At 42.6% G+C, this 121,896-nt stretch overlaps 2 protein-coding genes across 4 annotated transcripts; one reads left to right on the top strand and one right to left on the bottom strand.

The window, feature by feature from the left end:
* Positions 1-18,573: 18,573 nt before the first annotated feature.
* On the top strand, positions 18,574-62,403 carry LOC147445826 (uncharacterized). Of its 3 annotated transcripts, XM_086525202.1 has the most exons (7): positions 18,575-18,756; positions 48,997-49,068; positions 49,192-49,293; positions 49,380-49,532; positions 50,995-51,105; positions 61,198-61,341; positions 61,774-62,403. In XM_086525202.1, exons 1-7 carry the CDS (start codon positions 18,598-18,600, stop codon positions 61,951-61,953), a joined length of 921 nt encoding a protein of 306 aa, XP_086381328.1. In that variant the 5' UTR covers positions 18,575-18,597; the 3' UTR covers positions 61,954-62,403. The 3 variants fall into 3 exon arrangements, with proteins under 3 accessions (XP_086381329.1, XP_086381330.1, XP_086381328.1); XM_086525203.1 differs by lacking the exon at positions 50,995-51,105 and having other exon boundaries at positions 18,574-18,756; XM_086525204.1 differs by lacking the exons at positions 48,997-49,068; positions 49,192-49,293 and having other exon boundaries at positions 18,574-18,756.
* Positions 62,404-90,687: 28,284 nt separating this feature from the next.
* On the bottom strand, positions 90,688-93,013 carry LOC147445825 (ammonium transporter 3 member 1-like). Its single transcript, XM_086526109.1, has 3 exons — positions 92,354-93,013; positions 91,995-92,280; positions 90,688-91,229 (listed from the first exon to the last, which is right to left on the bottom strand). The coding sequence occupies exons 1-3, from the start codon at positions 93,011-93,013 to the stop codon at positions 90,688-90,690; spliced, it is 1,488 nt and encodes a 495-aa protein (XP_086382235.1).
* Between the last annotated feature and the right edge of the window lie 28,883 nt (positions 93,014-121,896).

Below are 121,896 nucleotides of genomic sequence, written 5' to 3'. Positions count from 1 at the left end.
AAACCACGCCTTGTTTGGAGACACATGTAGTGATGCCCCTGAGTCTATAATCCAGTCACTCCGTGCATTTCCATCAGATGCTGTAAGAAGAGTTGAGTCCATTGTATTCTTCAAGAAGTAGATGTCTCCTGACACTAGACTGTCATCCTCTGCAACAGTGTTTGTCACATTTATTTCTTGAATCTTCACTGAGGACTTGTTCTTCTCACCATGGTCTTCAGCTTTCTCTTTGCCTTTTTCTGCTTTCCATTCTCTGCAGTCTCTTTTCATGTGACCCTTCTTGCCACAATGGTAGCATTCTATGTCACTCTTGCCTTTAGCACTACGGGACTTGCTACGAGACTGATTCCTCTTTCCACCTTTGTACTTTTCTTTGGTCCTTCCCCTGACAACTAAGGCTGTTCCTTTGCCTTTGTCCATTGTCTTTCTATTGGTTTCTTCAGTAAGCAGACTTCCTTCTACACCTGCTATGTTCAAACCATCTGGAGGTGCAAAATTACTCAAAGCTGTGCGAAAAGTGTCCCAACTTTCCGGCAATGTGATCAATAGGAACATAGCTCTAACAGGTTCATCAAACTTGACACCTTGAGCTGACAACTGACTATAGATTGTGTTGAATTCATTCAGATGATTGGACATAGGTGTCCCTTCTTTCATCTTCAAGTCAACAAGCTTCTTAAGCCAGTATACCTGTGAAGCTGCACTCTGCTTCTCATAAAGATCACTCAGCTTTAACCATGCTTCATAAGCCGACATCTCGTCTGCTACATTGAAGTAAACGCTTTCTGCCAAAGTCAGCATAATGGTAGAAAGTGCCAATTCATCCATTTCGCTCCATTCATCTTTGTCCATATCTTTTGGTTTTATCCCCTTGAGCTTTATAGGTTTTATCTGCTTCTTTTGTACCAACACGTGCCAAATCTGCTTCTACCACAATGGGAAATTGGTTCCATCCAGCTTCTTGATATTGTAAAGAGCAGTGTCCTGTGATCCAGCCATAGCTACGCTTCACAGTAGTTTACTTTCCTGGGAAAAATTCGGCAGAGTTTCCCCTGTAAACTGACCTCTGAACCAATATCAACCTGTCAAATGAACCAAGAAAGCTTCAGATTCTGCAGAAATTTTGGCATAGTCTCCTTTGTAAAATGGCTCTGGTGTACTAAAAAACAGCTCAAAAAACCACTGTCTCTCTGACACTGTAAGCTGCGGGTAAACCTGTCCTGCACCTGTACTATCTCTGACTGTCCTGTCACTGTCCTGTAAGCATAGACTGCGACAATGCCTCAACGGCAGTAAAGCAAAGATGCAATCCCAACTGTCTAACTCACAGTCAATACATCCTAGTTGCCTATCTAAGGGTGCTCGAGGGATCGCTCCAAGACCTGTATCACCGAAAGGATCTCAACATTCGAGAATCCCCAAGCTCAATAAAACCTCACTCGACCCTCAACAAAGGCTGCAGTAAATCTGACAGTACATAGACTTCCCACAAAGTCATACATCCACAAATTTCCCACTGTATGCTGTAACCGCTGCGGCGGTTGTTTGCTGCGTGACTCACAGCCAGCAAACCCTCAACAAACATACATCATCTCTGACAATACATCCCATGTGGAAGTACCTGCAATGTCAGGATGAAATCTGGAATATCAAGCAGCAAACACAAGCTACCTGATGAACTAGTGGATGTCGCCTACAGTCTGTGTGTAGATACGCCCGTGTCGTATGTGACACGCCTCCAAGAACTGTGAGCCATCCTTCGATGTGTAGACAGCCACAAATCAACACTCTGGGAGTGTTGATATCCTCAGCACCTGCAGTCGTAGGCCGAAAACCCCAAATTTGCAGAGTCGGATCTGCACCCGTCGAGACCACGTAGTCGAAAATGGCCTGCGCAGACCTTTGTCGAAGCCGAACGGTGGCCGAGATGACCTCAGAATGAAATTCTGACGACACCGAGCCCTTCGAGCAATCCCACGAGATTCGGGGCTGTGTCTTCGCCTGTCGAATTTCACTCCAATCTGAGCTGGTGACTCTAGTCTCCTGCAGTGCTGCCCCGAGCCTCGATCTGAGCTCTGATACCAGTTGAAGGAGTACGAGCGGAAGTGCAACGCGAGAGAGAGTGCGAGAAGAAGAGCACGACGATATGGTGAACTCGCTCTACTGTAATGTGTAGAGCATAGTGAGTTCTTATTAGGTTTTTACAAAAGAATATGTGTACATACCTGGCGGCCCGCCCACTTACCTGGGCGACCACATTGGGCTTTATACCGCAACACCAAGGCTAATACAAAGTGGTAGTACAATGGCTAAGTACACCTCTCAAGGGCCAAGAGGTAACTCCCCAAAGGGCAAAGGTCAACCTCCCAATGTAACCTTCAAAGGGAACTCTTTTTGGGTCTTTGTGTAGCTCACCTAAGCCCAATGCTATCACATGGTTTTTGTTGATTGGATGCTAACTAAACTGAAGATGGTACACACCAACATGTTGTGGCATAGGCCAAAGGCCACATACCCAACACTTAAGTGACCCCTATTGGGACCTTAGTGAGCCCCATGACCTAGTGTGGGAAGGATGGAGAGCTACTTATACACATGGGAACAACCCCTTAAGAACACGCTCCACACCTACTTAAAAACTAAAAACAAAAAAGCCATACTGGTCAAACACCTTGAAAACAACCCCATGCAGCTCTAGAAAGGCTAAAGCCTTTTAGATACTAGCCATCATAGATCGAGAAATGGGAACATCTCATGAATACCCAAGGGGCTGTAGCCATGTATATTTTATTGAAAGTCTTTAGGTTCATAACATCATAACACTAAGAGATATTTCCCACTTTATATTATTCAATTATGCTTATTATACAAATTTAATTGTAAAAATTATAAATAATACATAATCTTTTTTTTTTTTTTTTAAATAGCTCACCAAAAGGGAGCAATGCACTTGCAATTGTAGAAGCCCAATCGAGGCAAGAGGAACAACGCAAGGGCTGACTAATTTGAGTTGTATATGGAAAACACATTAATTGAGCATTCGTTCAAAAATTTGAATGTCAAGCTTGAACCAACCCTCTTTGTTGACGTGTCACTATCTTATACGACATATGCTTTTGGCTCCTTGGTATAATAGACTAATAGTTCCATATTTGCAAAGAGTCAAATTATTGATCAATGAATAATGCAACTTATATACCAAGTACAAAACGATGAGAAATTTGGCAGAAAGAACCATCACACCTTAATGAAGGTTCTCATCAAATTTTATCGGATTGGATGTGTACTAGTATACAAAAGAAACAAAACATAGATAAAAAGTGACCTCAAATCTTGGTCTGTGTGATATGACAACAAACCTGAAGATCTAAGGAAGCTATCCATGGGTAAAATTTTATAAACAAATCTTAGATGTTGAAAGAGAAGAAATCCTCTATAATTGAACATTGTGATGCACTACATTTCTAATCTTCTTTGGGGAAACTGTTGTTGTGTCTCTCAACATCCCACCCAAGACAAGAATCTTATGAAGACCTTGAGGATGCATATTGTTGAACATTGTATTGAGCTAGAAACTTGATGTGCGCTCCTTGCCGCACTGTCGAAGCAAGGGACTTGCCTAACACTGTGTGCGAGCCACAGACGGCTCCAAGCACACAACTAGCTTAACTAGTAAGCTCAAAAGAGGGCAATGGTGTGTCACTCACCGCTCTATGCTCCTGCCGTGGAGGATTCCTCGCCGCGAAGAAGAAGGAGATGCCGCTACGTCGCGCTCAACCGCTTCACCGCCGTCGTGCCGCCGCAATGCTCGATCGCACTCTCTCTCTCTCTCTCTCTCTCTCTCTCTCTCTCTCTCTCTCTCTCTCTCTCTCTCTCTCTCTCATACACACACACACACACACACACACACACAAGGAGGTGAAGAAGAAGAAGATGGAGATGGAGATGGAGCAAGAGCACTCTTCTATTGCACAAATGAGAGAATGAGTGAATTTTAGGTTTAGTTGGCTTTTATATGAGCTCACCCCATTCACACTTGGGCGCCCATGCTTAGCCAACTAATCCCTTGAATGTCCCAATTAGAGTGCGCCTCTCATCGGCGATCACTCTTACCCTTTTCCTATTGGACCGACAAGCCCGGTTACCTGACTCTACCAAATAAATAATACAATGTCCACCGTAGGTTACAACGTCCGTCTCGTAGGTGATAGGGTGTCCGTGAGCCGTGAGGGTTAACATGCCCCCCTTCCTGATGTAGATTCCGTCCTCGGAAGCTATTGAGTTGAAGCTCGTTGGTCGAGGTGGAAGAGCATTTGAGATGAATGTCCTTAGCCTTCATTAGTCACTGCAAAATCAAACAACATTGCACAGTAATTGCATTCTCATAAGCGATTAAAAAGTATATGCAATTTTAGGCAGACAATTGATTGGTAACAGAATTTTAAACAATTTGTCAGCAATAAGCATTAAATTGCAATGTAATCAAATGCATAAATAGATGTAAAGGTAAAAAATTAAACAAGTCTGGGGTCGCTAATTTAACGGTCGAAAGGCACTAGAGATCGACTATTAATACCATGGGTAAGCTTCTTAATTTTCTCTAGTTAATTAAGTTGTTTAATCGCGATAGCCAAGTATTTCATGTTCGAGGGCTGACTAGAGGCTATACCTAGAGGACCTTGTAGTTAAGCTACGATAAAAGGAATTTCTCATGAAATCATCGCCTGACTGATTACATTTTCTTTGAGCCCCCAAAGTCTTTTCACAGTGATTCAATTTGATGTGTGTGCTTATTTTGTATGCCTTGGGTTTTTTGCTTTTCAAGGAAAAGCGCCCACACTGGGAACCTCTAGGGCTCTAGTACCATAGGCAATACATGTGAGTGAAGTACCAAATCAAGCTGAGATTTCTCTTCCAGCTTAAGATTTTACATTGTGGCACTTTGATTTTTTGTTTGTTCATTTTCAGCATTTTAATTTTGTAACTTTGGGGGGTCATATAACACTGATACACCTCCCCAGGCTCATCACACTAGTAAACTCCCTTTATAATACTTAAGCTAAAGGTCAATAGGGTCAAGCCCACTAGAAAGCCCTAGTACATTTCACACAATGCTGCCTAAATCGGATTAAGAACGTAAGTAACCATTGATTATTAGGAAGGCATTCCCCATGGTATTAAGAGAAGATCTCTAACACCTAACTTGGTCAAACTAGCTTAGTCGGACTGCTTGATTTTTAAACCTAGACAAGTGATTATGACAAAAAATTACATTGAATTAAATGTTTGATACTAAGCAAATGCAGTGAATATTAGGCTACCAATCACAATTAAAGCAGACAATCATAGATGCAAAAAAGATAAGGGACAATGCTAATGGACAAGAAACACCTGTTTGTGTCGATGGTCACGCTTGATTTGAAGAGTGAATCGAGATAAAGATTCCATGAAGGTCCAAATCCTATCAATAGCAACACGCTCCTGTACACACTAGGAAACAAAAGGAATACCTCCAGGAGACACATTAGTGGGAAAAGGTACCAACACTTATTGAACACAACAAAAAACATAAGGAACCCTAACCTAATTATTTGCACTCCCCCTAGAGAGTCAACGGAATAGGATATTGTAGAGGTTGGGGGGAAACCCTAAGGCTAAACCCCTATCCTCGTCGTCGAGATAAACAAAGTCATCATCCATGAGACCATATGTGCCATCCGTGTAGTCCTGTAAATTTTTTTCTTCATCATAGGTGCCCATGTTTACTAAGAAGGTCACTAGACGCCTATAGTCATCTTGGTCAAAAGGGTAGGCTTGTGCAATGGGAGAAACGCTCTCTACTAAGTATGGATCAGACGTGGTCAAGAGACGTATCAACCATTCTAACTCCTCAAAATTCCTCTCACATGCTAGCATACCTATCAAATCCCATTCACATGCAAGCACTGGAAAGACCATGTGAAATATTTGTGAAAAGTAACGAGGGTACCTCTCACCCAAGGCAGGAGTGGATGACTCTAGCGTACTAGCCATATCTGTACACGCAAATAGATGATGGTTAGAGTGCAAATATTACAAGGGTCGTGTTCTTGTGCATAATTTGTTTTTATGATTTTGTGTTATGGCTCTTGCTCTTTTACTTTTTTATCTCGTTTTTGTAAGTATAAGGCTTTATATATACATTCCCTAAGATTGAAGATTAAGAGGTCAGGGAGAAAGGTTGAGAGGGAAGCAAGTGAATAATGGATATCCACAAACACTCCCCTCTTCCTTGGGTAGATCATACCGTTTGAAATGATGCCGTCACCCTTTGAAACCAGTTGTTCCAAGTTGTTATAGGTGAAGATTTTTGCCAGTAGTTTTCTATTACCTTAGGTGCCTCATCGAGTTGCAAGGGTGGTAAGGTACTCTCCCAGGATCGAACTTGAAGTGGTTCATCAGGTGATTCTTGAACACTGGAAGGTGTGGATTCCTTTGTAGCTTCATGGAGGTCCACTATTGTAGGTGGAGGCTGTGTAGAAGCTTTTACCTCTATGGATGTATTACATGAGGAGCTAGAAGCTTCATGGAACTCCCCCCTTCCTGAGCTAGGTGGAATAAATTGGTTTTGCCTTGGAGCCCAAACTAACTCTGGACTAGGTGTGTAGCATTCTGTGATCTTTCCCTTCCCACGGTCTGCCATTGGCTTTAGCCTTACACTGTTTGACTCATATGGGTTTGTTGTCGATAGGGAAGGACACCTTTTACGTTTAGGTACCCAGATTTGCTCATTTCCATCATAGTAGCATTGGGCTTCTAATAGTCGTTTTGGAATCCATCGTGATTTGGTCTTGACCCTCCTAGAGCGCGCTCTTGGTTTTCCAGGGAAATTTTTTCTTGGAATGGATGGGAGGGTTGAGGTAGTTGGAAGTAAGGCCTTGGGGACCCATTGATATGTACTCTTAGGTCGTGCAGGTTGAGTACTTGCAATATTACTGCTTGCTGCAACTACAAGTGTTGAAGTGCTAGGTTCATGGGTAGCCGGCAAGGACGAGTTAACCACCTTGGCTTGTGAATGTTGGCTATCCTTCAACTTTGCTAGAGTTTGCAACGTAGGTGACTTTGCTTGAATGATAGGGGTAAGAGTCGGTGGTGGCGTCGTGACACTACCAGTATCCCAATCAATAGTGCATTTGGTTGCCAACATCCACGTGCGTCCCAGGTTTACGTTGCCTTCCATAGCTCCCGCGGGCATGACTAGAAACCTCTGCACTATGCTTCCATTGTCATAGACAACAGGGGTCTGAAGGACTCCAAGAATAGCAGTTTTCTTTTTATTAATGCCCTTGACTTGCATCGTACTCGGGGATAGGGTCAGTTTCCCTAATTGACACCAAACTCCATAGGACAACAAATTGTGTTTAGCTCCCGTATCTAATAAGGCATTGTATAGTACTTTCCCATAGGGGCTACTTAGCTCAATTGGGTATCGTAGGGGTGGCTCAGATTCTAATGAGTTGTCATCTGTGTCCTCGAAAAATGCTTGCGTGATTCCCACATTAGCCTCTCATTGGCGTCTAAGACATTGTTGTCATTCTTGAGCCTCAACTCTTGCTTGGATTTTTCTAAGCTCTGCTTGTTCCTTGGGAGCCTTCTTTTGATGGATGGCTTGCAACTCTTCCTGGCTTAGAGGATCATGATATCTTTTGAATTTACTCCCATTAAGGAATCCAATGGTTTCAACTCCATCTAGAGTCTCCACACGAATGGTACCTTGCGGGGTAATTTCATTACGTACCCCGTACATAAGAACTTTATCACCAACCTTGATGTCTTTATCCTTTAAATGGCTATCAAACCACTTCTTTCTCCTATCCTTCTCCGCTAGAGCATTTTGCACAGCTAATTGCCTCTCTTCATCTAGCCTTTCCAGGATATATAATCGCTCAACTAAGGGGTTACCATCCCAACCTTCTTGAGAAGCTACTCGAAGACTAGGAATGACAAACTCCCATGGCATAACTGCTTCTTGGCCATACACCATCTTAAACGGTGTGCAATTAATAGCAACTTTATATGCAGTACGATAAGCCCATAAAGTTGATGTAAGCTTTAGGTCCCAATCAGTGCGATGAGCCTCAACTGTCTTTGTTAAAATGGAGATGAGAATTTTGTTGGTACTCTCAGCTTGGCCATTTACTTGGGGATAATAGGGTGTAGACTTGTGGTGAGATATCATGAAGTTTGATGTGAGTTCTTTTATTACTTCATTTATAAAATGAGCTCCATTGTCACTCACAAGTTCAAAGGGGCATCCAAAACGTGTGATAATGTTCTCAAAGAGGAACTTAGCTGTTGTTTTTGCATCCGCCTTTCGTGTTGCTTTTGCTTCAGCCCATTTGGTTACATAGTCGGTAGCCACAATGATATATCGTGATTGCGTGTTATGTACAGCCGGACTAATCGGTCCTACAAAGTCTAAGCCCCACTTTTCAAATGGTTGGGTTACCTTGATGGGATGTAGAGGCATACTATCCCTTCTTTGTGGCTTCTTGAAGCATTGGCATTCATCACATCCCTTTGCAAAAAGTGATGCATCCTTAAACAGAGTGGGCCACCAATAGCCTGACTGTAAGATCTTTCGGGCAATCAACTTTCCTGAAAAGTGACCACCAGCTACGCCCATGTGTGCCTCTTGTAGAATATATAAATACTCATCCTCGCAGGCACAGCGTCTAAGAACATCATCTTTTCCTCTCTTATATAGAGTTCCAGCCAGTAAGCAATAGGGTTCGCATTCCTTGATTAATTTTCGAGCTATATCTTTTCGCATCTCTTTGGGTGGAAAACCATTAACTAAGAAGTTAACAATCTTTTCACTCCATTCAGGCATTGTCTCAACAATGAACAAAGGAGTATCATGCAATTCATCATCAACCCCCGTAGGAGCTTCGCCATTAGGAATACGAGATAAATGATCCGCCATGACATGTTTCCTCCCAGGCCTCACAACAACGGTGAAGTCAAACTCAAGAAGAATTAACAACCATCATGTAATTCGACCTGTGGAACATGGCTTGTTTACCAAATATAGCAATGCTTGATGATCAACATAAAACACAAACTTGGTAGCAAGAAGGTAATAGCGAAATTTCTTTACTGCGTAAATCATAGCTAGACCTTCGCGCTCTGTAGTAGTGTAGTTCATCTCGGCATCATTTAATTGGCGACTTGCAAAGCTAATAGGGTAGTCCAATTTATGTTCTCCTGGTTGAGTTAGAACACACCCAATAGCAAAATTTGATGCATCAATATGCACATGAAAAGGTACATTCCAATCAGGTGTTCGCAGGATTGGAGCACTTGTTAGGGCCTTCTTTAATAACTCATAAGATTGATGACATTCTTCCGTCCAGTGAAACTCGATAAGAAGCTTGTACAATGGACGCGCTATCTCGGCAAAGTTTAAAATAAACCTTCGATAATAACCAACATGGCCCATAAATCTTTGAACTCCTTTATAGTTAGTAGGTGGTGGCAAATCGGCAATGGCTTTAATCTTACTCTCATCTGTGGATATCCCGTTCTTGGACACTATATGCCCTAGAATGACTCCATGCTTAACCCAAAATTGGCATTTGAAAGGGTTCAATGAGATGCGATAAAATCTGCACCTTTCAAATATTTTTCGTAGATATAACAAATGCTTCTCCCAAGAAGAATAAACACAAAGGTCGTCTAGGAAAGCTTCACAAAACTCCCTTAGAAATTCTTTAAACGCAGTGTTTATTAATCGTTGGAATGTAGCAGGGGCATTTGTTAAGCCAAAAGCCATAACACGAAATGCAAACACTCCAAACTCTGTGATAAAAGCAGTTTTAGCTTGGTCCTCTAATGCAATTGTGATTTGATTGTAACCAGAGTATCCATCTAAAAAGCTATAAGCTTCCATGCCCGCAACTCTTTCAAGCACATGTTCTGAATACGGCAAGGGATAATGATCTCTCCTAGTAGCTGCATTAACTTTCTTGAGGTCCACGCACACTCTTAGTTTCCCATTCTTTTTTGGCACAATGACTATTGGAGAAACCCATTCTGAGTGCTCAATAGGGTATATGAATCCACATTGGATAAGTTTTTCAATCTCCTCTTGTACAATTTTGGCGTACTTAGGATTCATTGGATAGAGTCGTTGCTGGACGGGTTTAGCAATGTTGATCATGGGAATTGTATGTTGCACCACAGAAGGTGGAACGCCCTTCATGTCATGATATGTCCAAGCAAAGATATCCTTGTATTCCTTGAGGAGCTCCTTAAGTACAGCCTCTTCAGTTTTGGTAAGGTCTTGAGCAATAAAGACTGGTTTAGACTCCTCACCTGGTTCTGCTAATTCTATCTCTTTAACTACCGCTGGACCATCATAGACTCCACTGCTTCCATTGGTAGGTATGCGTTGGGCTTTGGCATACACAACCTTTCGCTCCCCCGTGGTATAAGATTTAAAATGTTCAGGAGCCGTATGTAAGTCAGCAGGCTCTTGTCCTGACGGAGATCTTTCTTTTAGTTCTGCCTCCTTTTGTTGTTGTGCTAACTCTCGGTTTTGACGTCTTCTTATAGTTCGACTCAATTTCTGCCTCCTTTTGTTGTTGTGCTAACTCTCGGTTTTGACGTCTTCTTATAGTTCGACTCAATTTCGGCTCTGTAACCTCCAATTGAGCGAGGTCAATGGGTCGCGGGCTGCACCACATGACACTCTGGAGATGTTCACCCCAATTGTCTTCTAACTTTCGATGAGCATCACATGCCCCTAGATAGCTAAGCCATTCTGCAGTAGATCTTTCCTTGTTTATCCTAGCTCTCACATTTGCTCGATATCGTCATCTCTTATATGACCTTTGTTTCTTGTTAAGGTTTTGATTTTGGTAAATGTTTGAACTCGACTCGCCTGATAGGTCTTCCCTTGTATCTTCTTCACTCTCATATAAATTACCATAGATGGTCGTACTATGCCTTGAGTGTTCAGTTTCTATACTTGGTTCACTCGATGTTTCCTCAGGTTCTGAATCCATTTCTCCCTGAGATTCCGTTTTTGATGTGTATTGGCCTGAAGCCTTTGAGGAATCATCGGTTTCACTCTCAGGTAGGTGTGCCTCTTTCTTATCATCGGATGTTACATGCGCTACACCTAACATGTTTACTGGTGCAATGTGTGGTATCTCTTCCCCATCTGGTGTTACCCAGGTTGTTCCTCTAGCTCCCCATGTATCTATAGTTGCCGCTAGGTGTACCCAATCGACATTGTCTGACTCAGCCATTCCGGGTAGGATATCCATATAAGGAGAGTTCTCCCCAATATCCGTGTCTTCGTTACACGTGTAACAATACTGTAATGGAGCTGAGTGAATTGTTGTGTCTGATCGATTATCAATGATGAATTTATTTCCTAGAGGATGCGTTCGACCACTTAAAAGATCAACTCGAATGACAGAGTCTTGGAACTGTAAGTAGACGTGGTTTTTGGACCAGTCATGCACCATTTTTGCTTCCCTCATGAATGGACGCCCTAAGATCATCTCAAATGACATAGGATGCTTGGAAAAATCCATAACAATGAAAGTCTGCCTTACCTTGTGTCCCAAGACCTTGATTCTGAGATCCTTTAGCATTCCAATAGGCGTAACAATAGATCCATTAGCCATTTTTACCACTACGCTTGTGGCTTCAAGGTGAGGTCTCCCCATAGACTCCCAACAACTCTTTGTCACCATGCTGACTCCCGCACCACCGTCAAGGACCCCCTTTACAGTTAATCCTTTAGTAGTGATTGGTAGAGTAGCATTAGATTCATCACCTTCAAAGTATTGCCCCAACTTGTTAACGGGTATTTCAATTACAGATTCATGTCCCGCTAGGTCAGATGGTGGTGCTAAATGTTCCTCATCATTCATTACCGAGTCAGGTTTGTTCATATGTGCAAACTGTGGTAATCCGGCCTGTAATTCTCCATTGAGGAAGGCTCGAAGAGCTGAGACTAGCTTGGGGTCTTTATATAGTTTGGACATGATGGTGGTTCTCACTTCTGAAGACATGAAATCCATCAATTTGGCAACATTTAATGGCATCTTGTGGGACGTAGGACCCTGACAAGAGAATGGTGAAGATGGAATCTCCACTTCCTCAAGGGGGTCGGGCATTCCCTCACCAAACATTCTCTCTAGTAGGAAAGGTGTGTGTCCACTTTCAGATGTCCTACCCTCACTCTCTTCCCGAATGATACTGGGTATAGCTAACGGCCTGTAGTTCTTGTGAGGTTGAACTTGTGTGGGAAACACTGTGTCCGACATCTGGATATGTTTGGGTTTAGGTTCTAATGTTCGTTGAGTTTCTTCCACCAAACCCCTCAGATGTTGGACTCGTTCAATTTCCATTGTTGGGTTTGGATAGGTTCCAATCTTTCTCTTGCAATCCTCATTTTTTGTCTCTCGTGGCTTATCTTGGGGGTTCGCAATTGGGTGGTTTAACTTTGAATACTCTTTTGGTGTTCATCGTAATTCCCTCTCGTGATCCTCCTCACTGGCTTTTTCCTTTGTAGTAACAGTTTTGGTCTCCGTGGTCTCTATCGAATCTGAGTCATCCTTAGGGTCATTCATATACACGGGATCCTCTCCTGTCCCTATGTTAGTCTTTGAACTAGGTTTTGAGCTAGAAGCATTAAGGGATTTCTTTCTTCGTGTTTTCTTCTTTCTCGCTTGGCCAATGGATGCAGCATCCCTCTCTTCGAGGATGTAATTTTGCTTTTGGAGCATCGACCGTGTGAGTGCATTCACTGGTGCTATGTTTATAGTTGGGGTGTCCCATCAACAATCTCTATTAAGTTCAATGGTGTGATTTTCGGCGCGTTTGGATTGTTAGGACACTGTGGGATCAAATGATCTATGCCACAACGATTACAAGTGAGTATTGGCATTGCCAATGCACTCCCTTGACTTGTTTGCATTAGTGCAGCATTCTTTTGCATTCTAATGGGGCACTCAGCTACTCAATGTGGTCCACCACATTCGTAGCACTGAAGAGGTGTTCTCCTGGCAAAACTATTAATGTTTTGGCCTCTTGCTGCTAGCGCAGTAGCTTGATATACCGGTTTGATTTGTCCCCAATGGTCTTCCATATAGTACATGGGACACTCCTCAAGCATGTCGACTCCATAGGTGATACTAGAGTCTATGTCCTCTTCGCAATCTACATAAGTACTAGATGACTCGCAACCTATTTGGTTCATAGGTGTAACTCTTGGATGAGGGGGTTGCGGTCCTAGCACTGGAGGTGGCAACGGTGTGGTTTGGACCACATTTTGGGTTCTAGGGACCATGTGTGTAATGGCAACTGTTGCTCCATGGGTGGGGTAGGCATCAATGCAGGAACTCGAGGTGAGTCTGCCCAAGCTATAGGCGGTCTATTTTCCATGATGCGTTTAAGCATTAGGCAATCCTTCGCTTGATGGCCATACCTACCACACGCGTTACAAGTCCCGTTAAACTTTACTCTGAAAGTAGGGCATTCACTCGTAGTATGTGGGCCCAAGCAAATTGAGCACCATTGTTGCTCCCTTCTTGGATACATATGAGTGTTTTGTGGAGCACGATTACCCCTAAGGCTTTCTTGGATGGCCTTGGTGAGATCTGCCAAAGTCATCTCAGATATCGTTTGCTCTTTCACGATTGGCTTTATCTTCATTGGCTCATGCCCTGATGCTTGCGAGCTACTAGACTTCGGCTCGGCAGACACTCTTTCTCCTGCAATCATTAAATTATCCTCCAATTGGATTGCATTCATGGTGACTGCTTCCCAAGTAGTGATACCTCTAATGACTAGGCCATTATAGATACTTTCATGTCGTAGTCCCCTAATGAATCTATCGAGCAATTGGTTGTTGTTGAATCGCTCGTTTGGATTGCATCGAGAATTCAAATTCTTTAGGCGACTAATGAAGTCTCTCACGGATTCACCTTCTTCTCGTTGGGCTTTCTGGAGCTGAGAGGCTACACCCCAAAGTACTCCCTCTCGTATGTATTCTTTTAAGAACAGTCTCCTAAGAGTAGAGTAGATCGTTTTCTCTTCTACTCTTAAGGTTCTATACCAATCTCCAGCCTTTTCGCTTAGGGTCAAACTCAAAGCCTTACACTTATGTAGCTCATTGTGCTCTTCCAAGGAATCGCACACATGTTCAAAGACTTCCATATGCTTTCTAGCATCTCGTCTCCACTGAATTTCTGTGTGAGCTTAGCTACTTGAACTGCCTTGCTCCTAGGCTCTCTATCAGGTGCACTACGCATGTTTTCCGCAATAGAGCGACCGATAGTTTGAGCAAATGCTGCCAAATCTCCTATTTGAGCAGGTATAATGGGTGTATGTGCTCCTGGAACCACATGTGAGATGGGAGTTGGCCTTGGCCTTGGCATACGCGCGGCTCTTGGGTCCCATATTTCGTATGGTGGTGTACCAGACGGTGGTCCAAAGTTTACAGGCGTGGCCCTAGGCATAGGGGGTGCTTGATATGGCATGTTATTATTAAATGGCATGGCTCCACTTGTATAAGAGCTTGGATAATGCCATTGTGGATTGTAAGCTCTTGGAATAATCGGAGGTGTAGGAGCTACATGAGGCTGAGGTACGACAGGTGCACATGATTGATACATACATGTAGGTATAGTTGGGGGCACTGTGCTACTAGGCATCGGCGCAGTATTAACAAATGAACTCCATGGTGTACTTCTTGTCATGCTCACCACTGGGATATGCATGGTAGCCGTAGTGTCATTAAGAGAGAGATGAGCTAGATCTGGGAAGGTAAAGCTGCCACTTGTGGGCTCAGATTGTACTGAGGCTCCTGGCGAAACAACATATGGAGGATCAATGGGGCTCACTGAGGGAGTCTCCATTTGTGATAGGGTTGGTTGGTTGGCCTTTCCCGTATCCAAGAATCTCATTAGGCCTGTTGAAGGCATGTTGATCCCTGTGTTCTGTCTTTCTAACTCGACAATTCTATGGAGGACATCACAGACTTTCTGTTGTTGCTCATCTATGCTAGTAGCACCCGATGTGGATTGTAGAACATCTAACCAACCCACATGATAGGTGTGTCCTGTGTACCGATCAGTTAAAGCTTCTGCTTGTAGGTCATACTCCCAATTTTCGTTTAGGAATATCCCATCTAGGCCTGGCGTGCTGGAGGTTTCCCTCGAAGTGGAAGCATTATTGCTCCCCATCGCTTGCCCCTCCGTGACTACTACCTTGGGAGCACTCGGTTGCTCGGCTGGCATGATTGTTGTCATAGGAGCCTTTGCTTTCAGGGCTCGACTTTGTTATAGCCTTCGTAGGTTCTCAATTTCCCTCTCCCTTGTTGCTTGCATATAGCGTTCGATCTCTTGTACTTCGGCAAGACTCCTACCATTGGGTAGTAAAATCTCAGAGGGAGATAGTCCTAAAGGATCAGGAGGTGCAGTGGATGGAACATTCACATGCACACTCTCAAGAATCATAGGGTCTATTTTAGGCATGAATGACGAATTTACTTCCCCACTCCCTTCATTTATTTCATTAACCGCATGTTCGGAGCGAGTAGCTCTACTAAGGGTCTCTTTTAAGCGGCTAAACACGCTAGACCCGGGCCATGACTTCGTAGTCAGAGGAAGAATCACTAGACGCGATATGAGGATCTTGGGTCACGCTACCTTGAGTCCCGGCCGAAGGTCCAGAACCTATGGTGGAGGAATAATGGGTGCCCACGTAAATGAAGGCACTACCAATATGCTCGTGCTCTAACACTCGTCCAGAGCGTAGGTTCATATGACTTGGATCCCCTAAGAGTGTCAGCAAGTGCCCGTGAAGGCTGCTCACCTAGTAATTTTGGGTGTTTTGCAACCCAGGTCTTTTCTTATTTATTTATTTTTTGATTTTTTGGTCTTTTTTTTCTGACCTAGCTATAGAATAGAACGTATGATAGCTCAAAACGAGTGTCTCGATCAGAGGGACGTGCCGTGCTTTACAGCCCTCTGTTTGGTCACTTTATGCCCTCGGAATCCCTAAAACCATCAATTTCTAGTAGGGAACTAGGCCCAAATTAGAAAGTCTAAGGGTGCAAGTGGGAAGAGAAGGGAGGAGAGTGGAGGACTTGCCCCACATGCTCTCATTCCCTCTTGAGGGGGTAGGGTATATATATAAGAGCGAGTCCAATATATATCATAAGATTGAGGACTGAGGCTTGGGCCTGGGCTTGGGCTTGGGGAAATGATCTCGATCCCGATCAAAATTTTAGTGCAGCCCCCCAGTCACTCACGCTTAAATATTTTCGGGCTTTTTTTTTAAAGAATTTTTTTTTAATTTTAATTTTTTTGAGGCGACGACCGCGCGCGGTTTAGGTGACCCTTTCTTGGCCACACACACTGTCAACACCTACCTAACCTCTCTGTCAACAGCTCACAGACAGCTCACTACCTTATCTACTTACTAACAGTGCTGCTAACTACTAACTAATCTATTAACCACTCTGCTAAGTGCTTACTGACAGTGGGCTAACTGTCCACCTACTTCCTCTCTCACTACCTTACTGTGCAAAGACTGTGTGCAAGCAAACCTTGACAGAAAACTGTGTACAGACTGTGTCCAAATAGAAATTGCTAACTGTCTACCTACTTATTCATTCACTGCGAACAAGCTAACGACTACTAATTGTGCAAAGACTGTGTGCAAACAGAAAACACAACATTATGCAGAAATCACAGAACTTGCAGACAATACAGAAATTAACAACTTGCAGAAAAATAACTCATTCCTCTTCCTCTTCCTCTTCTTTCCTACTACAAACAACTCATAGGAGAAGCACAAAGTGCCTCTTAGGCTTAGTGCAGGGCGATTCCCCGGCAGCGGCACCAAAAATGTGTGCTCCTTGCCGCACTATCGAAGCAAGGGACCATCCTAACACTGTGTGCGAGCCACAGACGGCTCCAAGCACACAACTAGCTTAACTAGTAAGCTCAAAAGAGGGCAATGGTGTGTCACTCACCGCTCTATGCTCCTGTCGTGGAGGATTCCTCACCGCGAAGAAGAAGGAGACGCCGCTACGTCACGCTCAACCGCTTCACCGCCGTCGTGCCGCCGCAATGCTCGATCGCACTCTCTCTCTCTCTCTCTCTCTCACACACACACACACACACACACACACACACACACACACACAAGGAGGTGAAGAAGAAGAAGATGGAGATGGAGATGGAGCAAGAGCACTCTTCTATTGCACAAATGAGAGAATGAGTGAATTTTAGGTTTAGTTGGCTTTTATATGAGCTCACCCCATTCACACTTGGGCGCCCATGCTTAGCCAACTAATCCCTTGAATGTCCCAATTAGAGTGCGCCTCTCATCGGCGATCACTCTTACCCTTTTCCTATTGGACCGACAAGCCCGATACCTGACTCTACCAAATAAATAATACAATGTCCAACGTAGGTTACAACGTCCGTCTCGTAGGTGATAGGGTGTCCGTGAGCCGTGAGGGTTAACACTTGATACCAATGCTACGGCAAGGCACATGCACGAGGTTCATATATTCTAAATGAAAACATGTACTCGAGACAACCTCCAAGGGTGGTTTTATTAGTAATGTTGGGAGGGTTCTGGAGTTCATAAGTAGACTATATGCACAACCTAAGGAACTTAAGAGAAGAGTAACCTTGAAGGCATTACAAAACTAGCAAACAAGTTCGTAACATGCAAGTTACTACACAACAACAACTAAAGAAAGATTTTTTTTCTTTTCTTAACATTTATTTGCAATGGTGGGCGAGTGGGAATTCTTTTATGTTCTTCTATACTTCAATGCTTGCCCATTATGTGAAGCTTCTGTCTTCCTCTCTCTTGGAATTCAAGGACCCTAGCTATTGGGGGATAACTTGGTTAGCATAGGTTAAGTTTCGTGGCCTCTGTAGGGTAAGCCTCATGATTACTTTAACTTTTGGCCTGGTGGTAGGACCTTGGACTCTCAAAATTGAGGTGCTGGGTTTGAAAATTGAGGCCCATCATGGGTCTTGCTTTTGTTTATCCTGCATTTGAGATTGACCGTCCACATCGTTTGATGATTCTAAACCGCCGATCCCAAGTGGTAGCACCTCAAAATTGAGGTGTTGGGTTTGAAAATTGGGACCCTTGCTTTTGTTTATTCTGCATTTGAGATTGACTGCCCACATCGTTTGATGATTCTAAACCGCCGATCCCAAGTGATTCTAGGAATGTCAAATATTCGCGTGGTAGGCTAGGGGGAGTTGCTAGGCTCTATCTTGTATGCGATTCTCCATAGTGAAGAAGTGCGGCCGGTCGAGAAGGCGGCCTCTCTCTCTCTTTCTCTCTCCCTCTTTATCGCGTGCACATGAGCTTCTCTCATTTTTGGAATTTATCCTTCATCTCACAGATTTTGACATGTGTATAGGGCACTCCCTCTGTCGTTATAGAATACATATAGTAGATATATAAGAACCTTATTGTTTGGGTTTAATTTAGACCAATCAAAACCTTTTAAATAAGTGTGAAACATGCGATTCAAGTTAAATCTCAACCAAAAAAAAGATGTCCTGTGTGAAGACAACTTGGGCCAATTGTACTCACTATGAGCAGAGAGTCTTCTTCACAGCGTCTAAGCAGCCCACCATTGCGTCATGGTCCAGAAGGCTTCCCAGCTGTACTCCTCGTCTTGCTGCTGCGTGCCCTCATGCTTCAAGTGAGCAGGTAAATCTCTCTCTCTCTCTCTCTCTCTCTCTCTCTCTCTCTCTCTCTCACACACACACACACACACACACACACACACACACACACACAGAGGACATATAAGCTGAGCAGTACTGGCTTGCAATGCTTACGTTGCCCACGCTTGTTGATAGAGCTAATTCTTGGAATCAAAAGGCCATTCTGTCTTAAATGTTGGACTAGGTTTCATGCCCAAGTGCATATTGCAAAGTTTCAATATAAAGTTTTGTATGCAGCAATGCCATACCTACCAAACCTGACATCTCAAATTCAATTGAGTCTTGATATCAATAGTTTGCTTCTCATTTGGCTTCAATCTACCCACAGGAAACTGATAAATTTATGAGGGTTCACCCATAGGCCCTTTATACTTTCGGGCCCTCTCGTACCCTTGTCAGATATATAGAGCCCCATAATAAGGTCCTTTAACTCGTCAAAAATTCAAATTAAAAAAGTAAACAAAGAGAGAAATCCTTGGAGGAGGCGAAAAGCTAAAATGACCTGGAATACCAAGTCATAGAGGGCCCTTTTGTATCTAGTGGGTGGTAGGAGGACCCTCTATGTTAGAGGCAGTTTGAGATCATGCACTCCATTTAACGAAATGGTAGAGGGTGTATGGGGCAGAAGTTTTATCTTTGATGAGCCCTCCAAAAGCACCCCTTAGAGGGTTTTTGAGGAAACAACCATGCCAAACCTTTTTTTACGAAAGCTACAAGCATACAATGCATGGTAACCTGGGATGCCCCCCCCCCCCCCCCCCCCCCCCCCCCCCCCCCCCCCCCAACACACACACACACACACCCACCCCGCCTCCCCGGTCTCCTGTCTTGAGCCGTCCCCCTTGTTCAAACCTCTCTTGTGGAAACCCCATCCTGTGTTCCCTGTCCTAGTTGTCCGAGATGCGTCCCATGTTACTATGATACAATGCATATCCCCATAATGAGAATGATTGCTCCAAAAAATTTGCGATTCTGATGTCCAATTGATGTGTTGCAAATGCACGAATATTGTGAATCAATTCTTAGAGTTTGGCATTTCTTAGGATTTGTCTAGTGGGCCCCATATCTCCTAAGGACAGCGCGTAGGAATCGAAGGCTGTTTTGTGGTTGTGCCCGGCAAGAATGAGGTAGAAATTTATCCATTTTGTTCATGAGCAACCTTGGACGAGCCCTTGGGAGCGGTTCTCTATGCCCATGTAGCTTTTGTAGCTGTTGGTTATTTTTCCCCGTTGTGGCTATTTCTTCCCTAGAGCCCTAAAGGCCCTTTTGCCAAGTTTCTCTATTTGATAGCCTATTTTTCATGTCGTGGGGGCACAGGCGGAGTTGGACAGCCAGCCTAGGGCACATACTAGGAGGGGGATTGCCTATGGAGTATCATTCGAGCCTGGTAGGGGCAAGCCCCTAGGGCGCCTTCATTGCCTTGCTCTTCAACAAAGTACTAGTGCTCTTCAACAGAGCACTAGCAGAAGGGTTACAAGTAGTGTGGACTAGGCACACTAGTGTGCCTATCCACAAGTCTGGGGACACTCTTGAATTGGGCAACGACAGGGCTATCATGAGTGGCCAGCATTGGCGAAAATTTATGAAGCAATGCTGGAGGCAGCGCTGAGCCTACACGCCCCATGGCTTGTTTCAAACGAGCCTTCTCTACCATCGACCACAGCTGTATTGTGCGTTGCCTGATTGACGAGGCAAAGGCGCACTACACTCCTACTTTGTGGATTTCTGCAAAGCATTCGACGTGGTCCCATGCGCCAGGCTCTTCGAGCTCCTTCAGATACTTGGTGTGCTATTAGAGTTGATTTGAGGGATGTGGGACCTGCAGGGTATGTCGAGGTGGGGATGCTAGGGATGCACAACAAGGTAATTCATTGAGACTTGAAAACATACATTGGAGTGTGGTTTTTATGGAAACCTTGATGCAACATTCTTCTGGCCTGGCTTACTTCCTTTCTCAAAAGGGAATTAAAATTATTGATGATAATGGACAAACTCTTTCATTTCTAGCGGCTTCTAGAAAATTTGGTGTGGGTATGCAATACAGACAACTTTGGCATACAATCTATGAAATGCTCGATCGTTTATGCCATATCCTCTACTTTCAAGTGAGGATAGATTGCTAGATTGACAGTTTCATTGCGACTTCATGTTTGTCAATACTGTTGAACAAGTGTGTGTAAAATCATAACCGTCTTTGGATTGCTGGACATTATAATGCACTGCACACATGCAAACATGCCCAAGAGAGAGATGTGTTGGCAAAATGTTGACTTGGCCAGCTAGCAAAATATAGCTCCCCTTAAAAGGGCATCTTTTTTCTACGGAGATGTCTTGTTGGTGTTTTTCTAGTTGCAAGCTTTTTTCATGCTCGATGAATTGCAAGTTCTCGGTGCGTTAGGTGCTCAACTACACAGGAGACAATTCCTCATTTACTCTTGGGTTATAAACATACTAGGGTCTGATACCTACCCTTCCTACCTTTCCCACAGATGGGCAATTGAATGGCGACAACTATGTGTAACAAACTTGGACACCCCAAGTCAAGATTCTACTGCACACAGCAGAGATTTACTTCAAAACAGTTCACAAAAGACGACACGGCCCGGCGTAGTTTCGTGCCAAGAGGTATTGGCCCCAAAGACTGGCGCCCCTTTCGATATTTATTTTTATATTAATCTGTGTACAAAGTACAAAGAGCTCATGGGTGCTCACTCTCAGACTTTGCATCCAGATGCTTTGAGGAATGAGTCCCAAAAGGACTTATTTATTCTTACAAGGGATGCCCAAAAGCAGAGCCCCAAAATCTTTTTAGTTTCAAAAGCAAACTGTCCCAAAAGCTGCCAGCGCTAAATCAGCCAGCCAAAAGCACCAGCATAATTTTTGAAAATTCCGTACGGTGCCACGTCAGCATGTTAGTGCGTTTTGCGGCAGTCAGCGGAACTTGTGGAGATCCGTACGGCGCTGCCACGTTAGCCTGTCGATGCATTTTACGTAGGTCTCACGTCAGCAGGGTGTGTGGGTGTGTCCGAGGGCCTGCCACGTCACTAGTTTGTGACATACCCCCTTCTTGAAAGAATTGTAGTCGCCCTTGATTACGCCTGCAAAACAGACAGAGGCCATAAATTGTCTTAATAGAGACTGACTATTAGTACCGACGCACTAGACATGACACATCTAGCACTTGTACAAAACGACAGTCACATCACCAGACATCACTTGACATCACATGACAAATTCATTCCAAATTCATTCCAAATCTTAGATGACCAATCGGCAACGTATTTAGTAATCGCATCTAGATTAATTCTGGACCTCACGTATGCACGATCAACTAATCCTTATTGCAATCATGTCTATAGAGATTTATAAGACCGAAATGCTGCAGTCATTTTGTCTTTCAGTTCCTGCACTCAAACAAGTCAAGTACAAATCAATCATGTTCATTTTCGGGAATTCGCGTCATATAAAGCCATTCAACAAAATACTGGTCAGCCCATTAGTATCCCTGAAACCCAAAGGGGACATCAATGACTTTATTCAAAATTGGGGTAATCCGTTGACAAAGGAGCGGAGTGACTCCCCTCTTGTGCAAATCCGCTGCACTAGATTCACCCTCGCTGAATTCGGGGATCTATCGGAGTAGACTATGCTAAACCAAATGCTTCAAGGTAAAGTTCCAAAATTTGAGGAGTATCTGCTAGGTCCTCCTTTTCCATCCACTTCGCATCCAATGCAGGATAGTTCTTGAATTCAACCAAGAACGGCTTTATCGCTTTACCTTTTATCTTTTTGTCCTTGTGTGCCAAAATCTGTTCTGGAACGACTATCTCCTCGCTTTCCTCCACTTCGGGTTGCTCATTAGGCTCCCCATCATGGGGCACATCACCTTTAAAAGGCTTCAATAGACTCACATGAAATGCATTATGAATCTTCCAAGTATCAGGCAGCTTCAGTCTAAAGGAGACATCATTTATCTTTTCTTTTCTTTGGCAAGAGCCATAATACCTCATGCTAAGCTTTGGAAAATCCCGCTCCTTTCCCTTTTTTTTTCCTTAGGCGTGCCTTCTCAAAACGTAAGAGCACCCAATCGTCTTTCTTTAATTTCAAATCTCGTCGATGTCGATCTGCTGCCTTTTTGTGTCGTTCTTGAGATTTCGCTAAAGTCTCCCGGACCTTGGCAAAAGCAGTGTCCAAGTCCCTTGTGTACTGGTCGGCTTCAAAATTCTTATCCTGGGGGTGGGGAATGTTTTGATCTACCATCTGATTCCCTTTTTTTTTCTTGCCTTGTGCCTTGGGACCTGTGGGTAGTGTCTTTCGCTTCCCCTGTCCATTGGCACGTCAGAGTCAATCATCGAAACCCTAAGACGCACTATCATCTGATTCCTCTTTCTCTGTAATTCTTTGATGAACTTGCATGTGGTCTCCTTAGTTCATGGGAACCCTATGATTCTCCAGAATCCTGTGATGAGCTATCATCTGGTTCCCTTGATTCATTCTCTTCACTGGCAGACTGTTATCTTTTTGAGGTGGATACTATCTTGCTCGTCGAAGAAGTCAATGAGCCAGCATGCATTCCAAATCGTTGCTTAGTCATGTCCCATAAGTCTCTAAATGGAGTCAGACTTCTGGTTTAAAGCATAGTCTTGAATCTCTTTAGCAAATCATAGCAAAACCACTCAATCTGGTCTTTCAAAAGAATCTCCGACAAGTATCCCAAAACCTCTGGGCAATAGTCATCCAATGCATCTTTCTCAGTCATTTTTAAGTGAGGCCAAGGCATGATGACATCTCTTGCATATTCATCTAATATCCAAGTTGACGTGAAAAAAAAAGAATTTTAACCACGCCGTATGTGTTTCTCTGTGTAAAAACAGAGTAGATCACCATGCTTGCACCGTTCTTTTCAAGTAAGATGCTGCCTTTCGCTGCTTGGAATGTTTTGAGAACCACGCTCCAGAGAAGGCAACGTCAAACTGTTGTTCAAACTCCAGGGCTCAATGGGTGTCCTAGTAGCCTGAAAAACGTCTGAAACCCGAGGCCTGACTCCCTTCCTTGAACTCCTTGGTTTTCTTGTTGATTTGGTCATTGACAAAAGAGGACGAGCTCTCCTCCTCTGAACTGCTAGATGGCCTTCCATGCCTTCTAGACTTTTTAAAAAAATCTGCTTCAAGCAAATCTTGTCTTAGGTGCTTAGAAATTGAAGCACCCTCGAACACTTCAAATGGCGCCTTTCCCGTGTGTCGTTGTAGGCAAACTCCACGAAGGGAAAATACTTTTTTCATTTAGTCTTCTGATCCGAAAAGAAGACGTGAACAAATTCAAAAACCATTAAATTGTCTATCGCAGATTGCCCATCTGTCTGTGTGTGGAACTACAACCGCGTGCCAACGTTCTCCCAGATTGCCGTCCAAAACAACTCGTGAATCGGGGATCTCTGTCGGAGACTATTGTCTCAAGCATGCCATGTAGTCTGAAAATCTGTGCAATGAACAGTCTTGCTAAATGATCCGGCTTGATTGTTTTCTTTACTGGAATGAAGTGAGCTTGCTTGCTGAATCTGTCGATGACAGTCTAAATGCCATCCTGCCCACTCTGTGCCTTCGGGAGATCAAAGATGAAATCCATTGCAATACTTTCTAAGGGGCGGGTGGGAATGGTTAAAGGTTGTAGTAATCCCCGTGCCTTATGCCTGTCAAACTTGACCTTCTGGCATACTAAACAATTGCGAACAAAGTCGTCCACATCCTTCTTGAGTCTCGGCCAAAAGAAATAACGCTCCACACCTTTCAAAGTGGTGTCGATGCCGCGGTGACCTGTAAAAGGTGGACAATGGCACTCAGCCAAAACATTTTCTTTTAACGATTGTGTGACGCACAACATCGTTTTCTTCATCAAGTAGCCATCCCGTATGGAATATCCTGCTACTACCTCCCCATCCTGTATTCAAGTGAATACATTGGAAAAATCCGGATCGGTGGCGTACTGATCAACCATATCCTCGAAGCTTCTATGATGAATCGCGGAAAATAACCAAGACTAGGGGCTTCCAAGACAATGTATCTTCCACCAAGTGTTTCTGTCCCTGCACGTGGACAATCTGGAAGTGAAACTGTGATAAGATGTTAGCCCACCGCATCTGCTTTTTCGAAAGCTGCTTCTGTGACAAGAAGTAGCGTAAACTCTGATGATCAGTAAAGACCGTGAAATTGGCTCTGAGTAGGTAATGTCGCCACTGAGTAGGAGCATGGATCACTGCGCCAATAGCTCTTTGTCATAAATCTGTGCTTTCAATTCTGGCCGTGAAAACAATCGGCTTTCGTAGGCAACCACATGGCCTTCTTGCATTAAGACTGCTCCCAGACTACGACCACAAGCATCACAATATACTTCGAATGGCTTTTGCAAGTCTGGCAAAGCCAACACTGGTCCAGTAGTCAGTTTTTCCTTAAGTGTTTGAAAGGCAGTCACCTTTGTCGGTCCCCACGAGAAAGGGACTCCTTTCTGAGTCAAAATGTGCAAAGGGGAAGCTCCCTCTGCAAACTTGCGAATGAACCGCCGGTAGTAAGAACACAAACCTAAGAAACTTCTAACTTCATCAACATTCTTCAAATCTGGCTAATCGTGGATAGTCTCAATCTTGGCCAGGATTATCTGTACCCTTTCTATTGAGACGATGTGTCCCAAGAAATGTATCTCAGGCAAGAAAAACTCGCTTTTTTCACATTTATAAGCAATTTATGCTTCCTCAGTGTCTAGAAAACCCACAAATGATTGGTATTCTTTGAAAATCCAAAAAGTCGTTTTGAAAGCTGTCTTGTAGACGTCTCTAGGAGCAATACAGATCTAATGATAATCACTCTTCATATTAATTCGGCAAGTAGAATTTTGAAGTCTGTCGAGTATATCATCGATCCTCGTAATGTGGAAATCTGTTCTGGTTCATTGTTTCTTTATCTTGGCTTCGGCTAACTCTGTAAGGTGGCCAGTTCGGTGGTGTACTACCACGAATCAATCACGTGATCTTCACGACATAAAGGAGGTAACTCGCTTTGTTTGCCTTCAGAGAAACAATCAGCCTCTATTTCAGAAAATCTCGTCGTTCGTTTTCTGTACCCTTTCTGTTGAGACGACGTGTCCCAAGAAATGTATCTCAGGCAAGAAAAACTCGCTCTTTTTCACATTTATAAGCAATTTATGCTTCCTCAGTGTCTAGAAAACCCACAAATGATTGGTATTCTTTGAAAATCCAAAAAGTTGTCTTGAAAGCTGTCTTGTAGACGTCTCTAGGAGCAATACAGATCTGATGATAATTACTCTTCATATTAATTTGGCAAGTAGAATTTTGAAGTTTGTCGAGTATATCATCGATCCTCGTAATGTGGAAATCTGTTTTGGTTCATTGTTTCTTTATCTTGGCTTCTGCTAACTCTGTAAGGTGGCCAGTTCGGTGGTGTACTACCACGAATCAATCATGTGATCTTCACGACGTAAAGGAGGTAACTCGCTTTGTATGCCTTCAGAGAAACAGTCAGCCTCTATTTCAGAAAATCTTGTCGTTTGTTTTCGAGGTCAAACATATTCGACCTTCAATCATCATTTAGTTCTCTCAAGAAAAAAAAATTTGAGTAAAGAAACTGAATTTCATCAAGTACAATCTCTTTGCCCTTCATTTGTCAAAGTCGCTTTCTTAGCCTGATAGTCAACCACGACGTTGTTCTTGTGGTACCAAGGGATTCCTCGGAGGACATTAACACCCTTCCCAAAAGGCATGATATAACAGTCCTCGTGCCCTAAACACCCCTGACATTGCAAAAGAAGTTTGCCAATGATCGGTGTAATGGCAACATCCCGTCCAGGTGCTGATAGAGCTGCCTCCGCGTGTGGCCTCAGCCTGTCGGGCGTAATTCCAAGTTGAGCCGTCAATTCAAGTGAATAGAAGTTGGCCTTGGCTCCTCCATCAAAGAAAATGAGGGCTTCTTGATCTTTCACTTTGTCCCAAGTGCAGCAAAGTTTTGTACTTTCGTTCATCTGATTCAGGTCGGGCCCCATGCAATGTGGTACCAATTCTACTTTCATCTTTCCTTTTCTTCCGCACTCGGCTGTTGCTCTGTAACTGTCAAGTTTATCTTCTGGTGGTCCTTTGGTTCATCGTCGTTTCAAGAGTTCTTGTCCATCTCGTTCGGCGAGTACAGTTTCTTCTTTTCTGCACTTGTTTGTCCTTTCGGCTTTCCTCCCTACCTGAGAGGAGAAGCAATGGCCACACTCCATATCGAGTAAATCGTAGAGAGTATTGGCCCCAAACCTTGGCGTCCCTTTCGATATTTCTTTATATTGCTTCAACTGAGTACAATGTCAATACTCCAATCCCTGCTTCTTCACAATGAAGCATGCCAGAGAATGAGCCCTCTGCACATATTTAAAAGCCCTTGGCCTTGAAAAGCAGTTACATGAAAATCAACCAAACTGAAAAGCAACCGATCCCAAAACTGCCAAAAAGCAGCCAACGTGATTTTCGGAATTCTGTATAGTATGCCACGTCAGCATGTCAGTGCGAAAAGCGGAAATCAGTACTGCTAGTCCAGGTGGCATGCCAATGCGAATTTCGGGCGTCCGTATAGCTGCCACGTCAGCATGCCATACAACCTGCCACATCATTTGTTGCTACGCAAATAGAGTGTGAGTGTGTGTGTGGTCCTGCTTTATTTAATCCCTTTAGGTCACTTGGGCCCCATTGCCATAAGTTGGCAGGAACTCCTCTTTAAAAATAGGCCACTCGGTAAGACTTTGCAAGTTGGTAAAACTTCTTCTGCTGCTTCTGCTTCTTCACTTAGGATTTAGGCCCCTCGGTCAGGATCTGAAGGTTGGCTTCGTTCTTCAGTGGCTTGACACGTCAGCAGTTTGTGACAATAAGCCCAAGAAGCTACGGGCATCATGCACAATCCTCAAACCTGCCAATGTCCCAATTGCTTCAACCTTGGCTTTGACACTGTGGCCAAGAAAACGAATCTCTTCCAAAAAGAACTCACTTCTCTTAGGATTAACAAGCAACTTGTGACTGCATAGCTCTTCGAAGACAATGGTCAAGTGATGCCTATGCTCTCTTTATTCTTTGAGTAGACTATCATTATATCAAATAATATGTCAACAAACTTTGGATGTGGGCGGAAGATCCGATCCATCATCCTATTAAACGTAGCAGGAGCGTTTATAAGACTGGACAGCATCACTAAGAACTTATACAGTGGCTTGGATAGACAGTGTTCTTGTAGCGGTGATGGTAGTCCCGAGATATAGCAATCATGATGGGCCTCTAAGATTACCAGCGCGAGAAGAGACACTTGTTGCGAGATGTCCAAAAAATTCACGCTGTAATCTGCCACTCTGCCAGCAACTTTATTTTTCAAAATTGTCAGTCAAAATTCGCTCGTGTCAATGTGTAGGGTTCTCCAAGACGAACTCCTTGGTCTCCTTCTCCTCTTGCAAGTGGTCTTGGGTTCTTTATGGCTTATACCCCTCAAGACAGAGTGATGAAGCTAGGAGCGCGCTCGATGCGCGATGGACTAAGGTTGGAAGTGGCTAGTAAGTCCGAGGCAACAACATGAAGATTCTTTTAAAAAAAATCTAAGAGGGGTTCTTTAGGCTCTTTCTTGAGTGTCGTGTCTTACCTCCATAGCTTCCATCTTTAGGTCCATCTGGGTCCGATTTTCTCTCAAGAAACGGGAAAAAAATTTATGTAAACTTTGGAAGAGTCGTCTTGCTTTCTGTGCTCTTGAAGGACCTGTATGCTTTTAGAAAAGCACGCGTCTGAAGCTTTGATACCAGTGTAAACGGGGGGGGGGGGGAGGGATTGTGTCAGGCATATAGTTTTCACATAGAAAATTTTGCACGCATCGCCGCACCTGATTGATGTTTTGAAACGGGTTAAGACTCGCTATTAGCGCGTTGTCTTGGCCAAAGGAGCTGTTGAGGATTTGAAGCTCGCAAGGTTGCGGTGACGAAAGCTCATTTCTCATCCTTGCCTCTTGGGATGACCCCTTTGAGGTATGGACGAATGCGAGCAATGTCGCTATATGAGCTGTGCTGGAGTAGCATGGCCGTCCGGTTGCATTTCTCAGTAGGAAGTTAAATAGTGCAAAAAAGAATTACTCAGTGTACGATAAGAAACTTCTCTCTGTCATTCATTCTCTCAAACATTGGAAGCATTTTTTGTATGGTAGAGATTTTATTGTTCATATTGAAGATCGAGGGTTGTCAATGTACAAACGTACGATAAAGTATGGTCCGGTTTCGTATAGGAAAATGCAGTGTATTTCAAATTATATCATACAGTTTAGATAAATACGGTGTGTTTTAAATAAAAAAACTCTTTAAAACCATAAGAAAACATATGCAAATCACCTCATGACTTAGGACTATACCTAGGTCTAAGCTTAAAGGGCCTAACAAACTTATGAAAAATAACCTAGGGAGTAGGCACAAAGACCAAAGACTCAAGGTACAGGCTACAATTTTTTAAAAGAAAGGTTGGACCATAGTTGTTTGAGTACAGTTCTACGAATGTATACTAGCATTCGTATAGCGTACGAAAACGTCTATATATTGATCATCAAGCCCTCAAGTGGCTTCAATCTATGCCTAGTGCACATTGGAGTGACCGCCAAGCAAGGTGGTCTGAGTTTTTTGAGCAATTTGGTGGTTTGATTAAAATATGTTCTTGGTAAGGCTAACCCCGTTGCGGATGCGCTAAGTCTCAAAGGACAGATCTTGGCTCTTGAATCGAGGTCCACAATCTCCATTAAGGGAGTTTCTTTTGACACCATGAAAAATTGTATTTAAATTCGGAGTTGGTAAGCAATGATTGCAGGCTCTTGCCACACAAGGGCCCAACAACTACCATCATTCGTGATGGTCTCTTGTATTTTCGATACCTTCTTTGTGTGTTACCTTCTCTTAGGCAAGCCATATTGCACGATGCTCATGATGCACTCAAGTGTGGGCACAAAGCCATGAATACCACTTAAAAAAAAGTAGAAAGATTCTTTTATTGGCCTAAAATGCGAAAAGATGTGTTTAAGTATGCTACACAGTATTCCATTTGTCAAAAAGTAAAAGCCCCTAGGGGTAACCAGCAAGGGCTTTTGATGCCGTTGCTATTCCCGAAGGTCCATTTCATGACATTTCCATGGATATTGTGACTAATCTTCCACCTAGTTTGCGTTCAAGTTTCATGCTCATTCCTAATTTCCTTGTAAGGCCACCATCATAGCACAAGATGTAGCATGTTTGTTCATTGGTATCCCCTTTGTGGTTTGCCAAAGTTGATAGTGTCAGGTAGAGATGTCAATTTACATCGCATTTTTGGCAAGCACTCTTTGAAAATTTTGGCATTAAGTTGAATTTTTCATTTGCATTTTGTTCACAGTCCAATGGTTAAACTGAGATTGACAATCAGTTAGCCTTCGATGTTTTAAAGTCTTATGTGCATGATCAACAGTCTCATTGGGAGCATTATCTCTCGTTAGTACAAGCAATCTTGGAATGACTCCTATTCCAATGCCAATGGTAGAACTCCATGTGAGGTAGCATTTTCCCGTCCGTTTCCATCTTTGTTGACTAGATGGGTCAGTCAGTTGCCTGATGTCAATGTTGAGAGCTAGTCCTTGGACGAGGTTATTGTGGGTGTAAACTCATGGTCAATGCACAACATTTTTCATGTTTCTTGGCTGAAGTTGTTCCCCAAAGGAGATTTCGGAAGAGGACGAACCCGAAGTCATGGAGCTGGAGCAAATTTTGTTGCATCATTTTCGCTATGGCTCAAAGACGAAAACACGACAATACTTTTTGAAGTTCAAGGATCGAGGAACCGACGAGGTAGTGTGGGTCGACGAAGATTTCTTCACAGATTACCTTGAGTTGTTGGTAGACTACAAGGAGGCCATGCAGCTCGGTACTAGTACCTCACCATAAAAAGGGGGGGATGTCACATGCACATCTAACCGTATGTGAACAAGCTGAAACTCCTATTTCTAGGGTTTAGGACAATGTACGAAGTGTTCTAGCACCTTTGTGAGCCTACATGCATGTCCATGCACTCTAGAGTAGTTGCACATGAACCAAGCCTAGGTAGTTCACCGCATGTGAAGCACCTCCTATCAGTTAAGTTATTAAAAGTGACATTTAACCCAGCAATTACAAAGTTGTGGGGTGCCTTTTGGCTGTGTGACTGCTCGACCCAGTATTCAAGGGATATATAAGCATCCCTTGGCTCCCAACTGTAGAATAAATTCAGTACTCGTACAATACGCAATACCTCAGCCCTCTCGCGTTTTTTGCCATTAGAACCCCTGGCATTTTGCAACCCAGATTCAGCCTTCAACATTTTTCAGCACCAGCACCATTGTTTCCATTAGTACTTCAGGTGCCTACAGATTCAGCCTTATCGCATCAGATCAGCCAGAGTTTGCAGAATCAGTCCTAGATCTTCATCGATTTCAGTTTTCAGCCTTAGCCTCTCAGATCCAAGCATTAGTAGCAAGATCTCGTCAGCATCTCAGCGTATATGACCATTATATCAGCATTTGCGCAATCTAAAGAAAATATCCCTCTAGCGATAGAGACGGGGCCCTATGGAGGGGGGTTTGGGACCCCATCCGGTGTTAGTCCTCTCTCTCTCTCTCTCTCTGTCTGTCTCTCTCTCTCTCTGACACACACACACACACACACACACACACACACACAGGATCTTCACTCAGAGTATCTTCTTCTCTTCTCTCTCTAGTCTATTGCACATCCCTCTCATGAAGTCAAAAGGAACCTTGCGTACGCATTGAGCTCTCATTGTGAGTTAAAATCCATAAATCACTTGTGCTGCACATAACACATACTCCAGGGCTACTACAGCCTTTACCTATCCTCACCTACCTTGGGAAAGTATAGCAATGGATTTTATCTTTGATCTTCCTAAGACTGAGAGTGGGCATGATGGCATTTGGACAATCATTGACCAATTCAGCAAGCAAAGCTTATTTCATTCCAATAAAGAAGACAGTGAAAGCGGATGATTTGGCCAAGTTATTTGTCTCACAGATTTTTCGATTACACCCATTTACGAGTTTGTTTTGGAGAGCAATTTGGGAGAATATAGGCCCTTGGCGGAAATTCTTGTCCTCGTGCACAGACAAATGGGCAATCAATGATAGCCAATTTAGTGGTTCTGGACTTCTTGAATTCATATATCTTTGATCATAAGACTTAATGGGAGAAGTTTTTGCCTCTAATGGAGTTTGCTTACAACAACACAGTTCATACATCTGGGAAGGTGCAATTTGAGATCGTCAAGGGTCTTGGAAAGGTTCTATCGATTCTGAGCACCAAGGACAATATTTTTGAAGCAGATAAGTATAGCTTTGAGCTATCACGGGACAGGACCATTTACATTACACTCTGCTACTTCCCCCCCCTCAGGTTCCAGATTTGCTATTATAGGGATGGAGAGGCATGGGGAGGACAGACGGTAGACCATCCCCATACGCATGCATATCTGATGAGATTATGGAGTACTCTACATTGGGTGAAGTTTTCCTTGTGGGAGACTTCAATGCGAGGACAGGTTGTGCGACATATGACATAGACGACCCGGTGGCAGTGCACACCACAGAGGAGGAGACTACCATAAGAGATTCAACAGACACGGTGGCCTGCATCGCAGAGTACGGCCACCATCTGCTCAGATTAGGCTCTCAACACTGTCTCGTTATCTATCACGGGATGGCCCAATAGCCCACTTCAGGAGGGACATGTATACCACATGGAGTTACAGCCGGGAAGGGGGGGAGTACCGTGGATTACATCATGGGATCCAGAGAGGTCACCCACCTACTCAGCTCTTCACCATCACGCCCATACCTATTGGAGTCGATCGCACCTATCTTGCACTCTCCCTCACTGAAAACACACACCCATGACACGCCCCCCACACCACGATTCATTTCACACGAGCTAGCCTCCCTATACTCGGTAGAGGTCGAGAAGGGACTCCTTTTACTCCACCCCTCTACACCACTACCCGTGCTTACCTCCCACATCACATCCATCCTTCAGACATCGGCTATTAGCTATTTCCCGTTCACCATCCACACAAGCCCCCCCCCCCCCCCCCCCCCCCCCCCCCCCCCCCCCCCCCCCCCCCCGCGCCCCCGTGGGACTATGCCATAGAACAACTGGTATGATGATGTGCAGAGACCTTTATCACTAGTTGCGTGTGCAACGGACCCTTGGAGAGATCATTTCGAGAGGCCAGGCGATAGATGAAGATACTCACACGCCAAAAGCGGCGAGCCTTTGAGGAGGCACACGAGCTAGAGCTATACCGCTGATTTGTGAGCATAGATAGTGCCACAACATGGCGCACCCCTCGAGAGCCACGACCGCCTACCCCTATTGAGGATCTACAAGTATGGCACGATTATGCAGAGAAAATCTATGAGGTACCAAACCAACCTCTGATCCCACGAGCACCCGGGCCTCGACCCACGAGCTCCTCTTTCTTTATAGCGGAGATGGTCAAGAAGGCCATCCACTATCTACAGCACCGCCGGTCTTGAGATCACACAGGATTACAGAGCGAGCACTTCATTTATGCAGGAGCCTCTATAGCCCCGTTGATTGCACATGTATTCAACCGTGATGTAGGGAAGGGCATCCCAGAGGAGTGGACTCGGCACACCATTGTGCCAATCCGCAAGTCTGGGGACACCTTGGAGCCAGGGAATTACAGGACTATCATGATAGGCCACACAATGGCCAAACTTAATGGGACAGTACTTGAGGCTGAGCTCAAGTTCATATGGAGAAAATGAGGGCCTACGGGCTCCCGGCCAGGAAGTGTTTAAGTGGACCTTCTCCACCATCGGCCACATCTTCGTTCTGTGCTGCCTCATTGATGGGACAAAGGTGCAGAAGAAGAAACTTTATTGCTGCTTTGTGGATTTCTTCAAAGTGTTTGATACAATTCCATGGGAGAGGCTCTTTCGGCGGCTTCAGAGTCTAGGGATACCATCAGAGATGATTTGGGCCATCTATGCTCTCTACGAGAGAGTGACAGGGAGAGCAGCCTGTCAGAGTTTATTGCTAGCACCATTGGTGTCAAGCAAGGATGCCCCCTCTCATCGACCCTCTTTGGATTCTACATCGACGAGATCTCCGACTACATTTTACGAGCGGGAGGAGCAGGAGTTGACCTAGTAGGTACCCTAGTCCACAATGTGCTATATGTTGATGACATTGTTTTGATTTTAGAGTCACCAGAGGGTTTACAGAGCCATTTGAGCTCCTTGGATGAGTTCTGTACACACAGAGGACTGACAGTGAACCTTGGGAAGACTAAGGTCATGATCTTCCACACCTTCAGATCAGTATGACGAGTAGTCACTTTTATAGCAGCATGAGGCCCAATTGAGATGGTCACCTCCTATGTCTACCTGGGAGTCACCTTTACTGGCAGACAGGGACCCTTCTCCATGGCATAAACCGCCACCGAGAGACTCACCCGAGGATACGCAGCTTTGGCCATGCTAGAGCGAAGATGTCATCAGGCACATTTTCAGGAGCCTCGCATGAAGGGTTGGCTATTTGATACTTTACTCACCCAGCCTTGATGTACGCAGCAGCAGTTTGGGCACCCGGATTGACAGATAGCCAGTGGGCGCGGATCTCCTGCCTGTTTCGAGGCAAGCACACGGTGCCACATGACATCATCAGGGCAAAGCCCCCCCCCCACAACCCACAATGGTAATGGAAGCACTCTTTCAGACGATCGGCAGACTCACACGGCGAGCATTTGAGTTAGCCATACAGATAGCAGAATCTGGACACGAGAGGGCTTGGCACACACAGGTTAGAGCATGGTTTGAGGCACATGGCCTTGATCTTGAGAGCCTGCCACCTTTCTAGTATGACCCCTATGATGAGCTCGCGGCGTTTTTGGGGAAAACTCAATAAGTGAGTTTTGGGTTTTCCCACTTTTATTATAAGTGACCTTTAAAAAATGTGTCCAGGTTCATATTGAACCTGGACAAAGTATAAAAACGTACAAAAAGGGGTTATTTAGGCCTTTAACCCAACAACCTCCCACTTAAAGGCATAAATGGCGCCTTTAAGCTACGTGACTCGTGCCATCTCTATGCATAGATGATGTTGTGCTTTGGGTAAGCACTTAGTGAGAGCATCGGCTGGATTTTGTGATGTATGGACCTTAACCAATGTAATAAGGCCATCCTCAAGCACTTCTCGTATGAAGTGATACCGCACATCAATATGCTTTGTGCGTGCATGAAACATGGCGTTCTTTGCCAGACATATGGCACTCTGGCTATCACAACCAAGCATAGGTGCCTTGGCAGGCAAACCAAACTCACTGCATAGGCGTGCTAACCAAATAGCTTCTTTGGAAGCTTCAGTGGCTGAAATATATTCAGCCTCTGTCGTAGACAATGCAACAATCTTTTGCAATCTAGAACACCATGACACAACACCTCCCGCAAGAGTAAATACATAGCCACTTGTGGATTTCCGTGTATCCACATCACCAGCCATGTCAGAGTCACAAAATCCTTTCAATTCCATTGGTCCTTTACCATAGCAGAGGCATTTGTTTTTAGTCCCTTTCAAGTACCTCATAATGGACTTTACTGCATCCCAATGCAACCTGCCTGGATTAGCCATAAGTCGGCTCACAACTCCCACTGCATGGGCTATGTCAGGCCTAGTAGCAACCATATCATACATAAGTGAACCACAAGCTGAAGCATAAGGCACACTTTGCATGTCATTGGCTTCTTCCTTTGACTTGGGACAATCATCCTTGGAGATCTTGACATATGGCTGTAATGGCACACCAAGAGGCTTTGCTTCAGCCATGTTAAATCTGTCCAGCACCCTTTCAATGTACTTTTCTTGCGACAAATACAATAGACGCTTGTCTCTTTGCCGTGTAACACGCACTCCAAGTATATGTTCAGCTGTCCCAAGGTCTTTCATTGAAAACGCAGATTTCAGCTGCCCTTTAAGAGCATCAAGAGTGCTTCTTTTCTTTGCAGCTATCAACATATCGTCTACATAGAGCACAAGAATGATAGGGCTGCCATCCTCATCACGTTTGGTATGCAAACAATGGTCTGCATGGCTTCTTTTGTAACCATGTTTAAGCATGAAGCGATCAAACTTCTTGTACCACTGTCTACATGATTGTTTCAGCCCATACAAGCTTCTATTGAGCATACATACCAAATGTTCCTTGCCAGGGATAACAAAACCTTTGGGTTGCTTCATGTAAAGCTCTTCTTCCACATCACCATGCAAGAAAGCGGTATGTACATCCATTTGGTCCATTTCCAAATCAAGAGCAGCCACAATGGCAAACAATACACGCAAAGTGGTCATCTTCACAACAGGAGAGAACACTTCTTGAAAGTCTATGCCCTTGGTTTGAACATATCCCTTTGCCACAAGCCTTGCCTTATACTTGGGTTTTGCATCAACAGTCTTGATTTTATACACCCATTTGTTAGGAATAGCCTTCCTTCCTTTGGGCAATTCAACCAAATCCCAAGTATGATTACCATGCAAAGCTTTAATCTCTTCTTGCATAGCAAGCTCCCACTTGTCGCTGTGCTCGCATGTCTTTGCCTCTTTATACGTAAGAGGCTCTCCCTCATCTGTCAACATAATGTAATGCAAAGAGGGGTCATATCGACTCACAGGCCGTCTTTGACGAGTAGACCGCCTCACCCAATGATCCACATTATCCGGCAATGGGTTTACATCAGGTGGCACTACAAAATCATCAACAATGGGCTGCTGTACATCATTTTCAGCACCATTTTCAGCATTGTTTCTTAGCTGCAAATGCCCTTCAGGAGCCTCAATTTGCTGTCCAACATCATCTGGCTCAAACACCACTGGATCATCTACATTTTCAGCCATTTGTGGTGCATCCTGAGGGTCAAAAATAGGCCTAACAGGTGGCTGGTCATGTTGAAATTTCACCCTTTTATGGTCATGCTTTGAGGCACAATTGTTTTGAAGTAGCCTTGCTTCATTAAAAACAACATCCCGGCTGCGTACAACCCTTTTGAGCTGAGGTAACCAAGCCCATTTCGCCTTCTTCACCATATCCCATAAAGAGGCCTTTAATGGACTTCGCATCTAGTTTACTCCTCAACTCAGGTCTAACATGCACAAAAGCTTCGCAACCAAAAATGCGTAAGTGATCATATGAAGCAGGCTTGCCAGACCAAACCTCTTCAGGGATGTCACCTTTCAAAGACATGTGAGGGGATCGATTGCATATATGCACTGCAGTTTTCAAAGCTTCTCCCCAAAATCCATGAGAGAGATTAGCTGTGGACAACATGCATCTCATCCTCTCACAAAGTGTCCTATTGAATCTTTCAGCCACACCATTAGAAGAGGGGCTGTATGGTACAGTAAGCTCCCTCTTAATGCCCAAATTTTCACAAAACTTGTTAAATTCAGCACTTGTGTACTCCCCCCCACTGTCTGTACGCAAGCATTTTAGCTTTCTACCTGTTTGGGTGGTCACAAATGCATGAAATCTCTTAAACGCAGCAAAGGCTTCATCCTTTGACTTAAGCACATAAACCCAAATTTTCCTAGAATGATCATCAACAAAGGAGACAAAATAACATGCACCACCCATAGACTTAGTAGGCATGCTACATATATCAGAATGTGCAAGATCAAGCACACAAGCTTTACGAGAGACACCGGAGTAATAAGAACGCTTTACTTGCTTGCCATATTGACATTCATTACAAAAATCAAGCTTTGTGCCTTTAGCATCAAGCTTGTTCAAAGTACAAAGCTTAGAAAGACCCTTTTGGCTCATATGGCCAAGCATCTTGTGCCACAACTCCATGTGAGAGTTAATTTCAACCAATGCAATAAACTTGCCCAACACGGCCTTTCCATGCATGCAGTAAAGTGTCCCTTTCTTTGTGCCCTTTACAATGAGCCTTGAGCCTTAGTCATTTTCCATGACCCTCTCTCAAACAAGATGCTGTAACCATGCATATCCATCTGACCAACAGAAAGCAGACTCTTCTTGATTCCCGGCACATATCGAACATCGTGCAAGACAAGCTCATTTGTGCCATCTATGGAGAGATGCACAGTGCCAATACCCTCAATGGAACATGCATGATTGTTTCCAAGGTATACATGGCCACGCTTGCCCGCATCAAAAGTAGAGAAACACTGCTTGATAGGAGTCACATGAAATGAAGCACCGGAATCAACAATCCAAGTCTGGGACAATGCATCATTGACAGTCAACAAAGCATCAATAAGATCACTCTTGGTGATCTGCATGTCCTGTGAATGAACATTTAGAGAGGCATCAAAGTCATAAGCATCATCATTTGACAAAGTGGCACACAAGATGTCCTCTACATCTGACAGCTCCTCAATCACGACACTAGAAGCCACATTGGCCTTCTCTTTGTCCTTTGAGCTATCCTGTGCATCTGCCTTGACTTCCTTCTTCTCTTTCTTTTTGTCTCCGCCATTCTTTTTTCTTTCTAACTCAGCTTTATAGTACCTGCAATCTGGTTTCTTGTGACCTTTCCTGCCACATTGATAGCAAGTCACATCACCCTTGCCTTTGCTTGCATTTCCCCTTTCTTTACTCTTACTCTTACTCCTTTGTGCATAAGCATTCTTCTTTTCTGTCCTGTCTCTAACCATGTTGGCAGAGCTGCCTTCCTCTCCACTTGCTTTCCTCCCGATTTCTTCATTCAAGATAGAACCCCTAACACCATCAAAGGTCAAATTGGGGTTATTGGACAACGAAACCACCAAAGTTTCCCATGACTCAGGTAAGGTCATAAGCAAGAAGATAGCTTTCAGCTTATCATCAAAAGGGGGCAAGCCAGAATCCTGTAACTGCGACAAAGTACCTGCGAACAATGACAAGTGCTCTACCGCGCTCTTGGACTCATCTAGTTGCATGCCAACAAGTTTTCGCATCAAGTGCACCTTGTTGACAGGCGGCGTATTTTCATACATGCCCTTTAACTTCTCCCACACATCAAAAGCAGTCGTGAGACCTTTCACATCAATGACGGTCTCATCTGTCATGGCCATTTTAATGTATGTAACAACTTTCCTGTTCATGCTAACCCATGCTTCATCTGTCATATTTTGTGGCTTCACCTGTTCAAGTGCCCCTTCGCAATCCTTAAGAAATAGGATTCCCCGAATCCTGTCTTTCCAAAGATCAAAACCTGTACCATCAAACCTTCTAATCTCGAAGAGGTTCTTCACATCCGAAGAAGATGAGGCCATAGTTGCACGAAATAAGAGGGATAATACGCTGATTTTTTGGGCAAAATGCGCAAAAATCGGAGTATAGCCTCACAGAGATGTGCACTACAGCTCCATAAGGTCACAGGAGCAATTTGGGGCAAAATAGGACGATTTGGGCATAAAATTCAATTTCTGAAATTTATGCGCAGGAAATTTCAGCGAGCGAATTTGTGCTCGAGAACAACGAATTTAGTTGTTTTTAGCCTCAGAAGACATCATAAGGCTAATACACAGCCTTTAGAAGCATGTAAGTGCAAAAGCCCCAATTTGTAGCATCAAAATTGCATGAAATTGAGCCACAAATGGTCATACATCGACAAAATTTGTCAAATGTGCGTAGATTGCATCAATTTGCACTTTCCCGAATGTAATCGCACCATAGAAACACTTGCAAAAACCTACGTAAATCTGAAACTTGCTTAAAATACCTGTTTTAGGGCTTGTTTTTCAGCAATTTCAGGGTTTTCGGGTAGCAGGGACTTGGCAAAAGTATTCCCACACCTTAATACATCATTTGCGAAACCTGTATTTTCGCTGTCATAACCTGTAATTTCCTGTTTTTGACCTAATTTCAGCTTGTTTTAGGTCAATTTGGGTTGCCGGGAGCTCTCTGGTGTCCGGGGACGAGTCCTTTGGCGACGAAATTGCAAAATCTCGCGATAAAGTTGACCTTCTTGGCTGAAATTCAGCGTTTGCAGGTTTGGGGGCAAACCCTAATCGGTCTCTGATACCAGTTGATGAGCTCGCGGCGGTGTGTGCAAGTGAAAGAGCACGCGAGGAAGTGCAGTGTGTGTGCAGAGAGGGGAGGCGAAGAGCAGCAGGAGAGGAAGCGCTACCAGAAAAAGAGGGAGAGGGAGAGAGAGCTCACGTTTTTGGAGAAAACTCAAGAAGTGAGGTTTGGGTTTTCCCACTTTTATTATAAGTGACCTTTAAAAAAGTTCATCTCTCGCGCAGTGAGAGAAACATAGTGCTCCGAGAGGATCTCTGGCAGCTATATATCAGACAGACTTGGATCACATCTCCCCTTCAGCGGAGGATGTCACACTATAGAGATCATTTCCTTACCATACTGGCGGACGGGGTCATACAGCGACCATGCTATATGAACATTTACATACTACACAGCTCACGAGTGGCGATTGGTCAGCTCAGAGTATCATCACACAGGTTAGAGATAGAGGGGGGGAGCTCGCATGACATTCCCAAGGAGGAGAGAGTCTGCGGAGTATGCAGAGAGAAGGTGGAGAGTGAGGAGCACTTTTTTTGCAGATGTAGAGGTTACGATGATATTAGAGCCCACGTGTTATTGGATGCCAGGACCCTCGACTCCACCGTAGACAAATTGAGGAGATCTAGACTCGTGCGCGTCGAGCTACCGAGGAGAGACAAGCCCGGATGATGGCTCACCCAGCTGCATTCATCAGAGCAACTCTTGCTCACGATCCTCCCATGTACCACATTTTACACTCTCCTAATAGCATAGGATGGAGCTAGCTAGCTGGATGCAATTTGTTGCTAAATTGGCTTTATCTTACAGAAAAATAATTCTAAATGAATTATTGGATTTATAAGTGAGAGGGTTTTCTCGCTTGGAACACCAAGGAAAAATAATTCTAAATGAATTATTGGAATTTTAAGTGAGAGGGCTTTTCTCACTGGAGACATCCGAGTATAGAGTATTCCTAGTGCGTCATTTAAAGTAATGACGGGAACACTGAGAACGGGAATATCTGTAAGGCCACCAGGAACGGGTACTTCTGATGCGTCACATTGGATGGGTGACAGGGAGCATCGGAAAGAAGTATCCGACCATCCGGGAACGGACATCTCTGATGCGTCATAGGATGGGTGACATAGAGCATCGTGAAGGAGATTGTACCGTAAGTTCGGTAGGAAAGGACTAGGTAATGGGTATTCCTGATGCGTCACAAGGTGGGTGACGGTGCATCCGAAAGGGGATATCCATAGTCAAGAGGAAATTCCGAACCGTGTTGGAATTGTGCACAAGGAAAAGCAAGCACTTGAATGAAGATGGGTTCAGAGGAAACTTTGAGGAAAAACAGATGCTTTCTGAGAAAGTGGGATTGCTTTTTCGGGAAAGCATATGCTTTCCCGCGAGGAAGTCTATGTCTGCATTGCAACTGTGCATGTGACTGCATCCAGGGACGCCTGAGAAGTGGTGTGAAAGCATTGTTTTTAACTTACAAGTTTTTATTGAGTTTTTGGGCAGGTTCAGACTATTTTTAAAATACGCCGGCCGCCCACTTAATAAGTGGGCAGCCATATGATAAATAAGGCAACAAATCAGCCAGCATTCTCTCTCTCTCTTTTTCTGGCAGAACAGAAAAAAAAAATAATTTAAAAAAAACGGCCGTGATCTCTACGCGAGCAGCTATTCGTGCTCGTGGCTAGGAGCTATAAAAGCATCACATGCCCTCACTCAGGGGGGAGGACCAATCTTTGCAAGGAGGAGATGCTACTGCAGATTTCAGCCGTAAAGAAGACGTTGCTGGTGATGCCCATGGCTGCCCCAAGTGTACCAGATGTCGCCAAGACCCAGTGCGTGAGTTCCCTCGCGAAGAAGTGCCTACGGAGCGTGTTTCCATCGCGAGAAGTTGCTGGTTTTCTCTGTTTTCAGCCCATAAACGTCGTAGACGGGGCTGATCTACGAGAAGGAACCCGAGAACACACCTCTTTTGTGTGTAGGATTGGAAGAGAGGATTTTCTATGGAGAGATCTCTTCCGAGGAATTGCTTTTCGAGAACCGAGTTGCGTTTCGAGCGTCGAGACTTTGAAGGTAATGATTTTCATGTTATGATCTTTGAGTATTTGATTGCAGGTGTACTTCCTCTTCGTGAGGGAGTAGGAGCAGAGGAAGGTATGAGCCTCTGCAGGAGAAAAGCGCTTTGTGGAACTAGAGCCAGATTAGCCCAGGGGTTTCGTATCCGAGTTTGGGAAGTAGATCCACGGATCGGAGAGAGGTAGTCTCTCAAGTTGCGATCCGGAAGTTGGGATTCCCAAGTAAGGACTTCGTGTCCGGGAAAGCAGAGTTGTTCTGCGGGAAGAGGACTCTGGAAATAGAGTTCTAAAGGAGAGTTGCAGGGATGTCATGCCTTGAGTCTGGAAGGTGAGATCCAGAGGCGAGAACCTTGATTCTCAAGGAATTGGAATAAGGAACGGAAGTTCCTTGGAATAGGGTTTTTCCCTAGGAATCGGAAGCTGAGGCTTCCGGGAACCATCAAGTCTTATTCTAGAACGAACGTGGTAATACATTCGATTCAAGTGCTTGTATAGACTTCTCCTCAGTAATAAAGATACTATTACCGGGGGGGCAACCAACCCATCTTCTGGTCCCCAGTACTGTGTCGATCTTCTCACTTTATATCTCTCTCTCTCTATCTATTTCTCTCTATATCCTCTGGCTTCAATATTAAGTGATAAATTTTATTTATCCGAGTATATTTTATATTGCTATGCGCTCCTGTTTTTGACAGTGGTATCAGAGCATGGTCTCCTCTCTTTCTCTGTAAAGGAGGACGACTCTGGGAAGATACGGGAAGAAGCCATGACAAGCCAAGAGAGAAGTAAGCAGACCGAACCCTAAGTCCTGCGAGGAAAAACTCGCAGAGTTGGAATTTTTTTTTTTCTCTCTGCAAGAAGTCGACACAACTCTGAGAAGGCGACGAGAGCATGATGCTCAAGAACCTAGAGAATCCAAGGAGCGGAATGCTCGAGATCCTTCAGAATCCAGAAAATATCCATGAACGTCAATCCAGAACTATAGCCATGAAATCCCGTCATTTTGGGAAGGATATGAAGAAGGTCTCTAGACCTAGGAACACTTCCAATCAAGTTTGATACTTTTGACGGAAGGGAAGATGCCCCGAAAGCTACCGCTTTGATTCGATAAGTTTGAAGTTGCCTTTCAAACGGCAATTTCTGAAAAAGCGTCGAAGATGAGGCATGTGATTAAACACCTCAAGGGGATTGCAAGTACTTGGTGGTATACCAAAGCTCTGCAAGGAACTTACAACAAGACTTGGATTCAATTCAAGGCTGAATTTTTCGGCAAATTTTTTTCCTCTACACTTTGAGGAAGGCATCCAAGAAGATTGGGATGGGTTTGCCCAATAGGAACACGAGTGAGTCAAAGCAAGTAGTGGTTCACTCTTGCCAAGGTAGCTCCACTCTCGATCCTCTCTGAGGAAGGAAAGATGAAGAAATTCAACAAAGGACTTTTGCCCGAATTTTGTAGACGCATCTGCAAAATACTTTGCAGCAGATGGTAGAGTCATCAATAAAAGCTGAAAGTGTACACCTTAGTGTACATAGAATCCAATCCCCGTAGTGGGACGGGAATCATTGAACACAGAAAGTTTGGAGTAAGGGAATTCAAATCTAACTCCTGAGTTCTTGAATAGAAGACGCTCGAATTTAAGTGAGAGGGCATGTTTTCAATCAAAGTTACATCTTTGAGAGAATCATAAAGTGCATTGTGCTTGTTTGCTCTTTTGCACAATATATGGTTATGTCTAACCGGGACTACCACTCTCGAGTGTTTATGAGAGCAGGATCAAACTGAAACATTGTTTTCTGAGATGAATTGGTTTGCTTAACTAGCCGGAAGGTCAACTATTGATTTGGTATCCGGTAATTCCCGAATAGATTACCTGCTACTGCGAGTAGAAAATTATGAAGGAACCATTGTGAGCTTTCCAGCAAAGAAAAGCTTTCATCAAGCTTGAATACTCTTTAAGCCCACACCCCCTACCCGGTCAGGGAAGACATGGTAGTGCTTTTCGCACAAGTGAATGAACTCTCTCTTTACGAGGGAAGGAACAAGTGACAACTACGGCCTGTGCCCGAGGAATCCAAGGATTGAAATCCTAGTTTATTTGATGAGCGGGTTTTGCTCTAAGATTGAGCCAAGGGATCGTCAGGTTGAGCGTCTTCGCTCTAAGGATCTTACGAAGGGAAGGTAGTTTCCCAGGCTCACTGAAACTTATGTACACCTTTGGGTACATGGATAACACACGAAGATGCAGACCTATGCCAAGGAACTGGACGAGAGTTTGTTATACTCTCTTGAGCGCCTTTTTGCGCGCAAGGATATTCCGACACGAGAATCTCTATTTGAGATGTGTTTGGTAGAAGGAATTTGAGTTTCTCTACGGAGAAGAGGTTTTCTGATGATCGTTGATCATTGAGTATGCAATGTGCTTTTACCATTACAGAAGCAACTTTTGGTTGCGGTATATGTTTCTCCATGAGCAGGTCAAGTAGCATTTACACGCTGCTGGAATAAATTCGAACTATTATGTTCGTAAGAATATAGCTCGCCAACCGTTTCAAAATGGTAAGAATTACATATGGGAGAACATCCCTGAGAATCAAAGAAGGTTCGCTCTATTGTGAACCGGGTTTGAACGTACGTTCAGAAAATGCTATGGCTAGAATCCTATCTGCCTGAGATTTTGCAAATCGTTATTGATGCTCGCAAGGTGAATCATTTTTTATGATTTTGTAAGGAAGAGACGCTAATGGGCGTCGGGAAATCACTGCTGGTGGTAATAACTCGCAGGAGGAAACGATTTGAAGGAAGTGCTGTCGTGCACAAGGAATCTTCGGACTGAAACCGTCCGCCTACGTTGAGCGACGGCCTGGAACAAGAACCTTCTTTAAGGTGATCGCAAATTGTGGAAGAAAGACATCGAACTTAATGCTCTATGACTTGGGCATTCCCTATGTGGGAGGACACAAGAGGTTTGATACCCTCTAGGCTAACAACGTAGGATTATGCGCAAGGACAGATACCTAGATTGATTTCTAGGAAGATTATTCTTCTCGAATTTGAGAAGACGGAATCAAGTTAACAGAGTCTCGGATAACGAAACTTTGGATCAGAACAATTGGCCTACCCAAAGCAAAGGCCCGGAATAAGAACTTACTTTGGTAAGGTGGCACACTTTGTCTGCCACAAGAAGATTCACATGAGCTTAATGCTCTCGACATGCCCTATGCGGGAGGACACAAGAGGTTTAATATCCTCAGGACTAATAGCGCAAGGTTATGCGTAAGGACATAGACCTAGATTGATTTCTAGGAGGATTATTCTTCTCGAAATTGAGAAGGTGGAATCGAGTTAACAGACTCTCGAATGAGGAAACATTCGATCTGTTGGAAAGATGCGAATGACGAGTTCTTCCACGGCTCGTAAGTTTAATGATGGTGAAGGATATCCTCGAGGTACTAGAGGAAGGACATGAACCGGTAAGCTAAGTATTGAATTATTGAATTTTTGTTTAATTTAATTTTTAAGTTCTCTTTTGAGAAAGGACTAGCTCAACTCACCATTGAGCAAGATTTGGAATCTTTCCGGTTTCTCCCCGACAGTTCAGTTGGACCTCTACAGTTGAGGACAACTGTTTATAAGTGAGAGGGATGTTGCTAAATTGGCTTTATCTTACAGAAAAATAATTCTAAATGAATTATTGGATTTATAAGTGAGAGGGTTTTTTCGCTTGGAACACCAAGGAAAAATAATTCTAAATGAATTATTGGAATTTTAAGTAAGAGGGCTTTTCTCACTGGAGACATCCGAGTATAGAGTATTCTTAGTGCGTCATTTAAAGTAATGATGGGAACACTGAGAACGGGAATATCTGTAAGGCCACCAGGAACGGGTACTTTTGATGCGTCACATTGGATGGGTGACAGGGAGCATCGGAAAGAAGTATCCGACCATCCGGGAACGGACATCTCTGATGCGTCATAGGATGGGTGACATAGAGCATCGTGAAGGAGATTGTACCGTAAGTTCGGTAGGAAAGGACTAGGTAATGGGTATTCTTGATGTGTCACAAGGTGGGTGACGGTGCATCGGAAAGGGGATATCCATAGTCAAGAGGAAATTCGGAACTGTGTTGGAATTGTGCACAAGGAAAAGCAAGCACTTGAATGAAGATGGGTTTAGAGGAAACTTTGAGGAAAAACAGATGCTTTCTGAGAAAGTGGAATTGCTTTTCGGGAAAGCAGATGCTTTCCCACGAGGAAGTCTATGTCTGCATTGCAACTGTGCATGTGATTGCATCCAGGGATGCCTGGGAAGTGCTGTGAAAGCATTGTTTTTAACTTACAAGGTTTTATTGAGTTTTTGGGCAGGTTCAGACTATTTTTAAAATACGCTGGCCGCCCACTAAATAAGTGGGCAACCATCCAATAAATAAGGCAACAGATCAGCCAGCGTTTTCTCTCTCTCTTTTTCTGGCAGAACAGAAAAAAAAAAGAAAAAAAAAAGAAAAAAAAAAAACGGCCGCGATCTTTACGCGAGCAGCTATTTGTGCCTGTGGCTAGGAGCTATAAAAGCATCACATGCCCTCACTCAGGGGGGAGGACCAATCTTTGCAAGGAGGAGATGCTGTGCAGATTTCAGCCGTAAAGAAGACGTTGCCGGTGATGCCCATGGCTGCCCCAAGTGTACCAGATGTCGCCAAGACCCAGTGCGTGAGTTCCCTCGCGAAGAAGTGCCTACGGAGCATGTTTCCATCGCGAGAAGTTGCTGGTTTTCTCTGTTTTCAGCCCATAAACGTCGTAGACGGGGCTGATCTACGAGAAGGAACCCGAGAACACACCTCTTTTGTGTGTAGGATTGGAAGAGAGGATTTTCTATGAAGAGATCTCTTCCGGGGAATTGCTTTTCGAGAACCGAGTTGCGTTTCGAGCATCGAGACTTTGAAGGTAACGATTTTCATGTTATGATCTTTGAGTATTTGATTGCAGGTGTACTTCCTCTTCGTGAGGGAGTAGGAGCAGAGGAAGGTATGAGCCTCTGCAGGAGAAAAGCGCTCTGTGGAACTAGAGCCAGATCAGCCCAAGGGTTTCGTACCCGAGTTTGGGAAGTAGATCCACGGATCGGAGAGAGGTAGTCTCTCAAGTTGCGATCCGGAAGTTGGGATTCCCAAGTAAGGACTTCGTGTCCGGGAAAGCAGAGTTGTTTTGCGGGAAGAGGACTCTGGAAATAGAGTTCTAAAAGAGAGTTACAGGGATGTCATGCCTTGAGTCTGGAAGGTGAGATCCAGTGGCGAGAACCTTGATTCTCGAGGAATTGGAATGAGGAACGGAAGTTCCTTGGAATAGGGTTTTGCCCTAGGAATCGGAAGCTGAGGCTTCCGGGAACCATCAAGTCTTATTCTAGAACGAACGTGGTAATACGTTCGGTTCAAGTGCTTGTATAGACTTCTCCTCAGTAATAAAGATGCTATTACGGGGGGGGGGGCCAGCCCATCTTCTGGTCCCCAGTACTGTGTCGATCTTCTCACTTTATCTCTCTCTCTCTCTCTCTCTCTCTCTCTCTCTCTCTCTCTCTCTAACTATTTCTCTCTATATCCTCTGGCTTCAATATTAAGTGATAAATTTTATTTATCCGAGTATATTTTATATTGCTATGCGCTCCCGTTTGTGACACAATTGCATGGTTGTACTACCTGAGCATATAGACATGCACATACCCCTCGTACTAGAGCTCCATTCCCCCCCCCATAGATCCCATCACAAACCAGGGTTCTTTTTATCCTTATCCTTATTTTGTACCAGTTTGGATTGGTTTGTCTTTTCCGATAGACGGAGGAAATACACACAGGTATATTTGATTTGTCTCATAGGCCGACTTCGGCCTCACATAGACGTTAAAAATCTCTCTCTCTCTCTCTCTCTCTCAAAAAAAAAAAAAAAAAAGAAAAAAAAAAAAAAAAGAAAAAAAAAAAGAAAGCAAGCAAATCCCTCTCTAGATCTTCGACTCTTTGTATTGGATCCATTATCTATCTATCATCCTTAAAAGCAGATCTCCATCTCTACGTTAAGATCTGCCTATCTATATGGAGAGATCTCTTGGTCCATCGATACACATCTCGTTTTCCATTCATTTTGGGGAAGAATTTACAATGAACACAACGGAATCATGAAGAACGCAAAATCCACCAACATTAATGCAATGTTAAAGAAGGGTTATGATTGTGTGAATGCTCGATCCTCTTTCCGTTGCATCTGACAGATGCCTGATGAAGTGGGCACAGCGATATTTCACAAAAGCATGAAACTGACCGGTGTTAACATCCAGCTTGGGTGCACAAAAAACCTGTTCCTATTGTGCATAGCCAAGAGGGGCGGAAAATACTACCAAAGTGTGTGGAAGGCCTCCCAAACCCATAGTTATGCTTAGCCAAACTTTAGTCCTTAGTGAGTTCTCAGGACAGAATGTAGTCATCTGTGGTTTGGAAGGTAACAGCGAGGTTTTGAGGAACTGATTTCTTGCCTCCATCTCTGCCAGATGCAGTTCATAAATTCTCCTTTGAGAAAATGCCACTTACAACTTGCTTATTGAGTAAGAAATCCACCCACTTCTGAAATTTTTGTGCAAACCTTGCCTGCTGAATTGCATCTCCAGGTGGATGAGATTCTATGGGGCTTCAGTTTTTGTAGATGGGGTTCTGATCAAGAAACAAGTTAGATATAATAAAGACTTGTAGAATCGATCTGTACACCAGCTAATTTCTACAATATTTTCTTAGAAACCCAAATGTGATGTTTACCAGATTTGAAATTTTACCATGAAGTAGATTGAGTATCATTTTGCTGCTACACTCACATACCAAATTCAATGCCCACTGGTCATTTTCCTTTTTCTCACGCCAACTGTTGGGTTGGAGTGTAGTTGATTGTTGCTCTCAGACTGCATATGAAAATTTTAAGGAGGATAAGGCACGGCAAGAGCTGTTTGTCTCTTTTTGATTACGTTTTAGTGTAAATGTCACTGCATTTCCCTTTTTGGCATCATTCTCAGGCCACAAGTTCTGGTGCTGGAAGTACCCGTCGAGTTTCTGTACCATCGACTGTGGATGAGAGTATTGAACAAGTAAGTAGTGCTGCATCAAATGCAGACCCCAGGCTTTTAGAACTTGACTTCTTCAATGTAGGGGCAACTGGTTCGCAACTCTTAAATTTCTCATAGCAGCCTTTGGAATATTGGCAATCATAGGCACTGTCTGCATGCAAACAAGCTAGAAGAGATGGCCTAACAAGACTTCAGCTTGAGCTGCTTCTTCCTTTAATTGGAGCAACAGACCTTGATGATTGGCCAGTACGAGGATTCTTTCGTCAAATTGTTATAATGAGTTGTTGGCATCTTCTCTACACTGGCTTAAATGTTCTCTGTCTGCTGTCTAGGGTGGAATACAACAACAGTTTAAAGCTGCTACTCCTGTCGTGTCATCATTATTGGGAGGTCTCATCAAAACTGAGAATCCAGCAGATAAGAATGATATCGATTCTTACATTATAGATGATGCTGATGCAGTTGGAGTTTGGGAATCAGAAAAGGTATGGACTTCTTGGTATTTACACCCATCGCAATGGTTTGGACTTTTCTCAGTTGTGCAGAATGAACCCTTTTACAGCTGTTTTAGATCAATAGGCAAGTGAGGATATGTGTATCACCCCTTTTCCTGCTGTTTTAGGTGAAAGACGAAGTGTAAATAAGCCGGTAAAAAGTGCCCTCAGGTAGTGTGAGGTGAATGTGATCACTCCAGATTTAGCTTGATTCAAATTTGAACTGATTATAGCAGCTATCATGAGGCTGTGTTGTTTAAAACAGAGGCCTCTCTATTACTTGGAAGGCCATCTTCCTCTCCAATAGTTTGGCATACCTAATGGAGGAGCCCTTTTAGCCTTTTAACCATGTCCTACAATTGTCAACCCTTGCAGCAAGCATTTGGAGGGGCTCCTGGCAAAATGCTGAGTGTAGGTTTCAAATATGCATTGTCTGTCTTCATGTTTTTGAGCACCCAATAGTTGGGTTCACACCTATTGGCTAATATACAAGGGAGAGCACCTTGGGACCCACAAATCCACCGTGACATTGAGAGATATTGTGTACTCTGAGAGTATGGTTAAGGGATATGGGAAGGTTTGAATATGGTGCACAAATCTCAGATCTATATTTACTCATTCTGACTTTTTTGCTGTCCAGTTCTCAGTATGTCAATAGAAATAACTTATGTTGTTAAGAGGGGATGTTGCAGTACTATGCATGTTGGAGTCGATGGCTATGTTGTCTTGTGGATGATTATAGAAGTCTATAACATACACTTGTCTTCAAAGGCGATTCTGGGCCATGCACTTGTCTCGGAAGGACCAAGGTTATTTTGGGCTTCTTCTGGATTCATCTTATTAATGGTTCAAGATACTAGGCTCAACTTTCTTTCTTGCTTCTTGAATTTCACTTAATATGACAGCACAGTTTCCAGAAGTGAGTCCATGAGACAACTCGATCAGAGTATTTTGGGGTACAGCTCAATGCAACAGTTTTGACAATGAGTGTACAAGGAGGTGGCTACAGAAATTGTAGCCTGCTCTGTGGATAATTGTCACGAGATTGGTGATTATTTTACTGTAGCAAGTTGCATAAAGCTTTTCATAGGCCTGACAATCAGTGCGGGATGCAACAGCATGTAGTCAGATTATTATGTTTTATCAAAGCATGCCAATGTGAACTTTTAAACAGACAAGATAAGCAAGTTCAAGGGCAATGCTCTGTTGTCTCCCCCCATCCGTTCCTCCCACCCCCGTCTTCCACATGGTGGTGTGGCTCATTGGCCATGTAACTGCAGACTGGGTCCTGGAGCAGTTTACTTTTTGCATACTGGCGAGCCTTGTTTTTGGAAGGCAGACAATTATCAAAAGTGAAAGCTTTCACCAACTCACTGTTTCTGAAAGCTTTACGTGAGCTGCTAGTTTTTCATGATTTGATATTCATGAAGGCATCGTTTTGTCCTTCTTACAGGTAGTACTCATTCTCTTCCCAAATGCAGAATGCCTGGAGAAAGTAAAGACTTTAGACGATGACAACAATCGGCTATTGCTTTTGGTCAATCCTCAATGGCAAGGTGGACAGGTATAAATTTATGCAAAAAATAGTGTATAGTAATTTTGCTTACTGGCATGCGACAGGTCTGCAGAATCAGGTCCTGCCCCAATGTTTATTTCCCTTCATAAAAGGATCAAGTTCATGTATAAAAAGAAGAAGAATCTTGCCCATTCACTAAGTACAACGAGTCAACAGTTAAGGAAAGTGTGTATGGTTTTTGGGCTGAATGGGACTACTTTGGGTGACTTCTTTTTTTTTGTTGCGAAAAAGAAATCCTTCTATTAGTTAAAAATCGCCCATTGAGCTACAACACCTCCGAAGGGAAAGGTACATGAGGGGAGACTCTCCCAGCTAAAAGAATATGTACAAATGTAGGCTAGATCAGGAGGTGCCAGCAAGAGAAAGGAGTGCCGAGCTCCAATGAACCAGCTTCCTCTCTATAGACAGTAGGAGGGGATCTGTCTGTTTCTCAGGAGATAAATTCAAACCAACCTGGCAGCCCAAGTAACGCACTGCAGTCCTTGGTGGAGGAATCCGCCCTCTCCAGGCGACCACTCAGGTGTAGAACCACTACCAACCCAAAAAGAAATCATTTTGCGCCAATTGATTAATGCTCCTGAAGCACAACAAAACACCTCAAGTGACTACTCACATCTGTGCGAGTTGGCTAGCTGGCTCTCCAAGAAAAGTCCAGTATCATCTGCAAACTCAAGCAGTACCACCTTTGGGAGGGTATGTGTATCACGAACAAGGACCCGCACAATAGGTAACCCTACAGCCTTGACCACAACTGTAGCTGCAGTGTGCGGGGACTCCAGGACCGTCCCAAACATGGAGCCAATCCTGGAGAGTAGGGGGATGTACTCCCGCCTTAGGCTTGGGAAGCAGACCGAAATAGGCAAGTCGGCCTCCTCCTCAAGCACATCTGTAGTAGGATCAAAGCCATGGTGCCATCTTCTGAAGTAGGTCCGAGCTGCCCAAATACCGAGCTGGCTCATCGATATCATCTTGGCCGTCATCTCTGGAGACTCGAACTCTATATGATAATACCCTCTCTTGAGGATCTGGACATCGGTGATCTTGCCGACGTCGGTGAGAAGACGGGCCTGAAGTAAGTCTTGAACCTCGCCTCGGGTCGAGTGTGATTAATCTTACATATGACCGAGGTGGCCTGCAAGAGTTCCACCTCGGCCATCAATCTCGCTTGCTCCTTTGGCGAAAGAGCAAGTCGAAGGGTCGGCTCCGCGGTGTCGGGCGAGGGGGCTTCAATGGAGTTCCTTTGTGGTGGAGCTAAGGCCGCCATTCTGTGTCTGCTGCTGTAGAGAAGAGGGTGTTGGTGTCGAGGCGTTTACCAGGAGGCCGAACAAACAGCCTTCAAGCAGGAGGCAGGAGTGAGGGGGGGGGGGGGGGGGGGGGGGGGGCTTACAGGCGGGCTGATTGGAGGCGTAGGGCAGGGTTGAAAGGGCGCTGGGGCAGCGGGCTGAGGGCAGCGCACACAGGTCAGGGGACTGAGGGCAGCGCGCGCAGGGCAGGGGGGCGGGCAGGCAGGCAGGGGTGCCGCGCACAGCAGGGCAGCTAGAGTGCGATGGCGAGGGAGAGGACAGCAGCAGCGAGCTACCATTGAGTTTAGTACTTTTCATGTCTTGGGTGACTTCTCAATTAGAATAGTGGCCCAAAAATGAGCAGATGTGAGGATTCGATGTGGAGCCAACCCAAATACAAGTGCTCTGGCTGATTTGGGCGACCGCAGGGCCTCAAAACAGAATTTTCAACCAGTGCTTGTGTGGCTGCAATCAGATCTGCCTCTCCTCTTCAAAGAGATAGATTCGGCAATTGCCTAGGAAGGGGGCTGAAGGATATATCACAACTTGGTGATGTGGCATGACCATGACCGTAGCAGAAGAGGAAGAAGATAGGGGTCAACTGGACCTAGAGCAGACTGGAGCTAAGTCTGCGCGCCAACACCCACATTTTGCGCCGCGATTTGCAAGGCAATGGAGTGCTGATGTGGCAATGTCACAAAGTGATAACATGGCGTGCCCAACTGGGAAGAACTGGCCAAGGCGACGAGAAACTGAACCCAGAAAGTGTGGCTGAGAGGACCATAGGGTTAGAGTAAAAAACTCTAATCCCTACCAACTTGAAGTTTGTGGTCGAGGGGCCTAAACCATAATAATATGAAGCGTAAGGACTATCTGAAAATTCCATGATTTGCGCGGACATCCTGACGTGGCACTGCTGTACAAATTTCTGTAAATTACGCTGGCAGTTTTTACACATGCTTTTTGAGAGCAAAAGATTTTGGGCTTAAGTGCTTTTGGATAAGAGCTTTTGGGGCCCTGCTTTTGGGCATCCCTTGCACGTTTATAACTGCCCATAGGGCCACTCTTCTAGGAGCATCTGGACATAGAGTCTCGGAGAGAGTTGGACCCTTGGTAGTTGTACCGTTGCAAAGCAATAATAAAGAAATAACGAAGGGAGCGTTAGTCTTTGGGACCAGTGCGTCTTGGCTCGCAACTCCGGCGTGCTATGTTGACTCCTCTCTCTCTAATCAAGTTCAGTTCAGTTATTTGTAGTTTCTGTTCGTGTGTTGCTATTGATTTCTCGCTTGGAGTGCCCAAGCTTGTAACAGTGGTATCAAAGCTCATAACGATTTCTCTTCTACGGAGGATCCGATCCTTTCCGCAGCACACATGGGCTCTCCCGGACAATCTGACAGAGACGACACCCCTTTGATCTTTGGTCTGCAAGGAGAGTTGAGCCCAACGTGGGAACAAAAGAAACCAACGGGGATTTTGGCAAATTTCTGGCGGGGAATCTCGACAGAGCAGAGTTCAAATGTTAACTGCAGGTCGACACGTGTGAAAAGATTGATCAAGTACTCCAAGGATATGAAATATTTGAATACTTGAAGAATTACCCGGTTGATGAGATTCACTCGAGATGGCGAGAGGCAATAGATTCTCCTCTCAAGACGGTAAGGAAGCAGTAAGAAGAGCCGAGTGTAGAAAAGCAGAAACTGTAGTCGCAGAAAGGGTTTGACAAAGCTCTTGAAAAGAAGATAAATTGATTAATGAAAGGCTTAAAGCACTCTTCGAAGAAGAGGAAATCAATGGATTTCCCCGGTTATTTGGTTAGGAAGTCAACTTTCGAGGTGGTAAGCAGATCCAAGAAGCGTGTTCGTCTCGAGGATGACCCAAATTTTTCCTTGTCTTCAGAGAGTTTCAACAATTCGTTGTCCTCGAGTTCCAGAGAGGATGAGAAAAAGTGGAAGAAGCAGAGAAAAAGCCTGAAAAGCAAGAAAAGTAGATTTTTGAAAAAGTCTAGAAGACACACGGAGCCATCTAGCAGCTCAAAGGAGGAGACTCCGTTCTCTGCTGACAGTTGAGACAGTGAGCAACAAAGCAAGAAGACCAAGGGGTTCATAGATGGGGGTCAAGTAGTCAAGTTTGACACGTTTTCAGGCTACTAAGACACCCATCTAGCCCTTGAATTCATATAGTAGTTTGACGTCGCCTTCTCAAGAGGTCGTTTCTCAAAATGCTCCAAGGTGCGAAGGGTTGCATCTTACTTGAAAGGAAATGCACAAACATGGTGGTCTACTCTGTTGTTGCGCAGTGAAGCACGTAAGAGGTGGGTAAAATTCAAGAAAGTTCACTTTTGCTTGGATAACAGAAGAATATGAAGAAGACGTCGTCACAACTTGCATCATTCAAGAATGACTAAGAAAAACACTTTGGATGACTACTGCTAGAGGTTTGGGGATACCTATTTGCCAGTGTCCTTGTTTCGGAGGGTCTCTTTGCAGGACAAGGTTGAGCAGTTTTGCTGTGATTTGCCAAAAGAGATTCGATTGTATTGTTTGAAACAGAAGTCTGACTCCATTCAGAGACTTATGGGACATGCTAAGCAAGGTTTTGGTATGCATGCCGGCTCACTGACATATCCTACAGGCAAGCCAGTGTCCACATCAACTGGACAAGAGTCTTCAAGGGAAAAGAAAGAACCAAGGGAACGAGATGAAAGTTCATCAGAGAATTTGGTCAATGTCACTTTTTGGCTCTTGATGCAAAGTGGATGGGGGAGGAGAACATCGTTAATTCCCGTAAGTTTGAGTTGTACCTTGAAGCTTTTGGATTATTAGTAGTGTCTATGCCAAAAGTTACTGATGATTCAAGTTGAATTTGGTGCGGTGTGGACTAATGACTGGATACTGTTGTGAGTGCATTAAGAGTTCTGCAAGGATGAGATGGCTGCATAGTGAGCTAGGTGCATCAATAGTTCTGGACGGGATGAGATGGCTAGATTGAATGATTGAAACACAGTGTTGAGTGTGAACTAAGTCTGATTTGTGAATTGCATGCTCTATGAATACTGTCTTGCGTGGATGGTCATGGGCATGGTTTGCTTGAAATGTGAAAAGAAAGGATATGAATTTGATAATAACAAGATTTAGTAGATCAAGACATCCGTGAATAGATCAATGACTGATGTCTTTGTAAAAGTGCTTGATTTGTGGAGTCTAGTGCATACATATAGTCAGTATCTATTGAAGAAAGTTTATGTCCTTTGGCTGTTTTGCAAGCGTAATCGAGGGCAATTACAATTCTTTCAAGAGACGGGCCGAGAGGACCATAGGGTCACAATTGAAAATTCTGAACCCTACCAACTTGATGGCCGAGGGGTTTAAACCCGAATAATGGAAAGCGTAAGGACTAGCTGAAAATTCCGTGAGTTGCGCTGACATGCTGACGTGGCACCTTTGTATGGATTGCACTGACATGCTGACGTGGCACCTTTGTATGGATTTTCACAAACTATGCCGACAGTTTTTGCGCATGCTTTTTGAGAGCAGAAGCTTTTGGGCTTAAGTGCTTTTGGGGCATCCCTTGTACATTTCTAAGTGCCCAAAGGGCCACTCTTCCGAGAGCATATGGACGCAAATTCTTGGAGAGAGAGTTAGACCCTTGGGAGTTTGGAATAATGAGAGGAAATAGAGAAAGGCCACCGGATGCCCATAGGGCTCAGGGGGAAAATGTGACATGGTTAGGGAAGCCTGTTCCCAGCCTAGAGGAGCCTATATGGCCATAAAACCAAGCCAAAACCTAAGGCTAAGCACGGCTGGAATGTCATGATATGAGGAAACTATCTCACACTAGCTTGGCTTAGCCACAAAACAACCCTCACTCCCTAACACGTGTCCCTAGAAGAAACTGGGACGGCTGGACGAATCCAGAGAGATGCCTGAACTTTAACAGACTTTTCTCCTCTCTCTCTATTCAAGTTCAGTTCAGTTATTGGTAGTTTTTGTACGTGTGTTCCTATTGATTTCTCGCTTAGAGTATCCAAGCCTGTAACCGGTTGTTGAGAGAACGGGAGAATTCTTCTCACTTTTTACACATACACACCCATCAAACCTCTCACCATCTCACTCTTAACCGGCACACAAGTAGACAAGGAAACACCACACACACACACACACACACACACACACACACACACAAGAATAGCTCTGATGGTGATAGCCTGTAAGAGAGAAAGATGTTGACATAATTACTACACACAATATAGCATAAGAGAAGAGAGAGGGAGTCTTGCAAGAGAATGGCCTAAAGTGGTAGCCCTAAACTCCACGATACCTCTTGTGGAGTTGGGTATTTAATTTTTTTATTGACGAAGTTGGTGTCATAAATTAGAGGCCCTTCTTTACACTTGAGTTCATGGGTGGTACCTATCACTTATTGCACGACTCTTCATAGTGTAGATTCTCACTAAATTTATACCACGAAGCCATATAGGCTTATTGGAAAAATAACTACAACACTATGTAAAAATAAATGGCTGAGAGATATTCTTGGTTTTATTGCCGACGCCTTCTCCTCAATCTTCAGAGTTTCAATTTACAAAGCATCAACTCACTATTAGTGAAAATAAAAGATAGCACAATAATTAAACATTACATGGCTGAGAGATATTCTTGGTTTTATTGTCGACACCTTCTCCTCAATTTTCAGAGTTTCAATTTACATAGCATCAACTCACTATTAAAAGATAGCACAGTAATTAAACATTACATATCAGCTATTCCAATTGTAATGCTAACCACATACAACAGGAGGGTGTCCAATATCGTAACATCCCTCCCACCAATGATACTGTTCTAAGTTGCTCAATAGAGAATCAACTCGGCTATAAGTGACGGAAAATGTGGAGAAGATCTGGAAAGTTTCGGAAAATTTTCAGGCATCCATTTGGCATCTTCTCTAGGGTGGCCTTTAATTATTAAAAGATAGGGATTGTAAACGATGCCAATGCGTATAATGGTGGTGTCATGATCAACTATTTGTGCAGGGATGAGTTGTTCTTCTTGATCTACAATTGAAGGTGGATTTTCATAAATGTGATGTGTAGATAGGGGGTTCTCGGAAGGGTCATAAAAGGCTAATGTGAAAGGCATTGTAAATGTGCCAGTGTGAGGGTAAATCTAAATAAAATGAAACACTATTATTAATAGTAGAAATTCTGAAAGGAACATGAAAACGTGGAGCAAGCTTTACAAAAATATTGGTGTCAACACTCTTAATCCTTCGCTTTTCAATTCGAAGCATAACATAATCACTTTGCTTAAACTTATGTGCCTTACGATGTTTATTAGCATGCTTAGTGTAAAGTCCATGTGAATGCTTAATAGCAGAATGAACACTTGCATAATGTCATGAAAATTTGCAGTAAAACTATCTGCAACAGGCACAAGATTAGAAAGACGTGAAGCAAGAGCAGGAAGAGAATGACCATATAAAATTTCAAATGGAGATTACATTCAGTAGAGTGAGTGGTATTATTATAGGCAAACTGTAAAATATGCAAGTAATTATTCCATTTCTTTGGTTGAGAAGAAACATCATAAGCTTTTAGTAAATCGATAATGTACGATTAGTTACTTTCTTTGACCATCAGACTCATGGAATGCAAAAGTAAAATAAAGTGTAGTACCAAGATTTTCAAAAACCATAGTCCAAAGACACTACAAAATTTGGAATTTCAATCAAATATTATTACCTTTGGCAAACCATGATGTGGAAAGACAACTTTAAGGAAGCTTGATGTGCTGTGAGAGTTTTCTTACAAGGAATAAAGTATGCTTGTTTAGAAAACGATCGATGACAATCCATATGATATAATGCTTGTGAATAGTGAGTGGAAAACCGAGAATAAAATCCATGAAAATGTGTTCCCAAAGTTTTTCAGGAATAGAGAGAGGGTGTAAAAGATCTAATTTCTTACCTGTGACCCTTTTAATCTTTTGGCAAATCAAACAAGATGAAACATACTGCTTAACATCATAAAACAGTCCTCAAACTGTGAAGAAAAGACATCGTGTGAAGAGTGATGTGGAATTTCAGTTTTAGCAGAGGATTCATTTACAAGCACTAAGTATGTTTTTTCTTGCTTTCTAATGCCTCGTTTGGCTTGTGTGTGAGAAAGAAGTGGAAATATTTTATGTTCAGGTGTTGCTTGGATGGAGAAAGTTTTATTGCCATGTGCGAGTGTCAATGTGCGCGCATTCTCAAAATCATCTTAATACCATGCAATGATGTTCCCAAAAGTGTACGGGTCTGTGAAAATTCACCAATGCAAACATCAACGGTTACTTGAGTCTTACAATTGAAACGTTGATTATTAAAAACAGTATTGACTTTGTGGGGTGAAGACTATTTAGAAAGAGAGAGCTGTTGTGCCAATTATGCAGAAATAAAATCATGACTACTGTCATGATCTAAGAGAATTGCGATATTTTCATTCTTGATTGTGCCCTTCACTTAAAGTAAAGTGTGTGGAGATATAGAAATACCTGAAGAAGGGTTGTCATTGGCATCATATTCGAGATCATAGACCTCATCTTAGTTGGCTTCAACTTCATTGTCGTCGGTAAAGCATCTTTGATGAGATTAACTACTCATCATTTGGGCGGTGGTTGTTGAAAGTGCTTTGGTTAGGGTTATGTGTTACTCTATTGGGTTGGCCATAGGAATGGCCATTTTGTTCTTAGCGGTATTGTCTGCACTTATTTGCATGGTCACCAATTTGAAAATATTTAAAGCATTTCACGTTTTTGTTACTGTTGGAAAGTTGAGGAGGATGTTGATTTTTTGGATGTTTTTGGTTGTCCGCGGTTGCTACATGTTGCCGTTGTTATTGCGATGGGATTGAGAATGTATGACAAAATTGTCAAACCTGCGTCTCTTGAAGAAAGTTCGACCTTGATTTCTGTTCCTGTCAAAGTTAGGAGAGAAAGCAACTTTCTTGTAGCGGAAATGATTTAAAGTGATAACTCAGGATGATTGCTGAGTGCATACTCAAGGTTCCTTTTATTTCATGAGAGAGATGTACAATAGACTAGAGAGAGAAGAGAGATATTGAGTGAAGGTTTTGTGAGTGAAAGAGAGAGAGAAGACTATCACCAGATGGGGTCCCAAACCCCCCTCCAAGGGGCCCCCCCCTCTATTGCTAGAGAGGTATTTGCTTTAGATTGCACAAATGTTGATATAGTGGTCCTTTATGTTGAGATGCTTATGGGATCTGGCTATGGATGCTTGGATTTGCGGGCTGAAAATGCAAAACACGAGGGAACTGAGGCTGGATCTGCAAATTGACGAGGCTATGGGCTAATCTGCTATTGCCAATGTCAAGGGTGTTGATGACGATGGAAATGGGCTTAAATTTGAAAACGCTGGCTGATCTGCAAACTTGGGCTGAATTTGGAAAACTCTGGCTGATATGCAAGTGCTTGGGCTGAAAACTACTACCGCTAGGGCTTCTGCTGTCACTAGGGCTGATCTGGTACTGCAGGGCTGAAAACGCCAAGGTGTTGTGTTGGAGATGGCAATGAGGTTGCATGAGGGAAAAACGCCATAGATAGTGTTGAAGGTGCTGTTAGCAAAAATGCTAGAGGCTGGTGCTGCTGCCCCAAGGGGTACTGACTTGTCTTCACCCTCCCTCTCTCTGCCTTTGCGTTATTTCATATCCCTCTTGCCTTCTCTTGCCCTAGGCTACTCTCCAACTACGCCTACTTTGCAGATCTAGGAGTTCACGGTGACGGGGTTGCTTGGCGGTCCCACAATCGGAGGTTGTTGCTGTTGGCCATCGGATACGAGACGTTGTGCACTTGTTGCCGCTGTTTTTAGCCATATCCGTCCATCTTCTGTTGGCACTGGCAACAAAGGCTGCTTGCAAGATCTATCTGTTAATCTGGGCTGAAGAAAGGGTCAGGAGTGCCCAGGGTTTGGCCATGACACCATCCATGCTTCCAGCATTTGCAATTCATGTATCTGTTTTAGGAAGATTTCAGTGCAATTCTTTGGCTGAACCATCGGCAGGGGTGGGAGCAAGGAAAGGTTGTACTTGAAGGATACTGAAAGAAGAAGGTGTGGGCTTGGGGAGCAGAGAGTCTATTCTCTGCGTTGTGACCTTAATTTATATGAAGGTGAGTGAAACGCATGCTGTTGATGTGGGTGTTTATTCTCTTATCAAAATCGCTGTATACAAAACTTCACTGCCATCGGCTTCTTTATATATTCCATGAATGATTTTTGTTCTGAAAAGGGGTATCTGCTGTATTTAAAGTTTTATCTGTATGTGGAAGAATAGAAGTTGATTATTGTTGAGGGGCATGTTTTCATTACGCACAAATAAAATACATTAGTCTGTCTCAGAAATAATTTGGACCGAAGCTAGAATTTTTCATTACATCAGTCTCGTTCCCAACTTCTCTAGGAGGGAGGTCACAGGTTAACTGCTAAGAAGTTTGTTTGTTAGGTATACTGAAAGCCATCAATGTGCTGAGAACTGTCCAGCTTTTATTGGCACAAGCTCATGTTTAACTTTTAAAGGACAACAGATTCTTAATCAATCAATAAAGAAGTCTCATAACTAGGCCTTTTCTGGATTCTTCGAGGTATCTATGTCATACTAACAATATCATTTTGAAAGACGTCCAGATGGCATGGACACAAGCTCAGTTGGATTTCTGTATGATATTCCGAGCGCTAAATTTTCATTTGCTTGTTGCCTTTTTGGATAAATCTTGCTGTAGGTGATGTGCTGGTTCTTCTTTGGCAGGTAATTTCTGATTTTGGGTTTGGGGCCCAACGAAAAGTGAGAGAAGAATTCATTGCAACATTCAGTACTGTGTATTACTTGAAGCAGTTGCGGATTTTGGGTGAAGATGTCAGGGTTATGAAATGTTATCCAGGAAACTGGCAGGTTGTTTCTGACACTCTCTCTCTCTCTCTCTCTCTTTGCATCACATAAAATTTGACCATATACAAGAAATATGGGAAAGACCGTGAGCGATATACAAGAAATATGCATGCAACCAAAAGGTGCCAGAACATGCCATTCATCCAGATTATACCTTCATTCTAAAGAGGCTAAGAAGCTGGGTTGAGCAAAACTCAAATTGTTTTGGAAGGAATTTTTCGGGTTGGACAGTCAAAACTAATGGCTAGAATTTGTATAGACTATCTGATCTTTCTGTTGGTGAAGCCTTGAATTTCAGCTAATTTTCCGACAGGCCTTCTCTCATTGGGCAGCCTAGAGGGTCCATCATAAGTTCTCTTATCAAATAATATGTTGGAGGATAATGCATGTGAAATATTGCTCAGTTGTCCTGATGTTCTACAGTTAGAATGGCAGGTCTTTGTAGTGGACTCCATGGGAGGAAGTGACTGTATAGCTGTGGAAGAAGAGAAGCCTTCCTATAAAAAACTCCAAGAGCTTCTGCGAAGAAGAGAGGGCTCCAAGGCAGGTCAGGGTTGGTTCGGGAGGCTTCTTGGGGAGTTGAAATTTAATCAGGACTCTCTCAAGGGAAACTAAGCTCTCAAGTTTCAAACTAAGGGCGGGTAAGAAGTGCTGCCTGGGGCGAGAAAGAGCGTCTCTCCCATCTCATGGCTGCAATGGCAAGTTAACATGGTACCAAATATCAGTACCTATGGATCTTTTTTGTTTGTGGTTTGGGGTGCAAATTGTAAATTTCAGCTTATATTGTTAATATTGCTCATCAAGTAGCAATATAGCATAGACTAGGATTTTCTCTCTCACAACCAAGGTCTAATGCTAAAGGCCTGTCAGATAGATCAATTTGAACTGGGGGGATTTTTTTTTTTTTGGGAAATGTTTGGTTGGGGTCTTACCACTAGGATGTATCGTGGCTTGTCATATGTGGGAGCTTGTAAGGTGTTCAGCTCTTGCAGAGAACCTCTGTTATTTCTTTTGGTTTTTTCTATGCTCTCAATCTTCACATATCAGCTATGCTCATTATCAGCACCCCTTCGTCACTTTTGGGAAGACTTTTAAGATGTTTGGGGAGAGCTTTGAGAGTCTCTCCACGATCGCACAATTTTTCTTGCCTTAGCATAAGTGGACTAGCAAGACTAATGATACCTTCTTGTCTGACTTGTTGGAATACCATAGAACAATCAACGGTTAGTGCATAAACTATGCTATGGAAGCTTGAAGGTCTTTGATAAGCCAACTCTCCTTTCTGTGTATGCCCTTCCCAGAGCAACCATGGACTCAAATGTTGCCATTTATGTGTGCTTATTTGTGTCTTCAAATCTTTTGGGAAGTGGTAAGCTACACATTAGAAAGTTGTCTTTTGGATGCCTTGAGACATTATTTGGAAAATATCATTTTCTCAACCATAGATAATTCATATTCAATCTTTTTTCAAAAAAAAATCTCGATTAAATTGAGTTAATTTGTACTAATCTGTACCAGGCAGGATTTTTCCTTTTTCTCTTGCTCTCAATTGGTAATTTCAAATTGGTTCGATTGTGTGTGCGCGTGCAAGAGATATTTGAAAACCATAGATGAGAAACTTGAATGCGTGAACTACTCGTCCAAATTGCCGTGTGCAATCTCTTTGTAGCAATTAGCTCGGTGCAGTAGTTTGCACCTATGCAGTCATCCATCAGGACTCTGTTCAACTTGCATTCTAATTTGGGGGTGTGTGAGTGAGGGTGCGAGCGTGTGTGTCTATAGCTTTCGTCCTCTAAAGTGTGTTGCTGTTTTTAGACTTATACACAAAAGGACATAACAGTTTAAAAGACACTTGGCTTTAGACAAAAGGCAATGATTAGCACAAAAAAAACTCAGTCTTTGGTTCATTTTTGTACATCATAGTGAGAATGAGATATCATTCTAGTGTTTTGTATATAAGATAGTCACAAACAACTTATTTTGAAGTGAGAGAAGCCAAGTTTGACAATGATGGAATGTCTAAGCCATAAAGATCCTAAGTAAAGATAGAGTCTTCACTTGCATCGATATAAACAAAACAACCGATTCAGATTCGTATACGTATTACACGTGTCAACGATCTATCAGCTGTTATCTATGTTCTATATAAAACGTTTTTAACTTATATATACTATCCATGTAGTGTTAAATATAATTAGTAAGTATCCATTCTCAAAAAAGTAAGCCATATGAAAGTGACATGTGTGTACGTGCGTTTGTGCCTAGATGTGGTGTGTGTGGGTGTTTGCTATGTATTGTTTGCCACAGATTGGGGGGTGTTAATTCATTGACCGATGGATTTATTTGAATATTGTATCTAGAAGTCTGGGAAAGCCATGGAGAGCTCAACTATGGAAGCCTTGACTCTTTATCAAAAAATGTTTACATGAGGATTTCGAAGATGCACGCCGGAGCCTTGAAAGGGTTCGCTCCTAGTATGGAAGTGTGAATTCTTGTACAGGAGCTTATGGATCCTATTACTCAATATGCGTGTAATGCAACGATTCTCTTCTTCTCGGGTAATACGCCTATTGCTTAGATATAGGCCAATGGCTCAAATGTTAAGTAGGTGCGAGAGGATCTTATGAGATGTTATCAGTAGACATGGATGCTCGAGATGCTTTGCTTGAAATGTCTCCTCTCTTCTTCAATACGCAAATGACTCATGCGTTGACCTGGGCTCTCATCGAGGACTATCAGAACCTTATTTGCCACCATAAGTGCTTTGTTTGGGTTGAGGTGGTAGATTTTTCTTGCACTTGGCATTACTTTCTTCTCTTGTTGGTAGCCAATTGGGCAAGGTCGTTTGCTCTCTAAGCTGGATGCAAACACAAATCGTTTCTGCATTTTGTGGGACATTGACATCCTTACACTAGCAGACATTTCGATTGATTTTGGGGACACATTGGTTGGAAAGCGCCCATTCAAACTCAAATGGGGTAAATTTGCAAATTCTTGTTTTCGTTGTGGTAAATTTGGCCATATGCAATTCATATGTTCATAACCAAATTTGCAGCCACCTCCTTCAGTTGTCTCTTCACCTCAGCCTCCGCAACCTTTAAAATCTTCTCCTGAGGTACAAATCAAGAGTGCTTCTGCTTCCATCTCGACAACTTGAAAGCAATCACAATTGCAGACACTTCTTGCTTCTTTGAATGCGAAAGATAAAGATTTCAACCTCTCAAGCTTAGATAGTGTAAAAGAAAACTGCCAGTATCTTCTCGCAACTATGTGCCCCATTGAAAAAATGTTTCTAAAAAAAACTTCCTTGTAATGACAACACTTCCTTGGCTGAGGCTTGGGATAAGGTGGTTCGCTCCTACAAGAAAGTAGTTATAGAGGAAGCTTCTTCATCACAAGGTGTCGTTCTCAGGTCTTCCGAGTTCAAATTATATTACGTCTCCTCATGTATCCACCGCAGATAAGGATGTGTCAATGAGCACCAATACTTAAGTCTCCTTTTATTGTTTCCTCGCCCACTGTATATACTATAAAAATGCATAGTTTTTTAAATCGCATCTCCTATAATGGGCATGGGTTATGCAATCACGACAAGTGGCGGCTTACCTGGCACTATGTACATACATGTAAAGCGAACATAGTTGTTCCTCAAGAGCATAACCAATATCCTTTTGCCGGACAAACTTATCACTTTGTAGGGTATTGGATAGCTTATGCAGGATCACCTGGCTTTTCTGGAGTGCTTATGCTTGTTCTGCATGAGCTCTTCCCGACCTTGGTTTTCAATGACCAGGATGGGAGATGGATGGTCATCCAATGTATTGTTGATGGGGAAGTCTTTGAATTTGGCATATTATATGAATACACAACATCTACTGATAGGGCACGATTGTGGAGTGTCGTCTCCTCATATTGTTGGCGTTCCAATAAATTTCTCTGTGGGGATTTCAATAATGCACCAAATTTTGCAGATAATACTATTGAGCACTCTCACATGCTTCATACGGAATGCCAATCATGGGATCCTTTTATGCTAACTTGTCATGGATTTGATTTGTGACCCCTTTTACATGGGGATGACCAAGATTCACATTTCAACATAATGCTCGATCTATGTATCGTGCTCGATTGGATCACTGGTATCTTTTCAATATGTAGTAGTATGACGGTTTTGTATGTGATAAGAAGATTGATTATGCCTTGTGTCTCTCGGATCATCCTCCCATTTGCTTGAAACTGCACTTTGGCTCCTATTTTGTTGATGACTCCCTACCCAAGAAGCAACTCTTGCATGTCATCCCGCCTTGGACATCTCAGATGCATGTTGATATGGACACAACTTGGTTTCGATTTGTTATGCGTGTTATATGTGTCCTCCAAGATTATGGTAGGTTTTATTTGTCACAATTGAGAGACCAAGTTAAGTAGGCAAAAGATACTTGTCATAGATTAATGCACTTGGTCAACACTTCCTCTCTTACTGAGACTCGGATGACTGACTTACTATCTGCTCGCACTATGTTATGACACAATGATGAGAGGAAATTGACCAAAAGGCAGAGTCAAGCTCGTTAACATGCTTTTCATACAAAGACTGTGCTTCTAGATAATTCTTCCAACCTTTGCATCATCCTAGGTAGACAGCGCATCATTTGTTTCTATTGCATATTACTCCCATTCTTTCAATGCCATAGCCTGAAGACTTGGAATTTTTTTTTTTCACAGAGTCAGAACTGTATGCAAGCTTGCTTGATCTGGGCTGTTGGAAAACTCCCGGTTGGCATGGTCTTACTGTGGAGTTTTTCTTGTCATTTTAGGATGACCTAAAGTTGCCATTGCTGATAATGATGAGTATGGCCTGGGAGAAGCAGTAATTGTCCTCTTGGAAAGAAGGCCTGCTCAAGTTGACACCCAAGGATGCATTATGTGAAGAGTTCTCTCATTGGAGGCCAATAACGCTCATGCTTGTATATAATTTGATGGCTAAAATGCTTGTTAATCGACTCAAGTGCTTTCTTCATCATGAAGGCCTACATCAATATGGCTTCATTCCACACCATCAAACTACCGTTAACTTAGCAAATGTCATCATTGGCATGGAATATACAAAATACACTCAATAGGACGTATTGGTCATGCAGGTTGACATTGAATAGGCCTTTGATACTGTTCTTTGGGATTGCAGTGTAGACACCATGCAACAGTTGGATGTGGGCCTACTCTCTCCCCTATATATTTTTCTTGTATGCATAGGATGGGTTTCTTAGTCTTGGCCTCTAGGGCGGTTAATAAGGCAAGGATGTCCTCTCAGTGCTTTGCTTTATGCGATCGCTACTCACCCCCTATTTACGTATTTGGATTCTTGACTTCAAATGGTAGATTGCATGGCCTAGCATTACCATACGGGCAACACTTTATTGGTGGGCAGGCTTATGCAAATGACTATTTATTTATGCCTTGCAATCAGTATGATGATGTGAGCAGATTATGCATACTCTTCACTTGTTTGGATTGGCAGCATGCATCAAGGTTAGTTTTTGTAAATCCAAGTTATTACATTGAAGGAGTATGATTGACATAAGCTATTATGGCCAAGGGAGATTGTTCCTTTACGCATCATAGTTCTCCATTTGGGTTATCCACTCGATTGGAATGCATCAGCTACGCAGAAAATGGATTGGGTTCTTCAACATCTACAATCCAAGTTAAATTGTTGAAAATTATCCACTTGGCCACTACATGTGCGTCTCACGCTTGTCCAGTGCATTCTCATGGCTTATGTGTAGTTTTACTTACCTTTGATATCTTGGTCTTGTTTATGCTTGTAGTCCCTTATGTCTAGTATTTTGGAGCATTTTTGGCACACCTCGTCGCACATGAAGGGTGTCCAGCTGTTATCTATGGACAAGTTGTGTTCTCCTAAGCACCTTGGAGGGCTGAATATTTTGAATTTGGGAAGTCATGTTCTGGCTCGAAAAGCTATGCTATTGCTAGTTTTGGTGGAACAACACCCCTGGACACTCATGGTATCACATTTGTGTGCGCATATTGTCACACCATCCTTTGGTCATTAGTAGCCAACATATTGGGAAGTCCCTTTACATCTTCTCTCATTTTTTATTGGAAGGTTATCACCTCGTAGTTGGAATGGCATGGTCGTCAATCCTCTCTTGACAATCTCTTTGATTGGAGAGTTTGCATTGGAGCAAGGCTTTCTCTTTGACATTGGTCCAATGGTCTCCTCACCAGGCATATTTTATTTCTTAAAAAGGAATATGCTAGGTACATCAGGTGGTGGATGACACGTGTCATGTTCTTTTGTTCTCTGATGGGGCGTCTCGATTTTGATTGGGACTCCATTATTGTTCTCTTTGGCAGGAGATTCGAAGAATGCTTGCTGATCTCTCACCCATTCCTCCTTTGAATGTGGATTCTCACTGCTCTGATTGGAATCTTGCAGATACCAGTCTAAAGTGCATTTCAACTAGCAATGTTTATGCCCTCTTGCAATCTGATGCGTGGATTGAGCATCATGGTAATGAGTTGTGGTCTCTCTCCAAGTCATCCTTATTCTGGAAACAAACATTGTCTAGAATCTGGCAGAATCATCTCCCTCTGAATGAATGTATTTTCTTGTGGTTTTGCTTGGTGGGAGCTCTACATGTTGGCAACCTATTGCATGTATGGCATATTGCGCCTTCTCGTTGTGTCAAATGTCATTAAGCTAAGGAGACTTTCTTTTCCTTTCGGCACTTTTCGTAGATGATTTTGGATTTTTGGGATGCTTCAAACACATTCTTACTTTACGGCCTTTTTTGGTTGGGTCATAGTTTGGGTTTTGTGGGCCATTTGGCACCATCACAACCTCTTGATGTTTCAAGGCACTGATGTTGACCTGTTTCCCTATATCAAACTATTGCTTGGTCAAGCACTGCATTTTTCCTATGATGTTGGGGACATTAGTCTTGATGCCATTAGGATTTACTTTGACTGTTTCTAGCCCTTGGAGCCTCATGGTGCTCCACTTTTTGTATCTCTTCTTTTTTGTGGGTTTTCCTTTATTTAAGGTTTCCCACTTGTAAATTATATCAATGCAAAAAGAAATGTGTGTGTGTGGAGAGAGAGAGAGAGAGAGAGAGAGAGAGAGAGAGAGAGAGAGAGAGAGAGAGAGAGAGAGAGAGAGAGAGAGAGAGAGAGAGAGAGTTTTCTTGTTCACACAACTCCAACATGCATGCCTTGGGAAAATCTGTGATGTTTGGTTTAGTACAACCGCCCTCTGAATTATTAAAAGTAGAGCAAAATGAGCACAAATCTAGAAACATAGAGCTACTTGATTTATCACAGGGATTAGAGGGGGGATCTAAGACCCCAATTAATATCGGGTCACTTACACACCTTGAAGATTGGGTGTTTATATTATAATAAGAGGTACAAATAAGTGAAAGTGGCTTGTCTTTAGTTGACTTATGCATAACCAAGGGTTGCTAAGACTGTGAGTTCTTTTCAAATCTGCAAAAAGTTTCATGAAGTCTTTTTGCATGTAATACTCATGTTCTAAATTTATTGTAGATCCCATTGGTTAGTGTAGAAGAGAGAGCCTTTTTGATTGGTCATTTAAGTTGACTTGTTCCTAATTGAAACGTAGGAGAGGAGATAACCATATTTTTTGCATAAATTGTAACAAGGCACTACACTAGATATAATCAAGAAATGAGAAAAGGTATTGTTAACCATCAAGAAGAGACTTGCTCAATCAAGAGGAGGATGGGTTCAAAGAGGGCCACTTTACTTAGTAGTTTAGAAAAATTCTTAAGCCTTAAGCATGCTTTGACGAAGGTTAGATTGGTGGGGTAGAGGGATATGGAAAATATTTTTCTATTTCTTGTATATAAAAATATTTAGTTTTCATAGAAAAGCAAGGGTAAGTACCTGTATTTAAACACCTCTTCTTTCATAGTAAAATAGCTCTCTCTAACTTAGAAATTAGTAAAGTATCCATTTTGTAATGCTCTAGCTGTTGAAAAATCTAATTGTTCTATTCTCTCTCAAATTCTCATCCGACAACGGGAATTCTTTCTCTCTCTCTCACTCTCTCTCTCACACACACACACACACACACACACACACACACACACACACACACAATTGGTTCTCTCTCCTAATCACACCTTATACTGTTACTCTTGCAAAGAGATGCGCAATTTGATGTTGCAAGCTTGGTAGGTGGCTTCCCTTGGGTTCATGATGACATGCCTATGGAAGAGAATAAAATGTTTATGCTACAATCAACTCAACATTCCGAATATTTATTTGGTGAATGTAGAAACTATTTGACACATGATGAGTGTGGTGGAAAAGTGGTCTTTGGTGTAAAGCTTATAATAAGGCCTTGGTTGGCATCAAAGTTGAGCTTGGAATTACTAGTGAGAGGATAGATGTATGCTTTGGAGTATCAATAAGATCAACATATGGTGGCTACTAGCTATCCATCTTCCACATGAAACAAGTCGCTAAGGTGGTATTTCAACCACACCCCAATTGTAGATTTCATTACTTTGCAACCAAAAAGTGCAAGTCTCACGCATAGGAAGAGACATCACTTAGAATAGCCAAGAAAGTTTGTATGGGTGACACCAAGGCAAGGCATCTACTCTCAATTATTCACTTCTCAAAGCCACACAACTTGTACCATTATGGAACAAGGTTTGTGACATAGTCACTTACATGTGTAATGAAGTAGTTGTAGGGTTAAAGGGCACTTGCGTATGGAACATATCTTGGCAAGGTGGTAAGATGGCTCAAGGGGTCCAACTCAACCATGATGAAGTCACCACATTTGAGCTCATACTTGATATGTCTACTACACATATGGTTGACGTTTGGGGTGAATCACAAGTACATGCTACGCTTCATCTTTGTTGCTACTAGTTGATAAACATTGAATTTTCCGAAAGTGGCACGTTTTACATGGACATGGAGGATATCCTTTGGATAACAATGGTTCATCAAGAATTTACATCAATAAAAAAATGAAATGATCAAACTACCCAAGACAAAGCAACCATTTTCAAGGACATGTCACCATGGAAGTGGCACTACATAGAGTATTTCTTTGCACAAAGTGTTTAATTGGTATACAAAATGTTGGGAGGCCGAATGGGGGGAAAAAAGCCGTGTGTCCAACCTAGTCTTAGATACACACTCAATATGATAAACAATAAGAAATGCTCACAAACATACCATCTTCTTGTGCAAGTGACAAAGTTTGTAAGTGGATGGTAAGTAGGAAACGTTGTGGCTCATTTAGGATGAATGGTCTAGCTTGGAACATCCCATATTACTATAACTAGTTTGCTTTGTACACCAAAGAAAATTAGTGAAATGGATATTATTCAATTGGTTCCCTAGTTTCATGCATGAAAAGTCGTACAATTTTCAAGCCTTTAAGTTTTTACATATCTAACTTCTTGCATTTTAACTTTCAAGACACTTTGTCATTTTCCTAGTTCTTTCCCTTGAGCTTGTGCCATCACTATCCCTTATGTAATTGCAAACAGTAAGGAACATGCTCGTGGGGTTTCCAATGGACCTTCATATAGGCCGATTGCCAAGAGTACAACTACCTGGCCACACGAGCAAGCATCGATGGACTATGTGTTCCAACTTGAAAGAGTTTCTCGGTAAATGTTATCGATTCATCACACTTTCATGAGCAAGAGAGCATTCAACTAGAATAAAACAAAGACAAATTTGGAATCATTTTGAGCAAGCAAATAAGAGCTTAAAGGAATAACATAGGCAAGTAGAGTATGAGAATGTTTAACTAGAAGAACAAAAATGCCTAATCTAGAAGCTAATTGACCAAGAGGAGGAGTGTAAAGAGCACAAGCAAGTAAAGGAAAAGAAGCTCAAAGAGAAGAACTAAAGACATAGGGAGGAGGAAGGGTGAAGAGCTGAGGGACAAAGGAGAAGAAAGAAGGTATAGGGGAGGGTCCTTTAGGGAGCATTCCCATAATACATGCTACCACATGGTGATCGATGGAGGTTGGGAGCCATGGTGGGAGCACATATGATGGGTAATGGTCCCTAAAGGACCATTCCTGGTTGTCAAGCTTTTGGGGGGGGAGGGTGGCTAGTTACATGGAGAAGGAGAATGCCAAAGCATGCAAAGACACTAAGAGAACACACATGAGGTGACTACAACTAATTCCAAGAGTTGACATGTTAGCAAAAGACTTCTATTGAGGGGGTCACCTGTAACAGTTTCCTTACAACTATTGAGGTGGCAAAAGTTTGATGGCTAAGCATAGCAATTTTGCATAGTAATTATGTATAAATGGAGTGCCTAGATATGCCGCCCCCAATCCTTAACAAAGGAAAGAAGAAGATGATGAACATGAGGTGACTACAACTAATTCCAAGAGTTGACATGTTAGCAAAAGACTTCTATTGAGGGGGTCACCTGTAACAGTTTCCTTACAACTATTGAGGTGGAAAAAGTTTGATGGCTAAGCATAGCAATTTTGCATAGTAATTACGTATAAATGGAGTGCCTAGATATGCCGCCCCCAATCCTTAACAAAGGAAAGAAGAAGATGATGAACATGAGGTGACTACAACTAATTCCAAGAGTTGACATGTTAGCAAAAGACTTCTATTGAGGGGGTCATCTGTAACAGTTTCCTTACAACTATTGAGGTGGCAAAAGTTTGATGGCTAAGCATAGCAATTTTGCATAGTAATTACGTATAAATGGAGTGCCTAGATATGCCTCCCCCAATCCTTAACAAAGGAAAGAAGAAGATGATGAACAATGGAGGAAGGAAAATATGAGCAAACAACCCATGTTGAGAATAGGAATGAAAGAGTAGACGTAGAGTGGAAATGAAAGGAGGAACAAGAGAGGGTTTTACAATCTTGTAAAGGCAGAAGCTCTACTCGGAATGTATGTATATTGCATGGAAATCCTTGTTCCCCACCTCCTCCAGTTGTTTCCACTAAGTAGAAGAGGAGTTAAAGCTCTGGAACAATCGACCTTTGGGAATATAAAAAATATAGGAAAAAGCACCCAAATCCAATAATTGCAAAGGTGTTGGAATTAGGGTTGCAGGAAAACACACACAGCTTGGAGAAGACGAACGAAGCTCAAGGCACACAACAGAGAGTGTATTACTTAGTGTGCAATGGAAAGATAGATAGCCCTAGAGTGATGGGCGTATATACAATGCATGGGGGAAAAAACCTCTTATAGAGGGAAAAAATGCCTCGGTGGTCCTAAGTGTGTTCATACACATCACTACCACATGTATATGGTAACAAATCCCCCCTGGAGTGATGCGGTGAACGAGAGCTGGCACATGAGTAAAGGGAAGTGCCATGCCTTGAGGACATGATCATTCCACAAAGGGGAGTAAGCCCAAAGCTTTGCGGAAAGCTTCGAACTTCTCACAAGACAATGCCTTTGTGAAAAGATCTGCAAGGTTGTCCTGTGTTGGCACATAAGCCAAGCTGATCTCTCCTACTGAGAGCCTCTCCCTGACATAGTGGTAATGCACCTCAATGTGCTTTGTGCGAGCATGAAAAATTGGGTTCCTCACAACTACCAATGCGCTCTGACTGTTAGTGTAGATAGTGTTGGCAGTGTCCTGTGCAACACCCAAATCAGCCGTAAGGCATCTGAGCCATACACACTCAACCGTAGTTGTGAAGACTGCCCTGTACTGAGCCTCACAACTCGAAGTGGACACAGTATGTTGCTTCTTGCTCAACCATGATATACATGAACTGCCAAGCATGAAACAAAAACGACTTGTGGACACTCCCGTGTCAAAACAACCAACCCAATTTGAGTCTGAAAAAGAACGTAAGTCTGGCGGCAATGATCCCCCCTTGGGATAAAACAAGCCAAGATGTAAGGTGCCACTCAAGTAGCAAAAAATCCCCTTGACAGCCTGCCAAGGCTTAGACCCTGGGCTATGCATAAATCTGCTGACCTGTGAGACTACAAATTGAATATCCGGCCTCATGTTGCATACATAAATGAGGTAGCCAACAATAGTTTGGTAAAAAGTGACATAAGCAGGATCACCAGAATCATGTAGACTTAACTTCAAACCCGTTTCCATGGGAGTGGAAATAGGTTTGCAATCCTCAAGTCCAAACTTACATTGCAATGTCTTTATGTAACTTTTGTGACACAAGGCAATACCACCATCACATTGCTTAAACTGTATACCCAAGTAATGATGTAACAGCTCCAAATCTTTCATCTTGAAAGTAGCATTCAAATCAGCCTTAAATTCAGCAATATGTGCCTCATTGGGACCAATGATCAACAAATCATCCACATAAAGAACAACAATGAGAAGTACATCGCCCTCACGCTTGACATACAGTGTGCTTTCTGTTGGACTGTTACAAAAGCCTCGTTTGACCAAATGAGTATCATCTTTCTCATACCAAGCACGAGGAGATTGCTTCAACCCATACAAAGCCTTCTTACATCTGCACACTTTGTCCTCTTGTCCTTTCTTGACAAAATCGTGAGGCTGCATTACATAAACTTCCTCAAATATGTCACCATTCAAGAAAGCAGTAACAATGTCTGACTGATGTACATCCCAACCAAAATGAGCTGCCAATGCACATAGAAAATGAACAGTAGTCATACGACAAGTGGGAGCAAAAGTTTCTTCATAATCTATGGCTTTTTGCTGCGCATAGCCTTCAGCACTATAACAAAAATAAATAAATTTGACATCCTTATTATCCAATTTTTTGCGTTGTGCTTGTGGCACTAAACCATAAGCCAAACAACCAAAAACACGCATGTGCTCAATAGATGGCTTTCTATCATGCCATGCTCCATATGGAGTCATAGACTGCAACACTTTCGTAGGACACTTGTTGAGTACATAAGTGGCACACATGACAGCCTCAAACCGAAACGAATGTGGTAAATCTTGACTTTTGACCATATATCTTGTCATTTCCGTAAGAGACTCGTTTTTCCTCTGAGAAACACCATTTTGTTGAGGCGTATACGGCACTGTACGTTGGTGTTTTGTTCCATGACTAGCAAGAAATACATTAAATTCATGAGACACATACTCCCCCCCTCGATCAAAACGGAGGGTGCCCATAGTACATTTCGAGACATTTTCAGCCATAGCAAGAAATTGTTTGAAACACATGAACACTTCGGACTTAGCTTTCAACGAATATACCCATGCATGCCTAGAGTAGTCATCTGTTGGGGTATAAAGCCCAATGTGGTCGCCCAGGTAAGTGGGCGGGCCGCCAGGTATGTACACATATTCTTTTGTAAAAACCTAATAAGAACTCACTATGCTCTACACATTACAGTAGAGCGAGTTCACCATATCGTCGTGCTCTTCTTCTCACACTCTCTCTCGCGTCGCACTTCCGCTCGTACTCCTTCAACTGGTATCAGAGCTCAGATCGAGGCTCGGGGCATCACTGCAGGAGGCTAGAGTCACTAGCTCAGATTGGAGTGAAATTCGACAGGCAAAGACACGGCCCCAAATCTTGTGGGAGAACTCGTAGGGCTTGGTGTGCTCAGAATTTCATTCTGAGGTCATCTTGGTCACCGTTCGGCTTCGACAAGGTTCTGCGCAGGTCATTTTCGACTACGTGGTCTCAGCAGGTGCAGATCCGACTCTGCAAATTTGGGGTTTTCGGCCTACGACTGCAGGTGCTGAGGATATCGACACTCCCACAGTGTTGATTTGTGACTGTCTACACATCGAAGGACGGCTCACAGTTCTTGGAGGCATGTCACATACGACAGGGGCGCATCTACACACAGTCTGTAGGCGACATCTACTAGTTCATCAGGTAGCTTGTGTTTGCTGCTTGATATTCTAAATTTCATCCTGACATTGCAGGTACTTCCACATGGGATGTATTGTCAGAGATGATGTATGTCTGTTGAGGGTTTGCTGGCTGTGAGTCACGCAGCAAACAACCGCCGCAGCAGTTACAACATACAGTGGGAAATTTGTGGATGTATGACTTTGTGGGAAGTCTATGTACTGTTAGATTTACTGCAGCCTTTGTTGAGGGTCGAGTGAGGTTTTATTGAGCTGGGGGATTCTCGAATGTTGAGATCCTTTCGGTGATACAGGTCTTGGAGCGATCCCTCGAGCACCCTTAGATAGGCAGCTAGGATGTATTGACTGTGAGTTAGACAGTTGGGATTGCATCTTTGCTTTACTGCCATTGAGGCATTGTCGCAGTCTATGCTTACAGGACAGTGACAGGACAGTCAGAGACAGTACAGGTGCAGGACAGGTTTACCCACAGCTTACAGTGTTAGAGAGACAGTGGTTTTTTGAGCTGTTTTTTGGTCTGTTTTTAGTACAGCAGAGCCATTTTACAAAGGAGAATCTGCCAAAATTTCTGCAGAATCTGAAGCTTTCTTGGTTCATTTGACAGGTTGATATTGGTTCAGAGGTCAGTTTATAGGGGAAAATCTGCCGAATTTTTCCGAGGAAAGTAAACTACTGTGAAGCGTAGCTATGGCTGGATCACAGGACACTGCTCTTTACAATATCAAGAAGCTGGATGGAACCAATTTCCCATTGTGGAAGAAGCAGATTTGGCACGTGTTGGTACAAAAGAAGCAGATAAAACCTATAAAGCTCAAGGGGATAAAACCAGAAGATATGGATGAAGATGAATGGAGCGAAATGGATGAATTGGCACTTTCTACCATTATGCTGACTTTGGCAGAAAGCGTTTACTTCAATGTAGCAGACGAGATGTCGGCTTATCAAGCATGGTTAAAGCTGAGTGATCTTTATGAGAAGCAGAGTGCAGCTTCACAGGTATACTGGCTTAAGAAGCTTGTTGACTTGAAGATGAAAGAAGGGACACCTATGTCCAAACATATGAATGAATTCAACACAATCTATAGTCAGTTGTCCGCTCAAGGTGTCAAGTTTGATGAACCTGTTAGAGCTATGTTCCTGTTGATCACATTGCCGGAAAGTTGGGACACTTTTCGCACAGCTTTGAGTAATTCTGCACCTCCAGATGGTTTGAACATAGCAGGTGTAGAAGGAAGTCTTCTTACTGAAGAAACCAATAGAAAGACAATAGACAAAGGCAAAGGAACAGACTTAGTTGTCAGGGGAAGGACCAAAGAAAAATACAAAGGTGGAAAGAGGAATCAGTCTAGTAGCAAGTCCCGCAGTGCTAAAGGCAAGAGTGACATAGAATGCTACCATTGTGGCAAGAAGGGTCACATGAAAAGAGACTGCAGAGAATGGAAAGCAGAAAAAGGCAAAGAGAAAGCTGAAGACCATGGTGAGAAGAACAAGTCCTCAGTGAAGATTCAAGAAATAAATGTGACAAACACTGTTGCAGAGGATGACAGTCTAGTGTCAGGAGACATCTACTTCTTGAAGAATACAATGGACTCAACTCTTCTTATATCATCTGATGGAAATGCACCGAGTGACTGGATTATAGACTCAGGGGCATCACTTCATGTGTCTCCAAACAAGGAGTGGTTTACCTCTTATGTGACCACTAAAGATCATGTTCGGCTAGGCAATGGGCAGACATGTGAGATCTTAGGTGTTGGAGATGTTCAATTGAAGTTTCAGAATGGCTCTTCTTTCATGCTGAAGAATGTGAGACATGTTCCCGCAATTACAAAGAGCTTGATCAGCACAGGTTTACTTGATGATGCTGGCTACGTCACCACTTTTGGACAGAACATGTGGAAGATATCCAAGGGTTCTATGACAGTAGCACATGGAGTGAAGTCTGGAGGACTTTACATGATTTATGTATCAAATGTCTCTAAAAATGTAATCAATGTAATCGAGCAACCGAACGTTTCTTTGTGGCATAGCCGGTTAGGACATATGTCCAAGAAGGGAATGGAAATCTTGTCTCGTTCTGGTTATTTGCCTGGCTTTTCATTTAATGATTTTGAATTCTGTGAACATTGTCTGTATGGTAAGCAAACATAGCAGCCACATAAGCATAGAAGCAGTAGAAGAGATACACAGTTGGCATTTGTTCATAGTGATTTGTGTGGACCTATGCCTAACCTATCTCTAGGGGGAGCTTCTTACTTTATGACATTTATAGATGATTACTCGAGGAAAGTATGGGTTTACTTTCTCAAGCACAAGGATGAAGCGTTTAGTGTTTTCAAAACGTTTGTGACACTTGTGGAGAATCAGAGTGGCAAGAAGCTTAAATGCTTACGCACTGACAATGGTGGAGAGTATGTTTCAAAGGCCTTTCAGGACTTTTGTGAGTCAAAAGGTATAAAACGTGAACTTACTGCTCCTTACAATCCTCCTCAAAATGGTGTTGTTGAGAGGATGAATAGGACCATACAAGAGAAGGTCAGAAGTATGTTGTCTAATGCACAGCTGCCAAATGGGTTTTGGGCTGAAGCTGTATCAACAGCTGTTCATCTTGTAAATAGATCTCCTAGCAAGGTTTTGCAGAAGGATTCAGTGCCAGAGATGGTATGGTCAGGCAAAATGCCCTCATACAAGAATCTCAGAGTCTTTGGCTGTGAGGCATATACTCACGTTGCAAAGGAATTTAGGAACAAACTTGAGCCAAAGAGTAGAAAGTGCATCTTTCTAGGCTATGGTAATTCTGGTGAGATGGGGTACAGACTTTGGGATCCCGAATCCAGAAAGGTTGTCCGCAGCAATGATGTTCACTTTAATGAATCCAAATATCATTCTAAACCAGAGAGGGTTGAGGAGATTAGAAGAGTTGTCTTCCAAGAAGATGGACCTGCACGTGCAAGACAAAATGTTAGGGCTCAAAAGGAGCAAGGGCAGGATAGAGTGGAACCACAGGTTTGTGGCTGAGCCTGAGACACCTATTGTGCGTAGATCTGGACGTGTCACGCGACCTCCTAATAGGTTTGTTCCATCTATGAACTATGTCATGTTGAGTGATTGCAATGAGCCTTCATGTTACAAGGAAGCAGTGCAAATGAAGGACTCCGGGAATTGGCAATTGGCCATGCAGTCAGAGATGACAGCTCTGCATAAAAACAAGACATGGAAGCTAGTTAAATTACCATAGGGCAAAAAGGCTCTACCTTGTAAATGGGTTTACAGGTATAAGATCACCACTCATGATAGTCAGCCAAAGTACAAAGCAAGGCTTGTTGCCAAGGGCTTTAAGCAAGAACAAGGCATTGACTTTGACGAAGTCTTCTCTCCGGTGGTCAAAATGACTACATTGAGATGCTTTCTTGCATTGGTTGCCATATTAGATTTGGTGTTGCACCAAATGGATGTCAAGACAGCGTTCTTGCATGGTGATTTAGATGTGGAAATTTACATGCAGCAGCCAGAAGGGTTTGTTGAGAAAGGCAAGGAAGATTGGGAATGCTAGTTGTTAAAGAGTCTTTATGGCTTAAAATAATCACCGAGGGCATGGTACCATAAATTCTACAAGTTTATGCTTTCTCAAGGCTACAAACGTAGTGAGTTCAATCACTGTCTATATACAAAGAAGGCTAAGGATGGTAGTTGGTTGATCCTTATTTTGTATGTGGATGACATGTTGATTGCTGGCAAGCACTTGGAAGAAATTTCAGCTTTGAAGTCAAAATGGCAAAATCATTTGACATGAAAGACATGGGTGAGGCAAGTCATATACTTGGTATGTGCATTGAGAGAGACAGATCAAAGAAGTTGATTTGGTTATCTCAAACAGAGTATATTGACAAGGTTTTGCAACGTTTCAATATGGAGAAGGGAAAGGCATTGAGTGTTCCATTGCCACCATATGTAAAACTTAGCAAACAAGATTGTCCTGTGTCTGAGGAAGAACATGCTGAAATGGATAAGATTCCATATGCGTCTGCAGTGGGTAGTTTGATATATGCAATGATTGCTACTCGGCCAGACATTGCATTTGCAGTGGGAGTAGTAAGTCGATACATGTCAAACCCAGGCAAGAAACATTGGGAGGCAGTGAAAGGAATATTGAGATACCTGAAAGCTACAAAGAGTATGCGTATATGCTATGGGAGTCAGGAGCTAAGTGTAAAGGGTTTTACAGACTCAGATTATGCAGGTGACTTAGACAACCGAAGGTCTATGTAAGGGTATGTCTTTACATTGGCTGGTGGAGCAGTATCATGGCGTTCTAGATTACAAGATTGTGTTACTCAGTCTACTACAGAGGCTGAATATGTTGCAGCATCAGAGGCATGCAAAGAATCAATTTGGCTTAATCGACTAGTAACAGATTTGGGAATCAAAGAAGAGATGCCTGTGTTATATTGTGATAGTCAAAGTGCTATACAATTGGCTCGCAATCCAGTTTATCACTCAAAGACAAAGCATGTGGATGTGAAGTATCATTTCATCAGGGAAATGCTCGAGGATAAGCAACTTAAGCTTGTCAAAGTTCACACCATAGAAAATCCTGCTGATCTACTTACAAAAGGACTTCCCTCAGAGAGCTTTGCGCATTTTCGCAAGCAGTTAGGTGTAGGGTAGTACATCACTTCTCTACATCTCTTGTATATTAGCTTGTATAGTAGCTTCTCTCACATTTAAAGTACCACATTGGACTTTAAGTGGGAGGTTGTTGGGGTATAAAGCCCAATGTGGTCGCCCAGGTAAGTGGGCGGGCCTCCAGGTATGTACACATATTCTTTTGTAAAAACCTAATAAGAACTCACTATGCTCTACACATTACAGTAGAGCGAGTTCACCATATCGTTGTGCTCTTCTTCTCGCACTCTTTCTCGCGTCGCACTTCCGCTCGTACTCCTTCATCATCAATGAAACTCACGAAGTACAAGTAATTTTCCAAGGACGGAGTTTGCATAGGCCCACACACATCACTATGCACAAGTTCCAATCTGCATGTAGCACAAACTGACCTATCCTTTAAAAACTTAGCATGTTGCATTTTACCCAAGATACAGCCTTCACAAACATGTTTGACAGGTGCTTCAGGAGATGGCAAATAAGCAACCATATCAGATTTCTGCAAATGTAGCAAACTTGCAAAATTCATGTAAGAGCAGGGGAAACTAGGGTCTGAGAGTCCACCACCAAACCACCCATTATATGGGCAAGCCCCTGGCCCTTTGCCCTAGTTGGACTCCCCGTTCCACACTGCCTAGCCCGGCCTTGCCGGTGTCCTGACATTACTCCCCCCTTAAGAAGAGTTTTCGTCCTCGAGAACAAAAGTGGGAAACTTCTTCTTAAGAACACCTAATGTTGTCCCAAGTGGCATCCTTCATGGATCCAGTTGTGTGGTTGATCGGAACATGGTTTCGCAGGAGGTTCAATGAAACCAAGAGTAACATCTTGATTTTCCACATTGTTGTCCATTAGTAACCAGCTTGTGTTACCGATTTCTATCCTATCATTGTGTGTAGACTCCAATTAGAACACACATGAGTATTCAAAACGAGTTATCACACAAAGATATACCTGAAAGAGTACCACTTTTCACTTCCTATGAAAGTAACTTGCTAATCTAACTCATCAGCCAAGTGTAAGTCCTTGACTTGTTCTCAAATTTCATCAGTAAACAACCCCACCCTAACGAGTGTCAAGGTTGAGAACCTGACTTATACATGAAGAGACTACCTAGTTGCAACATGTGTTAACTGATAGTAAGTAAACTCCAAGAAGAGCAAAAAATGCTTATTAATTAGATTGCTTGGTGCTAATGTACGCACTTTGCATATCTTTTAGCCCAAGATTACACTTTGTAATCTGCCTATCCCCTTGGATACTGACAGTATTGAGGTGTGTTTCCCCCACGGTTTACAGACAGTCTTCCCAGACGACTGGTAAACGGGTATTTACAATATCGTATAACATTGTCAAGGAATCAACAATGTCCAAAATAACCATCATGGTTAACTTGAAAAATCCAGAAACACCCAAACCGAGCCATGACCTCTATTGGTGATTAGTAGAACCCAAAAGTAAGACATGAGACTGTGCTTCCATGCCCTCCACCCTTCTTCTCCTTCCTCCCCCTGAGCTCTGATACCAGTGTAAGAGCGGGGGAAACTAGGGTCTGAGAGTCCACCACCCAACCACCCATTATATGGGCAAGCCCCTGGCCCTTTGCCCTAGTTGGACTCCCCATTCCACACCGCCTAGCCCGGCCTTGCCCTTGTCTAGTCCGGCCTTGCCGATGTCCTGACAATTCAAATGCCCAAAACGTGCATGCCACAATTTTGCATCTGAAACAACCCTTGAATCTGTAACTTCATTTGCAAAATTTTATTCACACATGTTATACAATGTGAGCTTATACAGCCCACGGCACAAAAGGCCAGATGCAACAATTTCATCACCAAAACTGAGATCATGAATTGCATGAACTGTATATCTGTCATCCACAAGATGCATACAAAAGATTCTTCTTGATTCCAGACATAAAGTGCATCAACAAGAGTGAAAGAACTGCCATTTGCAGCAGTAAACACAATCTTTTCAACTCCCTGAACCGGATTAGAGGCATTGTTGGCACAAATGATTGAATTCCCATGAGGGACAGACTCAAGAGGTGAACAATTCATGATGTGAGGTAATGTGCTTTGTAGAACCATGTTGAAATACCACACATGTGAATCTGCAGCAATTGACATGCATGCATCATGGACAATAGGATTATAAGTGCACTTTGCTCTAAAAGCCCATTTTGCATCAACATCAGCATCACAGTCTCCTTTCACAGAGGACTCAACAATAGCTGCATTTGTAGTGGAACCAACATTTGCAATGGAACCACCCTCTTTCTTCTTAGACTCTTCGGCCTTCAACTTAGGACACTGCTTGATCAAGTGATCATTAGCTTTACAATAATGGCAACGCATATTCTTTTTTCCATTATCACCAGAATTTCCAGACAAATTGTTGTCAATAGAAGCATTAGGAACATGTGATTTTCCACTCACAGAAGAACCATAAGAAGTGGCTGCATTGTTGTTAGCACCCTTTCTTTGAGAAGCAATAAAAGCATGTTCAACTGCACACTGTCTAGTCCCGTTTTTTTTGGAAAGTGACTCTTGCAACAACAATGTGCACAGTGTATCAAACTTGACAACTTCACGATTTCCTTGGGTCATAAGTCTCCAAGTACTAGCAAAAGTCTGGTAAGAGTCTGGCAAGGCATCAAGAACAATATGCACAAGGGAAGTGTCTGAAATGACTTCACATGTAGAAATAAGTTGCTCATTGATATCCTTGACACCAGCAAGGAAAGTGTCCATATCATCTTCCTCATGCATAATCTTCGACTCTAGCTCTTTACGCAGCAATACAATTTTTGCCTCATTGTGGCGTACATAAAGACCAGCCAGAATATCCCAAGCCTGTTTTGCATATTTCATTGAATGAATGTGAGGAGTAATGGTGCACTTCACAAACAATGCAATCAATGCTTGGTCTGCGCATCCTTTACATCCCAACGCGCTTGTTCTACCGTAGGCAAATCACCTCTGACAGCAGCAATCCTTACAGCAAGACCTGCAACATCCTCAACATCGCCTACATCCTCAGAACCAGGACGTACATCAATGCCCTGCACAATATTCCAGACGCCCTTTGACACAAGAACATGTTGCATCATGTAAGCCCACATGGGGTAATTGTTCCCATCCAATCTGCCCTCAACAACAAACATCTTGAACACATCTGTGTTGTTGTCCACCATTGAGAAGGCCTGCACTTGATGTGAAAACTGCCCAAAAAGAGGAGAAACGAAGCGGGAACAACACATGCTAAATAGCACAGACCGTAGAAGACTGTAAGGGACCTATTATGTAGAAAACGGCACTAACAAAAATTTTGCACAAAATGATAAAATAGCCTGTGTAGCACTACTTGTAGTGGAAACGTAGACCGAAATGAGCCTGAATTAAAAATCGAAGAAAGTGAGCAAGCGTGTGCTAGAGTTGCTGGCGACTGAGCTCGAGAGGAGCAACCGGCTCTTATACCAATTGTTGGAATTAGGGTTGGAGAAAAACACACACATCTTGGAGAAGACAAAGGAAGCTCAAGGCACACAATAGAGAGTGTATTACTTAGTGTGCAATGGAAAGATAGATAGCCCTAGAGTGATGGGCATATATACAATACACGGGGGAAAAAACCTCCTATAGAGGGAAAAATGCCGCGGCTGTCCTAAGTGTGTTCACACATATCACTACCACATGTATATGGTAACAAAAGGATCAATTCTCCTATTTTGTCTAAGAGATGGATCTATATGGTGCCAAGGACACTAGAGTACATATAGTAGCTTCGATGGCTTTATAGGAGGCATCAAAGGACATTTTGATTTCTAGATTTCAAGATGATGTACATTGTGTGTCACCCAAATGTCTACTAATCTTGGACTAGCTTTTCATTTGTGTTAAGACCAAGTTTTCCAATCAGGCAAGAGGAATAACATTTCTAATGAGTCTTGAGTCTATAAATCCCAAAATTACTGATTTATAACATCTTTGAATCAAAGATTCAAATTTTTTTGAATTACCAGCTCCCGCATTAAGATGAGTTGGTAACATTGATGTGATGAGTTCTAATGAGTCTTGAGTCTATAAATCCCAAAATTATTGATTTATAACATCTTTATATCAAAGATTCAATTTTTTTTGAATTACCAGCTCCCGCATTAAGATGAGTTGGTAGCATTGATGTGATGAGAGTAACAATCTGTTGTTCAATCATATTTTGAAACATTGAAGAGGGAACATATAACTTAGGCTCATTCAAGGAGGCATTCATGAACGAGGCTAGAAATGGGCCGATGATTTGGGAGAGTGGTTGAAAGCTTTTCTTTGGGGCGATGTGGAGAGGGGTGTGAAAGTGCAAGAGGGTGATTTGAGATTTTGATGGAGACCAAAAGGGACCCTATCAATTACAACATGCAAGAGGCTAATTTGATCAGGGGCCTTTTTGGATTCCATCAAGGGCTCAAAGCATTCATATGCCACCCCCCTCCCCCCAACACACAAATGTAGACCCCGATTTGTTCTCTTTGATTTAAATCTCATGGTGCCTAGACCTCCGCTCATGTAACAAATCTCTCCCTAAATGTGATTGACCATTAATTCACGTACCTAAGCTTGTGTTGCTTCCAAAGCCACTCACTACCACAACACTTCATGGAAGCTCTAAATCACGCACTACAAGAGATCCATTTCCAAGTAGATATAGTGAGCAGGCATTGCTATAAAGAGATACATTAAGCTTTGGCCATCCCTAAGCCCTCTTGGCCTATAGAGGCTTCCCTTATAATTTTCACACTATTGAATGATTAATTCCAACTAAAAAGGTGGGAATAGATAGATACATATAAAGTGAGACACGAAGGTGAACAACAAAAAAACTAGAATCACTGAAAGAAAATTTAGCGCTTGTAACAACATCCGAGTTGCCCTCTGCATCTTGCATCACTACCTTTGGCCCCACTACTAGTAAGAGCCTATGCCACGCAACTATCATGACCACTAGAGATTCCACAAACACCAATGATAGGCCCAATCCCTTTATCACAGTAAGAACAACCACAAAAATGGATTCGGGATGCTTGTCCACCTTCGCAAGCATCAAGCCACCAAGGGGCAATAGGGTCCTCCCAAATAAACTAGTTACACATGATGCAACTTTTGAGGACGGAGAGCCAAACTAATTGGGGGAGGTGCACCTTCTAAGACATAAGACACATAAATATGTATGCCAAAGTTGCACACTAGCATTAAAGGATAATATTGAGGTATAAAGGTCAATTGAAGCTATGCATGGGGGAAGAGATGCATTTAGATCTGAATGCTTGCAAGAGAATGCTTTGTTCCTTCCATTTTCATGCCCTCTAGATTTTCAATGTATCTATCATGTATGTTCTCCAAGAGGTGTGCACCCCTTTCCACTTGGAGTTATATTGTCTCCCCTATTATTATCCACTTGTGTGGATTGTGGATTCTGGCTTGCAATCGGACCCATAATTAGTTGTTGGTAAGGTATCTCTCAATCTAGGGAACTTTGCTACTCCAAATGCTCTAAAATGGCTCTCTCTCTACATGGCTAAAAGCAGGGTTTGGTGGTACAAAAAAAGGACCAGTTATTTTTGCACCTTATTAGCACTAATGAAAAAGTGGGGATCAGTAAAATTTTTGTAGCTTGTGTCAAAACTTGTCGGAGTTTGTTTTTTTACGTTCTTCTTTCCAAGATGTATCCAACGATATACAATATGATAAGTGATTTCTTTTGGAACTTTGATAAATTGCATCGATAAGATTTGTCAAAGGTACTGTCAAGGACAACCAATTTTGTACCACCATCGCTTGCTTTCAACCACATGCATTATATTAAAACATTTTGTATCAAGCTATGGACTTATCAAGTCATGTGTATTTTCATTATCTTGGCTAGCTTTCATTAGAGCTTTAACTACTGAATTAAGTATGTTTAATTTATGTCATTAACACTACAAATATAACCCTTATATATCCGCTCTAATCTCTAACCAGTGGTATCAGAGCCCTATAAGAGTTACTACTTCTCATCTCACAAATCCTAGGACATCTCTAGGCAAGATAATTAGCGCATCATGTAGGATCCTAATTTTCTCTATTCATTCCTTAAGCTTAGTAATTAATTTAATAATTCAAATGTGAAATTTGTAACCTTACCTACCTTTTCATGTAAAGTAGGAAATAGAAACCCTACATCTCTTCTACAAAGTACAAAAAGGGAGTACCCTTCCATTGGCAAACTCATATTGCTCAATAGGTGGAAATTTGGAGGCCAACATCAAAATTTGCACTAACTAGAGTTGAACCATCCTACATCATTAGTTGCTAGAATTTAGGTACCATCTCGCTAACTTTCTTCAATCTGTCACTGTTAACAGAGTTTCACACAACAAGAAATTCGATGCTCAGTGCTCCTAACCTGCTCAAATTGGCTCAAGCCCTTTGGAAAAAAATTGATATCTAGAAGCTAAACATCTTCCGTAAACCTCATGGCCATTGGTGCTCTATGTGTACGGTTGAAACTAGGTGTGAAACCTGACACTTTTGCTCTTTTGTGAAAGCACCAAACTAGATATGGTAAAACTTCATTAATTCATATTTATCTCCTTAATTATCTAATAGTTAATGATCATAGAATTTTTTTAATGTGCCTTAATTTTTCATGTGATATTAATGCTATAATTACCTTTATGGTGATGATCTTGCAATGATTCTCTTGTAAGACTGATAGACATTGTCATCTTCTCATAGGGTAAGACCCCTATTCACTCTCATTAGGCATCACTCATGGGTAAGGAAGGTGTTTAAACTTTCAAAGTCTTTCTATTTCGTACATACCTTTATGGTGATGATCTTGCAATGATTCTCTTGTAAGAATGGTAGACATTGCCCTCTTCTCCTAGGGAAGATCCCTGTTCTTATGCATCGTTAATGGGTCAGGAAGGTGCTTAAAATTTCAAAGTCTTTTTTAGAAGGCCTAGAGACTAGCTCAAAAATGAAAACCTTTTTTCTTAAACCTACGAGGATAGGTGAGACCATCCAAACTAGAAGTCCTCAAAATCGTTTTGGCAAAAGGATGAAAAATCACGTGGAATCATCCTCATTGCTATGGATGATAACTTTGTTCATTCCTTGGAAAAGGCCGGCACAACCTTTGAAGCTTGACAGAGATGGAGAATTTTTTTGGGGCCAAAGCCAAGAACTCCAGAATTTTTTCAGAATTTCTTGCTTTGGCTCAATGTTACATGAAGGAAAGTATCTTTCTATCCCTATCATAGGTTGAGCTCTATTTTTACTACTAATTTGTGTGCATTTTTTAAGAAGATAACAAGCTTGTTGTGCTGCTCAAGTCCCTTCAAGAATAAGGATTTTTACCAAATAGTCACTCTTCTTAAGGATGAGGCACCCATTCTGCAAGTTGAGAATGTCATCCATCAATTTGCAATAAGAAGAGAAAAACATCCTCAAGAACAAGAATAAAACAACTAGAGTATCAAACTCTAGCCCTACTACAAGCAATGACGAAGAAAATGTCTTCACAAGTACGGCCTATGTTTTATGTTCTAAGGGAAGGAGGTGCCAAAATGAGGCCAGAATGTGGCAGCCAAGGTCACTATGCAAAGGGTTCCTTTACTAAGAACCCTTGCCCTCATTGTGGCGAGACAAATAATACACCATCCAAATGCTCTAGGGCCCAGACTCAAAAGGCAAACAAAAGCCTCATGTGGTAGAAGAAGTCCAAGCATCTTACAAACATTTTATCTGTGATTTAGAATTTGAAATTTTGTAGTTGTTCTCGTGTTGCATGGTTCCTTGCTATTTTTGTTGCTTGCCCTTCATTGTTGTCACTTGGAGTTATACCCTCTCACCTATCATTAGTCATTTGTATGGGCCGTGGATTCCAACCTTTAGTCACTCCCATGGTTCTATCCTCTAGTTGGTAAAATATCTCTCAATCATAGGGAACCCTAGCTACACACATTGAAGTAGAGCATTTTGTATCAAGCTTTGGGATAGTCAAGTTATGGTTATTTTCATTACTTTGGCCAAATCTCAGTAGATCTTGAGTATTCAATTAAGTGTGTTTAAGCTATGCAATTAGAACTATGAATGCCCGAAACTATCCACATTTTGGCTCTAACTTTTGCCTTGTGACACACCATTTTTTCATTATTTGGGGTTGTAATTATTGAAAACCTACATGCGATTGTAATGAAACCCTTGTTCATAGAAAGAGAAGGTCAAGAAGTCCTTGGGTGATCAAAGCTCACAACACCTTATTTCTAGAGGTTGGGTCAATTTTAAGTGGTTGTGGCCAATCAAATGTGGAGAGAATGTGAACCCTAGAATTATAAGCTGCTCATTGTTATAAAATCCCAAGTCTTGTTATTTTGAGGGCTCCAATCCTTTTGGGCTTATGAATATCCATTGTATATGAGCTTAATCTTTGTCACTATCAAGGAGCACCTTAGCTCTCTCACTCGATCTCCTTCTCTTGGAGTGTACGCAATGAGCTCCTTCATGCTTTCTTATGCATAAGGGTGGGACATTGTTGCAATAAGGATTTCATCTCTCTCTAATCTCAGCATTGAGTCTTTTGTGTTGATAAGTGTATCTCTCATCAAATAAGTGCATATTGTTGGTTTCAAATCTCTTTGAATATCTTGCATGTCCGCTTTGCTTGTGACAATTAAGGATGTGCAAGGTTACAAAAGACTTTAGTGTTAAGCATCGCTTGAGCTATTCATTGCAAGAGGTATATATCTCAAGAGTGTAGTGCTACGTGCCATCACTTCAAGATGGATTGAGCACCATTGACTTGCTTACAGTTGAGGTAAAATGTTTGATTAATGAAGGGAGAGGGGTGTTCCCATTCCTTGGGTCTTGAGTAGAGCGTTTGAGCTTGAGGACATGCATTAATAGCATTCTCTTGAGATGAACCAATTGGTTAAGTTAGACTCCAACATTCTAGGTTGGTGATATATTAGTCTACTCCTAAAAATTTAGGGCATTTAGTCCTTGGGGTCTATCATAATGCTAGAAGGATACCATAAGCTTCAAAGGTGTCAGTCAAACCAAATCAAGAGATCTACTAGTTATGTAGAGAATGGGTCACCAATAATTTAGAGATAGTCAATCATCAACACATTGAAGATATGTGATTATGCCTTACTAAAAGGATGAACATCAATACGATTTACTCACCACTTTTGAGGCAACAAGGGGTTAAGGGCGTCCATGGCCCACCTTTCATATAATCTTAGCCCCAACATTTGGTATCATAGAGCAAACTCTCACTTTGCGACAAGGTCCTTTAACAAACTAAAAGAATAAAGATTGTTATGATTTACTGACCACTTTTGGTATTGCAACAGACTCTTACTTTGTGGCAAGATTTCTAACAAATTACTTCATCTCAACTAAATAAAACTAAAATTTCAAGGTGTGTTTGGCTCAACTAATACTTCAAGGGTGCTACTAGGGTAAAGGAGCCAGTTTAGAGACACTCAAGAAAAAAAGTGTAATTTTGGGTGGGATTTTGCAAATTTGGTCAGATTTGAATTTTGAAATTTGCATGACATTCCTCATGCAAAGGTGGAGTAGGTAATACCAAGATTGATATTTTTTTGATTTAATCTGGGCAGTCAATTCCAGAAAGTTTAAATTTTGAGGTCTTTTAAGGGTTAGAAACACCCAAGGCCCAGTAGTGGTACAATTTTCAGCAAATCACACGTTGACACATAAGCAAGATTCCTAGCATATTCCAAATTTTTGTCTCTAAATTGGGACGTGCATGACTTTTAAAAGGCACATGTGTTACAACTGGCTCCTTTACCCTATAGCTTGTTGCACAAACTTTTTTGTCCTTTTGTACAAAAAGGTTGGCAAGTTTCAGTATTGTAGAATAAGGTCAGAAAAATATTGTTTGCATTATGCATGTAGCATAGATTGGTTCTATACAATTTTTCTTATGCCAAGATATCTATTGCAACAGTTGGTCAACAACTACCATGTATATCATGTATGGAATGCTGAGGATAGATTGGATGGTACTAAGTATCCCTCATGGGCTATTGTTGCAAAAAGAAGGCAGAACTGTAAGCGAGGAATTTATGCATACAGGTTGAACTTGGTAAAGCTAAAGGTGCATAATTTCTTACTACAAAGAAAATTTCAAGTTTTGCCACTAGATAGTCCAACAGTTGCCCAACTATGACCAAGGAAGCTATTCATTGAGAACATGTGCAACATGCCGTTAATTTTGTCTTTTGAAAACATGTGTAACATGTATATGTGTTTAATTAGCAAATAAACATGTGAGGTATTTCTTGCTTAATTAGAAATTTGCCAAGTGAACACAATAATATCACATCATAGTCGATGTACGCAGGAAAAAAGAAACTAGAGCTTGAAATAACACCTATTCTTTTTATTCTAAAGATCAAATAATGCTTCTACCTTCTCTAGAAAAGGAAAAAAATCTATCTTTTTTTCTTTTTCTTTTTTTAAATGGTCGATTAAGAAAAGAAAGAAAAAATGAGAGATGTAGGGGATGAATTGGGTCTAGGGCTCTATAGTGTATCAAAAGTTTGCTCTCTACAATGGATTATTAATGCCTCATCACACTACAAATGGTGTGGTAATTGTTTTAGCCTATTGAAAATTCCAAAATGCAAGTTAGGTGAAGACGAGTTTAATGAGTGATGCAGACAGAGACACTGCCAGAGAAAGATATGGGGAGCAAGAGACATGGCCTAGGAGCCATCTCTCCAAAGGAGATCCTTAAAGAAGACTTCAAGTTTCCAGTATCTCTATGTATCGTGTGTGGTAGACATGGGCTCTTCCACCTTTGGTTGATGGGAACCCCTGTAGATACCCTCCTCAAGGCCATACCCGTGTCTAGAACCTTCGTATTTCTCCCCATCACCCCATAAAGCATAGGCCTCTTCGCCGTGTGCTGCATCATCTCCAATCAAGAGCTCCTCTTCAGACATTCGGAGCGGGATCACTTGCTTGATAACAAGGCAAATTATGCTAGTCACAACCACATTCCAAGAAATGATAAACAAAGCCCCTGCAATTTGCTTGAACACTTGGAACTTCCCTTCTCCTCCATAAAATGTACCACGAGAGTTTGTGACAGGAAGGAAATAGCTAGACAATGTAGGTTGCGCAAATAGGCCCGTCAACACCCCTCCAAGAGTGCCCGCAACAGCATGTGTATGAAATACTCCAAGTGTATCATCCACATTTTTTAGCAGTGTCGAGTTCTTGTGGACAATCATCATGGTGAACCATGGCACACTACCGGACACCATCCCCATTAGGATGGCGGCCCATCCTTGTACAAGACCTACAAGCAACAACAATGAAGAATGTGAGAACATTTTTAAAGATTGTGTGTATGTGTGTGGGAGGAGAGGCAGAAAGCATATGGCAAAGCACTTGAAGGTCAAGTACTAAATCCAAGGGTTCACCACATGCACAAGACGTTTTGGATAAATTCTCACAATAATTCCCACATTGTGACTTACCTCAACATCAGGAGCTTCTCTGAGGAAGGCATCGCATACCTAGCTAGGTGCGATTGGGGGCAGGGGATCACCAGCCCGGTGGGGGGGACCGGTGGTCACCTGCCCCCAATCCTACCTAGCTAGATATGTGGTGACTCTTGAGAAGAAGCTCATGATGTTATGCATTGTATGATAAACATTGAAAAGGACTCCGTTTTCCTACATGAGAATATTTTTAAATCTTCTCTCACACACCTACTCAATAGGAGAGAGAGAGAGAGAGAGAGAGAGAGAGAGAGAGAGAGAAGATTTTAATGTAGTGTTGCGCTGAAGACCTGTTATTCAAGAGGCAACTACGATAACAAATCTACCACACTTGGGTGATTGAGAGATTATTTCAGTTACCTCTCCTTATTCTCTCACACACACACCCATGAGAGAGAGAGAGAGAGAGAGAGAGAGAGAGAGAGTTCCCATTTTACTATGGACGAGTTTTGAACTCAAGATGTCTCGCGGAGGGAAAGAGCGGGAAGAAAAAAACGTCGAGAGGAAGTCTTTGAACTCAGATTGAGTGAGAGAGAGAGAGAGAGAGAGAGAGAGAGCACCTGCTCCAGGTGTGATGCAAACCAGGCCGGTGATCATGCCCTGTACTGCCCCTATCACCGACGGCTTTTTAAACACCAGGATATCCAGCGTGGTCCACACAAGCAGGCTAGTAGCAGCACACACATTGGTATTGATCACGGCGACAGAGGAGTCGATGTTGGCCGAGTACGGGTCCCCACCATTGAAGCCAGCCCACCCGAGCCAAAGCAGCCCCGCGCCCGCAAGGGTCAGCAGTACATTGTTGGGTGGAAACCTCTCACGGTCCTTCTTAAGCCGCGGTCCAACCTGTCATGAATGCACCATAGCCCATCATCATCATCACCATTTGTGAGTGCTTCTCACAAAAAAAAATGCATACCCAATACGCGGCCGTAAACCCGGCTACGCCTGACGACAGATGAATGACATAGCCTCCAGAATAGTCCATGACACCCCAATGGAAGAGGAACCCGCCTCCCCACACGCTATATGCGCCCACTGTGTATGAAAAGGTCAGCCACAGAGGCACAAAGGCCATCCAAGCCTTTATGTTCATGCGGCCAAGCAGTGACCCAGCGATAAGGATGAGCGTGATTGCCGCAAACACGAATTGGAAGTACACCATGGTAGCCATGGGATAGAAAGGCGCAATTTCCGCCGTCTCTATTTCACCATTTTTGTGATAGTGTGTGCTATGGGGGATGTATGCCTGGTTGGCAAGCCAGTCTTGAGCAAGGGATTGCCCTGGCTTGCCCACGAAGGGTAGTAGCTGCTGGCCGAATGCCATTTTGTAGGCCCACAAGACCCAACAGATGAGCACAGCCGCAAATGCATACAGTGCCATGAATGCGGAGTTGACGGCCCACTTCTTTTTGACAATGCTGCCATACAGAATGACTAAACCTGGCATGCTTTGTATGCCAACGAGAGTCGCGGCGGTCATCTGCCATGCATTGTCCCCTTTGTTTAGCCATAAGGGCAACGAAGGCAAGTTGTTTAGATATGCTATAGGCACAGTTGGTACAGGAGGTGCTGCCATGCTGACAAGTCAGTTGGCAATTTGTCTCGCAGATGTGGAATAATTAGCCTCGGCCCGATCTCAGCAGCTTGAGCTCCTCCTATATTGCACACAGAAAAACAAAACCATGTGAAATGCCTGCATTTTTCTGTGTTCTAAAATGCCCAAAATCAAATAAAAAATTTAACTTTAGCTATAAGTGAGCATGTAAGGTATTTAATGTTCATCATGATGGGCATTTGAGGGTTTTTTTTTTGGTTAAGAATCCTTTGTAATGCAGCTAGGATCGACGAACCCGGGTCTTTACGCACCCACTGAAATCGCTATCTTTTGCTGGGAATATTGATGAGCTATCTTTGATTTTGTAGTTGTTTAGCCCACATTGGTAGCCATAGTAGTGGAAGTTAAATGCTTAAGTTAGTGACTATGTCCATAGGGACAGATTTACCGACATAATTGACTTAATCATATGATTAGGGGAGTGTATTAAGAAAATTATTAAGTTAGTGACTGTTTTGGCATCTACCTTGATGGGTACAAGTTTCTGCGTAGGGGCTTGATTAGTGCAATGAGATTAAGCTAATCACATGATTAATGGAGAGTTGATCACATACTACAGAAGTAGTTACCTCATTTGGATGAACGCAAGAGCCGCTCTGTGTGAGAATGTGTGTGTGCATGTGGGAGGAGGCTATGGTAGCTTAAGAGTGGGCCGGGATAAGATGCGGGCGACATTATTAATGCAGGTCATTGACGAGGGCGATACTTCCCTGTAAATTCTACTAAGGTTCTGTCCTTGCCGCCCACATTATAGCAAATGGACAGCCCAAATCAAAGTTTGTATGTGAGTTGCCCCAATTTTACATAAGAGGGTATTCACACACTTGCTCACCTCCATGTCTCCCTTTAACTATCAAGCGACAGTATTCCCGCCGGTTTGGACCACTAGTATAGCATTCACAAATGCTCACCAAAAGCATTTCTACAAGCCAATGGGGCTCCTTTCTAGTTTTTACATGGAAATGTGCCCGGGCTTCACATTTCTCCTACAAAATTTAAACTCGGGCTTGAAAAATACCTTATATGTGGTTTTTCATTGAAACCTTGAATGGTATAATTATTCACAAACAATAGATTCATTCACCTTTGGCTAAAAATTGAACGAATCCTAGCAAGATATCAAGCAAAACCGGGTAAACTTTGCAAACTCTAAAGTAAAAAAAACAAGCAAATTTTTGCAAGAGCTAGCAATTGCATGCGATAAACCAAGAAATTATGTGGCAATTTTCTTTGGACAATTGGTTCAAACTAGGTAATGATGGGTCAATACCTTGGGGTGGGTTTGGGGGAGAGAGAGAGTATCGAGAGAGAGAGTATCGAGAGAGAGAGAGAGAGAGAGAGAGAGAGAGAGAAACTCAATAAGGGAGAAATTCAAAGAGAGAGAAGTATAGTTGCATCATTGCCAATTGTCCGAATGGCACGCGGGAAAGTCTTAAAGAAACTAAAAAATATGCCACCGCGCCATACAGCCACATCTTGAAAGTTATGAAAGTTATGACTGTGTGTGTGTGTGTGTGTGTGTGAGACACACACAGAGAGAGAGAGAGAGAGAGAGAGAGAGAGAGAGAGAGAGAGAAAGAGAGAAATGGAGAGGGTAGAGGTTATGAAAGTCTCCATTGTGAAGGTGTACATACATACACACACTCCACACACACACACACACACACACACCAAAGTACTGAAAAATGCTTGCTGGAAGCCAACTTTCTTCTTCCCCCCCCCCCGGCCCCTATTAACATGATAGGGCTCTCATTTTTACTGTGCTACCGGCCTTGTTATGGGACAATGTCCTTGTACAAAAATTTAAGTGCTTTTTTTAAAAAAGAGAGTGGAAATCCTCTATCATCATCACACGGGGAAGGCAGCCCCTTCCACCCTCTCCCCAGGCGATGGTATCCGCTGGCACCTGAGGAGCTCACACAGTAGTGGATGGCTTTGCTCCTTCATTTCGGCTGCTCTAGATGCGTGCAAACCAACCTATAAATACCAAGGTGAGGGCACACCTTGGCCCTTACTTAGCTTGGGATTAGTCGTTACTGCTTGAACTTCCTAAAGCTATGGAGCTTGCCGCTCAAACTTCTCAGGTACTGTGGTCTACCAAGCTCTCGTCTGCTTTTATTAAAAGTCTAAATAAAATGAAAACACTGTACATGGTAAAATTTGCTAGGCCTAGGCATTATGGTTGGCCTTGGGATCGCTTGTGCATAAAAAACGACGGTCTATGTTTGTTTGTTGAAGGGAAAGCTTGCATAGAAGCTGGGGGTCGCCACAATATGGTGTAAATGGCGCTGTAAATAGCCGCTGTAGGACTTCACCTTTACATAAATTATTATGTGTGTGTGTGGCAGTATGTGTATGTGTGTATATGTGTATGTGGTTGTGTGTATGATGGTTGGCTTGGCTTGGCTTGATGGCCGTTCTTAACATTTGCTACATCTTGACATGTATATTGCTTAACTGGAACTGGTTCTTTGTCCCGACTGTGTAAATGGAGGCAACATTTGGTGATGGCCGATTGGTCACTTGGCTCTGACTCTAGCCGCTGCAGGACCTGGAAAAAACCAGCCTAATGACTGGTTTTGTCGCTATTTTAACTAGTGTTTTCTCATTAGGAAAGAGAGTTATTTATTTGACTGGCAGGATTCGGAAACTGTTGGTTTTTTTCTGTGATAAACTGGTTTCCACACTTGGGCTTATCACCATTGGGATTTCATATCAGATAAGGGGATGGGGTGTTTTTTAAGTACCCATGAATGTTGAAGCTTTAAGGCAGCATACTCAAATCTGTGATAGCTTGGCATTCTGAAGGTAAGTATACAACTGTTAATTTTCGGCTTTGGAAAAAAGCTATGGTTGGTAATCCATGAGTCTACTTAGTATGGATGGAGTTTTTGATACTTTGTTGTTTGGTCATATTGTCATTTGTTGTTGTAAAACAAAGGGGGGAGATTATACATTAACCTTTTTTTTGATACCATTGGGCATCTTACACAGTTTAAGTCGTTATGTAAAGGAATACCAATGACACCTTGAGATTATTACTCCTGAAGGTAAGTATATGGTTACTATTGCAAAGCATAGCTACCAAGCTATGGTGTAAAAAATAGATCTCACGAAATTGATGTATGGATTCTTGGTGGGCTTCATAGCTCAGTATAAAAGGTAGAAGGTAACACTCATTTTTTGATGTAATAAGTAAAAGACTGCTATCATACAAGTTCTAATAAATAACCTAGCTTGTCTAAAGTAAATAAAATCTGTAAGATGGACATGGATAACAACTGATAGGGTCCATTGATACATGTAAAACACATCCAAGGCTAATTGAATTGTTGTCTTGTTTGGATGGATGGAGGTAAGGACTCTATCCTATCTTGGAGGGTTTTATTTTATTTGGCAAGCAACCTTACTGTACTGAAGTACTCACTGAGGAACGGGGAATTTCTTTTACTACTGGTCTAACTGAAAGAGGATCTCTTTCCTACAATCATTGTACCTAAATAATTCTGATATTGAGTTATTTTTGTACATATATGTTCATTATTCCTTGGCCAGCTATCTTTTGAATGTAAAAATTCAATTATGTCTTATTAGTTAAGATTTAAACAGCCACACACACACACACACACACACACACACACACACACACACACACACACACACACACACACACACACCCACACACACACACACACACACACATATATATATATATATATATAGATAGATAGATAGATAGATAGATAGAGAGAGAGAGAGAGAGAGAGAGAGAGAGAGAGAGAGAGAGAGAGAGAGAGAGAGAGAGAGACCCACCCTGTCCCAGGGAGGGTCAACCACTTGGTGAGGGGGGGGCACCACCAAGTGGTGACCCACCCCTACACCAAGTTGTTAGATGAGTCAACAGTTGAATGATAGTGTCAGTGTTTGCCATAGCTACAAGCCTGTTCTTCTTCGCAAGAAAGTGTTTGATGGTAGCCACAAGCTCATTCTTCAAGAAGCCATTAGACCTGTATTTCTTCATTAAGTGACAGATCGCCTGAAAGGCAGTGAATGAGTCAGATGAAGAGTACATGATGAGATACGCCATCTCCAAACAAGATTTCAAAGCACATTTATGAGGTCTATTGATTTATTTCTTCATAAATTATGTGTAGATGAGATTGAGTTTATCTCGTTTCCACAAGAACTCATCCCGAAAGAGCCCCTTGAAAGGAGAGAAGAGAGAAAATTCAATATTTAGGAAGGTTGGCTTTGTTACTTTCAAACCTCCTGAGAAGGCCATACTTTCCAAATATGGTAGGCTCAATTCTAAGTTTTGAAGGGTAGACCTGTGGGAGACAGTCAACAAGTGAGGGTTATTCAAACTCAAGACATCATCCATGCACCTGTAGGTGTGTCTAAGTAATGATAGATCAATCGTCATATCATTAGATTTTAATTTCTTCAAGATCCAAGTGTATTAAAAAAAGCGAGGTAAAGGTTACACATCACAGGAGAACATGAAAATCCCATTGGAATTCCATAAACCTACCTATATCAATTCTTTCCCAACTCAACAAACAATTTTGAAGAAGCGATTCAATCAAATCCATAATCTCTATCACTCCATAATGTGTAGTACGTCCTTTCAAGGAACCTCGAACCCATCTTGGATTCATGACTAGAGATATTTTCTGAAATCCTAGCCCTTGGCGGTGTTTGAAGACCATTTTCCCTATCCTTTTGAGTATAAAAAAATAGACCAGAGGGTTCAAACAATGAGATGTTCTCATAACATTGTGTATTGTCAGCTGAGAACATGGAAAAGATGTGCTTAGGAAGATTCAAAAGGACTTTAGCTACATTTGAACCAACCAAAAAGTATTAACTTCTTGGTTAGTAAAGGTTTTGACCATTAAGAATTTCGCTTCACAGATGGTGCAAAAATCCTCCAAGAAAGAGATTCAAGCAAGATGTGATGATAGATGTAGCTTCCAACATGATACAGCTAGATGCATCAGAAATCCATCTAAACTTGTGCTTGTGATTTTTTAAGTTGGAAAGAGGATAGGAATTTTGTTACCCTTTCCCTCTAGTCCAAAGTGCTGTAGTGCTCCTTGAAGAAATTCAATCACCTCATTGGCAGTCATGTTTGTCACAATAAATGTTGGTCACCCCAGAGCAATAGTTTTTGCAAGTTGTTTGCAAATGATAGTAGAGATGTGTGGTTCTTTGTCTAATCCAACATTGAACCAGTCATGTTTCAAGTTAAAAAGCATTTGTGAAACAGAGGGTGAGATCCATGAAGTCTCATTACTTAAACAAGCTGGTGGAATCGTTCCAATGCATGTCTGAAAGTGTGAAAACAAACCACAAGACAATTTGTTAAGGGTTAGATTGTCCAATGTTAGGACATTGGCTACGTCAACCAAGAAATCAACTAGTGCAGCAAAAGCCAAGTGTTGATTCAATGGTTGGGTGGGAATATGGTTCAACCCAGAACTGAGAAATTCTTTCACCTCCTTATCAGAGACAATATTCAAATCGTTAGTGCATACATGCAATCCAAGATGATCAAAGTCTTTACAAAATTGCATGAATTCAGAGCACTTACATTTAGGGGTAAACTCAAAAGTGAGGAACTCCAAAGTAGAGTAGACAAAGTTCTTCAGAGGTGGATCATACTTCCATCCAAGAGGGATGTAGTGCAACATACCATCACTTCCCAAGATAGATTTAAAAACATGTTTGAAGATTGATTTGGGATGGAAGAAATCCAAAATTTTGTTAACAAAAAGGCAGTGAACAAGCTTTGCTACATTCTTGTCCTCTTTTAGCAAAACGTGCTTTTGAGTAGGTGTAGTGCTCATTTGAAAATTACAAAGGATCAGAAGTTAAACAATTGGTAAACAGGGAGGCTTTTACCTCTCTCTCTTACAAAGCTTCTAGAGTTTCCCTTTCCCCTTTGAAAAGTTGGGAAGAGGAGAGGCAGTCAAAAAGGAAGTGACAAACTAAGATCCTACATTAGACATTAGTGGTCTCGAGGGAGAGTCTTCAAGGTCTAAGGAAGGCTTGAGAAATGAAAGTATATGATTTATCCCTTTAATTGTCCTAAGATTTGAAAGAAAGAGCCCAGGATCATCATTTTTTAGCTCATTCAGAGCATTGTACATACAAGTCCTGAAGTGTAAATATGCTATATGTGCCCTGACTATCTCACGACCTTGTCCACCCAACCAAGAGCACATCAAGGGGAGGTAGTATTCCTCTACCTGAGTCAAAAAGAGGTCAGAGAGGTGGTTCAAGATGTACCACACTGAGTGGTCACCAAAGAATAGTGCTTTCACAGTTTTCCTTGGGATCCAGTGACTTGCAAGCACACTTGATGTATGGCATGTAAATGTTCTAAATTGCTCCAAAGTAGAAATTATTGTTTTGTTTGTCAAAGGTCATGATATCTTTTGTACGAGCATGAATTCCTGCCATTACCGCTCATCTTTTAGAGTTCAACAAATTAATACTGAAAGGAGCCTTGATCACATCTTCTTTGTCCAAGTATTGTTCTCCTTTGATAATGTCCAACTTGCAATCTTCACTGGTGGAAGCTAGGAGTCCTACAAGGTATACCCAAGTATCTATGGAAATAGGGGCCACAAAGGCTTTATTTTGAAGTTCCCACAATTGGTGTTGATATGCCATGCCTTCTATTTCAATATGTGTGGATGGCAGAAAGGGGAAGATCTTACAAACCCTAGGGACCAGGTCCATCAAAGACTCTTTACTCGTAGAGAAAAGTCCTGCTTGAAACCCTTTGACTGCTTCCACAGTTGTTGGATTGTGAAAGAACAATCCTTTGGGGGTTTTCTTTGAGATAGGGGTTTGAGAGGGGGGAAAGGTTGTTGTAAGCCCACATAGCTTCCTGAGGTAATTGGAAAGCTCAACACCTAAAGAAGAAAATTGCACCAATTCATCTTTGTGCCCCTATTTTGTGGCTGCTAGGTTGTCAATCCTGCTTTGTAGGTATTTGAGTCCTTCTTTCTCATTTGCATCAAGGTTGCCCAACCCCAGGACCTAGTCATTGAAGGAAAGTAAGTGTGTGATAAGAGTCATGTGAGAAATTTTCCAAAAAAATTGAGCTATCATTCAAGAGGAGTATTGCCTCGGGTATAGAGATCATTTTTATCACAAGAAGGTAGGTGAGAGAGGCTGGGTTGAAAGGTCAAGTCCATCAAATACCAAGGCCATCTGAAGCCAACAACTAAACATGTTAAGTAAATTTGGAAGGGAGGCCATCCTTAAACAAACCTAAACAAAGTCATAATGGTTGTGTGGCATCCCCCCATCCAAGGATATCTAGATAAACCAATTACCTATGGAAGAAGTATTGTAGCCCAAGTTATGGTGTTCAAGTGCACTATGTGCCATTGTCCACCCATGTACGTAGGAGAGAGAGTTTCTTATAAACATAGGCTAAAATAGCACATGAGACTTCAAAAAAAATTCAAGAACCACAGACCACAACATCCATTTCAAGTAGACATATCTATCTAGTCATTCACACTAAAGATACATATGTCTAATGTGCAAGCCAGATCTTAGTTTCTCTGAGGTCCTGCTAGAGAAAAGGGAAGAGAGAGAGAGAGAGAGAGAGAGAGAGAGAGAGAGAGAGAGAGAGAGAGAGAGAGAGAGAGAGAGAGAGAGAGAGAGAGAGAGATGAAAATGAAATGAAATGTTATATTAACGTCTTCAACAGGCCAAAAAACGTCTTCAACAGGCCAAAATGACCTATGAGACCAGAGCGTTACAATGTGGTGAATCTGATACAAAGTCAGAGTAACAGAATGAAATGACAAAATGATAAAATAAAAGTACTATGGGATCCTAAACTGGTAGGCGTGAACTAAGCAACTAGCTGGGGGTAGCTAAATCACAAGTCACAAGAGATCCAACATCGGTCACTTTCATTAATCTCCTCCATGGACAGCAGTCTGACCGGTTGTCGTGCATGTTGGGCCAAAGTGGTATGAATCCTTTGATGTAGCCTCCGTTGCTGATGTGTAGTCCTCCGTAGTCGTGTGCATCCTGGTCTCCCTAGCTCAGTCGGTCGATTGATCAGTGTACCTCTGGTGTGAGGCGACAAGATCTGCTGTGGTAGTAGACCCTCTGGGTGTCCATTGTCTGCTCTAAAGAAGTCAGTGATATGTCTCTGAGACTGGCTAGCCTCTCCTCTCATCGGGATCTCTCTGTGTCTGTGCAGCTCGAGCAGAAACAAACCCAAGAATCTCTGATCCTCGTACCTCATGACTCTGGAGAGTGGTCCAAAGCCCTCTCTGAACAAGCAGTGGAAGCGGCCTCGTATCTCGTCGTAGACGGGGCAGTGGCATGTGTAGTGTAACTCTGTCTCTAGCTCCATGTCACACAGGGTGCATGTCCTAGACTCTACTGGCACTCCGCTGTATCTCCCAGTCTTGATCCACAGCTGGTGTGAAGTGTGCGTATCTGGCCAATCGCACACCGTATCCCATGGGACACGTGGGTGTCCATGTATCTGGGCCTCAAACGTCCGTTGTAAGCTGGAGAAGATGCTCTTTGTAGAAATCCACCTTTGTGCCCAGCTCCTGTGCTGGCTGTACCCATGTCCTCCTAGTGTCTAGATGAATCAGGTCCTGGCGGATGAGCCTGGTGGTCTCAGCCTGTGTAAGAGTCAGAGAGGGTGCATCCAGTGAGTACTGGAAGGGGGGAAATCTGTCTATACGGAATCCATGTGCCTGGAACCATGACGTCATCTCGCCATACCAACATGCCGTGTCTCCCTACCTGGCTAACTGTCGAGAGGACTCAAGTGCAAGGTGGGCGTATCTGTCTTTGGGAAGTTACTACAAGTGGTGTAGGAAGGAAAGAGATCTGGTGAGCACCTCAACTACTAGCAAGGGGGCAGCTAGCTCTACTCGGATAATGGCACGTGGTACTGAAGCCTTGGCTCTAATGAGGTGCGAGATCATGGAGACCAGAGGCTTCTCCATCAAGTGCAAGGTGGGTGTATCTGTCTTTGGGAAGTTCCTACAAGTGGTGTAGGAAGGAAAGAGATCTGGTGAGCACCTCAACTACTAGCAAGGGGGCAGCTAGCTCTACTCGGATAATGGCACGTTGTACTGAAGCCTTGGCTCTAATGAGGTGCGAGATCATGGAGACCAGAGGCTTCTCCATATCCCCCCATCCATCAGTACAACATGTTCTCCCGTGATGATCCAATGAAGGCCCCCATATCTCAGCTCCATAGAGCAATACAGAAGCCACCAAAGTGTCAAAGAGCCAGAGCTTCAATCAAGGCTCCTGAAACTGAGCCTATGAACACATCCTCTCTAGTCTCTCCAATGCCGAATGGGCTCTGGTCAATCTAGTCTCTGCTGCTCTCCTCAAAGAAAATGCTGGTCCACTAAAAACCACTCCAAGGTAAGTGTAAGCATCTGTATATTCCACTGTCTCCTGGCCATATGTGAATGCGAGTGCTGACCTCTTGATCCACTGTGGGGTGGTATTAAATACCATGACCTTGGTTTTACCAATGTTGACAGACAAGCCACTCTCATGGGAAAACCTATGCAAATCATCCAAGTGAGGTTGCATCCCCTCCAGAGAGTTGGAGATTAACATAATATCATCAGCATATAATAATGGCGGAATCCATGTCCCTGACAGCGGTGCACCTCTATCACCATCTCTCTCAATGTAGTTAGAAACCTCATCCACATACATACCAAATAGAGTGGGAGAGAGCGGGCATCCCTGCTTCACCCCAATAGTGGAGTGAATCGGTGTAGATAGACCCTCTTAGGTGCGTACATGCCCTACTACAGATCTGTACAGTGCCATGATCCCCCAAATGAGCTCTGTGGGTACTCCCATCTCTTGTAATCTGTGCATCAATCTAGCTTTGGGTACTGTGTCAAATGCTTTGCAGAAGTCCACAAAGCTACAATAGATCCTTCTCCCATGGGATCTGCCTTCCTCGATGATGGCCCTGAGTGTCAAAATATGGTCAAGAGTAGAAAAACCTCTCCTGAACCGTGCCTGCTCAACAACACACATTCCCTCCCTCTCTGCCCATCTACTTAGCTGTTGCTCAAGAATGGATGCGTACAACTGTGCCAATGTGTGTCCAATCATGATAGTGCGATAATCTCCAGGCTCCATAGGGTCTCCTGACTTGAAGATAGGTACAATCGTAGACATGCTCCAAGTATCAGGCAAGACCTCACACATGGCACGGTTAAACATAACTGCTAGAAGATCTACTAGTATATCTCTGGCATGCATGAAATGCTCAACCACTAAGCAATCATGATCATATGCTCTCCCAGTCCTCATCCTGTCAATGTCCTTCTTCACCATCTCAATGGTGAAAAAAGCACATGTGTGTGGGCATGGATCGGGAGGGTCGGGAAGGGGTTGCTGTCTAGAAACTGTGTACAAAGATGATGTGTATTGACCCCAGGTCTCTATAGAGGTAATGGCGGGGGGGCTACTCATGAAAGAGCATCCATGCCTCACGCGAGTCCTGACTCAAGAATAGCTGGTATAGATCTTGCTCTAGTCGAGCCAAAAATGCCCTCTTCTTCCGTCACACTAGGCGTCAGAAGTCAATCTGTGATTGTCTGTGTGTGATGTCCCCCAAAAGCACTTCCCTCTGAAGTCTAGTGCTAGTCTGACGGCATTGCTCATCATACCAGCTGTTCTGAGGCATGCTCCTAGAACGAAGTCTCTGCTCAGGCTGTGTATGTGGGTATGCCTCTGCTACTGCATCATGTAATGTCTGTGTCAGTATAGTAGTAAACTCCTCCAAAGGTTGTCTTGGATCCTCAGTGGATAGGCGTCTGTAAATCCCGTCTATGTATATAGAATCCGTCTCCTGCATGAAGGTGTAGCGAGTAGGGGCTTCTACTCGTGGAATGTGTGCTACAATGAACTGGAAAGAGATGGTCAGAAACACAATAGCATGATCCACTGCCACCCTACAAGTCTAGGCCCAACTATGAGATCATGGATACTAGAGATGAGGATCGGTTGTACCATGACAAAATCTACCGTGCTGGCTCCATGTCTGTGTGGAAAGCATGTGATGCCTCCCGCAACGGGAAATGTCTATAGGCCATTCAAGATGGCCAGTCCATGTGCAATCCTCATGTCTATCAAGTGCCGTCCATACTCAGCATGTTCTCCATCCTGTGATATCCTGGATAGGCCCGTGCTACAGCTTCCAGCTCTCTCAGCATCTCCTCTGAAGTATCATAAAATACCGTCTGATGATGGGCAGTCCTAGCATTGAAGTCCCGTAGAATGATAATGTCACCATCTCTAGAGAATTCCCATATGGAGGGGGACTGTCCTCTGGGTGGTTCATATACTGATGTACTCGGGGGAAAGTAACAAATGGAAATGTAAAGATACCTACCAGTCTCTGCTTGTTCATCCCTATGAGCTATATGTATCAATGGCTGCAATTCCTCCCTGAATAACACTACTCCTCCTCCTGAGCCTCGCCCTCTGTGCTCTGATCGTGTCTCCTGTCTATAATCTTTCTCCCATCTGTATCCACTAATGTGAGGCATAGACTCCCCAGGGGCCTGGATGTGTCTTAGAGTAGAAGATGATGTCTCTCCCGGTAAAACTCTCCTCAAAAGCACCCACATCAAAACGCATAGATCCACTACAATTCCAGGTAGCAACTTTGAGTGTGGTCCCATAGGTCTCACACCGTCATGTGGAGCATGGCTTCAATATCACCACTCTTCCATCTCGGTAAAAAGCGATCTTACCTTTTTCCCTAGCCACTCTAATCTCTGGAATTATCTCCTGCATATGATCGATCTTTGAGAGGGTAAGATCATCCCCAAGAAAGATGCCCGTTTTCTTAAGAGTTGGTCTCTTCTTCAAAATGTCCTTCTTCGCTTCCATGGAGGAAAAATGAAGGATGAGTGCCCTTTCTTTTGAGGTTTCCCCCTTGCTCCCATTTTTCTTGTTGCCCACTCTCCATGCTCTTGAGTGCATCGGCTCATGAACCCCCATCAAATCCATGAGTTCTTTTACCTCTTCGTCCACATTATCTTCGTCTTTAAGGCTGCAAATTTCTCACATGTAAAGAGCGTACACGCCTTCTTTGCTCCTCTTCTAGTGTCAGGATAATTATGGTGGGTGTGGACGTTGTTGTTTCCTTGCTTTTCCCCTTCTTGGCAACCTCAATCCATTTCTCGGCCTCATCTGTCTTCTGTTGAGTCTTTGTGATAACGTCCACCCAAGAGGTCTTCATTCTTTTGTGTTGCTCTTCCCCCTCTTTGATGGCTTGCACTTGTTCTTTGATCGTGTTGAGATCTTCTATTAATGAAGGTTGCAATTCTCCTTCTTCAAGCGTGTTTCATGAGCGTGCCTCGACGAGCTCCTTCTTGAGTGATGCAATCTCTCCGTCTTGGGCAGTCATCCGATCTCCCATTGTTGTGATCTTGCTTTCTTGGTCCGAAACGCAATCCTCAAGCTTCTTATTGTCCCTAATAGTTAGAGGTTGATCTTGTTAATGGTTTCGACCATTTCTTCTTTGCAGTTGGAAATTGCATCTTCTAAGGGGTCGGCCTTATCATTTTTCTTCCTCATGTTTGATTGGTGTCAAAAAAACGAGAGAAGAGAGAAAATTGACCTACACGCACAAAGTGCTTCCACATTATGCATACATGTTCCACACTAAGCATACATGGCACGCATTTCTTACAATTTCTGCACAATACGATCGAAACGACTAAAAAATTCCGCTTTATGCAATTTTTGTAATTTTTGCAAATTTCAACCAATTATGCACTTTTTGAGAATAGCAATTTTTGCACTTTCTGAATTCTGCAATTTTCTGTAAAATCCTGTAAATTTTTTGTAATATTTTTAAAAATTTTGGCAAAAAACTAAATTTTTTCTTGCAAAATTCTGATTTCTGATTGCCGAATAGCTGCAGTTTTGGCCACTGTACTTGTTGTACCTGGGGATGGGGGGGGGGGGGGTGATGGGCACGGCTGCAGGGGGGTGGAAGTGTGAACTGTGGCGAGGGGCAGGGCTGAAGGGGCGTGGAAGCGCGAGGGGGGGAGGGTGGGGGCGGGGGGTGGAGGTGGGATTGTAGCGCGAGGGGGGAGGGGTGGCAGGTTGGTTACACGAGGGGCTGTGGCAAGGGGAGAGGAGGACTAACGCAAGGGACTGGCGGGCTGTGAGTGACGCGAGGGGCTAGCGAGCTGTGGATGACAAGAGAGAGAGAGAGAGAGAGAGAGAGAGAGAGAGAGAGAGAGAGAGAGAGAGAGAGAGAGAGAGAGAGAGAGTTCTATTATCTTCCTCGAAGGTCAAATATGACCTATGGGACCAAATGAACATGTCACGTGGTGTGAGTGGAAGTCATAAGTGACTCTCGATGCTAAAAAATGGTTGAAATGAGCATCACAATAGAGTGTCCCCATTGTGGTTGGGAGAGCTCATGGATGAATATATGGGGAAAAGAGGACCTAAAGCTGAGTACTCAAGTAGTGTGTGGTACTCACTCTCTCGCACTTGACGAGGGCATATGGTGCAAAGTCCATGAGACTCCTTTTGCCAGTGCCCCAACGTCCTGTCTCGCAGTGTAGAGAATGGGAGCTAAGATGAATGGAGGCAATGGTGCGGATTGAACTCAACGGGATGGGCTCCAAGATGTAAGGATGGTTCGGTTACCTCGTTTGAAGAAGAAGAGGGATTTGTAGTTTGGGGCAACGTGTGTGGTGTAATGGCTGTAGCGAGAACCTCCGAATTTCTCCCAAGCCGTGATACATTGGCGTTGTAAGAAGGCCTCATTAACTTGGGAGTCGATCGACGCATCCTTGACCAAGTGACATGCATCCTTGACCAAGTGACATGCATCCCATCTTCCAAATCATTTCAAGCATCCACCCCGAACTTAGTATTTTGCTCTTGCATGTCTTTTGGACCTTTTAGCTTGCTACATATGCGATTCTAGGAAGTCGATGCAAAGGGCTACGTTGTGTCTTAAGCATGTACTCCACAACCCTTTGCATGCCCAAGACCTCAATGGGAAGCGATCCGAACTCAAGAAGTAAGATATATATATATATATATATATATATATATATAGAGAGAGAGAGAGAGAGAGAGAGAGAGAGAGAGAGAGAGAGAGAGAGAGAGAGAGAGAGAGAGAGAGAGAGAGAGAGAGAGAGAGAATGGAGAGGGTAGAAGTTACAAAAGTCTCCATAATTTTCCGAATGGCGTGCAAGATAGTCCTAAAGAAACTCAAAGATTCGCCACCGTGCCATATAACCACATCCTGAAAGTTATGAAACTTGAGAGAGAGAGAGAGAGAGAGAGAGAGAGAGAGAGAGAGAGAGAGAGAGAGAGAGAGAGAGAGAGAGAGAGAGAGAGTTTCTTATATACATAGGGTAAAATAGCACATGAGACTTCATCAAAAATTCAAGAACCATAGACCACAACATCCATTTCAAGTACACATATCTATTTAGTCATTCACACTAAAGATACATTTGTCTAATGTGCAAGCCAGATCTTAGTTTCTCTAGGGTCTTGCTAGAGCAAAAGGGAAAAGTGGCAGCACATGCTTCCTTTAGCAAAGCCAGAGAGAGAGCACCCTTACCTGCATCCATAGTAAGAAAAGCATCAATAGATTAGTTTTCAAACAGTGTTACAAGTAACTGGAGTGACTCTAGTTGTCATCTATGTCACCCTAACCTATACTAGAAGAGGAGAATGCTATTAAAGGTGGAAGAATCTAACAAGGATAAGTTTGTTAATCCTTCTGAGACAGGTTAATCCCGCTAGATTTCCTTGATAATGACATCCATCCCAGCTAAACCATGCATCCAACATGGTATCCTTGTACCAATAGTTACGATGCATGCCCATTTGCTAAGTTTAGTCACTACTCGACACCTTAGAGAAGAAATTAAACATAAACTAATTGTTCTGGTACCTCAGATGGCCATGGTAGAGTGGTTTGAAACTTCAAACTTCCAGTTCAGTGTTGGTATATCCTTCTTACCCAATCACTCAAAGAAGAAGGAGGTGTAAAGCTAATACCTAAAATGATTTACTCTTACTTGATATCTTAATCAGCAAGGCTCTCACACAAAGGAAGCCCTTATTATGCTCACAGACTAAGCAATTATTGTTTGGAAATACTGAAATGGAAACTAAGTGAGATCAAAATAATGAGGCTAGCTTTAAGTACTACTTCTCCTCCATCTTGCTTAGAGTGTCTTACTTTGTTCTGCATCAAAGGTGCCCTAGATAAGGCATGCGCACCATGCTACTACGGCGGACTGCTCTTCAAGCCTCACAAATTTCTAGGCGTCTGTCACCGATTTCATCTATAGTAAAGATGCTATGACTACGCTGTCGAGCCTATCGTAACTGCCCATGTCACCTCGCCTGCAAAATGATTCTGCCTTCAAGTTGTCCCAAGGTACAAGCCCTTGGGTTTACTACATCCCAAGTCCCCAAGTCAAAAGGCATCAAGGCCTAGTTCATCCCATGTTAGGGTATAGCCTTAGCCTAACCTAGTTAGGTTTCCTTTGTGATCTAGTTAGGCCATGAGTTAATTAGGTCTCAACCAGGTAGTCTCAGCTAGGTAGTGAAAGTTAGCCCACTAATTTAATCAATATATTCAAGTTAGCCTAACTAGTAGAACTAACTTTAACAATTAGTTCTAAGTTCAATTTTAGGGCCATGTACCCATATCATAGTGTCTTTCTTCAAGAAAAACCAGATTCAAACATTCATAGGCATGGAGTGTCTATCTTAGTGAATGTGTAGAGAGAGAGAGAGAGAGAGAGAGAGAGAGAGAGAGAGAGAGAGAGAGAGAGAGAGAGAGAGAGAGAGAGAGAGAGAGAGAGAGATTTTATTATCGTCCTCGGAGGTCAAATATGACGTATGGGACCAAAGTTACATGTGATGTAGTATGTGTATGGATGATAAGTGACTCTCGATGCTCCAAAATTGTGGTGATGAGAGTCGCAATGGAGAGCCCGCCCACACTTTGGCTGGGAGAGGAAAGTGTGTAGGTCTAAGTTATGGCTACAAATGTGAGAGAAGCAAATTTGGATGTGACCAAAAGCTGAGCATTCTAGTAGTGTGTGGTACTCAGACTCTTGAACTTGCAATGAGCATAATGTGCAGAGTTGATTTGACTCTTCTCCATTTCCCCGACGCCTTATCTCGCATCGAAGGAAATGGGAGCTAAGCCAAATGGCTACGATAGTGCGTATTGCTGACAAGGGGATAGGATCAAGCATGTAAGTGTGAGTACGGTTTCCTCTTTCAACGAAGAACATGGTTTTGTAGTTGGGGGCAATATGGGTGGTGTAATGTATGAAGCGTGACCCATTGGATTTCTCCCAAGCCGTAATACATTGGCGTTGTAGAAAAGCTTCATTCACTTGGGAGTCAATTGAAGTATCATGTAGCAAGTGTAATGCATCCAATCTCCCAAACCACTTCTTTATGTCTTACATCCATCCCATGCTCAAGATCTTGCTTTTATGCGTCTTTTGAACTTTTTTTCTTGCTTCCCATGCAATTGTATGAAGTCGATGTGGGGGGTTTTGACGCATCTTTATCATGTACTCCACAACCCTTTTCCATGTCTATAACCTCAATTGGAAGACATCCCGACTCAAGAAGTAGGAGCATATATGGTGTTTGTGTCTTCAGTTGGAAAAAGTTTGTAAGAAAACACTTTTGGACATTCTCAAACTCTTTCCAAGTAGACTTTGAGATGCCCCACACTTCAACTCCATAAAGAAGAACCGATGTCACCAATGCATCAAAAAGATACTTCTTGAGAACCCAACACTTGATGTTTCCCGCATTACACATGTTCGCAAATGCATAATATGCTCTCTTTCCCGCTTCCAAATGATGCATATCACATTCATGCCACTTGTGATTGGACGGAACCTCAAGGCCAAGGTACTTAAAGCTCTCAACAACTTCAAGTGTCACATTGTTGTACACAATGCATGGCTTCACCTTATGGTTGGTTTTCACAAGTATAACCTTTGTTTTGGATTCATTCACAATCAACCTACTATGCAAGCAAAAGTTCTCAAGGACAACCATAAGCTTTTGTGCATCTTCTAAATTGTGTGTTAGAAGCACTACATCATCCGCATACAACAAAAGCATGATTACCGCATTGAAAATAGTGACCTCTTTAATGCCTTCTTCTTGCATAAAGTCAAGTAGCATTTGTTCCAATTGATCGATGCATAGACCAAAGAGAGTTGGTGACAACGGACATCCTTGTTTAACCCCAATAGTGCTTACAATTTTTTTTGAAATTTCTCTTCCCATGCGCAGTTGAAAAATCACCTTCTCATAGATTCGAGAAACCGCAAGCATAAACTCACTTGGCACTTGGAGTTCTTCCATCCTTCTCCACAAATTATTACGTGGAATCATATCAAAGGCTTTCTTAAAGTCCACAAAACAACAATACAATCGCTTGCCTTTCAACCGACTTTCCTCCATAAGAACACGAAGAGTGACAAGATGATCAATGGTGCTATGGCATCGACAAAAACCCGCTTGTCCCTTTGCACGCTTGTCATTCTCTTCATCCCAATCACTCAATTTCATCTCCATTATGAACCCAAACAACTTTGCCATGAGAGAACCAATCATTATAGTTCGGTAGTTGTTTACATTCTTTACATCCCCTCATTTATGCAAAGGCTTAACCCAATTAGTACTCCAATCATTAGGCATACCATGTTGAAGTCCAAGGTTGAACAGATCACACATCCACTCATGGGTAAAATCTCCCGTCCATTTGATCATCTCCGGCTTGATACCTTGAAGATCTCCCGCTTTTTGCTAGTGGACAACTTTTCAAGCCCACCGTATACATCCTCAATAGTACAAAAAGAGGGCATACATGGGAGTGAACCATAAAATAGAAATTTTTCAACATTTTCTTGCTCATATAATTGCCTACAATGTGTGTACATATCCACAAGACTCAAGTTACTAAAATTCTCAACCCGCTTGCCCCTCAAGTTTCTCCAAAATCTTCCACATGCATGTGCCTTTTCTTGGACTTGAAAAGTTGTTGCTTTACTTCCCATCTTCTTCTCTTCTTTTGAATCAATGCCTTGTATGTATGCAAATGAATTTGATAGTTGTGTTTGTCCATAGTTGCATCCAAATTTATCAAGGACTTTCGAGCATCTTGACATTCTTTATCAAACCACCTTTTGCGTGATGTATCTTTGTTGATACCATGGAGATGATTTATAGCAAAGCATTCTTCGGCACAAGAACAAATAACTTTCTTGAAAGCTTCCCATTTAGTTTTCAATGGTGCATCATATCGAAGCTTCTTCATCATAATTTTTGCTCAACCATTTCAATGTACATTTGTGCCCGTTTGAAATCCATACATAGTGACAATTTCTCTTTTTTTTGGCTGAGGTTATCATGCTTAGTTGCTTCTCCACATGAAAGGTCAATACATAAGGTGCAATGGTGGTTGGATTCGGGGTCCATTGGCCAAACATAAAATTCTATAGGCGATACATGATGGCTTCGGAGAGTAGCATATAGTCAATCACACTGTCCCCATTATGTCTCCTACATGTAAATCCATTGGTTCCACTCCACAAAGATACACCATTCGCAATGAGCATACCCGTGCTATTACACATGTATAAAAGTAACTTCCATAGTGATCCGGCTCTTTCTCGTCCATTGAAGAACGATCATACAAGTGAACTTCCTCCAACTCCCTTGAAATTTATGGCATATCAAATTGTTGAGTATTATGTTGCAATGTTTTTGTGCGAGCATTCATATCCCCAAATACAATAACATCACCTTCACCTTTGTAATAAGCAATGTCCTCTTCTAAATCAAAAAACAACTGATCTCTATCCATGCAAGCATAAAAGGGAGAATCATGATGAGGAATGTAGCAACTGGCTACAAAAATGGATGCTCTTTTTGGTGTCATAATTTTCAGCCATACATAACGTTTGTACTTGTCATCTTTCACAATTGGTATAAAATCTTTCAATCCTTTCTTAACCATACATGCTACCACTCCTTCTCCTCTTCGTTGCTTAATAATTTTTTACCACATCAATGAGTTTACATTGTAATTCTCCAAGCCGTTAATCCTTTGTATATCATGCTCCCAAGTTTCAACAAGAAGTACAACATCGGCTTTGCTTGTTAGTTCATCAATGCCAACCCCACATTCCATGGATATCCATTACAATTCCAAAAGAATATTTTCAATTGTAACTCGGTCGCATAGGTCACGCATCCCTATTTTCTCGAGGGACTTGCCTCCTCCTTGGACACATTTTCTTCATGAGAGATCTCCTTGCTTTTCTTGTTCTTTTCCTCATATGCCTTGCGATGCATATTTTGTTGCTTAATAGTGCGATCTTTACATACAAAGCATTTTGTATCCCTCAAATAGATCCAACTATTATCAAGGATAATCTTTTGCTTGGTCTCATCCGGCATGGGGCATGCAATTGGCCGTTCTCTCGAGCGAGGAGCTCGTTGCTTCCTCACTGTATGTGCTCCATAGACCATAACTCCGGACATGCCAAAGTGGGTTTTGAAGAAATCTTGGATAACAATGGTAGGAAAAGGAGGTGTCTCTAGCTTCTCTTTGGGAATTCCATGAATAACAACGTTCTTGGAACGTCGCTCCCGTTCCTTCAACTCCTCCACATCCACATTCTCAACATTCTTTGTTTGAACCATATCTTGCATATAAATGAGGAATTAGAAACCACATTGCTACCTTATACATCAGCCCAAGACTTGTTTGTGCATACATTTTTCATGTCGCATACATCCCGGCACATTGTGTCAAATTTCTCCTCTTTCAATACATGGTCATGCTCTACTTTGCTCATCCGCTCCTTCAAAGCATTCAAGTCCACAAGGGAGCCTTTACATTCCTTGAATTCCTCTTTAAGTTGCATCAAACGTGGTGTTTCATCTCAAGTATCCTCTTGAGATTCTCATTCTCAACCACAAGTACCCTTGGTGTGCCATTCTCCATTGCAAGTGCTCCTCTTGCAATGATACCAAGCATTCCATGATCATGGTCTCCGATGTTGTTGGTTGGGTGGTTGTGTTACTATCTCCACACTTAGGATATTTCGGATCATGTTTCACAATGGTTTTGGACCTTGTTGAAGAAGAAGAACCCTTGCAAGTGCCGGAAGACATTGTATGTAAAATAAGAGACGAGAGTCAATTTTCTTGAACCTGTTCACTTCAAAAATACTGTTACAAAAACGCCTTCCATAACTGTGAAAATTTCTATCTTTACATCAATGCGTAGAGGGCTTTGTGCTTTTTGATTGAGGCTATAGATCACCCAAATAGGAGTTTGAATGAAGAAGTTATGATCAAAAGAGTGAACTACTATCTACTACGTCAAAAAAAGGTTGCGTTTTTTGTTGGAGAGATAAGAAGCACAGACGCTTGTTAGAGAGCGAGAGAAAAAATACCAAGCTTTTTCCTGTATCTTCCTAACTCTCTTAGAGCTATACTCCTTTGTAATCCTCAATCCTTTGTGTAAACTGCTGTAATCCGCGAGTAATCTATGCAAATCTTTCTATGCTGCGTAAGAATTCTGTTCTGTTTGTTTCTTGTCACATGTGTCTCTGTGTCAAACCTCTGTCTCTGTTTGTCTGTTTAAATTGGTATCAGAGCTAGTAATCACCCTTTGTTTGGTAAAAGATTTGCTTTATAAGAATTTCTCTTATTCTACAGTAACTAGTTTATGAGCTCAAGCTTACTCATTGGAGTCATTCGATTTGAACTAGTCAGAGTCGCTCAGGCAAGGTGCCACTAAGACGCAGACACTCACAACTTTCTCAAAAGACTCCATTCTCGCTTGGCCACTCAGTTACTACCTGAGAGAAACTTCTCTCGACAAACCTTTCACCAGTAATGGCAATGATTATCTCATTCTTTAAAAAGCTTCTGACAAATAATATTGAAATTGAAGAGCAATCTCCTCAAGAATGATGGAGTTTACCAGGTATCTACCTCTCAAATATATAAGCATAACAAAGTTTTTGCATTATCGGCCAATACTTTGTATCATGAGACACATGGTAAACTGACAATCAAGAATAGTGACAATGATGATCATATAATCCACTTGTTTGAAGAGCTAGTCGAATTTTGGGAAAATGCTTTAAAGAGAAATCACCAGTTTGTCCATATAGGCTACATAGCTATTGGAATCATCCTTCTATTTCGCAAGGGACTCAATGTATCTTGTATAGGAGCCTTTCTTGACACTAGGCATAAAAACCTAAATGACCAAACCATCAGTATTTTGCAAGGAAGCCTGACCAACTGACCAATATATATTGAATGGTTCCCCAACTTCCCATGCAGCCTTACTGATAGGTATTTCAATGAGGTGATCTCTTTGTTGATCAAAACCAATGGGCTGGATATGAAAAACACTGCAAATCACTTGCAAATAGCTTATTGCATGGTGGTAAGGACTATAAATACTTGTGTGCCTTCTGTGTATAACTCTGGGTATTTGAGGGACATGAATCATCTAAAGGGTATAATATAGTGATGAAAGTTGATGAGACAACTTTGGGGAATTTACCAGAGATGGTAGAATGGTAGGAAGTTCAATTTCATACTGAATGGCAATTGAATATCTCCAAAACACTTATGAATGAAGCTCAACATTCTGAGCCAATGAAAATTGAAAGACTAGGCTCAATTGATCAATACAAGATTCTAGGAAGATCAAAGTCTAGAAAGGAACTCGCTTCAGTTATGGCACCCCCACAGTATAGTCCGGCATCAACTAGTTCCTCCTCCTCTACCAGTAAAGCTTGCCCTAAGGTGATATGCATCCACCCTGAAACCTATAAAGATTTTGAGGGCCTATTCAGATGTAGATTATGTAATCGCATAATAGTTATTGATTTTGCTATCAATGGAATTGATTGTCTTACAAAAGATGCTATCAATGATAAAGATCTATCAATCATTCAACCCTACTTTCTTCCTTCTCCTAATTATCGATTACAACCACTGGAAGAAGCATCAAATTGGCACACCAATGCCATCAAGGATCTAGCTGTGTTGCAATATCAGGTACTATCTAAACTGATAGCTCTAACCACTCCAATGTCATTAATCAGACAGGTTTTCTCTATTGAATCAAAGATGTAGTAGCAACCTGTCCTTACTTTTGGTAAAAACAATCAAGATAAAACATTTCCTTGAATGTTTTTGGCAGTACTACATGAGCCAGTCATCAAATATGTCTCTCATTTTCCTTTACATACGTCTCCCTTTCTTGATGAAGATATCGCCGATGGCTTTGATCCTCATCTTCGGTGGAGGATAAATGCACAGGTCCAAACCTGGTAAAAAAGAGAGCATCTTGGAGAAGAGGTATGAAATATCTTACCAGAAGATAGAGATAGGATTGTTTTCCAAGATAATGCATGTGTAGAATATGAAGAAATGGAGCTGGATGAATTGGATGTCTTCCTACCCCAAATCTTTCCTAATCTAATAGCAACCTCTGACAAAGACTCAAATATCAGCACTGATGAGGAGATTAGGATCATGAATCCTGTTAGTAAAGAATCAAGGAAAATGAAGGTTGAATCCCCAGAATCATCGTCTACTAGTCTAAAAGGGGTAAGCAAAATTGGAGATATGACCATACTGGACATAGATGGTCTTACCCAAGAAGAGATATGGAAGGTGTTTGAATTTATTTACAATCATCTGCACATTATGGGATCCTGTATAAAGACCTAACTCAATGCAATTTGTGTCTATGATTGTTGTTGGATTTCAAGGAATGTTGAGAGCATGGTGGGACGATCTCAGTGTGGAAAGTAAGACCTATATTATGCAAGGAGGGCCTGAAGGCAGGGAAAACTTTGATAATAATATTTCATTGTTCTTTGCTGCCCTTGTAATGCAGTTTTTAGGGTCTACTAGCAAGATTCAGGATCGCAACAGAGAAGCCTTCTTTAGAAGCAAGCTTTGTGACCTGACTCAGGTAAAGAAATATCAACAGCACATGACTCAACTCATGTATCAGTTCCCTGGAGGATATTTCAAAGCTGAGTACAAGCAATACTATGATAATTCTTTTCCAGAATCCTTTGCAAATCTTATAAAGGAAAAAATTAAAGCTGTAGATCTACATTTGGATGAAAACATCTCTATTGCCCAGAGCAACTCATTCATTAATGAGGTCACCGATTTGGAATGTGCTCGACTGTGGGTAAAAAGAGATATCAAGCAAGTGAAGGGATTCAGTTCCAGCTTTTGCATCAAAGAAACCAAAGCCCAACAATTTGGATGCAAGCAGTATGAAGAGTGCCACTGTAAAGTCAGAAAGCAAAGAAATAATATGGCAAGCGTTTCAAGGTGGTGAGAAGAAAGCGTAAGTTGAGCAAGGAAGAACGGTTGCAGGTAAAATGCTATATTTGCAACAAACCTAGTCATATTGCACCCAACTGCCCTAAGAGAAAAAGAAAATTTGGCAATGTTGTTTTAAAAGACAGATATGAGTATGAGGTAGTTTATTATAATGTTGTTCAAAAAAAGGACTTCCCCATTTGACATTATGTTAGGAAATAAGACGTAGCTAAATAGATAATTGAGTAGATTACTTAATGGAGAGATATAGATTTACATACACAAGATTATAGAGTAGAGAGAGAGAGAGAGAGAGAGAGAGAGAGAGAGAGAGAGAGAGAGAGAGAGTACACACGATATACGTGGTTCACCCAATGTGGGCTACGTCCACGGGAAAGCAGCCACTCAATGGCTTTAGTACTTCAAAACAAGAAGTAGTTTACAAAGGGATTATACCCTTAATGGAGCTCCCGCCTTGCTTCACTCTCACCACCTCACACTCACACTATGAAATGTGTGTAGAAATGGCCTCCTTTTATAGGCCAAAAGGGCTGCCCTCTCTCATGAGAGGCAGCCATGTGTAGCCGCCCTTGTGTAGACAAGTCCAAATCGGACCCTCCAATCCGCCCATGTGTGGCCGCCCTTGAGAAGACAAGTCCGCTTCTGAATTCGGCCACTGGCCATCGGCCATTGACTTCCGACCACCGGCCACCGGCCAACCGACGGTTGTTTTCTGACCACTTTCCAGCCGCTGTCCGGCCATAATATTTCGGTGAAAAGGAATATTCAAGCAAGGAAAAAAAAGTCTCGGGGCTTCCGCCCCCGAGGCCCCTAAAGTTGCCCCTGATTTTTGGCCGAGTGAAAATTTTGGTTTCCGGCGACTGATTTTCCTTCACGCACGATGGCTTCTCCTCATAATGGGGGCCTTACAAATGTGCGCTTTTACCACAGAAAATTACAAAGGGTAAATCAGGCTCCATACTTAACAATCTCCCACTTGGAGACTGATCTCCAAACCAAACCTGTGACTGCTTTCCATTCTGGCTTCTTATCCTTGAATGCCGATTGAAGATGAGCAAAAGCTCAACTTCTCCTTGTTGACCACCTTTGTAAACATGTCTGCAGGATTTTCACGTGTATGCACCTTTCCTAGCTTTTGCTGTCCCTCTTCCAAAAGAGTGCGTATGAAGTGATATCTCACCTCAATGTGCTTTGTCCTTGAATGAAAGGCTGAGTTCTTTGCAAGATGGATAGCGCTTTGGCTATCACTGTACAAGACACAATTGTCTTGTTTGAATCCAAGCTCTTCTAAGAATCTGTGAAGCCATAGAATTTCTTTGCTTGCCTCCATCATTGCTACATACTCTGCTTCCGTGGTAGAAAGTGAAACCACTTTCTGCAGCTTTGAAGCCCAGCTTACTGCTGTGCCTCCAACCGTGAACACATAGCCAGTAGTGCTCCTTCGAGTATCTTTGTCACCTGCCATATCTGCATCAGCATACCCTTCTAGAAAAATATCAGTTCCTCCAAAATACAAAGCATTTGTTGTTGTCCCTTTTAGATACCTAAGTATCCACTTCACAGCTTGCCAATGCTCTTTACCTGGGTTGTCCATGAACCTACTCACAACTCCCACTGCATGTGCAATTTCTGGCCTTGTCCAGACCATAGCATACATTAGAGAACCCACCGCCGCTGCAGCATATGGAACTTTAGACATATAGGCTATCTCCTCTTGTGTCTTTGGACACATATCCTTTGTTAGTTTAAAGTGACCAGCCAAAGGTGTAGAAATTGGGTTTGCATTTTGCATTGCAAACCTTTCTAGTACCTTCTTGATGTAATCTTCCTGAGATAGCTTTATTGTCTTCTTCGTCCTGTCCCTTGATATTTTCATACCAAGTATCCTCTTTGCAACACCTAAATCTTTCATTGAAAAAGATTTAGACAACTCCTCTTTTAGGTCTTTGATGTCGTGCATGTTAGCACTTGCAATCAACATGTCATCAACATACAACATTAGGATGATGAATTTCTCATCTCCCAAATTCTTCGTGTAGACGCAGTGATCTGAGTTGCATCTTGTGAATCCATGATCCAACATCCATCGATCAAACTTCAAGTACCATTGTCTTGATGCTTTCTTTAAACCATACAAGCTCTTCTTTAATCTGCAAACCATTTTCTCCTTACCTTTTACTCCATACCCCTTTGGTTGAAGCATGTAGATTTCCTCCTCTAAGTCACCGTGAGGGAATGCTGTATTTACATCCATTTGCTCGAGATTTAGATCATGAGCAGCCACAAGGCTTAAGACAAGCCTAATTGAGTTCATTTTTACAACAGGCGAAAATATTTCATACAAGCTCTTCTTTAATCTGCAAACCATACAAGCTCTTCTTTAATCTGCAAACCATTAAACCATACAAGCTCTTCTTTAATCTGCAAACCATTTTCTCCTTACCTTTTACTCCATACCCCTTTGGTTGAAGCATGTAGATTTCCTCCTTTAAGTCACCGTGAGGGAATGCTGTATTTACATCCATTTGATCGAGATTTAGATCATGAGCAGCCACAAGGCTTAAGACAAGCCTAATTGAGTTCATTTTTACAACAGGCGAAAATATTTCATTGAAGTCAATACCTTTCTTTTGAGAAAACCCTTTTACCACAAGCCTAGACTTGTACCTTTTCTTCCTACCTTCTTCTTCCTTCAGCTTGTACACCCATTTGTTTTGAAGTGCCCGCTTACCTTTAGGCAACTCAACCAAATCCCATGTTTGGTTGCGATGTAGTGAGTCCATCTCCACTTGCATGCTCTTCGTCCATTCTTCTTTGGATTCATGTTGCATAGGTTCTTCGTATGATTCTGGCTCTCCAAAATCTGAGATCAAGAGATGGTTGAAGGAAGGAACAAACCTTTCTGGAGGTCTACTTGCTCTTGTAGATCTTCGGGGAATAGGTTGAGGCTCCTCATTTGGTTGACGTTGTTGCACATTGTCACCGTTTGCAGTCCTTGAGTCTTCACCGTCCTCAAGCTCCATGTACTCATCACCTATTTCTTTTGTTTGTTTTCTTTCCAAGTAATCTTTGTACATATTTTTTTCGTTAAAAATTACATCCCTACTCCTTAAGATTTTACCATCTTCAGGATTCCATAGGCGATACCCAAAGTCACCTTCTCCATAGCCAATGAAGAAACACTTTTTGGACTTTGCATCTAGATTTGATCTTAGGCTTCTATCTATGTGCATGAAAGCCTCACACCCAAACACTTTGAGAAATGCATAATTCACCGGTTTACCTGTCCATGCCTCTTCAGGAACTCCTCCATCCAATGCTGTTGAGGGTGACCGATTGATTAAGTACACAGACGTACTTACAGCTTCCGCCCAAAGCTCAAGCGGTAGGCCTGCATGTAGCCGCATGCTTCATGCTCGCTCCATGATTTTCCTGTTCATCCTTTCCGAAATCCCATTTTGTTGAGGTGTCCTTGGGGTTGTCCTTTGCCTCCGAATGCCATTGCTAGTAGCACAAAAGATTTCAAAAGCTTGGTTGCAATATTCGCCTCCATTGTCGGATCTGAGGCATTTAACCTTGGTACCTGTTTCATTCTCCACAAAGGCTTTCCACCTTTGAAATATGGAAAATACATCGGATTTATTCTTCATGAGATAAACCCATGTATTTCTAGTGGCATCGTCTATGAATGTTACATAGTACAATGAGCCACCAAGTGATGGTGTACTTGCAGGACCCCAAACATCAGAATGAACCAACTCAAGTTTTTTATTTTTTCTTTCATTTCCTGATTTTTGAAAATTTACCCTCTTTTGTTTACCATAAACACAATCTTCACAGAACTCTAAGTCCACTTCTTTCAAACCTGGTAGAAGCTTCTTTGTTTGAAGGATTTGTATTCCTTTGGTACTCATATGTCCAAGTCGGTAGTGCCACACCGCATTGTCAACTTCTGTAGTTGTTGCAAATACTGAAGGTTGCGTGCTAACAGTACACAAGCAAAGTGTACCGACCTTTTCTCCCTTGGCAACCACCAAAGATCCCTTTGAGATCTTCCACCGTTTGTTTCCGAATGCAATGTTGTGACCTTCATCGTCCAATTGTCCTGTAGAGATCAAATTTTTGCGAAGATAAGGAACATGCCTAACATCTTTAAGCTTCCATTCATTTTTGTTAGCAGTTTTGACAGAAATTGTACCTTTGCCGACAATCTCACAAGCTTCATCATCTCACAAGTATACATACCCAAAATTGAAGGAGTACGAGCGGAAGTGCGACGCGAGAGAGAGTGCGAGAAGAAGAGCATGACGATATGGTGAACTCGCTCTACTGTAATGTGTAGAGCATAGTGAGTTCTTATTAGGTTTTTACAAAAGAATATGTGTACATACCTGGCGGCCCGCCCACTTACCTGGGCGACCACATTGGGCTTTATACCCAAACAACCTCCCACGTAAAGTCCAATGTGGTACTTTAAGTGTGAGAGAAGCTACTATACAAGCTAATATACAAGAGATGTAGAGAAGTGATGTGCTACCCGACACCTAACTGCTTGCAAAAATGCGCAAAGCTCTCTGAGGGAAGTCCTTTTGTAAGTAGATCAACAGGATTTTCTGTGGTGTGAACTTTGACAAGCTGAAGGTGCTTATCCTCGAGCATTTCCCTAATGAAATGATACTTCACATCCACATGCTTTGTCTTTGAGTGATAAACTGGATTGCGAGCAATTTGTATAGCACTTTGACTATCACAATATAACACAGGCATCTCTTCTTTGATTCCCAAATTTGTTACTAGTCGATTAAGCCAAATTGATTCTTTGCATGCCTCTGATGCTGCAACATATTCAGCCTCTGTAGTAGACTGAGTAACACAATCTTGTAATCTAGAACGCCATGATACTGCTCCACCAGCTAATGTAAAGACATACCCTGACGTAGACCTTCGGTTGTCTAAGTCACCTGCATAATCTGAGTTTGTAAAACCCTTTACACTTAGCTCCTGACTCCCATAGCATATACACATACTCTTTGTAGCTTTCAGGTATCTCAATATTCCTTTCACTGCCTCCCAATGTTTCTTGCCTGGGTTTGACATGTATCGACTTACTACTCCCACTGCAAATGCAATGTCTGGGCGAGTAGCAATCATTGCATACATCAAACTACCCACTGTAGAAGCATATGGAATCTTATCCATTTCAGCCTGTTCTTCCTCAGACACATGACAATCTTGTTTGCTAAGTTTCACATATGGTGGCAATGGAACACTCAGTGCCTTTCCCTTCTCCATATTGAAACGTTGCAAAACCTTGTCAATATACTCTGTTTGAGATAACCAAATAAACTTCTTTGATCTGTCTC

This window comes from Adiantum capillus-veneris, chromosome 12, assembly GCF_014529385.1.
Source record: "Adiantum capillus-veneris isolate H3 chromosome 12, ASM1452938v2, whole genome shotgun sequence".
Classification (NCBI taxonomy): domain Eukaryota; kingdom Viridiplantae; phylum Streptophyta; class Polypodiopsida; order Polypodiales; family Pteridaceae; genus Adiantum; species Adiantum capillus-veneris.
Note: the sequence above shows the minus strand (reverse complement) of the source record. Positions and strands in the feature narration are given on the sequence as shown.

Bases quoted from the DNA above. Each gene is read 5' to 3' on its own strand.
- LOC147445826 (XM_086525202.1), top strand. From the start codon at position 18,598: ATGTCCTGTGTGAAGACAACTTGGGCCAATTGTACTCACTATGAGCAG. The intron at 49,294-49,379 runs GTACGAGGATTC...TCTGCTGTCTAG, and splicing joins CAGACCTTGATGATTGGCCA to GGTGGAATACAACAACAGTT. The intron at 49,533-50,994 runs GTATGGACTTCT...TCCTTCTTACAG, and splicing joins GAGTTTGGGAATCAGAAAAG to GTAGTACTCATTCTCTTCCC.
- LOC147445825 (XM_086526109.1), bottom strand. From the start codon at position 93,013: ATGGCAGCACCTCCTGTACCAACTGTGCCTATAGCATATCTAAACAAC. The intron at 92,281-92,353 runs GTATGCATTTTT...CATTCATGACAG, and splicing joins GGTTTACGGCCGCGTATTGG to GTTGGACCGCGGCTTAAGAA. The intron at 91,230-91,994 runs GTGCTCTCTCTC...TGTTGCTTGTAG, and splicing joins TTGCATCACACCTGGAGCAG to GTCTTGTACAAGGATGGGCC.